General features: G+C 41.0%; 1 protein-coding gene across 4 annotated transcripts; it reads right to left on the reverse strand.

The window, feature by feature from the left end:
• Positions 1–6001: 6001 nt before the first annotated feature.
• NECAB3 (N-terminal EF-hand calcium binding protein 3) lies at positions 6002–98921 on the reverse strand. Of its 4 annotated transcripts, none has more exons than XM_075177538.1 (13): positions 98283–98921; positions 90963–90987; positions 81901–82009; positions 72127–72152; positions 66238–66335; positions 37665–37801; positions 36896–37008; positions 36740–36807; positions 33982–34038; positions 27210–27322; positions 20216–20293; positions 7283–7374; positions 6002–6434 (listed from the first exon to the last, which is right to left on the reverse strand). In XM_075177538.1, the coding sequence occupies exons 1-13, from the start codon at positions 98400–98402 to the stop codon at positions 6409–6411; spliced, it is 1062 nt and encodes a 353-aa protein (XP_075033639.1). In that variant the 5' UTR covers positions 98403–98921; the 3' UTR covers positions 6002–6408. The 4 variants fall into 4 exon arrangements, with proteins under 4 accessions (XP_075033639.1, XP_075033638.1, XP_075033641.1 ...); XM_075177537.1 differs by having other exon boundaries at positions 36740–36819; XM_075177540.1 differs by lacking the exon at positions 33982–34038.
• Positions 98922–144179: the final 45258 nt, after the last annotated feature.

Below are 144179 nucleotides of genomic sequence, written 5' to 3' on the forward strand. Positions count from 1 at the left end.
CCTTCTGCCCTCTGACTCCACTTCTGCTTATCTCTGCTCCTTTTCAGTTACTCTTACCAGTTAACTGTGCCCACACTCTTGGGCACAGCAGGCTTCATCCTTTCTTTCTTGCTGTGCTGACTTTCTCTCACCCTTTCTTTCCTGCTGTGCTGACTTTCCCTCCGCCTTTCTTTCCTGCTGTGCTGACTTTCCATCACCCTTTCTTATTAGCTGTGCACTGAGCTACTTGATTTATTGTCATTTTTGCTTATTGTTTAATGTTATACCTTGTACTCTCCTACTGTTGGTCCCTGTACAGCGCTGCCGACATTTTGTGGCTCCTTACAAATAAAAATTATTAAATAATAATAATAGCCTAAATTCTCAACTCCTCTTCGCTACTGGAGAAGCGATGTTTCCGCACTATCTTTATGCTCAACGTCAAAAGCAGGTGATCACTGCCGTCTATATTTTGCTAACTGTAATGCTAACCCTAACCCTTAGGGGGTATTCAATTTTTGGCGGGATCGCGCGCAAAGCCCGCGCTCCAAAAATATTACCGTTAATACGGTAATTTACTCGCTGGATTTCAGTTCGCGGCTCAGGGAGCCGCGAGCTGAAATCCAGCGAGATATTACCGTATTAACGGTAATATTTTTGGAGCGCCGGCTTTGCGTGCGATCCCGCCAAAAATTGAATACCCCCTAAGGGTTAGGGTTAGCATTACAGTTAGCGATAGGGATAGGATTAGGGTTAGGGTTAATATTAGCGTAGGGCGCCTGGTCCTGGCATTGCCAATTTAAAACAGGAAATGCTATATCGCTATGTTAACTGATGTCAAATTCAAGTGCAGGCATTTTCTTTAGTCGCAATTCATAAAAGCCAAGTCCAAACTGGAGCGGAATTCTTCTCTATTTGTTGTCAAGTCTGTATTTTTTTTATGTCGCTCTCATAGTGTTTTGTATTTTTATGTAAGTATAATCAGTGTCGGTATTTCTGTCATAGATCAAACTTAGTAAACTGAGGCTAAGGAACAAATTGGGTACTCACAGAATCCTGAGGAGTGTCTAAGGGTGTCCATATGTGCTATATGTGAGTTTAACATTTCAGATTCTGACACTGTAATATAGACAAGCCTCCTTCCAAAATTTCTCAACAATTTGAAAATGTGAGGATGATGATTTAGATATAGAAATTGAGTATGCTACTTTGGAACCAGTTAATGTGCAACAGGATGAGGGGGGTAATTATGGATCTGACAATGATGAATTTGTGGCACTTGAACAAGATAATGAGGCGAATGATGATGATTATGTCCAAGTAAAGCAGCCACCAGTGGTACCACCTCATGCTCGGTGATAACCCATTTAACATTTGTCAAGGCATCTGTAGCCTTTGTGATGCCACAAAAGTAGAGGTAAGGACGTTGACCATCTAGGCACCTCCTCCCTGTTACGTCATTCAAGTATTTTTAAAAAGGTGGAAAACCATGTAGAGTAACAAGCAGTGCAGCGTTAGCTAGCAGCAGAATTGATAGACATGAAGTTTTAGATTTGTTAAATCCCAGATATAAACAGATAAAATATTAATTCCTCGGCAACTCATTATAGTAAATGTTATTTGACTAAATATTCACAATTAGTTTTCCATCAAGGTTTTTGCAGTCTTATAAAGCAAGGTGCTAAATTACATTAATAGTGCACTCACAAAGTCTCCCGGCCATGAGATAGACTTTACCATCTATAATTGGGGTACCGAGCATGGGCAAGAAGAATACAAGGTTTATACCGTGCACTTGTTCAATTTTGTCTGCTGTGTCATTGATAGCCATGTTACTGATGGTTGCTGCCTTGAACTCCAGCTTAATGGGTTAAAACTACTATCTTCCTGCCCCTCTGCTACGCCTCAGTGCTTTGTTTCCCAAGACCAAATGTTCAAATATTTCAGCACTGACGTGATCTTTTGCTATTGTCTTGTTTTAATTAATAAAGCTGAAAGGTCCAGACGCGCTCAAATACTGATGTCAGTGTGGGGGTGCGGTGTTGCAATTGCAAAAGGATGATGGTAATAGAAGGGGGAAGAAAACAGTGTGACAGAATGGTACTCCTCCCTCTCCCTCCTCCCTCTTCCCCCTTCTATTATCATCATCCTTTTGTGCCAATTGCAACACCGCACCCCCACACTGACATCAGTATTTGAGCGCGTCTGGACCTTTCAGCTTTATCTTTTAGGGGATCGGTTACCCCCATCCTGGCCGCAGCTCATACTACATCACCATTTGTCCAGTGCATCCTCCTACTTCCTGTTCAATTGTTTTAATTAATGTTTAGCATGGCCTGAGCAATTAGCAGTAGTCAGTAGAAGCATAACTGGCTGTCCAGCAAACAATGAATTGGAATTGAATTTTTCCCCGTTACAACAACCACCCGACGAGAAAATGGAAATGATGTCTAATCAATAGTTTAATGCCACTTAATCATTAACAATGCTCATTCACAGCAGAACCACAGAATTATGGCAGAACCATTACCGCGTCAGAGTCCTTTTCAGGTCTTTTCTTTTAGTTGGTGAAAGGTCAGGGTTTTGTTGGCCACAATTGCATCACCCGTTTAAAATAGAATCAATTCCTTGATAAACTGGTTTACAGAGCAGTCTTATATGCTTCCATACATTGTCATAGAAGAAGGAAACAGCACACGTTTTAATTTTCAATAATTAATAATAATAAAATATCAATACATTTCAGATGATTTTTCCAAAGACTTCTAAGGGCACCACAACCACCCATGGATGGTAAAATAATAGCTACCCAACATGAGTCTATCCTGTGCAAGCTCAGGAATGACTGGGGAATGAGATGTAAGTTTAAAACTTTAGTTATTTCTGCACCATAACATGAGGCAACCTATTGTATGCCGCTAAGGGAGATGACACGTGTCTTCAATACTGAGGCCACATGAAGCTCATGATGTTGCACCTAAACACGCAATCCCTCAATGTAAATATGAATCATGAAAACAATGAAGTGTTGCTGATATAATGTCTGTTTATGGTACCAACTGTGACCTCTGTAAATTCAACGTACGGATGCATTCTGGGATTCTCTCCATTAGCTATTTTTTTTTTTTTTTTTTAAAGATTTGTTTATTGAAGGTCAATTACACAAATACAGAACCTCTCCATAAACTTTTATAACACCAGCGTATTGGCTAATTACTACATGTTTCATTGCAATAAATTAATCGAGACTGACTTACACAAAAAATGTGGTCTTCATTTGCATTTATAACTTGATACCCAGAGGTATTTCAGGTGGTTACTCGTGTGCTGTTTACATGTAGCATCTCTGTGTATACTAGTTAATAACATCATCATATAACCCATTAGGAAAATGTGCATTTAAATTCCCGGTGAATGCAGGTCACAAGAATAGGAGCTGAGATGGATGTGAAAAGTGTTATAGACTTCTCCCACCCAGCTTTCATGAATGCCAACCAGACCCCATCTGTGTGGTGTTTTTATGCTCTTCCCACGTTTGGTCTACTTTCCTTTGTTGTAGAGAATAAACAATATTAATATTACGAAGAATAATAAAAAAATAATAATGTATACTTAGGGATTTATGCTGAGTTGGGCGTACACTTGTTTGCGATTGTAGAATTCACACATTTGTACTCTGCGTGCCTACAAAAAAAAATGTTCGTCTATGGTCATATGTAGATTTTGTACTTGCCCTTGCTTATGTTTGGAGACGCAGAATGGGGAAGGGAAGGGGCATGCAAACACATACCAAGTACAGTAAGGGTATGTTTGCGGAATTGCGAACTGAGGCAGACCGACAGGGAGATACCTATATGCTTGTCAGTAGTCATATCACTTGCCGGTGTCTGAAGACTGGGGCAAATAGATGATGATGATGATGATGACTGTCACCAACAGGGGAAGGCTGGGCTGGAGGTCAGGGGGGCATGTGGTCCCCGGGCTGGTCCCATAGTGGGCTACCTTGGGCTGGGTCACTGGGCCATCTGCATTTTTTTCCTTTAAAATAGGTCTTGCCCCCCAGGCTAAGCTTTGCCAGCCCTCCCCTGGTCACTAGGTAGCCTTTTCTGATTGCGGATCAACCTCTGAAGGTAATAGCGCTTTTGTCATTGCCCATGCCTATATTATATGATTATGTGGGCAAATTTTAGAATGCATTTTGAACTACTTTCATACAGAAGAAGGGATATTATATCTGCTTGAATTTTTGCTATTAAAATGCTGAAAAAAAGTGTCTTGTGCTTATGACCTGCTTGGGTGCATCTGATGTAACCTGGCACATACGGTACTGATGCAGAGCTGGACGCATCTTGAGTTGTGTCTGACTCAGCATATGGCCATAAATTAGCTTTTTTTACCCGCAGCTTTGAGAGCTTACTTTTTGGAAGCATATGAGTTCAATTCAAATTTCTATTGTTACTGTGGAGAAAAATTGTCCACTATGGCCGCAAACTTTGACCAATAAAATCTGTTTAATAACAGATTGGATGGATTAGGGTCTCCAGAATTTGTTATTTATTAATGCTATTTTTAAAAAAATAAAGAATGCATTTTACAGTTTAATTATACACTTGCAATGTCACCACATTTTGTGTTTTTTCCCAAATATCACTCTTTTGCATCTAAATTGTCTTGCTTTTTTTTTTACAAGTATCTGTCATTAGGGACTATCAGGGAGATGTTTACACTCTTTAGTGCTCTCAAAAGTGCAGTATGACCCATACATTCAGCAAAATTGGTATATAGCAATTTTCTATAATTCAGCATTCCATTTATGAATAATGCTTACTTATACTGACTAATGCATTTATTTACTCTACTATTACATTTCTTTTTAGACTCAAACATGAGGTTTGTTTTTTTGGTGCTAGATACACTTTTGTGCTGTGTGGGGTATATATTTTTTTTTCCACTTAAATGTATATTTTTATCTAATCATCTATAATTGTGATATGTTTTAGGTAATTTCATTATCATAGATTGCTGATTATAAATTTAGGTTGTGCAGTGACATGTTCATACTATGAGCATATGATCACATTTTTCTAACATGGCGCCTGTTTCTCTTAAACTTACTCTTGATAAAATCGAGAGAGACCTCTGTGAAATACTGATAAATATTTAGTTTAGTATTTTGTAGATTCGGTCCAACAAATACTTACTGAGAAGGAACAGAGAAAGTGAAGAAAGAATCATTTGTGGGTTAATACAGTTACTATTAAAGAATTCCCATTGCCAGGTCAAGGGCAATGTAACTAAGGCAATGCTTAGGCCCAAAATCCCAAATTGACATATTATTGGGTTAAACAACTGTCTGCGGTTCAAGTTCTTTGATGTTTACAGCTTGATCTCATTCAGCATATTAGCAATAGGGTATAATAATATATATAATTAATTGTATTGTTTATGTTAACATTCTTTCTTTCTCAACATAATTATTCTTTCGGGGCGATTCAATTAAATGTTTATAGTTAAAATCGTTGATAATTATGAGCGGATATTTCTGTACTGTAACTGTACCATAATTGCGCGCGCAAACACCCTGTAGATAATTGAACCCCTTTAAGTCTCGCAGTTCTGTTTTCAATGATATGTCCAGATATGCTTTATACATTGGTGATTAGATCAGTTTTGACATTTGTGTTATATTTCAATAAAACTGTATATACATTTTATGCTGCCATTTCTTCATAAACAAGACTTTTGTTTGTTAACATAAATTAATAAGTAGTTTTGTGGGATAAGGAAAGGTAGATTGTTGTGTAGTTTGTGCACCAGACCTAAGGTTTTGTTGTGTCATCTCTGATTCCCATTACTACTGTACAGTACTACTGTGTAGTATTAGTAACCAAGTACAAGATATCAATGACATAAATTACATGTGAATTATGATTACTATACACCCAACTCTAACACCAAGAAGGTGGCAGCATGCACAGGGGTGATGGGTGGCTAAGGCAATCACCATTTAAAGAGACAAGAGTTAAATTGTTACATTATATTCAATTTATTCAAATAAACACGGAATTGGCCTGTGCAGGTTCTCTGTACAATACAATAGAACTGTATTTGAATAATCTCCAGTGATGATATCATATTCGGGGTGTGATCTCATAAAGTTCTGCACACCTGTAGAGCAGAAAAGTGCCCCTTTAATTTTTATTTCATTATTAAATGTTGGCAATTATACACAGGGCATATACTTCAAATGTTAAATATTTGTTAGCGTCAGATAGTTGCTGTATAAGCCAAGTAAGATAGCACGATGAATTTTGCATAAACTGCTTTTTTACTCCCCTATTTATGGAGTAAATGAGACTTTGCAGAGTGAATCTGGTAGAGAGGAAACCGCGTCATGCTGGTCACATGTCTTCTGCAATTAGTGTCCAGTTATGGCTCAGAAACCCACCAGGCAGCTGAAAATACAGAAACCAGTTACGCACTCAAACTACTAGCAATTGAGCAATTCTAACTAAAGGTTTTTTAACTTTATATAAATTAAATAATTCAATATTTTCAAAGTAAAAATATCCATTACTGAGAGTTTGCATAGGAAAACAGGATCAATGAGGAAAATATTTATAGTGAAAATTATAGGCTTTTCTATCTGTCCCCTTAAAGCTAATAATCCTGCTGGTTTTGGGCACGATTTACAATTGGACACAAGTTCAACTGTCAAGCACAAATTTCTGCTTCGTTTTACTGTGAATGGAATGAAGTTCATTTATAAAATTTATCAGTGAACTTCACGTTGTAGTTCATTCATACCACATGTGGGGTCTGTATGCAAGTAGCCAATCAGAGAGGCTTTTTTACTGCCTAGCCACAGCAAAGCTGCTCTGATTGGATACTTGCAGACAGGCCAGTCATTAGCATTAAGCTTCATAAAAAAACAAGTCTATTATTGCCTATGAACGTTTTCTTTAAAACCACTGGAGGAAAGAAGAAAACAAGATTTCTTAGGATTTAGGTATAGAATGAAGATGGCGCTAATGGAATGAGTCTATATAATAATAAAAAAAATTCACCTATAATTATGATTTACCAGTAACATTAACATATGGCATTGATGTGGCTATTTTGTAGTGGGTGAAGTTATAAACAGCGGAAGTTAAATATATTCTAATATGTATTAGACAGAAAAAACTCAGACGTCATTACAAACGTGTGGTGTGAATGAAGGTGGATCTAATGATGTTGATATGTCTACTGTAAGTCACTTTAGCCTTATCCATTACATGCATGAGTAGTAACTCATGTTCACCTGGGAAGAGCATTGTCTTGATGTGTTCCGGACTCTCCAGACAATCAATGACCGCTCTCTTAAAGGTTTTGCTCTGTGCAGACTGCAGATGTCTGAAAAACAAAATGATAAATGGTGTAATAACAATATTTACATGTTTAATGATTTACATGAAATTGTGTTGGGTAGATTTTTTTACTATTTTTTTCCCCTTAGTTATTACAAGTTTTTATGGCACAGGAGTATGGGTATAAAAGGGTAAAGCAGACAGTAATATTACTATAAACAAAGCATGCTAACTAACATGAGGAGTTGTGTTAACGTCTCGATTACCATTAAAAAGTCAAAGTGTAACTGGGCTTCTTCCCTAATCATCTGTATACAACTTTTAATTCCCAAGCGCTCACTGGGACTGCTGTCTGATCTACTAAAAGACCTCACCAGTCTAATGTAATACAACAATAGTAGGCCCAGGCGCTGTACCAATCAGAAAAGGTTTACAGAATGATTTCTCACTACAGAATTGCAGAAAAATACTTATGTTAATTATGTCAATAAAAAAAGTTTTTACACAGGAGTCAATGTTTCATGCATGCGAATAAATGTTTTCTCCTTTTTTCTTTTGTTAAAACCACTTCTCTCCAAACCATCACATGAAAAAACAAATGAAACAAGAAACCATAATATAGTGTAGTAATTTGGAATAATATCAATCCATCACCCACATAGTGACACACTCAGGTGAGAATGTGCATGCAATGGTGACTTGTATTAGTAAACAACACTTTCCAATCTTTTTTCCACTTACAGACAGTAATAAAATTGCATTCCAAAATATAAAAGTGTGGCCGGTTCCTCAATTGCCAACAAAGGGGTATATTTACTAAACTGCAGGTTTGAAAACGTGGAGATGTTGCCTATAGCAACCAATCAGATTCTAGCTGTCATTTTGTAGAATGTACTAAATAAATGCAAGCTAGGATCTGATTGGTTGGTATAGGCAATATCTCCACTTTTTCAAACCCGCAGTTTAGTAAATCTAGCCCAAAGTCTTTCTCCACTTAAAAATGGCTCCTATATCTACCTTCCAATTATGCCTCATAAAATGCACAGTGGATATAACAAAACAAAATGGTTCCACATAAAACTCAGTTTATTAAAACACAAACTCACACCTACAATACAAAAGTTAATAATTTGAAATTTATAAAACAAATATGTGCATATAACTACAAACCCCACTGGGGTAATGCAAGAGTCTCACCCAAGGACATGGAAAAAAAAGTGCATCAAACAAAGATGTTTTGCCTGGGATTCTCCTGATGCTGATCTGCTAAATCATCTGGTGTGCCATCTTCAGCTCTCCAATAATTCATCTAGGCATACCAGCTCATCCTTGATCTTGTCATTCAGACCCAGACGAAATTGATGGTGCCTGGCAACAACTTTCCAGTGACGTCCATTCACTTCCAGAATCCTTTAGAGTATTCTACGTATTTGGACTCCTGGCTTTGGCTCTAGCATAATGGTGGGGATTGTCAAATGCTGCTGGGAAAGCCTGTTGGAAATGGAACAGTGAGTGGAGTACTGAGTTCCCTTGTTCAAGGTATAGGGGTTGCCCAGGCCAGGGCATCTACCTTCAGGAGTGTAAGCAACATTTCTACTTTCAGGACATTGGTAGAAAAAGTATGTTGCTTTAATCGAAACAAAAGCTGGCATTAGGACATGCTCATAACCATACTTTTCTGGCATAGACATCTGGGGCTCTGGCTCCAGTGATACTTAAATAGGGAGTCCCAGTTGTAGATCCTGGGGCAGGCCAGCAGGGACTGGACCAGATCCAGTAATCTGCATTCTATCCAGTTTTTCTTGCATGAATATCATCCATGCCTGCATCTAGTGCTTGATCAATATCAGAGATGGTTCAGGGACAGCAGCTCCTGCAGAACTCATACAATTTCCAGCTTATTTTGTGAGGCTCTGAGCCAGACTGATGATGTGGGTGAGTTATCTGCAGGCAGAGGTGGATTCCAAAGGCAGGAGGTAGAATAGTCATGAACTTAACCAGGGATTGAGAGGCAGAAGATTAGTCAGAAGAAGCCAGGGGGTTAGAACCGAGAGGAACGTCACAGAGAGTTGAGGTCTAGCACAAATGTCAATAACTGAATCTGGATCACTGGTTCAAGACACAAAGCTCAATAAACTGCAAACTTGCTGATGGATGGTCACCATATTTTATAGGGAGTGTCTGTCACTTCCATTTGACCTTGGAGGTGTAATTGCATATTCGTGTGTGAAACCAAACTCATACGGGGTAAGTTCACGTTCAAAAACATTGCACCTTGGAAAATGGTTGCAACCCAAGAAAGTGGTCTAAACATGCATAATCCAATGCCCGTATAACAAAGGAGAGACACAAAATCAATGTGGCAGCAGGTTAAGAACCCAAAGGACACAAAAGCCAGGTTTGGTGTAGACAAGTATCCTGACATAAACCATAAACGCTATATAATAGCCGAGTATATGGTCACTTAATAAACACTAGCCCAAAAGTGGTGCCCATTATAAAGGTATAAAGGAATTGCAAGGAAACATTTCATAGGGCAGTTTAATGCTCCATAATCAATATATAAATATACAGTTAGTCCTAAATGTCTCAACGGAGATTTGGAGCAGTGAATATGTGTCCTCCAGGCTGTGTATTCATTTTATTGTGAAATATTAAAGAAAAAAACAACAACACCTGCAGCTAAAAATTCCTTCGTTAAGCTACGGAGGTGGTTATTCCATATAATCTCCTAGTTCTAATCCTAAACAAACCCATAAAGTTTTTCAGCCGAGCTCAAGATAAATTTATCTTACATATGTTTAAGACAGTGCATTATCAACTTGCTCGGAATTAGAAGGATAGCATACATCAAGTACGTTACTAGTCTGAAAAGTTTGGTTCATAAATTCCATAATGGTATTTATTTAATGATAAGGAAACCTGTTGCTACCTTAATAGTGTCTGGCCAGCCCTTTATGTATGAAATAACCAAGGATGTACAGAACAGTAAAACTTACCAGCACTTATCTTTAGCCAAAGTGTCATGCAGCTATATAGCATAGGTACTTGCTGCATTTTGCATATATGTGCTTGTTTATTGAATACAAGCCCTGGTGAGCATATTTAAAAAAGATAAGTATTATTTATTATCTGTTGTCGCTTCAATCTTAAAACAGACACTAGGTGGCAGCAAACACAATTTTATTCTGTGACAAAATAAATAGTCCATTTAACATAAGTGGACACACTTGTGACACATTAAATAATCATCCCAAATCAACAAACAAAGGCACATTTCAGCACTTTTACTGTAGCGAAACCTGTTAAACCGGCATGTGAATCATCTGTCAGCAATACTTTGTGATTTTTAGCTCATACCATGGGCACTGTTGTGTGAATGCCATCTGTATGTAGATGTGTGGGATGTACACTATATGGACAAAAGTATTTAGCCACACCTGTTAATTATTGAACTGAGATGTGTCAATCAGACCCGTTGCCAGAGGTGTATAACATCAAGCACCTAGCCATGCAGTCTCCATTTGCAAACCATTTGTAATAAAAAATGGGTCATTCTGAAAAGCTCAGTGACTTCAAGCGTCGTGGTACTGTGATAGGATGTCACCTTTGCAATAAGACGGTTCGTGAAATTTCATCCCTGCTGGATATTCCACAGTCAACTGTAAGTGATATTATTAGAATGTGGAAGCGTTTAGGAACAACAGCAACTTAGCCATGAAGCGGAAGACCATGTAAAATCACAGAGCGGGGTCAACGACTGCTAAGCGCATGGTCCGTAAAAGTCACCAATGCTCTGCTGATTCCATAGCTGAAGAGTTCTGAACTTCCACTGGCATTAATGTAAGCACAAAAACTGTGCGACAGGAGTTTAATGGAATGGGTTTCCATGGCCGAACAGCTGCATGCAAGTATCACATCATCAAGACCAATGCCAAGCGTTGGATGGAGTGGTGTAAAGCACACCGACACTGGACTGTGGAGCAGCGGAAACGTGTTCTGTGGAGTGACGAGTCACGCTTCTGTGTTTGGCAGTCAGGTGGGTGAGTCTGATGGATGCCAGGAGAATGTTACTTGCCTGACTGCATTATGCCAACTGTGAAGTTTGGTCGAGGAGGGCTAATGGTATGGGGCTGTATTTTAAGGGTTTTGGCTATGCCTTTTATCTCCACTGAAGGGCAATCTTAATGCTTCAGCATACCAAGTCATTTTGGACAATGCTATGCTTCCAACTTTGTGGCAACAGTTTGGGAAAGGCCCTTTTCTATTCTAACATGACTGTGCCCCAGTGCACAAAGCAAGGACTACAAAGACATGGTTTGATGAGCTCAGTGTGGAAGAACTTGACTGGCCCATGCAGAGCCCTGACCTCAACCCCATCGAACACCTTTGGGATGAACTGGATCGGAGATTGCGAGCCAGGCCTTCATGTCCAACATCAGTGCCTGACCTCATAAATGCTCTACAGAATGAATGGGCACAAATTCCCACAGAAACACTCCAACACCTTCTATCTTTAAAGCCTCTAGCTGCTCATTTTGAGTCTGTCTTTGTGCTTGTGACACTCAACCAGAGAATGTCAGGTCAACCTGCACCAGTGCCTTGCTGAAAGTCATTTTGGTCATAACACTGAAGCTTGCCAAGCACAGAGTGTATAATCTGAAGTGTTTTCAATATCCTTTGAAGCTCCAAACTATGGGCAATGTCTGACATTTCTGTCTGCCTCTCTTGCAGCTCTGCACATATAGGATGGCGCCTGTCATGTGCGTGTTCCATGTGACATCTGTCAGTGATGGGGATAGGAAGAGGTAGCCACACACATGGGAAGGGGGAGGGAGGAGCGGATCATAAGATCTGCGGCCAAATGAATGTAGGTGGCTGGTCCTGGGGGGAGGGGCCAGCCACCAAGAACCACGCTGTTCTCCCTGCTGGCACCCATGTGAGTACCCGGTCCAGATTGCACCCTAATAGAAGGGGAACCACAGCACCCACCCCGCCTTTAATCCGGCTCCGTGGTGGGTTTGCTTGTACTTCCTTAACTGCAGGATGAGTGGGATTCTTCCTTTGTAGTTTTGAGCTGCTTGTAGAAGGAAAGTCATACTTTCTCTTGGCAGTTAAGGGGTTAGTCAGCTTAATTTTATATCATTTTTTTCAGTAAATATAATTTCATGCTGAGATTTGCTTTCGTCATGCTTTCAATAGCTTCTCTCACAATTCTTTTGCAGGTTTACATTTATATATGTGCAGCTAAGTGTCAGGCGCCGCTCGGCGGCCGCCCGCCCGTCCATACAAGAACGTCTGGTTGCCTAGCAACCAGACGCGTCATTTCCCCTTCCTCCCGGCCGGCCAGCCCAGACCCAGAAGCGTCTCCGTTGCTAGGCAACGGGACGCTGCAGATATAGAGCGCTACGGCGCTGCCCTATGACTAGCGCTACGGCGCTACAGCTATTACAGCACCACTAGTGCTGAGGGCATTGGTTAGCAGCCCTATTTAAGTGCCTCTGACCTCACCTCCTGTGCCAGAGTTTCAGGTCCTTTCCTGTCCTCCAGCGTTCCAGTGTTCCTGTGTCTATCTGTTTCCTGACCCTTGCCTTCCTCCAGTTTATTGCCGTTTGCCTGTGACCATTGTGACCCGGATTGCCTTGACTACCCCTTTGGATCTCCCTTTGTACCTCGCTGTCAGAACGTTATCGACCCGGCTTGACTCACACCCCGTTTGTATTCTCCTTGTGTACCTGCATTACCCGCATCATTGCTGAACCCGCCTGTCTGATATCCCTCTCGTGCTTCGCTATCCGACTCGTGGAAGGACCGCGACCTGCGTGTTTCCTGCAGCCAAGTCCATACCTCCTTGCGGGGGTCCCTGGTGAACACCAGGGGCAGGTTAGACTCCGCGCCTTCCTCCGAGTAGTGCCAACGATAGCAGGTACGCTATACTAGTCGTGACAGTAAACTCTGGCGATGACTACCGAAGGAACGGGGGAACCCTCAGCCCGGGACCTTCTCATTCATTTGGCTCAGCGAGTAGAACAGCAAGAAGCAGCCCAAGCACATCTCCTACAATGTGTTCAAGGTATCGCTACACGCTTCGATGCCTTACAAGGCTCCCTGCCTGCTGCTCCTGCCATTACCACCGCCCCAGGGGCGTCCGCCAGTGTGGTTACGGTATCCACTGCAACTTCTGGCATGCGTATCCCCACACCTGAAAAATACGATGGAGATCCCAAGAAATGCAGGGGTTTCTTGAACCAGTGCTCCATCCAGTTTGAGTGCAATGCAGGAGCATTTCCTTCAGAGCGAACGAAGGTGGCGTTTATGATCTCCCTCCTGAGTGGTCAAGCACTAGCCTGGGCTTCGCCTTTGTGGGAAAATGGAGACCCTCTTCTTAATAACACCGGCTCCTTTATTGAAGCTTTCAGGAGAGTCTTCGATGACCCTGGGAGAGTAGCCTCTGCGGCCACCAGCTTGCTGAACCTGCGTCAAGGCAACTTATCTGTTGGGCAATATGCCATCCAGTTCCGGACCTTAGCGTCAGAGCTGAAATGGAACAATGAGGCGCTGGTCGCAACTTTTTGGCAAGGTCTAATCGACCGTATTAAGGACGAACTAATTTCTCGGGATCTCCCCTCTGATCTTGATACCCTAATTGCGCTATGCATTAAAGTAGACCTACGTTATCAAGAACGCACCCAGGAACGTCCTGTCCCTAAGCGAGTGGTTCCTCGTCTGGCTCCTCAATTTCAAAACCCAGTTTTGCCTATGGATGAACCCATGCAAGTAGGACGGTCTCGTTTATCCCCAGAAGAAAGAGAGAGGCGCTTCAGGCAGCGTCTCTGCCTTTACTGTGGCGATTCCGGACATGTTCTCAAGGTCTGTCCTAAGAAACCGGGAAACCCGTCCTCCTAAACGGTAGCAGGGAGGCCGGTTTAGGAGTATCCACAGTTGCTCCCTACTCAAAAAACACCCCTGAGCTTCTTATGGCAGTCACCCTGAGCACCCCTAGAGGTCCCTTCTCCACCACGGCCTTTGTGGATTCTGGCTCCTCCGGGAACTTCATTTCTGCCACTCTCATTGCTGGGCTTCAAATTCCAACTCTCCCCTTGCCTCAACCATTATCGTTAACAGCAGTAGATGGGAACCGTGTCAGCAGTGGCTCCATCTCCTACATCACGTCACCTATTCGGTTAATGGTTGGAGTCCTCCATAGCGAGATGATTCAGTTGTTGGTGTTGCCAAAATCCATCAATCCCATTATCTTGGGGCTTCCATGGCTACGAAGACACTCTCCGCAGATGGATTGGGACCGAGCTCAGGTTACTCGTTGGGGTACAGAATGTCATCATAGATGTCTACCTAGTGTTCTGCCTCCTGATTCCCAAGTTGTTGCTCAGTCCACGGTTACGGAAGTTAGCCTTCCAGCTGCATACACCGACTTCCAAGATGTATTCAGTAAAACGGAGGCCGAGTTATTACCTCCCCATCGGCCCTGGGATTGCTCCATCACTTTGCTTCCCGATCAACCTATACCCAAGGGGCGAACGTATCCCCTTTCTCGCCCAGAGACCCTGGCAATGTCCCAATATATCAAGGAGAATCTGGAACGTGGTTTTATTCGCAAGTCTACCTCTCCTGCTGGGGCTGGATTCTTCTTTGTCAAAAAAAAAGACGGGTCCCTGCGCCCATGCATTGACTATAGACCCCTGAATCGTATTACCATCAAGAATCGGTACCCGTTACCTCTTATCTCTGACCTATTTGACAGAATCAGCGGGGCTCAAGTGTTTACTAAATTAGACCTACGAGGGGCCTACAACCTCATTCGTATAAAGAAGGGTGACGAGTGGAAGACCGCCTTCAATACGAGGGATGGGCATTTTGAATACCTGGTAATGCCCTTCGGTCTTTGCAATGCCCCCGCCATCTTCCAGAATTTCGTTAACGACATCTTTCAAGATCTATTGTACACCTCCGTAGTTGTTTATCTAGACGACATCCTAGTGTTTTCTAAAGACTTGAGCTCTCATCAAGAACAAGTGAGGGAGGTCTTACGAAGACTGCGCAAATATCATCTTTATTGCAAATTGGAAAAATGTGTTTTTGAAGTTCTCCAAGTGTCCTTCCTTGGGTTCATTGTGTCCGGCTCCGGGTTACAGATGGATCCCACCAAGGTGTCATCCATCTTGAATTGGCCTCAACCGCAGAGTCTTAAAAGTATCCAAAGATTCATTGGATTCGCCAATTATTATCGACAGTTCATCCAAGATTTCTCGTCCATCATTGCTCCAATTACAGCATTAACTAGGAGATCTGCCAATCCTAAGATATGGTCTCCAGAAGCTGTTTCTGCCTTCACTATTCTGAAGAAAGCCTTTTCCTCTGCCTCTGTGCTCTCTCAGCCGGATCAACAGCGACCTTTCTTTGTGGAGGTGGACGCCTCTTCAATAGGCATTGGAGCCGTGTTATTCCAAAAGACACCTTCAGGTACCCACTCTCCATGCGGGTTCTTCTCCAGACGATTTCTTCCCAACGAGATTAATTACGGAATCGGAGACAAGGAGCTTCTCGCTATTAAAGCAGCCTTGGAGGAATGGCGGCACCTATTAGAGGGAGCCCTATATCCAGTTACCATCTTTACAGACCACCGAAATTTGACATTCATTCGGGAAGCTCGCTGTCTGAATCCTCGGCAGGCCCGCTGGGCATCATTCTTTGCTCGCTTCAACATGATTCTTACCTTCTGTCCAGGTGCTAAGAATGGGCGGGCAGACGCTCTATCTCGTTCTTTTGATGATACAGACCGCCTGAACCCATCAATTCCTCATTGCATTATTGACCTTTCGAACATCATTGCTATTACCAATACGGTGAAGGATGTTCCGCCCACAGGACGATCATTTGTGGAACCACAATTACGACTCAAGGTGTTGCGTTGGGCCCATTCGTCCCGTATCGCGGGTCACGCGGGCATAAAGAAGACCACATTCCTTCTCTGCCGTCGGTTCTGGTGGCCTACCATACGCGCTGATATACGGGACTTTATTGCAGCATGTACCATTTGTGCCCAACACAAAACTTCCAGGAAGGTCCCTGCTGGGTTGCTCCAGCCCCTACCTACGCCGGATGCTCCCTGGGAGAGTATAGCCATGGATTTTATTACTGACCTTCCCTGCAGTTCTGGATTCAATACTATCTGGGTTGTCATTGACCGATTTTCTAAAATGGTGCATTTTATTCCTCTTTCAGGTCTACCTTCAGCCAGTCACTTAGCCGACACATTTATCAAGGAGATCTTCAGACTTCATGGCTGCCCTAAGGAAATTATCTCTGACAGGGGAGTGCAATTCATCTCCCGGTTCTGGAGGGCTTTCTGTAAAAAACTGGGTACGGAGTTAAAATTCTCATCGGGATATCACCCCCAGACCAATGGTCAGACCGAGCGGATCAACCAGGATTTAGAGACTTTTCTCCGTTGCTTTACCGCTGATAATCAAAGCAGATGGTCGCAATTCCTTCCCTGGGCAGAATTCTCACACAATCACCATGTCCATGAATCTACCGGGTTTTCTCCATTCTTTATTGTGACCGGGATGCATCCTATTATCCCAGATCCATTTCCCAATTCTTCCTCCTCTGTTCCAGCGGTGGACTCACTTTATCGAGAATTCTCTATCATTTGGGCCACAACCAAAGCAGCTCTACAAAAGGCATCACAGCACCATAAGATCTTTGCAGATCGCCACCGTAGGGCTACTCCCCTATTGAAGGTAGGGGATCAAGTATGGCTTTCCACTAAAGACTTAAAACTCAAAGTACCATCTATGAAAATGGCTCCACGTTTTATTGGTCCTTACATCATCTCACAAGTTATTAATCCAGTGTGTGTTAAACTAAAGCTACCGGCTTCTTTACGATGTCATAATACTTTTCACGTGTCCCTACTCCGGCCATTGGTGCTTAACAGGTTCTTTGTACCTCCATCTCGACCTCCTCCGGTTCAAACCTCCTCTGGAACAGAGTTTGAGATCAGCCGGATCCTGGATGTCCGCATTCGCTACGGGCAACAACAGTTCCTTGTGCACTGGAAGGGATTTGGCCCGGAAGAAAGATCTTGGGTGGATAAACCGGACCTTCACGCTCCTCAATTACTCAAGAGATTCCTCCAAACAAGGGGAGAAGGAGGAGGGCATACTGTCAGGCGCCGCTCGGCGGCCGCCCGCCCGTCCATACAAGAACGTCTGGTTGCCTAGCAACCAGACGCGTCATTTCCCCTTCCTCCCGGCCGGCCAGCCCAGACCCAGAAGCGTCTCCGTTGCTAGGCAACGGGACGCTGCAGATATAGAGCGCTACGGCGCTGCCCTATGACTAGCGCTACGGCGCTACAGCTATTACAGCACCACTAGTGCTGAGGGCATTGGTTAGCAGCCCTATTTAAGTGCCTCTGACCTCACCTCCTGTGCCAGAGTTTCAGGTCCTTTCCTGTCCTCCAGCGTTCCAGTGTTCCTGTGTCTATCTGTTTCCTGACCCTTGCCTTCCTCCAGTTTATTGCCGTTTGCCTGTGACCATTGTGACCCGGATTGCCTTGACTACCCCTTTGGATCTCCCTTTGTACCTCGCTGTCAGAACGTTATCGACCCGGCTTGACTCACACCCCGTTTGTATTCTCCTTGTGTACCTGCATTACCCGCATCATTGCTGAACCCGCCTGTCTGATATCCCTCTCGTGCTTCGCTATCCGACTCGTGGAAGGACCGCGACCTGCGTGTTTCCTGCAGCCAAGTCCATACCTCCTTGCGGGGGTCCCTGGTGAACACCAGGGGCACGTTAGACTCCGCGCCTTCCTCCGAGTAGTGCCAACGATAGCAGGCACGCTATACTAGTCGTGACACTAAGGGAGATAGTACTTAGGACTGTTTGATCTCTCTCATTCCAATCATCTGAAAGTGGAATAGATTTGGCGTCTTGTGTATAATTCCCCATTCCTTCCTTTATTAGTGGTATCTTTTGTTTGCAATGCTACACACCTTGTCTATGCTGTGTAGATAGTGATAGCCTGCGCACCTGTAAAAATTAATGCTGCCACGTCAATGCCTTTAAAAGGGCTAGCAATGCAATCGAAAAGGGTTTACTTCTAGTGAGTATTTGTATGCACATCTATATTAGAATGCGGTAACAGGAGACGCTCTAAATTTAATTAAGGGCTAAATGAGAGATATTAGAACAGACCCTTTTAGCTCATTGTAAAATATGTCATATTGAAAGCTGTAAGATAAATAAGATATTGCATTGATACATAGAAGTGATCCTGATTTTCCCCTCAGATAAATGTTTGTTTCCTTTTTAAAGCATATGGTCAATTAGCCCAGTAGGAGGTAATTAGGTTGAGCAGATCCTTTGTGAGGAGACTAGCTTAAGATATGCAGATCCTAGACATCTATTGTTTGACCCTGTATTTCACTTCCTAATTGACTTCCTTTTCAATAGGTAGTGTAAACACAAAAGTCTCACTAGGTGTAAAATAGAGAGAGCCATATGCCTAGGTGAGAATCTTACAGACAAAGACAGCATTTGAAGGCTGCCTATACAGGTATATAGAAATATGAACTTCAAAGAAGATGTCTTCAAATTTCATATTTTGAGAAATCTGTGTGCTACTTCATACGGAGGAGCAGAAATCAGGCCAGGGTTGTGAATGACAGGTACTGGCGGTATCCGGGAACAGCTATTATCACATGTCCTTGGGAAAGGTATGTCACATTGCTATAATTCCATCATGTTTGGTATTAAAATGTGCGGGAGATTATGACCGGTTTATTGAAGGGGAAGAAATGTCTCTGGGATATATCTATGGAGAGCTACCAAAGGTCAAAACTTTTAGAATATTTGTGAGCAAACTACAGTGACACCCAGGGGACATCCCTGCCCCCCTATTAGCATTAACACTGCCCCTGTGAAGACCATGCCATTCTATTTTACTTAAAAAACCTGTATTGGCAAGGGGCAAATTGTTAGTTTATTGGGGATCAATTTAATTGAAGGACTGTCCATCTTTTCTGCCTACCCCCAGGCATGCAGATTATTATATGTAAGTGATGCTCTGTACTTTCATCCCATTTCTTTTTATAACGGTTTGCAATTTTTTGTTTGTATGTCAAATCTTTATCTAATTGTTTTTTTTATATTCTGTAAGCATTGTACCTTTTGTATATTAAACCTAACAATTTAATAGTTCTGTCCTTATTGCTCTAAACAAATTCATTGCCTGTGTAGAAGATTGCTTGACCATGCTAAAACCTTTCATTGCTGAGGTGTGAATTGCGAATACATTTGTATACTAAGCCTAGTGTGTGCCTGCATGTACATTTGTGTCATAGAGCCTTGAGGGGTACAGGGTTAACACTTTGATTGCTGGTGTGTGCCTTGCTAACTGTGTGTAACAAGGAGTGCTCATTGTGTGCCAGTGTGGGACAGGATTTTGGGGTCCTATTGCCTGTATTCAATAGGTGGTGGCAAGATCGAAGTGGGTGTGGTTGTGTGAGCGCTGTTTGGGGCAAGTCAGCAAATCTGTGGCCTTAGGGAAAGAGGTGAGTGTGAGATTTGGGCTGGAATCCAGTGTGTTCCCTTACAGTAAGCTTCCAAGTCACGAGTGCACAAAGTGCGGTTTGTGACTGGTAAAGGCAGCTAGGATAGGTCTTCCTGACATAATAGAGGTGATATATTGTCTGACTGTATATGATAATATATTAAATTAGGGAGTAGCTAGAGGGGCTTATCCCTGACACCTATATACAAATCTGGGCTCTTAACACCGACACATGAAGTCCTGGTACAAACCGAATAGTTCCATATGTGTATCCATATTTATAGAGCAGCAATTATATCATACTTACCTTTTCCATGATTCCTCATTCCTCCATATCTCATACAATATGTAGACTGGTTGGGAGTTATTTTTCGGGGCAGATACACTGAATAAAACAGAATACAATGTTACATGTCACTCTCCAAATGCAAAGCAATAATAACAAAAGAAACAAAAAACAAACACTTTTATAAATAAAGAGTAGAAATAGTGCCCCGGTGCAAACAGGGAGTGGGGATAGATGCCACACACAGCCAAGTGGGATGGAGGTGATAAGGTGACAAGTATACAAATTAATTTATATCAAGATAAGATTTATTGTAATGAACCGTGTCTGGGTATTACCCATAGCAGCCTTAGTTTGTGATTTCTGGAAAGTAAACTCCGGAGACCCTGTGTGTTGTGTAAAGTCAATCTCAGGATGAGATAGGAGATCTTTGAGAGCATATGGTTAGTTTCGTGATCTATTGCTTGTCACAAAGTCACTATTATTTATGCTTTATTGATTAATTAAAACATACTGTGGTGTTATTTTCAGATAGAGATGAGAATCTATTTATGTTATTGCTTTGTCATACTCACAGTGTAATAAATATTATATTGATTTTTATTATTATAATACTTATTTTTTTATCTTAGCTCTGAGATTACATTTGCTATAGTTAAATATAATCTGGTTTATCTCAGTTTATCCTAAGAAGAATCCACAGTTTATTTGCTTTAAAGACCCTATAATAATTTGTACTAGCAAGTCAAGATACACCTAACAATTCAAAGTATATTGTGTAATAAAATAAATCGATGTTTCTTCTACCATCACCTGCTTATTGTATGTAAAACAGTATGATAACTATGTAATATAGCAACAATATGCAGAAAGTTCTCCAGCGGGAAATATTTATCAAGACATATATCATATAATGAGATTTCTATCTTTGTATATTTTTAGATCTATTCTTCTTTCACCTATAACAACTCTCAATGGTTCAGGGACAAAGGGGCTTTTTCAACAAAGATTTTGTCTGCAAGAATTTGTCCCCTAAATGTTGCGTCACAGTTGCCGAGAACATACAGCATTCTTCTTGTTCAATATCTAACTGATCATAATCGGTGATTTATTTCATCTGAATTCACAGAGTATGTCTTATATATTACTTTTACATTGACTAAGCTATAAGATATTGGGAAATCTTTTATACTGAAAAGTTTAATGCATAGGATTCCAAAAATGTAGCATTGTACATTAGTACCAGTACTTTACCAGTCAGTAATGCAACCAGAGGAGGGAAAAACATGTCAGTATGGCCAGTATGACATGTCACTCCCGTTCCGGGACTTCCATGGTAAAACCCATACCATGTAGAGAACTCTAGGTTTCATGTCCACAGTCTTCCCCTTTAAAACATGAGGAGGTGCATGCATGTCATCTTCCAGAAGGACCAAACCTCAGTATGCCCATGTGGCAGGTGAGGCAGCCTGCACCTCCACACATTCAGGCAGCAATTATCTCCACTCTGCGTAGGCTATAGAGTCAGATAGGAAGATGTCAATACTCCCATAGGCAAACGATGGGGGTTTCCTTGTGCCTGGAAACCCCTCTCCAAGCCTGGAGCACTGTTTAATTGAGTTGGCTGGACCCTGCTCTCGCTTCACACAGCTCTGCTTGAAAAGGGAGAGCTGTGTGCACCTAACAGTAGTGCACGCAGCATTGCGCATGTACATTATGGGGATAGGAAGAGTTGGAGAGCAGCCAAGCACTGTCTAAAATTATAGCAATGCCCCCATGCATGTTGGTCACACCCACCGGCGGTGTGGTGTGGAAACCCCCCTCTACAAATCCTGCATTTGCCCTTGTCTCCTGCAAAGTCCATAAGAGCTGTCATCAACCTGTGTAACAGTTGACAGCTTCACTACTTCCCCTGCAATCCAAATCCAGTACAGGACAGGAAATGAATGCTCTATTAGTCTATAATAATATGGTAATGGCAATCAGACCACAGGGATTGGTGAGAACAATCAAAGGAATGGGCTCACCTTTGTATATCATGACCCCTCGTAGTCTTGCTTTTAGTGGTCAATGCAGCACTGGAGGTTGTTTAAGAAGTGCACAGTGGCCGGGGCGCACTAAAACCCCTATTTGATGTCGATTTGACAATGTTCCTGTATTTTGAGTGTGTGTAGGTGCGCCTAGATTTCTGCTAAAGCACATGGATTTGCGATGGTGGTGTTTGCACTAGCCAATGGAGTTAGGGCAATCAGTGCTACATATGGAGCATGCACAAGGCCTTGAATTTTGTGCTTGCCCAGAGCTGGTGAAGATGGGATCTTATCCCTTCACTTTAAAGTAACATTTTCATGGAAAAGGGCATTTCTAGGCATACTTTGCTGAATTAAAAAAAAAGCTTGAGACTTTTCCATCTCCTCGCAAACATAGACACACATCTAGTCTCCCAAGAACAAGGGAGGACTGCACCTTGAAGTGTGCTGGGTGCACTGAAGCAAAACCAAAGCGTTTCGCAGTATGCATCCAAATCACCAGACTGCAGTCAGCACTGAATACTAGTCATAAGACTGTCGTTGTTATTATATGCCAGGCACCAAATTGAGGTTAGCATTGTCACCAGATCAGGCCATTATATTGGAACAGCATTGTATAATAGTCACTAGATTCCGGGAAAGTATAGTGATCACTTCTTGGCATAATCTATGTGGGCCTTCTAGGAATATAATGATGTTGGACGCAAAACGCGAGTGATGTACTTTTAAAAAAATAGAATGGAAAATGAGCGTATTTCTGCCCATACGCAGAGCCTACGCTTCCCAAGATGCATCCACCTGTGCATCAGCAGCATATGTGTGGTTACTTGCAACTGCCCTATGCCCAGTGCAAAACATACAATCCTAACTAACAGGCATATATACGTGTTTCTGCCAGTCTGAATGAACACATCTTTAGTGTACTTGGCCAGTGTTACAGGCCCCTTCCTGCTCCTGTCCCACCTCTCAAGTGCCAGGGAGCATAAGTGCCAGTATCACAGAAGTCTGCATAAGAGCATATACGCGCACCCACTTTCTGTGCATGTGCAGAGTGATTTTGCACAAAATACACTATGCAAACTGGCATATGTCCCACTCTCTATAACCCTCAATGTGTAAACACTGCTAGGCATAATGTATGTAATCTATGTAATGTCTGTTGAGCATAGTGCAGTAATGTACTGTTAGGAATGATGTGTATAGTCTCTGCTTTCAATGTGTGGGGTCAATGCTAGATATGTGTGTTGTATCAGGCTGCATCCATAATGGTAAAAGGGAGTTGGGCCCAGGCAAGAGTTCAGTCAAGCCTAGTTCTCATGGCCCCTTACAGTGCAGGTTTTCCATATCTCTTTACTGGAGCACAGGTGTATTCATTACTGACTGACGCATTGTAACAGATCCACAGGTGGTATAATTATGTCACTTGTCACCTGGAAGCCTGCACTTTTAGGAGGCCATGAGGTTAGGGGTTCCTAGTCGAGGTGATTCAACATACACCAGTCAGATACAGTATGGCAGACAGTTACAACACTGTAAACCAGAGGTGTCCAAGTTCAGTCCTCAAGGGCTACCAACAGATCATGTTTTCAGGATTTCTTTCTGTAGAGACAGGTGGGATAATCACTGACCCAGCCAAATAGATTAGTTCACCTGTGCATGATTAAAGAAATCATGAAAACATGAACTGTTGGTAGCCCTTGACGACTGAACTTGGCCACCTCTGCTGTAAACCATGACATTTGTCAGCTATTCCAAATAAGAAGACATGTCCAGTATGTTGCTTTTGACACATGAGCCGTGTTGAGTAACTGGTGTAACTTGTTTTCTTTGAACTATATGTTTGCCTTCATATCACTATGATTGCATTTAAGTGTAACTATGCATGGACTTCTGCCAATGAAGGCAGACCAACTTTGCAAATCAAAAAGAAAAACGAAAAAGCTGGCGACGGGTCATCATTTTTGTGAGTGAACTCGTTCTCATGCTTGCTGCACTGCAGTAGGGAGAAAACATTTATTGATGGATTATTCCACCCAAAACTAAAACTGTTGTGTTGGGTGTAGTTCAATAAGTTAAGTAATAGGAAGCTATACTTACCAGCTATGCACCTTGAGCCGGACCAGACATAATCCCTGACGCCCGTAACCTGGGCTGTAATGGGGGGACTGCGGCAGGTGAAACTGACCAGGGTGCAAGGTCGAGGGGACGCCACAGCTGTCCGCTATCACATCAAGTTAGCAGTGTGCTGCAGAGGCACTCTGCCTGCCATACTATCATAATGATGGTAATTGCAGCACAGGATGATCCTCCCTGAGCTGGTCTGTCCTCCCTCCAACTTTGGCTGTTCGACTGTCGGGGTTAAGGAGAAAACTTGGCAAGGTGCTCCTCCCCCTTTGCAACCCACCAGCTTCTCTTCTATTCTAGAGCTGCCTATCCTCCAGCGATGTAGGTAAGTAATACACTAATACCCTTAGGGTATTCATGAGTTTCTCTCTCTCTCCCTCCCTTCTGTCATTCCCTCAGCCTGTGAATCTGTCTCACCCTCAATCCCTTCTGCCTTACCCTGACCTGTGAGTCTCCCCTTCAGCCTGTGAACCTGTCTTCCTGTCAGCATGTGATCCAGTCTCCCTCTTGTTCCATTCTGTCTCCCCTCAGCATGAGAGTCTCTTCTTCAGCATGTAAGTGTCCCCCTCTGCATGACAGTCTGTCTCCCCTTCCCTCCTGTCTCTCCTCAGCATGTAAGTCTCCCGTTCAACTGTGAGCCTCTTTCCCCCCTCTCTCCCTTCTGTCTCCCCATAGCATGTGAGTCTCTTCCTCAGCATGTGAATCTCCCCCTCAGCCTGTGAGCGTCCTTTCCCCCTCTCTCCCTTCTGTCTCCTCTCAGCCTGTGAGTCTCTTCCACAGCATGTGAATCTCCCCCTCAGCCTGTAAGCCTCTTTCCCCCCTCTCTCCATTCTGTCTCCCCTCAGCCTGTGAGCCTCTCTCCCTTCTGTCTCCCCTCAGCATGTGAGTCTCTTCCTCAGCATGTGAATCTCCCCCTCAGCCTGTTAGCCTCTTTTCCCCCTCTCTCCCTTCTGTCTCCTCTCAGCATGTGAGTCTCTTCCTCATTATGTGAGTCTCCCCCTCAGCTTGTGAGCCTCTTTCCCCCCTCTCTCTATTCTGTCTCCCCTCAGCATGTGAGTCTCTTCCACAGCATGTGAATCTCCCCCTCAGCCTGTGAGCCTCTTTCCCCCCTCTCTCCCTTCTGTCTCCCCTCAGCATGTGATTATCTTCCTCAGCATGTGAGTCTCCCCCTTAGCCTGTGAGCCTCTTTCCCCCTTCTCTCCCTTCTGTCTTCCTTCAGCTTGTGAGTCTCTACCTCAGCATGTGAGTGTCCCACTCAGCATGTGAGTCTCTCCCTCAGCATGTGAGCCTGTCTCCCGCTCAGTATGTGAGTCTGTCCCCCCTTCCCACTGTCATCCCTTCACCCTATGAGTCTTTGTCCCTCCCCCTTCTCTGTCCCCCCTCTGCCTGTGAGTCTCTCCTTCCATCCTCTCTGCCTTCATCCTCTCCGTCAATCCTCTCTGGCTATTAATTTAATGGGGGTATGTGCTATTAATATATTGGTGAGGGCTATTAATTTAATGGGGGTAGAGGCTATTAATTTATCAGTGATAAGTGCTATTAACTTAAAGGGGGTAGGGACTATTAATTTAATTGTGGGATGATGATGATAGTGGGGGCTATATAAATGTGGAGTCATGGTGCTGCCTATTATTTTAAGATAGGGTGATGGGACTTTAAATACTGGGGAGGTTTGGGTGCTTTTAATTGAATGTGGGAGTGAGTTGGGGTAGAAGAGGGCCTATTTATGAAATATGAATGCTGTTATTTAATGTCAGAGCCGGTACAGGGGAACTGTGCATATATATTAAATGTGGATAATATTAATTTAATCTTGATTATTAAGTATGGGGTTTTTGATTTAAAGTCAGGCTCTATGTGAGGGGCGGGGGTAGGCATAGTTTTTAAATGGGAATGCTATCAATTCATTTCTGGGGCTGATTGGGTGAAAGGAGGCCTGCTTATAAAAAGAACAAAAGCTACTGATTTTATTTCCGGTTCGTTGGGGGAAAGGGAGGCATAGATTGTGTCTTACTATTCAACTTTCCAGGAGGTGAATAATAACTATCTCTTTTCCAAACAGGACCCCAACATTCCAGGATCCAGGCAAGCAGCAACAGAGCATTAGACACCAATAGCAGCACCAGGTTGTCAAAACTACAAGAAGAGGTAGGAGTGCACAGCACAGGGTTGGACTTGTAGAGGGCTAGGCATGTCCCCATCGTAGGATGGCTAAACTTTCCTGGTGGTGCGCCACCACTGAGATGCAGCATCTACTTCCACCAAGATGGGGTGGCAGTGTATTCTCTTGACCAGGGCACTAAAATATCTAGTTAAGGCTCAGTCTGTAACAATCCCACACCACTCTGCTCCATACTTTTACAGTGTGTGCCCTAATTTTTTGCTGTTATAACTGATCCCTAGTGCCTTTTTATATGTGTGTCAATCTACATGTTTGCCTGTTTGTGTGTGTATGGGCTATATAATGTTAAGATATACATGGTTGACCATCAGCAGGCTATTTGATATGGATGTCTATATGGCTTGACATTGGGGAACTATTTACTGAACAGCTGCAGAAACCCAGTGATAGCGACAACAAAAATGCTTCGGGAACTAAAGCAAATCCCCCTTTTGTGCACTAGTCTCCCACCAGTCCATCACAGCTCACACTCTAGTGTATTGGCCAGGAACTATTAAACTAAGCCGGATTAAAATAAATAAAAACATATAAAAAACACATAACATCAACTGGTTCTTTCTAGGTAAGTACAATTAAAAACTAAGTGGGATCATGGAAACAAAGTATCTTCTCATGGTGAATTGGGTCATGTTCAAATATACATCAGTGATAGAGTTAAACAAAATAAGCATAGACTTACTGTAAGCAACATTCCTGGGCAGCAGCAAATTCTATGTAGCTCCTAACTGACATTTGAAACTGATCCATATAAGCGTCAGTGACTGCTAGTCTTCTCTGGGCCACCAGGATATCCTACAACCAAGATATTTATGTAGATTTTAAGACAATTAATGAGTACTGAAAAAATAAACTTTTCATAAAGAAATTTGAAAGTAGTTTCATAAAATATGTATGTGGTTAATATCTAAGACATACAATAGAAATGCCCCCATATTTGAGACATATTCTCATTTTTCAACCTTTGTGTATCAATGGTATAGTTGTAGAATTATTAGCTACACTTTATGGTTGCTGTAAAGGAGATCTAGTGAGACTGTAGCTCTCCAACTGTGGTGGAACAATAAAAACTGTCTCATTTTCATATTATTTTTATTTTATTTATGCAACACGTTTTAATGAAAATATTTATTTATGTTACCAGTGTTACTGAAATTGTTTAAATAATGTTAACACTATAGGAAAACAGTGTTGACATTAGTGAGCATGAGGAATGTGTTGAGATAAAGAGCAGGAAATAGTATTATCAAAAAACAAAGAAAAGATAAGGGTCAGGTGACACAGGGAGCACGAGAGGGTGAGACAGTAGAGACAGTTGCGTGGAGGAGAACAAGAGAGAAGGGGGAGGACATGTGAGAGATGAGGAAGAAGAACATGGAGGAGAATTAAGTGATAACGTATATGAAATTAGAGTATTGTGACAGACTAAGAAGATAGTGATCAATGCAAAAGTAGGATGAGCTACAGAGAAACCTCAGACCACAAGGATGAGAATCTGTGTGTTGGGAATGCGTCAGGTGTGAGACATAAGTGTATCAACCCACAGTCTAGTAGTAAAGAGTGTGTGTAGTTTCCCTACAGATGTTTATATAATTGAACTACAGTAGTTTTCTTCTCTCTCTACAAAAATAACTGGATTTAGAGATAATCAGACTAAGATTTTACTTCAAGCAGAGGCAGTTAAAATTATAATAACCTTTTACCCATACATACCAACTTTAGAAAGTTGGTTTCCGGGAGAGGTGGGCGTGATGGAGGGCGGGGCTCCAAAATGTGCATCATTTTAGACCCGCCCCTGTGACGTACTGACGCAAACGCGTCATTTGACAGCGGGGGGCAGGGCCAAATGCCGCGATTCACCAGGAATCGTGGCGTTTGGGACCTAATTCTGCCCACTTCACTAGGAAGTGGGGCACTTCCTAGTGAAGTGAGCAGATCCGGGAGCTTGCCACACTCTCCCGGGAGCCCGTGAGACTCTCGCAAAATGCGGAAGTCTCCTGGACATTCCGGGAGAGTTGGCAAGTATGCTTTTACCTCACTCACTGTAGTAAGTGTACATCTTTCCACAGATTTCTGTGTCAACAGTCATTTATGAAACATTAAATGTTGTGATTTAACAATAACATCTTGCAGTTCTAAAGAAACAAAGTGAGGTCTAAATTATATGGTTTATATTTTCTTAGGAGATGGATTCAACGCAAGGCGATCTAATGTGGCAGAAATATTGAAGGTGAAACCCTCTTCATTGACAGTAGTTTTTGAATTAATTAAAGACATATTGGTCAGCGTGATTACATTATAAAAATTGCACAAGGATATTCAATATACCGTTTATACTGGAGACCTGTAACCTGCAATGGTTAAATACCTCAGCTGTCAATATGTGCACCAACAACCATATAAGGGTGAGGGCGCGACAGAAGGAAGGGAGGGTGAGAGAGACAGAAACTCATGCTGAGGGTATTAGTGTATTACTTACCTTCACTTTAAGGTTGACTAGTTATAAATAAGTAGTTTAGGAAGTAATTTGATATGATTCAGATGATGACTTAAATTGTATAGGTTACATGTCGATTTCTATATACATTGAATGTATTCATTTCTGGGATGTGCTGTGTGATACTCACCGCTGTTATTATTGTGAAATCAATACTTTCCATTGCTATAATCAAAAATATAATATAACACATATTTTTGGTTGTCTGTGTTAAATATGATTTTTTGTTAAGGCCTCATAAGGCCTTTGTTCAGCAATTTATTGTAACTTGCATATAAATATTATTTGCTAAAAGAGAGTATTCTTTTTTCTGCTGATTTGCAGTTTTAACAAGATGTAAGCCCATGGCCTTGAGGTTAAGCTGACATAGAGAACACTTGAAGAATGTATCAAGATATAAGAACAATAAGTAGCATCATGTTCAGCTCGTAGTGTGGGAGCTGTGCCCTTTATGTTGGACATGGCATATAGGAGATGAACCTCCAGCTCCCCTTAAAATAAAAATAATAGGCTCATCTGTCCTTAGAAGGGGGAGAAAGTAAACACCTCAAGAATACGTGAGAAAGTTAATCGGTAGCGCTTCCCGTAGACTTTGTATGCTTATGACGTAGGATTCATTTATTCAGTAGGCTATAAAAACTTGTATCTTTGTATCAATAAATCAGAGAATATTCCTTGTATACAGAACTTGGTCTGTGTCAATTCTCTCCAGCTGATTGAAGCCCTTCCAGATATACTTGACACCACAGGCAAACTTGGATCAGAATTTTAGATCTAACATCTGCATCAATCTATCCCTGGTACTTATATCTCAAGTATTTACCCTGAGTGTAGCATAGATTCAGGTTCTAACTGCTCAATAACACCTAGTAACAGGGTGTTACATTTATATTACTAGAAAGCTGAAAAGTTTACTATCTGACAACAGTGTTCTATGTGTACAATTCAGTAAATACCAGGTACTTTTATTCATCTAATGCTGATTAGCGAGAACAATGTTGTTGCTCCTGAGCTTCGGATTGTAATGAAGATACAGATCTATAGAGTGGCTTGCTATTTATAAATGAGATACCATATGTTACCTGCATGTGACTCTTTGTCACACCTGCATCATTATGTTTCAGTAAAATTCTGCACATATCTGCTGTTAATTCTTATCTCTAAAGTTTATGGGATCTGCACAGTAAAAATGATGGGCCCCTGACAATTTTTGATCCAGGACCCATCTCTCCTTGAGAAGCGAGTTTGAAAAAATGTTCAAGCGCAGTTTCAAGGGTATGTACTCTAAGAGCCGTATGCAAATTTATCATCATTGCACCAGTTAAATGATATGCAGCTGCCAGTGCGCTGTGCTGATTTATCTTGGAGATGGCAAAGCCACAATAAGGACACTGGGCTTATTTTTAGCATTAGCTGATCTTACGTGCTGGCTGAGGGTACTCGATATCTCTACTAATTCAGAAAGACTTAGGGAAACAACTGGAAAAGTAAACAGTATAGAAATAAAATAAGTAACATTAGCCAGGGGGATCACAGCACAAAGATCCCGCTAAATAACCCTACCATGAAGGGGCTATATATTTACAATTTTCCTTGGAGCAATAATCTACAGTGAAGTCACACATTCTCTCCTCTAGCACTAGGGTAGGGACTGAGAAGATGATTTTCCACTTTTGGCAGGTGATCAAAGTGACAAGGTCCGGAAACTTGAAAGATCACAGAGTCCGCCAAGATCCCAACAAGAATCATCTCAAAATATGGCATCCGCGTTACAGTAATGTGTGCTTTTTATATAGATCCAAAACCAGTCTCCACCTTTGCCATAAATTCAAATATGCCTTTAAATATTACTCCAATCCTAGCAGATGATTGAGCAGGGTGTCCAGTAAAGATGAGGGGGTACACGGCACTGAGTCAACCAATCACGACTAGGTTTGATTGGGCCAATGGACAAGATCTTTAGAAGCATGTGTGGTTCGTTTCTTCCCTGTCTTTGCAAGGTGACAGACATCATCTCCTTACAAACAGTAAATAGCTTCACCCTTAAAAATAGATATTAATGCTTATCATCAGATGGAAGCTCTAGCTACAGGGAGCAATGAGTTATGTAAGATAATTCCAACACTATATAACAATAAGTTACAATATTAAACTAGTTTCCAGTCTGGGGCTAAGTGTTCTGACATATTTCTTCTATATGAATAGGCGCAAAATGTCCATTAATACACTTCTTGTGAGAAGCAGTGGGGTCTGGGGCAGGATATTAAACTAACTTCCAGTCTAGTATATACTGAGAGGTTCTAAGAGAAAAATGTTCTCTTTTGAAAGTTTCAACCACTCACAAAGTAGTGATGTGGAGGCAGGGGCAGGCTGGGCTGGGGGGCATCTGCCCCCTGGGTGTCACACTGATTAAAACCGCCTAGTTATAGCTATCCACAAGTCCTTATGAATTTCGTTAGCTTCTGTTACTCTGAAATGAAATTTTCAGTCTCAGATCGAACAAACAATTATTCCATCTACAGCACTCTCTACATTTAAGCCACCGGGACATGTTCATTGACGGCATCGACTGAAAAGACCATGACTCTGTAAACTCTATGGAGATTGTGATTGTGAGTGCATACACACTACATGATCGGAAGGTGATTGGAACGAGATTATTAAACAGCACGACCAACTAAATTAAATGACAATCGGCACTTTGGAACAATTGTCGTTCATCGTGTGATTATACACACTAACGCGATATGTGGTCGAGCGGTCGTTTATCGGGTGACTGGCCTGATGATTGGCTAAAAAACCTCCAGTGTGACCTAGCCTTAGAGAACAGTCACAGGGTGGTTTAAATAACCATTTGTTCAATGACTGCTGTTACAAGGGGACAAATCCTAGCTAGTTTAAAAAACTAATAAGGGGTTATATAAATAAAATGTATTATGAAGGCATAACAAACATACCATGTTTCACAGTATTTACACATTTTTCAGAAGTAGCAAATAATAATATAAAAACAGAAAGCTTTGGAAGAACTGAAAAAAAAATCACATGTTAAAATGTGCTCATACAATATATATACAATATTACAACGTAACATTAATCTTATAGTTTATACATATGATCAATTGCTGGTTTAAAAATAATAAAGTATGTATTCATTTTTTTTTATAATTTCTTACATTTAAAATAATAAAAGCCATAATAGAATGATCCATTATATTATATTGTTGGTGTACGATGTTCATTTCAATAAAATCTTAATGTTGCACACACATGGTTAAGAGTAATTATTATGAATTAATAGCACTTACAAAATTTCTAAATTGTATTATCTGGAACTTCAATTGAATACATTTGTAGAATATATATTTTATTACTTTTTTAAACTAAGTGGACACAGTTTATAGGATTATAACTGTTCGTTAACACTGTGTATCATTGGTGCATTTTAAACATGTGATTGCTGATGTAAACAGTGCAGTATTTTGAAATTAATTCAGTATGGTGGCTCTGTTACTATATTACTATAAGCTACTTTCTGAAAATCAGTATAATATTATGAAACGTATAATGTTTTTAAGTCTTTCCGATACACTTTTTTTATATAGCGATACCCACTGTAGAAATGGTGATTTTATCATTAATGAGTGAGTGTTCCCTATGACCAGAGGGAAGCAAAGATCTGCTGAGAAAATGGGAGGAGATCTATATATAAGTTTGACTATTATTGTGTTATGTAACACCTGTGTGGTGTGCACTATACTGGGGATCACTGGTGAAATAGATTTAACAATTCTGTGTGATGCAACCTATAGAAAGCATTGCTCTATGTGATTGAAACTCTTAGCCCATCAGGTGGTGCTAAGACGTAGTTCAGCAGCATCGACATTTGGTCTTTAAAAAAGACTCATCTGAGAATGTCTCAATGCAGAATACAAAAGAAAAGAGCACAAGAGGTAACAAGCAAAACAGCAGTCGAAGAAAGAAGAAAATGTTAAGGCAAAATAAGACCTTAAGTAAATAACGAAAAAAGTAAAGGTGTGTTAAAACAAAAGCAATGAGGAAAGATTTTTTTTTTATTATTAAAGTTTGCACCATTGTGTAAAGGGCAGGTGTTTATTTGTCCCATTTCGGTTCTTGTTTTCCTAGTTATTACTGGCAACAGGGCAGTTAGGAAGATTACTTGGGGTTTTCATCACTGGGACTGGATGCATTTAGTAGAATTAAGCCTTTTTAGCTCCCCTCTACTAAATGTATACAACCCAAAACTAATTAGTCCAGGCTGTGGTTAACTTAATGAGGGAAGACTTCACTACCCAAAATCATGCTAGCTAGGCCAAGTGTGTCTTCTTACAGAACTACCCAGAACACTGCTGTAAATAATAGTTACCTATTATACATTTTTACATTAATATCTTTGTGCCCTGATTAGACTACTATGAAAACAATGGCAATCACACTGGTCATCCTGTCATTCACAAAAGTTAACAAAAGCTTTATCTCTTTACAATGTATCTTAAAATACATAATAAAACAAGACTATTATAGTCATTATTTAATGTAAGCAGAGCAAGACATCTATACAAATGCATTTGATGTATTCTTTGTATGAATAGAATTGCCTCTGTATGTTCAGGAATGTCCACCTGCCTTATGGTGTATGTGAGTTTACTATAGTAATAACATAGTATCAGGGAAGAGCATCTATGGGTATCTCTTTACGGTCCGATTGTTGTTGTACTACATCAAGCCAATTGTAGTTCAGCAAAAGTTGGAAGAGCTGATGTTGGCTGAGCATTTATGGGAGATGTAGTTCAGCTTAAGAAATGTACCATTTACAAATATGTTGTTTTTGTTTGCAAACTAAAATAAGAACAAACATGGCCACTTAAAACTATATGTATACCAAAGACACATCCTACAGGAAGGAAGATGAGCCATGACTTAGATTACAACTTACCATCTGCCCGATACTAGAAGTCACATCTTCTTGCACAGGCTGTAGCCGAGGACTTTGCTAGTAAATATAAAGTTCTGAGAATTAGGTGCCTGTTACGTCACTATTCCATGTATAGAGCTTTAGATATAAATTGTAACAGAGGTGCAATTTATTTAATTACATAGTTCACATTATACCTATTGATTACATTATACTGGGTAACATCTTTGTCACTGTTTATTTTTAATTGCTATTTATGAGACGCTTTATTTGATGGCTAGAACCATTCCATTGACACACCAGAAGACTAGTGTTTTGAACACTCACATGTGCATATGTAAGAAAATTATTATAATGCATGTAATAAGCATGTTCTGATGATTTTGAAGTAATACATTTCATTGAGTTTTGTGTCACAGGTAGTCAGGTATGGGTCACTCTGTGGGTAATGTGGAACATGACTTGTTGGGATACAGTTTGGTTCTGAAGGACTTCATCAGGTAACTCTGAGGAGACCCCAATATTTAATATATACTGGATATTAAAGAAATAACAACACATGCATTAGGTATCATTTAATTTAATTCAGTTGTTATGTATTTACAAGGGCTTGTATGTACCAAAATATTTTGGACCATAATTTACACCTTTAATACATAAGATGTAGTCCTGTTTATTTAATTTGAAGATTCTCATTAAGGCCCAAGTGCTTCTCAGCAGGAGAGGAGTGAGAGGAGGGATTACTTTGTTCCATGATGGGACAGTCTCCACTTATTGTTCCTCCCACTCATCTTCTGCTTATTTTAAAAAAAAAAAATAACCTACATGCGACCACTGACCACTGATCATGTGAACAGCTCCAGTAAAATCCACCATTAATAATTCTGAAAGCAGTGGATGTTGGAGTCTTTATATAGTCAGTAACCACATGTAGGGGTTTGCAATAGTTGACTGCATTATGGGTATGCATTGCAGGCTTGAGGGCCTTTGCAGGTAAGATACTCTCAAAATATGACTGGTTGAGATGGGTAGGCTACGTTGTGGTGATTGTTCGGGAAAATGAAAATGTAAACATTATTTAAATAGAACCCACCCGGAAAAAAATTGCAATAAAAGCACTGCACACACTCATGCCAGATACACATTTCCACATGCTGCCACATACATACACATATAACCACACCCCATATAAAAGAAACATCTGAAAAAGATGTGACTCAGGCACCCGCATGCACCAGGAAAGGAGAACTACATCTCCCAGCAAACTCCACTGCTGCTAGGGAGATGCCAGAGAAGGAGTTAATTCAGCCTAGTGTATATGATGCTCAGCTCGAAGGGAGAGAAATAAAGCGTTAAACAGGGGGCGGAGTCAGAATCTGTGAGGAGAGATCTGAGGGAGAGATGTGTGAAGAAGGGGTTGAGTGAGGACAACACCAAGTTTGTGAGAGGAGAGAAAACAGATCTGAAGCAGAGAGAGACAGCAGCAAAGCAGTGAGAGAGATGCTGTGAAGAGAGGAAAAACAGAAGTTTGAAGCTGCTTTTTGGGATAGAATGGAAAACAACAACCATTGAAGGAGAGATTACACATGGAGCTTTGGAGCTGAGGAATTGCATATTGCAAGTATAGCTGGTAATATTACTTATTTGCTGGTGTCCTGAAATACTACTCTTAGAGTGAAGAGATTAGGGGTAGTGTAGGGAGTCCTGAAGATGTGGATTGTGTCATATTCTTTTGCTAGTGCTGGACTAAGATATCTGTTGCAAGGGCAATAGAGATTAGGGAGAGAGGCTAAATTTGACCTGCTTCAAAGTGTTATAGATGTTTGCTGAGCTAAGAAATTGCTACTGCTGTCAGATGTTTTAGGACTACAGAAAAAATAAAGTTGTTGAACAGAGAGAATTGAGCTTGTGACTCACCATTTTGTGCAAATGGCTTTTGGAAAAAGAAGATGGATTGAAGGCAGGTTTTATTTTTTCTTAATATTCTCTTCTGAAATATGAGGTATGATAATATGTTCCAATGAATGTATTTTATTAGTGTGTGCCAGTCAGTGTATGCATAATAATGTTCGGCTGTGTGTGTATATATGATTTATGTCATTATTTACATAAAGCAAATAGATGTTTTCTGCTGTCAGGTCCTTTCTCCACATTTGGTGGCAGTGCCTGAAAATGGTCCCTTTTTGGAGAGACATTAAGCTTTTAATAGATTTGATTCTGGGCCTAGATATCCCATTGTCTCCCAAATATTTATTCTTCCCGTTAGGTGTCCCATCGGCTGCTCACCACCAAAATAGATTGATCAGACACATTGTGTCTCCTGTCACTTGCTAGCTAGTGGTGGCCTGGAGATCCCCAGTTGCTCCAAATAGACAAGTAATCCTCAACAGAATTTGGTACATGTTTCAAAGGGGATTTATGACTCAAATGTTTTATAGCACCTCCAAAATGTTCTGTACAGATTTTTGCCTTGGATAGGTTTCCCACCAAATTCCATCCTTTTCCTCTTGAATTAATTCACAGCTCTTCGCCTGACCCTTCCCATATTCATTCCTCCTCTCTCCACTGCCTTAATGGACTCCTGTTCCCCATCTCTTTTTGGAAAAATGGTCAAAACTTCTAAAAATGATCTGCCACGCTGATGCATATAGGTATTCACTTTTGACAGTATTTTTAAATTTTGATATGTCCTCAGTGCTATTACTCGTGTATTTATTATGTTGACCTGTGAATAAATAAAGTATTCAAATAAACACAAGGAGCAGAGGATAACACATACCGTACACTCCAGCTTGTCAATGAGCTGTTCCAAGCGATTAATCTGTACAGACCACTGAGTGTCACCATCTACCAGCAAACCTACCAGATAGAGAGGGAACTTTACATATAGTTAGAGGAAGGTAACCACTTCACATAGAGAGAGCTGAAAACATACCAGTTGTCAGAATCCCAGGATAAGCATCTGCTGGTGAGAGGCAGACAGACTTATGAGACCGGCGGTTGCACCTGCGTCCAACCCTCTGAGGCTCCGACTTTTTGACATCCTTTCTTTAAGTAGGCAGATGATGCAAGAGTTATACATAACTTGATACATCTTTTTTTTTTAATAAAGTGGTGCAAATAGGACAGATATGCTGCGCCACAATGAAAATAGCAATTATCTTTCGCCATCTATTGAAAGCAAGACTAATAAAGACACATATATATTTCTAGTTATTATTACCATACCTCATAACTGTCCTGATTTAGACAGGGGACTGACCACCATCCCGCGAGTCGGCACATATATCCCAACTTGTGGGAAGTTGGGAGATATGTCCCTACTCACTAGAGACAGTTGCCTCTTGTGCGAACAGCAATTCAAGGGTATTTTTATGGGGCGAGTAGGATGGTTGGTGGTGGCCTAACCCTTTGGGAGCACTGGGAACACCACTGAGAGATGTGGCACACCAATGTGGCATACCTGCAAAAATCGAGGTACATGGCACCACCAGAGAACATTTTGCATTGGGCCTCAACCATCACTTGCTTCGAAAATTAGGCCCACAGGAACATTGTCAGGAAGAAATATTAAAATCCCTGAAACTAGCTATGCTTTCAGTGGCATTTTCTGGATGTTATTTAGACTAATGAATTAACTTACTAAAAGCAACACTGCTCCATGCGAAAGATGTTGGTTAGAAATACAAATGGCTGTAGCCTACCTTTCATCTTTAGTCTGAGCCTCAACCGCTTCCAAAGCACACTCCAGGGAACTCTGCAGAGAATGTAGTTGATTCATTGTCTCTCGGAGCAAGAACCGTGTCACAAACTGCTGTATCTGGGAGGCGTTCTCATAGTCCTGTTAGGTAAATAATAAACTAATGAAATGTGGACAAATGGACTTGTCTCAAAACCATTTCTGAACCATCATATAAAATGTTCTTATTTTTTAAAAAAAAAAAAAGTTACTGTCATGAGTTTTTATACACTGTTGTGGCTTTTATGCCCATGTCTGGATATGGCATTAATACTGATAATGATTAAGTATGAAATCCTACCCACATAGCTTAATATAGGTTTAGGCAAGCTATGTACCTCCAGTTAATGTGGAACAATAAGTCCTAGCATGGCCAACTAACTTTTTTAGTGGGACTCGTTGCAGTTTGACACCAGCTGGAGAGTCTACCTCTATCTCTATTGAGAGCAGAGCATGGGCATCACAAGGAAGCGGGGGCCACATTGGGTGACGCGGCATTGCTGGACCCTTTTACCTCTGGGCTCCATGGTCACTGCACCCCTTGCACCTATGATAGTAAGACTCCTAATACTTGGATAGAAGGAGACTCGCTGATGTTAAACTGCAACAATTACCAGTAAAAGGCTTCTTCTGGTTATATGGCTGGACCATGCATGCTCAGACGAGACCCCTGCTATGCTCTAATGAGAGAAGAAAGGGAGGTCTTGGGTGGTTGGAATGGCATCGCCGAACCATTACGCAAATTTTTCTATGGGGACAGACGATGTACTGTTCAATTTATTACTACAGTACAACTTAAATCATACTGAAAATAATTATATATAATCACCTTGATTTGATATTTGCTCATTTTTTAAACAGCATAATTGAATGCAGATGCAGCACACCTATAGAAGAATGTCCCTGTATTGAAAAATTAAATGAATGGTTCCTCATCTCCATAAGGCTACAGTAGTGCTCATCCACTGTGAGTTGGTAACTAAAACAAAAATGTAATTGTACTCACTGTTAAAATGTAATGTAAAGAAGGCTTAACCTTAATGTAAGAGCCATCTAATCATGATATAATTTCTTAATTTGAAAATGTGTATCAGTCATATGTTAATAATACCAACAATTATAATAATTATCATCATCATCTGAGCAATGTCATCAACCCCTGTGGAATTATGAGATCAGTATTAATTGGGAAATTGGGACATCTGCTGTTTTATAATGCGTAACAAACTTGAAAATTTACTTACTCTGCTCTGCATAGTCGTTTGTGTATTCCACAAATACCGTATACCACCAAATTACCAACTATATGCGACATGATATTATGGAAATCCTATTTAATTACTAATGAAATAAGAGGCTCTTTAATACAAATACCAGTGTACACTTTATTAATACACGATCCAAAAAGTCATCAAAAACAATGATTAAGTAAAAACAATGTCTGCCAAGACCGTGATTGTATCAATTATAAACAACCAATTACTATGACTTGATGGAAAATCTACTCAACTGTTTTAATTAACATGTTACTAACAGTTAGGAGTAAACGAATGATCACTATATGATGATGGTTTAGAGAGTAAAGTTTCCATTTTTGCAGATGACACTAAACTTTGTAAGGTAATAAAATCTGAGCAAGATGTAGCTTCTCTACAGAGGTACTTAAATACACTGGAGGATTGGGCGGCTAAATTGAATATGATAGATAATAGAGAACATAGATAAATGTAAGGTTATGCATTTAGGGATCAAAAACAAGCATGGACTATATAAATTAAATGGGATTCATTTAGGGGAATCTATAAAGTAAAAGGATTTGGGAGTGCTTGTAAACAGTAGACTAAGCAATAGTGCTCAATGTCAAGCAGCAGCTGCAAGGGTAAATAAAGTATTGGCATGCATAAAAAGGGGCATGGATGCAAGGCAAGACAGTGTAATTTTGCCACTATATAAATCACTGATAAGACCTCATCTTGAATATGGAGTACAATTCTGGGCACCACTCTATAAAAAAGATATTTTGGAACTAGAAAGGGTTCATAGAAGGGATACAAAATTGATAATGGGTATGGAGTCATTAAGTTATGAGGAAGGTTAGCAAGTTTAGGCATGTTTACTTTAGAAAAGAGAAGTCTAAGAGGAGATATGATTACTATGTACAAATACAATGAGGGTCAATACAGAGAACTTTCATGGGAACTTTTTATCCCATGAACTATATACAGGACACACGGTCACCCCCTAAGGTTTACAGTAAGGACAGTCAAGATATGGAATTCACTGCCAGGAAAGGTTGTAATGGCAGATTCAATACATATGTTTAAGAAATGATTAGACAAATTTTAGCGGAAAAGTGTATCCAGAGATACAACCGTTAATTAAAATGAAGGATAGTAGTGGATAAAGGGAAAAAATAGGACTGCAATATTGGCTTTGGAGGGATTTTTCCCGATTGATGGTTGCTTAATCTGGATCAATTTCATATATAAGCGAGGGATCACAGGAGATCCAAAATAGGTTGAACTTGATGGACTGGTGTCTTTTTTCAACCTCATCAACTATATTACTATGTAATATAGGGTAGATAGATTTGGGTATCATCCGCATAGAGATGATACTGAAATCCAAAGGAGCTTATTAGTTTTTCAAGATAAGTAATATAGATAGAGAACAGCAGATAACCTAGTACTAAGCCTTGTGGGACTCCTACTATTGAAGTGAAGCAGAGGTGGATCCAGAGAAATTAACACTGAAAGAGTGATTACAAAGGTAGGATCAGGATAGGACACTGTCTTGAAGGCCTAGGGATTATAGCGTTTGCATGAGAAGAGATGGGTCAACAGTGTTGAATGCAACAGAGAGTTTCAGGAGAAGTAGAAGAGAGTAATAGCCTTTGGTTTTAGCAGTGATCAAATCATTGACAACTTTAGTCAATGCAGTCTCTGTGGAGTGTTGAGAGCGAAAGCTTGCAGAGGATCCAATAGCTTGTTTGTTTAAAGGAAATGTGTGAGGTGAGTGTAGGCAAGTCTCTCTAGAAGCTTGGAGGGGCATGGGAGCTAAGAGATAGGATGGTAATTTGAGAGAGAGTTTGGGTCAGAATTTTGTTTTTTTCAGAATAGGAGTAATCACTGCATGCTTTACATATTTATATTATATTTATATTATATTTATATAAAAAATTACATTTTCACAGTTATAAATAACTCAAGACAATATTATCTCTTCTGTATATGATACTTCATTACATCATTTTATTGTGTACAAATTGTGTAATCTGACTTACATCTCTATGCTATAGTTAAGTATACAACCTTGTGCGCCTGAAGTAGGCTTGGGGCAAATACAACTGGATATATGCCCAACTCAAACCAGGTATAGGGTGTTTTTAATTATGTTGCATGCATCATTTCCTATGTACTTTCGGTTTGTATATGTATCCATTGAGCTCCTTTATCCTTATAAAGACAGATAATTGCCTGTCTAATAAATACCCATTTTTTTCACTCAAATAAATAATGAAGCACTGTGGTTACAGATTTTTTTAATACATTTCATCCTTGCACATTTTTGGGATTTGTATTTGCCTAATAATACACAGTGGGGGATAAAGTACCCTTTAGTTTATTATTATTATTATTAATTATTATCTTTTATTTATAAAGCGCCACAAGGTTTCTGCAGTGCCGTGCATAGGGGTTAGAGCATGCAACAAAATTACATAGGTACATACAGATAAGAGCAATGGGTAAAGATAAAGAGAATAAAAAAAAAAAGCATAGTTGCAATTAACAGGACAAATTGAATGGCATACAAAAACAATTCAGCATAAGACAAAACAGGGACAGAGAGGAGGATTGAGAGTGGGCATACATGGGACAACGAGTACAGAAATGAGATATAGGGCAGAAGACCCTGACTTTGAGAGTTTACATTCTAAAGTGAGGGAGTAGTAAGAGACAATAAGAGGAAATGGGAACAATAGGTATAGAGGGGTTCAAAATTGTGCAGAGGTCTACAAGATACTTGTCCCAAACTAGATAGTGGATGATACCTACTTGCTGGGATTGGCACTACTGAATTTGGAGGTGCGGATTCTAACGTGCAGTGACCCCAACAAGGAGGTATGGATTTTGCCGTAAAGGAAGCGCAGGTCTCGGTTATCCAAGACAGCTACTAACGAAGTAGTAAGTGGGTGAGGATAGTCAGACAATCGAAGTTCAAGCTGGCTGGGAAATGAGGTACTGAAGAAATTCCAATAGAATGGTCAATATAGTCATAGGTTAGAAGCTAAGAGGTAATATGCAGAGCCAAATGTGATCCAAGAGAATAGTCAGCGGAAGCCAAGTAAGGAGCCAGGGGAATCACCAATGCAGAAACCAGGACACAGGCAATGATCACAGGAACGATGGAGTAATTGGGGACCAAATACTCTGGTACCCTAGTGGTGCCAGAGCCTATCTTATATAGGGGAGAAGAAGGACAATAATCACCGGCAGCGGTGACATCAGCAGCTGCTGCTGGGGCTCAGAACCTAGCAATGGAATGCGCATGCGCACAGTGACCGCCCGTCCGGCCAGAACAAGCGGCAACGAAGTGACCGGAAGCTGTCCCTGTGCAAGTGAGGAAAAGCAGGGATGGTGCCTGACAATATGGAGCCCTGGTGTAAAGAGGCCTTTGGGAAATTGTGAGTGCATTGCAAAAAAACAGCTGTTGGAGCGGTATGTTCAATAGTGCCTAATGCAGCTTGAGTGAGATTGTCACATGCCTTGAGACCTGTGTGATGTGTGAGACACCTTAAGAAGTGTGTTCAGAGTGTAATTTTTATTTGAGTGTTTAAAAAGTGTGAATCAGGGCTCTGAGTTTATGATTTATGTTCAGTGTGTCTGAGTTCTGAGGGGGAAGCTCTTGAACACAGAGTCAGGCCACTGATGCCACAAATAGTCAAGAGTGTTAAGACTGAATGCACAGACAGAGCAGAATGCTGCTGACTTGCCTTGCTATGCTCTCTGGCGCCTCCTGCCTGGGGTCAAGGCATGCTCCGTGAAGCATCAGTCAACACTTTATAGCACATACACAGAAGAGGTGTCACTGAGCATGCGCATAAAAGAAGTCACCATCCATGCGTCACTCATCCATGCGTCACTCATCCAAATCCTCAACTCTTTCTCCGATGCATAGCGGGGACTCGGAAACTAGAATGGCACCCACCAACCTGCCTTCCTGCCGCATTTACTAGCCTTATTGTATTTCGCCAGCCCTGTCTGTAAGTGAGTTGGTGCTCGCTCAGTGATTAACCCGATTCGTCACTGCACTTCATAGTACCCCAAATGTAACAATGAGCTGTGTAAGGTGAGATGGTACCATGAGGCATGTGAGTACGCTAATCAAATCGCAGCTGTATAGAAGCAAAAAAAATATGCAAATCTGAAATATATAAGTGCTGTCCACTATGTTCTCTCTTATGCCAAGTGCAACCATTGCCTATCTAACTAAGTACACTGTGCTAGAGAGAAAAGTTGGAAGACATAAATAAAGATCTAACTAATTTCTTTTCATCAAATGAGATGGCCTGGCACCCATTCAATTCAACACGGGTAACAGTACACCCCTGTACCGGCTGTATCGGCACTACATGTACTTTGGTGTTATTAAACTTGCATGTGCAGGAACGCCTGCAGTTCAGCCATTAAAGCTTGAGTTGAGATAGACCGAGCTACTGCCAAGTGCTTGACCCTCCACAGAGGTAACTGTAATAAAGCAATAGACCTTCACCACCAATCAAGCAAACAGAAAATAATCCCTAGGGTTAGAACGATGTGTAAAAGGATTCTGCAACTAGTATACACATTCTCATTGGGGAAGCATGAGTAAGCCTTTTTATATATTTGCAGACAAAAAGGCAGATGTTGAAAACCATTTTGTCACAAACAATTACATGTAATCATTTAAAAGTCATGTCCATTAGCACGGTCAGTATAAAGGTAACTACACTTGACGTCAGACCCCAGGCTGCACATTACAGCTTAACAAGTTCCTTTGAAATCAAAAGATAATTCACTGCTGTCAAAAAGAACAGCCTGCTCAAACTTGCAGACTGTTTATTCCTGCAGAGAGCCTGGCTTTGTTCAACACGGATAAAGAGAAGGGCTATTTTTATAACAGCACCACTCATTTTCTGAGCTATAAAATACAAATGCTATTGGGATTTCAAATACAGTTCTGAAAGTTGCATGGGCTCCTAAAGAGTTGATGGGCTGCCCAATAAATCACTAAATTTATATCATCAGTGAAAGGCTTTGCTCTAGAGCAGGTTTTCTGCAGCTACACATCCCAACATGCTTCACAGCTGGAGAGTCACTAGCTGTCTACCGCTACTCTAGAGAATACAAAAATGGCAGAAAGTGAGAGGAGTTCAGATCTGGTCAAGGATAACAATGGTGCGGTGGTCAATTAGACTATTACCGACATGAAGATGAAACAGTGATTTTGTTCAATTATTGCTCTCCTCCATTGGAGGAATTTCTACCCATATGCATATTTATAATTATGGGAGCTGCTTTTTAACAGCAGTATAGGGCTGTAGGGTGGGCTAATGGGACAAAACAAGATCACTATAAGGGGCATATTCAATTGTTGACGTTACTCGGAAAAGTAACACGGCGTGTGCACTATTACCGTCATTAAGGTAATAGTGCACGTAATTACCGTTATTACAGTACCTTTAACACTGGATTACAGCTGCGATCTGAAATCCAGCTTGGAATTACCGTAATAACGGTAATATTTTTAACGCCACGGGAAACGCCAACAATTAAATATGCCCCTAAGCTTGATAGTTCCTCTTTAACCTGATTGGCTGCTGTAGGCTATAAGTTAAAACTAGTCAACTATCCTATGATTCCCCAGGTTAGAACCATTTTGGTACATTGCATGGCAATGACAATTGGGTCACAGCCAGAAGGTAAAATAGCAGCAATTAAATATGGAGTATTTAAGTGGGGTAAAATATGGTGTAACAGGTGGAACACAAGATAAAATACGATGTCTGATTGAAGTGGATTTGAGCATTGACAAAACTGAAAGTAAACTCTGGTGCTGCTACAAAGTTACATTATAGGTAGAATAGGCTATAAAAAACAGTAGCATACCAAGATGGCCTCACCCTAGAGGAAGATGCCTGCTTAGTCGCACAGTCCAATGCAATCTATCCTCAAAATTATATTGAAAGGCCAACTGAGCTGACACAAGTACAAGGACATGAAAGGCCAGTTCAACTTTCTGCCCCCTCCCTGCAAGAAACAGCCCCCAGCTAAGTCTTTTGACCTTATCTTAACTTTGTCAACTTAGGCAGTTCAGAAAACCTTCTATTTGTCTTGGCACCCCTCCCAGTTAAAATACCTGGGGACCATACTAACTAAAGAAAGCACCCCACTCTACCAATTCAATTCCCTACCTCTACTTTCCAATGTAAAAACAGATCTAAAACAATGAAACTCCCTGGAGAGCTCGTGGATCAATAGAAGCACATTCATTTTTATGCTTATGTTTGTCATAAGACTACTATATTTGCTTCAAACATTTCCAATTCATATGTCCTGAAAATTCTTTCAGTACATATGAATTGATTTCCAGAAAATGATTTGTTTGAGTTGGTAAAACCCACAATTCAAATATGACACACTCTACCACCATAAAAATACAAGAGGTTTACAGCTTCCAAAACGGATCTAATCAGGCACTTACTCGATTGACCTAACAGCGAAAATATCTAATCCAAAAGTATATATCAGATTATCAACAAATTATATATCAAAAATATATATTTGTGCAAACATAAATGAGGTTTACAGATTCCAAAAAGGATCTAATCAGGCACTTACTCAACCTAACCAATAACAAAAATAACTAATCCAAAAGTATATAAAAGTATATATAAGATTATCAACAAATTATATCTAAAAATATTCATACACACATATATGCAGTACTAATAATTCTTAAAAACAAGCATTGCAATCTTTAAATCTGTGTGTAGTAACCCCTGAAGCTTATTCAAAAATAAAAAATAGAAAAAAAAAGAGTGGCATAAATACTATCAGATTACCCTTTTAAAACCATGCAAATATCAGCACACCAATGTCCATAAAAACATAGTTTATTAAATAAATCATAAAAATGTTCAATTATAACACATAATACACCTAATGATCTGATTATTATAAGATGAAAAAAAAAAGTTAATCCCTATAATGACACCAGTATAAATATATTAACAACTCAGAATCTATTAGATATGAATAATATACTATAATGTTAACAGCCGTTTGACTGTTTAATGCACGGACTCAAGCATCAGAAGGAATGAATGGTTAATAATAAACGACTATAGATTCACAAATATCACCCTCACAGCATATATGTTTATGATTTATTTAATCAACTGTATGTATAGTACTTTATAGACATTGGTGTGCTGGTATTTGGATAATTTTTAATCTGAGAAAATCTATGCATTTCATTTTTCCATTTTCATTCTTGAATGAGCCCCAGGGTTTACATCTTTCTTCAGTCTCCATCTACTATAAACACTGAAAGACATAAATATTTCTTGGGAGAGATTGATCTCACTTTGATGAATGGCTAGTTTGAGCGCCATTGTAAACACGGCCGATGGACATTCTTTTCACTATCCATAATTTTTAATAAGGTTGGTTCATTAAGGAAAGGTAAGCGAAAAATTGAGTACGTTTTCTTACTCAAGTTTTCTGGACAAAACCATGTTACAATGCAAGGGGTGAAAATGAGTTTATTATTTGGCACATAAGGAAAATACTGGCTGTTTAGTACTTGATAGATTATTTGTACACTGAAATTTAAAATTGATCTAGGACATGCCCTACCCTCACTATAAATCTGCCATCAAATTTTAAATTTACCTCCCCTCCAATGCAACATGGTTTTACCTTACTTGCTTAGGCTAGGTACACACTGAAGAATTTTCCGACTGACGTGTTATCTACAATGACTTTACCTTCGACCGAAGGTCCGATCGCTCAGACAATTAATGCGTACACACTAGTCACATTTTAGACGATTAACGAAAGACCGACCGAACGGGCAGCGACTTTTCACAGCCATATCATCGTGAGCAAAGATTACAATTTTGTACACACTGAAACAAAATAATTAAACTGGCAGACATATGCTATCATCATCATCATCATCACCATTTATTTATATAGCGCCACTGATTCCGCAGCGCTGTACAGAGAACTCACTCACATCAGTCCCTGCCCCATTGGAGCTTACAGTCTAAATTCCCCAACATACAGAGAGACTAGGGTCAATTTTTTGATAGCAGCCAATTAACCTACTAGTATGTTGTTGGAGCGTGGGAGGAAACCGGAGCACCCGGAGGAAACCCACGCAAACACGGGGAGAACATACAAACTCCACACAGATAAGGCCATGGTCGGGAATTGAACTCATGACCCCAGCGCTGTGAGGCAGAAGTGCTAACCACTTAGCCACTGTGCTGCCCCAATGCTATACGAATAGACACCTGCTATCGCTGTACCGCTAGAAGCACCTAATTACCAAATGAGTGACGTGCGGACACCACACCACTTGGGACTAGTACAGGCATCAGAAATTAACATATACACAACCCAAAAGGAGTCGTAGCTCGAGGACCATCGGCAGTTGCTCGTGGATCGATCGGAAACTTATACACACTACATGATTGTTAGGTGGATTGGTCGGAAAATATTAAACAGTACGACCAAATGAGGCGACAATCAACACTTTGGAAAGACTTTCGACCATCGTGTCACTATACACACTAACCAGAACGGTTGTATATTGGCTGATTTGTCCAATTATTGGGCGAAAATGGTCCAGTGTGTACCTAGCCTTACTTTTGCTTAATTTTCCTTAATGAATCAGTCCCATTAACACAATTGTGATGAGGCCGAGCACCACAGTGGGAATATCCGGCCGACCTGGTCTGTCAGTCATTGGGCCAATTGGGCAATATTGGCCCACCCAGTTAATAAATGCCGCCCAGTGGCCATATCCAGCATTGTTTTGGTGAACAAAAAGGGAGCATGAGAAAGCCCACAGGAAGCATGAAACAGCTGGTTACATCACAAAGTATTGGAAGGAGTTAACTTCAGGATGGATTGAGTGCCATCTAAGATCTGAAGGTGGGGAAGTCCAATTATTACCCATTGTCTTCCACAGGGCTGGCACAGACATTCTGAAAGGGAAACAGCAGGTGGGCTACTGCTGAGGCCATATTCTACCTCCATCCCTGCTACCACCTAGATTCCATTCACCTCCAATGAAAATGAATCATAGTCCGGGGGATGGCCTAGGGAAAGGACAAGTATCTGGGAATTTTGGGAATGAACAAAAAGGGAAAGCCGGAGGGGTAAAGTTGTTGTTGCTGGGGGATCTGGACAGAGAGGACTTGGACTGATGTTGCTGTACTATCAGTGCCAGAGAGGATTGTTTGAACCAGAAACCTATTCAGCCAGATCGGGTGCTGAACCTCTAGGACTGATTTGTCATCATTCCATCGGGAGACTCTTGCAGATTCTGGGGAATTGATGAGCCTACATTGGTAGGGAGAATGATACCCACCAGCTGGTGGAGAGTTGACCGATCAGCCGGGATCAGCAAGACACACATACCCACCTACCTTATCACGAACCCTGGCCCACCTGCATTGCCAACTGTGGACTTTATTGCTAAGAGTTTGTGCCTGTTAGAATTCTGAGCTGGAAGGTAACCTGCTGGGGACTTTGTTGGGGATTTTACTGACACTGGTGAATATACTGACACTTGGTTATATTTGGTGGCAGTATACATTTCACCTTTGAGATCACTGCTACATTTACTTTGCTTGTACACTTAGTTTAAATAAAGAGGTTATTATCTCTTTCTTCCTTCTTTACCTGTGTGATCCATGAACCTAGATGGCCAGGTACCTAGAGAACTACGGAACTATGGTTCCAGCCCCGGTGTCCTCACAACAATGCTACATAATATGAATGTTTCTTCTCCTTTTGCAGCGACTCTTATGTAACATTGTGAGTCAGCTAAATATCTAATAACTTTGGACAGAAGTTGATATCATTTTGTGCAGGAATTTAAGTCCTTTAACATCAAACGTGTTCATTCTCAACAAATATTAATTCATACATTTTTTTATGTATTGTTTTTTTATTGCAATATATTTAATATAGGAGCTCATACTGCATACATTGTGTATGTTGTAATTAATTGTTTCAGAAATTGGATTATACCATATTATCCACTAATCTCTTGGGGCCTGATTCATTAAGGGACTTAAATGAAGAGGTATCTTATTTCAGTCTCCTGGACAAAACCATGTTACAATGCACGGGGTGCAAACTAGTTTTCTGTTTTGCACATAAGTCAAATACTGACTGTTTTTTCATGTAGCACACAAATAACTAATGTGCAAAACAGAAAAGTAGTTTGCACCCTTTGCATTGTTTTGTCCAGGAGACTGAAATAAGATATCTCTTTATTTAAGATCCTTAATGAATCAGGCCCTTTATGTTTTTATATAGTTCCAAGAACGCTGTTGCATAATTTTATATTTTGATATTCAGAGCTTTTGTTGGGGAGTGCAGACCCCCTGCAACTGGCAGCCGTGAACTACTGTCATACCCAACGCTGACAGGTTTTTGTTATTATTGTTACAGAAACACTGAATATCTAACAGGGTCCTAAAATGGAGTTAGTCCATATGAGGCAAACCACTGGGTGTACCACCATGATTTCCCCTGCTTTACATTACTTAAACATTACGGACATCTGGATTGCATAACCGCTCTAACCTCTCTTCTTACAAACATCCAATTTAACCAGAATTTCCCTCCTAGCCACATATATTTACACCTCAAACATTGGACCCAAAATTGAACCACTGCAAGTTAACTGAGAGGTTAACAAAAAAAGGGTCCTTTCTGTGAACTCCAGGATGATCTGTTTCTCCCAGATTGTGAGGTATGTGTTACGACAACCAGTGCGGCATAAACTTATAGAACGGGTAGAAGAGGTCTTCACCTTTAGCAGCCGCCCTTCCCACAGAGACTGGTTATGCTCACAGGTACTCAGATGCCCCCAGGTCTTAAACTGAAAGTAGTATAAGTTTATACTCACACAGATGCGTACAGGTACAGAAGATGACACACGGAACAGAGGCAGACCAGCGATCTGCAGACTGGACGGAGCACCGGAGGGGGCGTCAGGTATCAGCACGGTCAGGGTCAAAGGCAACGGTTCAGAAACCGGGGACAGGCAATGGATCAGGATCACAGGCAATGGTTCACAGTCCGGGTACAGGCAATATGTCAGGGTCACAGGCAATGGATCAGAATCAGGAGACAGGCAATAGGTCAAGGGCACAGGCAAAGGCTCAGAATCCAGGGACAGGCAATAGGTCATACACATGTAGTCAAAACCCAAAGTTCACACCAAGAATAGCGCAGGAGCAGGCTAGGCACAGAGAGACTGAACTATAACCGGCAGGGAGGCTAAGCCCTCCCTGCCTTATAAACAGACACTGGCCAATGGGGGCAGGAATGCAATCAGCCCTAGAGGCTGTCATAATGATTTTCACTTGCTGATTAGCGAGCGCGCCTGGCTGCACCTAATGCCGGGATGTGGCGCTATGTACTGCAGCATCCCGACGGCCGGGACGAGACCCGGAAGTGATGTCTGGGACGCAGGAGAGAGAGTCGCGGCGGCTGAGCACCGCCGCGGCTCGTAACAGTATGGACTTATTTCCAAATTACCCAATTTTTACCTAGTCGTTGTATGACCCCTTTCAAGCTCTTGTGCGCAGCTCTCCAGGACCCAGACATTGCATTGATCACTACTCCCCTCTTCGTGAAGCCTTGGGAGGGAGAGCTGGGCAGCAAAAAAAACCGCATCCCAGTGGATCACGTTCTTTAAAATGGCTCATGCCTCCGCCTCCAGCACCTAGGTGGTGAAAACACAATCCAAATTACTTACCAGATGGTACACATGCCACAGATTGTTAAACACCATCTTCCCTCCATTGCCAAATCTACATTGGAATTGCAAAAAGGTAATAGGTGTCCACACTTACTTCTGGTCGGAATACCCAGTCTCAGGTGTCTTTTTATAAGTTATTTAAACTTATTCTGGTAGATGTGGTATGAGAATACCCCTGGTTGTGGCTACTTTTCTAAAGAAATTTCCACATACATTCATTACTGAAGCATTTAAAGAAGCTAAGGCTCTTATATCTCTCCACGGAGGTCACACACCACCCTTCTAAGTCAGAGAGGGTCAGGAAGGCAAACTTTTTATGTGAATGGAGAAAATCTCCATCTCAGCTCAAAAGCGGCTTAGACTTACCTGGACTACTTGGATCTTCTATAATAATGAACCACATATATGTGGTTCATTATTATAGATGATCCAAGTAGTCCAATAGTACTATGAGGCTACTGTATAATTCTCAACCAGATATCAAAACTTTGCCGGCTGCCGTGCTGAAGTGTTTTAGAACTTAAATCACTTCTATTTTTCAGAGATAACTGAACCAGAACACTTCCTCCCATACCCAGAGTTTGTAAACAGCAAATAAAATTGCACTACACAGCACTTAGCAGTTACTTGACTTTCCTCCTGAGGGACACTGACATAGTTAAGAAAAAGAAAATCTCAAACTGGCAGAAATTTCGTAGACTGCTTCTGCAGCGTTTAATACTGTATTTTAAGAATTCTGTATTAAGCATCAATATAAATATGTAAAGTGTCCTCTCTCCACTGCACAAGCTGGGTCCATGTGGACTTGTGAAATTCACTGCAGGCTGTTTTACATAATGTCCCTGGGGCAGTCATATAAATCCACAGGTTTGGATGTCCTGCAGCGACAACAGCTGCAATCGCTCTTCTAGATTTCAAAACTTCATTCATAGTTAATAATCCAACCGCGGGAAGAAAGGGGGGGGGGGGGGACAACTCAGAGTGACATTCATAAGTAAAAGCATTAAACTCATTTGTAGCAAATGAAAAAAAACCAGCTGAATTTAAAAAAGAATAGTAGCTTAGTTTATTGGTATGAAAATGGGAAATGATTTTAGGAATAAAAAATAAAAATGTAAACCAAATTGCGAATATAGTTATTAAAGAGCAAGTAATGAAATCATTTTGACATCGGTTTCAAATTGGAAAATCACCAAGAAAAGACACTTTTTCACTGTTGATGCTACCAAATCTGTCACTCTCTCATTATCTCCTGCTTTGACTACTGTAACCTCCTTCTGTCTGGTCTATCTCACCTGTCTCTCCCCACTTTAATCCATAATCAACACCTGAGTGATTGTCCTCTCCTGCTTCCCTGTCCTATGAGTCTTGTTATTGGCTCCCCGTTCCTTACAGATTACAACTCCGCACTCTCACCCACAAATTCCTCTGCTAATCCTCCCTTCTCCATCTCCGACCTAATCTCTCTACACATTCCATTCACCATCTTCGCTCTGGTCAGCACTTCAACTCCTCACTGATAACCACATCCCACTCCTGCCTCCAAGACATTCCTCACCTATGGAATATACACCCTTGTCCAATCAGATTCTCCATGAGTCTTCAAAGTTTTAAATGTCCCTTAAAAACCCACCTATTCATCAAAGACTATCGCCCTGCTCCATTCTCGCTGTCACAGCTATTTTCTCGTCTCATGACTCCCACCCTCCCTTATCTCAGCGTCGTTCCTCCCCAATAAATTGTAAGCTCTTACGATCTCAACAACCTATGTGTCTTCTGCCTCTTTAGTCTAAGAAACCAGTAATGCTATTGTTGGACTAACAAGCATTGTTATCCCAACACCCACTGTCCAGGGGTATTAGGAGGACCCCAGTGCTATCAGCGCAGCTTAATTTTTTCCTGAGCTGTTGCATTTTCTTGCAGGACAGATTCCTCTAGAAAATTCAGCCCTGTACTGAATAGGCTGTGACTGAGTCCCGCTATAAAAGGGGGACCCCATGCTGCGGGCTTCCCTGGTTTAGCGTGACCAGCCCAGCCTCTCATAGCCTGGTGCAGGTTGCGGCTGTTGCAAGGGGACCGCACACTGTTCATCCCCCACAGCCTTTTGGAGGGGGCACAATTTTTAAAAATGTATTTACTGGATATTTTTTTTTACTGTGCTCTAGGGGGCGACTACCCACATACGATGTACACCTGACAGATGTGCAGATGCATCCACCTCTAATTGTGCCCAATTTAGTGAACACCCCCTTACTGTACTTGGCCTACATGTACCCGCTCCTTCCCTGCCCTATTCCATCTCAATAAGTGTACAAGTCATAAGCATTAAATGCTGCCAAATCTGCATATGGACGTGCGCATCTCTGGAGTGCAAACACAATACGGAAATGTCCATCCAACTCTACGTGACCCCCTCAGTGTGTGTTCACATTGATGCAGATATATGTATGCTCTCAGAGGTGTGACTATGGTTGGGCAGCAGGGGCAGGGGCCCAGGGCGCAGATAACAGAAGTCAGTGAGGAGACGCAATATCACATTGGGGAAAAAGATGAAGTGTCAGTGGGGGCAGAGTTTAATAAAGAAGAAATATAATTTTAAAAAATACGATTAGGTTTGAGCAATGTAGTGGAGTAATGTGTATGAAGGTGTAATATCTGGGGGTTTTTTTGTACACATGGAAAACTGCATAGTGCTGTTCCTATAATACTAAAAATTGGATAATTTACCATAGTTGTCACAGCCTTAAGTGTCATTTTAAAAAATAGGTGTGATCTAACATTTTATAGCAATTACAAAACTTTGTTGCCAAGGCACAACATCTCCTAGTGACATCTCCGCATTAATACATTTCAGAACATTTGCCATGGACAGAAACAGGTGATTTTTATGAATTTAGTGGGCCTGTGTGCAGGAGCAGAGCTTGGGCCCCAAAGGTAAATCAAGCCGGCTTTACAGCACGAAACAAAGCAAAAATACTGTGCTCCTTAGACAGCCCTTGCTGGAAGGTAAGGTGACCAGTCAAGGTCAATCCATCCCCGATGCTGTTTGCCCCAGGATCACACACTCACACACACCTTGTTTTGTAGTCAGTTAGGTCTACAATGTTCTAATCAGCTGTCAGAATCACAGAGCCTATGAGAACCTTAGAAGGAGCTACAAATAATTGCCAAAAAAGTATAGGGAAGCCTAATTAATGACTGCCAAGCTGTCAGTTACAGCCTGCTGGGTTAGTTAGAGAAGCACATCCCCCTCTAACATGGCAACCTGCTGCAGAGGAGTAAAATAGAGCATTTGGGCATATTTAGTTAAGTATAAACACTTCAGCTAAAGAATAAGACAGGGCTATTTTCCTCCTATTGCCATCTCAGGATGGCAATAGGAGGAAAAGATTATAGTACATTTTTGTATTTATTTAAATAAAGCATTTTTCCCAGTGTGGACCATATATATTTTCCATATATACTTTCTAATTGATTTTTAACATGTTTAAAAGTGGTAATAGAAGCACAGGTTAGGGCTCTCAGTTCCACTTCACATGCGTGGCATGGCAAGGTCGGGTCACGTATGCACAGATGCTAGGAAGACTGCCAGGCAAAGTGTTTCTTTTTCCGCTGCCAGCCATATCACCCAGCTACAATGGTAATATTTTCTAAGCAAATTGTGGCGACAGGAGATTTTCTATCGCTGCAATAAACTGTGATAGAAAACCTGCTCTATCGTCACTTAAATAGTAAAGAGATCCATGACCAGCATCATTTCTTATTTTCTTAATATTCATTTTGCTTAACCTAAAACAGTTTTTCACTGCAGCGTCATTCCCTCTACAGCCCTGTTTTATTCTGTGAATAGTGATCAGGGATAATAGGAGTTTTAGTCCTGCTCCAGCATAAGACTGAAGGTTTGTTATCTCCTTCCCATACTTTATCTAACTGTATTTTCGTCCCCCCCCTAACTTCCCTTCCCTTCTGTACATTCCTCTCATTCTTCTCACTCCAGCACCCTCTTCTCCATCCTCTCCCTCTTACCACATTCATATCGACCTTTCTTCCACCCCTTTTTCTCCCATGAGGCTCTGCAGTATTTCTATGTATAACAGAACTCATTAGAACTTAGCAGATATTGTCAGATATTATAGCAGCATATCTACTTCCAGTTCTCGTAGCAATTACTGCTACAGGCAATGAGACCACAAGGGACGGCAGATACCAGGCTATTAACATGAAACCTTCACACCCTACTATTCACAGTGGAACCAACAGGACCACACATGGCAGCTTCAGTAACATAACAAAATGCTGGAATACATTAAGGTATATATATATATATATATATATATATATTAGAACAGACACTTTGCATAGTGTACTATGACATTTTAAAGAATAGTTAATAAATCAAAAACCAAAAACATGCAGCCTCTTCCAACTGTATGATCATCCCCGGTACATTAATAAAGGTACAGAATATAGAGTAATGCTGGATGAAGGCGGGTGATGAAGAATATGTGTATAGTAAATGAATACAACTAAAACTGGAGGTGATTAATAAATCAGTTAAATTGTTTTACTCGCCAATCAGTTATTTGTAACATATTGGAAAATAGAAAGAGGAATAGAGAGGCTAATGATCCGGTACCATTGTGCTTGATGAAAACATCCCATTTTATTCTGGAAATGCCCTTAGTCTGAGTCCATTTACTGTAATCCAGGCCAGGCCACATGGCAAATACTGCAAGTGTCACTGACAAGAGATGGTTTCTTTAGGAATGGAGAGATGAACATGGATTAAAGTAGTGATGAGCGGGCTCGGATTTCGCTAATCTGAGCCCACCCGAACAGTGTGGATCCGACGGGATCCGAGCACTGTTCGGGTACTTCCGCCCGCGAAAAAAATCCCAAACGAGGCTATGACATCCAAGTCTCGCGTCGGGTCTCGCGAGACTCGGATGTCATAAATTCACCGCTCGCGGCCGCCATCTTCATTCTGGCTGCGAAAACTCGTGAGGGAGGTTGTAGTTAGGGAGCTCCTGTCCTGCTTTTGTTTTCAGTGGTTTCCTTTGAGATCCTGTGCTGAGTCCAGTGGTGCTGCCTGTGTCCTGTGCTCTGTTCTGCTAAGGGCATTGTTATTTGAAAATTATTAAAAAGTTATAAAAAAAAAAAAAAAAATTATAAAAAAATTATTAAAAAAATATATAAAAAAATTTAAAAAAACTTATACAAAAATAATTTAAAAAAAATATAAAAAAATTATAAAAAAAGTCTCTAAAAATTTCTACTGCAATATATGAATAGGTTCACTGTTCCTGCAGTCAAGAAATATTAGTACTGCAATATATAAAAATACGTTACCAAAAAATAGGTACTGCTATTTCAAAGTCAATCTATGTTCACTGTTGCTGCTGTACCAATAAATAGGTACTGCTATTTCAAAGTCAAACTACGTTCACTTTTGCTGCTGTACCAAAAAATAGGTACTGCTATTTCAAAGTCAAACTACGTTCACTGTTGCTGCTGTACCAAAAAATAGGTACTGCTATTTCAAAGTCAAACTACGTTCACTGTTGCTGCTGTACCAAAAAATAGGTACTGCTGTATAACTCCAGTCCAGTGGTACTCTCCTGTGCCGCAGATAATTTGTAAATGCTTTGCCGAGTGTGTGTGGTTTAGGGGTACACTCTCTTGTGCTGCATATAATGGAGTACCAAAATTTGGATGATAAAGTAGGGAAAGATCAAGAACCACTTTCTCCTAATGCTGAAGCTGCTGCCACTAGTCATGACATAGACGATGAAATGCCATCAACGTCGTCTGCCAAGGGCGATGCCCAATCTCCTAGTAGAGGGCATGTAAAATCCAAAAAGCCAAAGTTCACTAAAATTAGCAAAAAAAGAAAATTAAAATCATCTGAGGAGAAACGTAAACTTGCCAATATGCTATTTACGACACAGAGTGGCAAGGAACGGCTTAGGCCCTGGCCCGTGTTTATGACTAGTGGTTCAGCTTCACCCAAGGATCTAAGCCCGCCTCTTCCCCCCTCTAAAAAATTTAAGAGAGTTAAGCTGTCATCAACAACACAGCAAACAACTCTGCCTTCTAAAGAGATGGCATCACAAATCCCCAAGGCGAGACCAAGGGTGTTGGTGGTTGCGAAGCCTGACCTTCCCATCACTGTACGGGAAGAGGTGGCTCCTTCCACCATTTGCAGCACGCCCTCTGCATATGCTGGAAGAATTACCCACAGTCCAGTTACAGATTTGGCTAATAAAGGTGTCAATGTTTCTTCAACACCTGTGGCTGCGAGGAAAAAGCTCAGTTTTCCTAAAAGACCCGCTGGCGGGGATGCTGAGAACATTTGGTCCGGACTGAAGGACCTGCCAACCATTGCAGACATGTCTACATGTCGCTGCATTGGATGCTGTCACTATTGAAAAAATGGTGGAGGATTACTTTGCTGACACCATCCAAGTAGACATGTCAGACAGTCCTTATTTTTACTGGCAGGAAAAAAAGGCAGTTTGGAAGCCCCTGTACAAACTGGCTATATTTTACGTGAGTTGTCCCCCCTCCAGTGTGTACTCGGAAAGAGTTTTTAGTGCAGCGGGGAACCTGGTCAGTGAGCGGTGAGGTTGCTTCCGCAAAACGTTGAAAAAATGATGTTCATAAAAATGAATTATCAATTCTTCTATCAAGAACAGCACTGGCCTCCAGAGACTACAGAGGGAGCTGTGGTTGTGGAGTCCAGCGGGGACGAATTGATAATGTGTGAGGATGAGGAAGTACACACTGAAGGGGGCGAGGAATCAGAGGATGAGGATGAGGACGACATCTTGCCTCAGTAGAGCCAGTTTAGTTTGTACAGGGAGAGATGAATAGCTTTTTTTGTGTGGGGGCCCAAACAAACCAATCATTTCAGCCACAGTTTTGTAGGCCCTGTCACTGAAATGATTGGTTTGTTAAAGTGTGCATGTCCTATTTCAACAACATAAGGGTGGGTGGGAGAGCCCAAGGACAAGTCCATCTTGCACCTTTTTTTTTTCTTTGCCAGCTCGTTTTGGGGGGGTCCAAACACACCAATCATTTCAGCCACAGTTTGATAGGCCCTTTCGCTGAAATGATTGGTTTGTTAAAGTGCGCATGTCCTATTTCGACAACATCAGGGTGGGTGGGAGGGCCCAAGGACAATTCCATCTTGCAACTTTTTTTTTGGCATTATGTGCTCTTTGGGGCCTAGTTTTTCAAACTGCCATCCTGTCTGCCACTGCAGTGCCACTCCTAGATGGGACACCTAAATTCCTTGGTCCTGTTGTATCCACACCAGCAACACTCTCCTCGTCAATTTCCTCCACGATCTCCATCAGAGATAGTTCTGCAGGCCATGTCACTGGCATGACTGAGTCCTCTTCAATCCGGGATTCTTCCGGAGGATCCTGCAGCGCTACGCCTACTACTGCCGCTGCTGCTGTTGCTGCTGGTAGTCGGTCATCTTCCCAGAGGGGAAGTCGTAAGAACGCTACGTCTTTCACCAAACAGTTGACCGTCCAACAGTCGCTTGCCATGAGCACGAAGTACGACAGTAGTCATCCTATGGCAAAGCGGATAACTGCGGCCGTAACAGCTATGTTGGTGTTAGACGTGCGTCCGGTGTCCGCCATCTGTGCAGTGGAATTTAGACGGTTGATGGAGGTATTGTGTCCCCGGTACCAAATCCCGTTGAGATTCGACTTCACTAGGCAGTCCAGAAATATTAGTATCAGATATTAAACTACGTTCACTGTTCCTGCAGTGCAGAAATATTAGTATCAGATATTAAACTACGTTCACTGTTCCTACAGTGCAGAAATATTAGTATCAGATATTAAACTACGTTCACTATTCCTGCAGTGCAGAAATATTAGTATCAGATATTAAACTACGTTCACTGTTCCTGCTACATCAAAAAAGCATGAACCTGCCCTGCCATCAACTAAAACAAGAGGTAGTGACGCGCTTGAACTCCACCCTCTATATGCTGCAGAGGATGGAGGAGCAGCAAAAGACCATTCAAGCCTACACAGCCACCTAAGACATAGGCAAAGGAGTGGGGATGCGCCTGAGTCAAGCGCAGTGGAGACTGATTTCGGTGTTGTGCAAGGTTCACACTGGTACACACTGAAGGGGGCGAGGAATATGAGGATGAGGACGACATCTTGCCTCAGTAGAGCCAGTTTAGTTTGTACAGGGAGAGATGAATTGCTTTTTTGGTGTGGGGGCCCAAACAAACCAATCATTTCAGCCACAGTAGTTTGGTAGGCCCTGTCGCTGAAATGATTGATTTGTTAAAGTGCGCATGTCCTATTTCAACAACATCAGTGTGGGTGGGAGGGCCCAAGGACAATTCCACCTTGCCCCTCTAGCAAACTCTTGCAAACTGCCATCCTGTCTGCCACTGCAGTGCCACTCCTAGATGGGCCACGTGTTTGTGCCGCCCACTTGTGTCGCTTAGCTTAGACATCCAGCTACCTTGGTGCAACCTTTTGGACTAAACACAATATTGTGAGGTGTGAGGTGTTCAGAATAGATTGGAAATTAGTGGAAATGAATGTTATCGAGGTTAATAATAGTGTAGGAGTGAAAAAAATAAATAAATATGGATTTTAGCACTTTTTATGCTTTTTTAAAAAAAATCAGAACCCAAAACCCAAAATCAGAACCAAAACCTTTCGTGGAGTGTTTTGGCAAAACAAATCAGAACCCAAAACCTCAAGCTAATCCGAACCCAAAACACCAAAAGTGGCCGGTGCACACCCCTAGATTAAAGGAGGATGGGAATGTACCAATGGAGAGAGTAAGGAGAAGTTGAATAGAAATAGGATCGAGGGAGCTGTTAGTAGGGTGAGATGATAAGATTAGTGCGGAGACTATGTCCTCAATTACAACTACAAATATTAGTGCACACTTTAGGCAGAAACGTATACTTATATTAAATGTCTTTAATGCTTCTTATTATGTGTTAAAAGCAGCCTATTCTATGCAGTTTAGTGTATTTTCCTGCTTGAGTGAAGCTAGTGAGACTGTATGTGATAATTCTAGCTGTGCTGCCTACCACATGTTGTGTTCTGACATGTTTCTCATGTGAGTACAATATCTTCTGTTTATGTTGTATATCCCAGGTGCAGAACAGCTCTCAAGTGTATACACTTACGCTAGATGGTCATGTATGTGGACACCCCTTCTAATCAGTGTGTTTGGCCATTTCAGTCACACCATTTGCTAACAGGTGCATAATAAGCAAGCATACAGCCATGCGATCTCTTAGTCAAACATTAGCAGTGGAATGGGTTGTACTGAATAGCACAGCGTCTTTCAACACGGCACTGTCATAGGATGCCACCTTTCCAATAAGTCAGTTTGCTTAGTTCGAACTACTATAAAAACTCACCGAATGGGACCACCGAGTGCTGAAACGTCTATTGTATAAAAAACATCTATTGCAACACTCATTACCGAGTCCCATACTGCCTCTGGAAGCAATGTCAGGACAAGAAATGTTCATTAGGAGCTCCATGGATTAGGTTTCCATGCCTGAGGAGCCGCTCCCAAATCTCAGATCACCACGTGCAATGCCAAACATCCACTGTTTGTCAGCGATGGATGAGGAATAATAGTCTGGGGCTGTTTTTTGTGATTTGACCTGGGCACCCTCCAAAATCTACTGGAAAGCCTTCGAAGAAGAGTGGAGGCTGTTAAGCAGCAAAGGGGGGATCAACTTCACATTACTACTCATGGTTTTGGAAAGAGATGTTCAACTAGCACATATGGTTGTGATGGTCCAGTGTCCACATACTTTTGGCCACATAGTGTATGTTAAATGCCTGCAGACATCCAGAACAGTACTGCTATACTGCAATTATGATTTAACCAATAACAACAAATTGATCGATCTACTGTAAGATAGACAACAAAAACAAGAACATAATTGGGTATTCTGTATTGTATAATAACATTGGATGATAATTGTGTCCAGTAGTCATATTATGTTAAGGGTTGTAGTACAGTTGGATAGAGGTTCTGCAAATAGAGTATAGCTAAGCATGGCAACGGTGTTCAAATACTGGCAAGTATATAATTTTGATAAAATTATAATAATTCACAGTGCGTACCACAGAAGATTACATCCAATTTTAGTATAGTATCTATAGTGTTAATAAATGTCGGGAGAGTTCTTATTTACTGTCACCACCAATTCACACTAGCAGATCCTGGTCTGCGCGTCCTCCCCTTCCAACACCTGATTTTTTATTGAATAGGTGTCGAAATGGTTTAAATACATGGGTTGCGTGAAGTGATAGATCCCCAGTCCCCTAGAATGGAAATTGCTTACGGAAGTGGTTAATTTAGAACTCGGTTTAAAGTAGAATTACTACTCACACTAATGAACATCAGCACAGACATGTGCAGTTAATATATTAATAACGTTTAGGCTTGAATGTAAGAAAAAGGGTGAACATGGAGATATTTTGGTAATAACTAATGATGTAAGAATGAATAATCTGACGGGGATTGATGCATTTATATAAATATAGTATCAGGAGTCCAGATTGTGAAAAAAAGTCGATGTAGGTTTATATAACTTTATTACATGTTGTTGTTTTATATGTATTTTTAACCTATAATGGGAATCAATGTTTTATGTTTTTATGTTTTTACTTCTTTTATGTAATGATTTGTGCATATGAGATGTAATTGGCTATATCGCTATGAGATGGTAATGGAATTGATAGAGGACATCTTTTGGATATTAGTATAACATAGACCTATAAAAAGCCGTCTACTACGTCGTTGACACACCCCTCCAAAGTCACCTGAGACGAAACGTGTAGAGGGAGTAGACGCTTGACTTCATGTGAGAGAGCTGCTCTGTTCTGAACGGGATGTTAAAAAATAAGAGCAAGACGATTTGTAACTTGATATGCTATTGATCATTTGTGCTCTGGTACATGCCTTATTATATGTTTTTTTAAATAAGCTTTTTACATTTCATGATACACCATTGAAGCGCCCCCTTCTGTTTGACATATAATATTGTATTGCAAAATTTGGGATTGGTGCTGCAAAGACAATTATATTTGCTCTTACAAAAAGAATATTAAATTAAAGTCATGTCAGATTAATTAGCGGTTGGCAGGGTCGGCGCTGCCATTTCTAGTGTCCCCCTGCCGGAAGTATGCATGCACCATTTGTAATATTCTGCTACAAGGCAAAAATTAAACAATACCTGAACCTAGTTTTAAAACAGTTTATTCATTAATTTATTTATTTTTAGCAGAAATCCAATTTTCCCAATCCATAATTTTGGTTCCAGGACCTCTGTTGTTTGCAAGGTATTCATCACTGTGTATGTGTGTATATGACAAATATTCTCAGTATAGCGATGTGGAATTGGTGGCTCTATATAAATAAATGGTGATGATGATGATGCAGTGTCACTAGAGGTTAGAAAGATGTGCATAGTGACGTTTTGTGGGTGGCACCCCACAATTTTACTAATGGTAGTAATAGGGTATATGGTGGTAATAGAGTATATTGTGTTTTTTTATTTTTAATTATACCTGAAGTTCTCCTTTAACTAGGTGCAATATACATATAGCGGCATTACAAGTCTACATTATATCTGTTCTTAAAATAATATGTTGCTTTTTTTCTCTTAAAGATTAAATAAAGTTAGTAACATTTTGCTTATTACACCGAGCTGTAAACATCCCTTGGTGTAGTCCTGCTGTCCTCACACTTTCTTTTATGCTGCTAGTGACCTATATTTTGCAGTCCTTTATGTAGACACTCACTAGGGGTGCGTTAATATACAGACACTGCAGGGGACCCAGTGCTGCTCATTAAAAGACTTATGGCAATATAAAGCAGTGACTCTCCACAGAGCCGTGTACATATTACGCCACATACTCTGAGTCTCTGAAAATAAACGAGCCAGTAATCACTGTGGAGACACAGAGAGCCATTTACTTTGAATTCCTGGAATCAGCCTCGGCAGAGTAAATTGCTCAGAAAGAGCAACTGCTGAGCCCATAAATAGCAAATTACAAAACATAATTTGTCATACTGCAGTTACACTGACTTTAACATTACTATAATAAATTAACCTTTTCTGTATATAAAACTATCCACGTACGATGCCTGTTGTTTTGGCTCAGATTTGCTTACTTTTTTTTTTGTTTTAATTTTTGCTTACAGATTTGTTTATTTCTTGTTATTTCGCTTTTTTTCTAAAATGTCTCTATTTCCTTCTGACATTGTCTGCATAATTCCAATGGCTCCAGTATAAAAGTTAGTTGAAGGAGAAGGCTCCAGCAGCATTATAGTATTGTAAAAGAAATCAGGCTCCTGCTATTGTGTTTTGTGCAGAGGACAAACACATTCACAAAGTTGGACAGTTTTAAGTCTCTCTACTTCAAGTAGACTTATGTTTAATTTATCAGTCTACAATACTCCACCTCCAACCACTGCCTGTTCTATCCCACTCTTGCTTTGCTGATGACAGGTACAGTTCCCTCCTCCTCATCATTTATTTATATAGCACCACTAATTCAGTAGTGCTGTACAGAGAACTCACTCACATCAGTCCCTGCCCCATTGGAGCTTACAGTCTAAATTCCCTAATATATACACACACAGACAGAGAGAGAGTGACTAGGGTCAATTTGATAGCTGCCAATTAACCTGCTAGTATGTTTTTGGAGTGTGGGAGGAAACCGGAGCAGCCGGAGGAAACCCACGCAAACACGGGGAGAATATACAAACTTCACATATTCCAAAGAAAGACATTTTTTAATCATTTTCCTGTCATTACATGGGGTGGTGTCAATAACATTCGCCAATGAGACAAGGCAAGAACTCAGCCCCATCCTTGGGACGACAGAGCCGATGTTCTTACCTCACCTTCCAGGCCCCAACATGCTTCCGCTTCTTCTTCTGCAATCACAAACTGCATGAAGGAAGTGAGACAGGCCAATCACCTGCGCTTCCTCCTGTAATCACTGTATTAGGAGCATGGTGGCTGACAGTGTGAGTGGTCGTGGTGAGTAGAGAGAGAGAAGTATTTTAATTCCCCTGTCTAACCCACTAACTGCTCGTGTGATTGGTGGGAAACAATAAGCATCTTTCTCTAAACCAACCAAACATCTATTAGCTTTCCTCAGTCTGGTGCAAGGTAGACAAATGTATGCAAGTGTTTGATTGGTTCATATGGGATACTACATTGCGCAAGTTTACAAACATATATCTTATTCATCCCATTGTCAGGTCTCTTGTTAGTTTTTCTCAGTTTTGTACTTTTCTCATTTCCTCTCAGGAAGAACAAGTGTCAGGTCCCGTTGCTAGTTTAAAAATAACATGGCTTTGTATTATAAGTAATATTTAGGTTCAGACTGTCACATTGGTACATAATTGTGTCAGTCGTTTGATTTTCTTCCTCAGCCTGGCACTGTGTGGGTGTATTCTGCTTTGCTCCCAAAATAATTCTATTAGCGACCCTCTGGTTTGAAGAATGGATGGAATCTGCCACACACTATTGCATCTAAAATTGCTTCTAGAAACAGATAGACCTAGACATTATTAAATATTAAACCACAGGCTTTCCCCCAAGTATATAAAGAAAGACTAGTGAGATGCAGAAAAAAAGTCTCTCTCATAACAAAATATAAAATAATAAAAAAAAAATCATATTTAAAACCATTACTGACAATTTTATAAAATTGTACCTTAGGCTAGCATTTTCTACAGACACATTATTATGCTATGCTAAAGTATATCCAAATCTGAAATCGGATTTCTACTTTTTATTACTGAGGAGTAACAATGTTACTGTCAGGAAAAGTACCGGCTGCTTCAACTTTGAGAATTATATTACAGCTACATTTATATTTGAACTAAAGCTTTCATATACGCAAAATCTGTGGGAGGACACAAGAGATAGATCAGGACTGGTAGAGGGTACTGGGAACTGTCCAATTACCATATTTGGATAATGACCCTGATGTTTATTTATTAGCCTACAGATTGATATAGGGTATTAACAAACCAGGGAAACAAAAAGGATGAGCAACAAATGCTCCTATTCTCCGCCTAACATACACCAAGGTAAGTGCTCACATTCCACTCTAGGGAAATTGTCCTGTAAAATCTCTCTGCACCCACCTTGCAGTATTTTTGGTCAAAGTGAAAATGCACATAGTGGTAAGAGTAAAACAGCACAACACATCTCATTGTACTATTACTTTAGGATCATATCCCCTTTATTAATTATAGCTTTTTAATTTTTATGCTAACATACTGCTTTTTCCAGCCTCAATTATGTCTTAAATTAGTCATGTGAGTGACAGGACATCACATTGTATTGCATGTGTGACAAAGTCAGCATCAGTATCTATTGTGAATAATGTGATGTGTACTACTGATTACGCTTAAGTGCAACTAATTATGGAGGAAAAGAGTAGTATTATTTTGTACCTAACTAATTAGGTACAAAATAAGCTAAGATGCACTTAAGCAACCTGAAACATTCTAATGAAACAAAGATGGAAGCCTCATACGCATGATGATGATAACTCAAGTCTCAGGAGAAATAACTTTGTCTTATATGGACTGATTTACTTTAGTATCCATACATTCCTGGACTTATGCACATGGCAGTGAATAGTCTCTTTGTACGTACCTGCCTTATAATCATGTATGAACTATAACATACCTCCTGACATCCCATAATAATTGTTTACTGGAAATCGAGGCCTAGTGAATTTCTACTCAAGCCAACAGAACGTCATGTAATGTGATTGACATATGATGTATTCCAAGCATTGCTAGTATACTTAAGGTATTGATGAGCAATGTGTCATAACCTAGATGTGTAATTTTTCAATATGTGTGCTCTGGGCATGTTGGGGGAGTGAGAGTGTTCTTTAACTGAGGATTTTTTGTTTCATAAATAAAACTTTTGATACTTTTGGGTTACGCTTCTGGATTGGACAATCAGTTATTCAACTTTAACACGTGTCACTGTTATACTTTTTAATTTATTTATAAAGTATTTTTGGACAATGCAAAAACACCACACTAACAGTATAGGTTGATGTTCTCTCTCAGCCACCTTGTGTAAAATTCAAACCCTTTTGTGGGGAGTAAAAGGCTCTTTGGGACCATGCTAAACAAGGAACACCCCCCATAAATGTGCTCTGTGTATATATGCACATATATTTGCTTGCATTCAGCAGATGCAAAAATATTTACCTCTGCAGATGCTGCCACTTGACCCACAAATCTATTTACTAATGCCTGGAAACAGGTACAGTTGTACAAAAATAAGCACATAATGTTACAAAACATATCTGCGCTGCATTCCAGCAATTTTTGAAGTTTGTTAATGACATTTAAAGACGCTTCTTACCCTGAAGAAAGATGAAGCATTTTAATACTATTAAGTGTATTTAGACTCTCACCATCTTTGTTTTATCCATGGCTCTTAATATAGTTACATTGAGATTCTGCAGAGCAGTGAGAACATTCTTGTATTCCCCCAAATATTCTGAGAAATAATCTGAAATACAGAGCATAGAAAGGAGACGTTTTAGAATTCCAAAAATTGCATTATTGAACATTGAATAAAAAAGGCAGTTGTTAACATGCAGTGTCGGACTGGGGCATGAAGGGCCCACCGGGGAATGTAGTGATAGGGGCCCACTACATTGGGGTGTGGTCAACTGTAAGAGTGGGTGTGGCCAGTCAAGGGGGTGTGGTCAGCCCATGGAGGGCAACTCACAACGTAAAGAACAAGGACACCTGGTAAATATATATATATATTCATAATAAGGTGCCATTTAGATGGGGTCTGCAGTATGTGTATTGATTCCATTCCCCCATTTCCCTCAGGGCTTCTCTGCTCCTTTCTGGTGAAAAAAAAAATGACAGGCTGGCTGGCTTGGGATGGCACTCACCTACCTGTGTGGAAAACTCCAGCATCCTGCTCCTCTGGGCGGCCGTGATACCAGGAAGATGGCACACTCCTCCCCTGCTGAAGTGAAAAACACACTACTGCACAGATGCAGAGAGCTCAGACATGGCTCTCTACACCTGCGCGGTAGTGAGTTTGTGACGGAAATGGCCCCGCCGCCCAGAGCTGGATTAAGGCTTTGGGAGGGGGCCCCTGATAATCTAAAATTAAGAGCGTCTTCATTGGGTATAATGCTGTAAACATTGACACATCCTGCATTACGACACCTGTAGCCCGCTAGTACGACATTTACAGCTCTCCCAGAGGGCTCACCTAGCTTGTCTGCACAAGAAAAGTCATTACTTCCACAAACTAAAATACTTTACATTAAAACAATCATCAAAACCCCACATTAAAATGGGCATTGACACCACACATTAAAACCAGCAATGATACCGCACATTAAAAATACAACTGATACCGCACACTAAAACTAGCAATGATACCGCACATTAAAACTAACATAAAAAAAATAAACATTGATAACATAACACCAATTTTGACTATATATGTCTGTATGTGTGTAGCTATGTTTGTATACCCTTATATAATGCAGCAACTATGTTAGAGGATCCTCTATTTTATTAATCAATAGTAAAGCAATTGTTGAAGCCTGCCACTTATATTAAATCTTTTAATTAGATTACACACACACTATATATATATATATATATATATACATACACTAAATTCTCATTCAAGCTTTAATATAAGTGGCTGGCTTATGTCATTACTTTACTAATGAAACATTAATATCAATGTTCAGTGTATATTTATTGAGATATAGCTGATAACAAAAATAAACATGTATATACATATTTAAGAAGACCCTTCATATCATGATTATTACTTGACTGCTTGATTAAATATGTCAAATGTAGCCACCTATAGCAGCAAGAAAATATATATATTCTCACTGCTATAGGTAACATATTTAATCAAGCAATAAACATGCTATGCTGTGAAGGGCCTTCTTGATATTTATTTATATGTGATTGATTTGTTTTTAGCTGTATAAATATGTGTCCAGTGAAACTGACACTCACCTGCTCACTTGTTGTTGCTTCCTGAATCTGCTTCTGCTGCACTTGCGCAGAAGCTCCAATTCAGACATTTTTGACAGTAGTACAGCAGCACCGCAGCTGCTGTACTACTGAGGAGATCATCTGATGCGGGCAGCGGGGGGAGCCTCGGAGAGAGGGGGGCCCAAAGCACATGCCCCCTATGCCCCCCACGATGATAGCTGACCTCCGGTAAGCTCCGCCCCAACAGCGGAGGGGGCGGGGCTTAATCGCGCCCTGGCCTACCGGTGTATAGCCCGGCTGGCCGGCAGGCCAGTCCGAGGCTGTTAACATGGCAGTGGGAAGTTAAAACAGGATTTAAAGCAGCAACCTCATGAAAAAAATTGAGGTTTGTTTTTTTTAACATAAATAACTGTGGCAGGCTATGAGATGAATATTGGTATTTACAATGTTCCTTGTTTTTTGCCTCTGGCAGCTATTAGTGATTTATAATTCTGTAAAATTTCTAAAATGTAATGTGACTACCTTGACAACCACAGTCACATGGCACATGATGTAGTAAGCAGAGAGGCTTTGGAACACCCCTCTGAGCTCTACCTGCATTGTGACATCCTCACCCTTCTACCATCATATAACATGCTGAGAGCTGTGATCCTATGGCAGCCATAATTGTCTTCCTTACAGAGCCATTGTGAAAAGGACTTGTAGTAGAACAGCTAAGAATAAGGACATCATTGCTATTTAAAGACACGCGGACGGGCGGCAGGTGAGTGGGGAGAGCGTCCCGTTGCCATCGCAAGTCAGCTGAGCATGCGCACGCACAGCGTGCAAGGAAACAAGGGAGCATCCTGTTGCGGCTGTTGGGGAAGCGCAGGCGCCCCTCTCCTGCACCTAGTGTCAGTACGGAGACGGCGCCTGACAGTCCTAACTAGATAAATATGCCTCTTTAATATAAATCTTAAATATAATTTCACATGTGTCTTCTAATGTATGACTGGATAAGCAGTCATGGTCCATGGGAAAAAGAACGAGCATGAACTGGAGATGGGGTCCTCCGGAGAACATTCTCAGGCACCAAAGTAGTCTTAATTCAACAGTGATTAATATACCTGGCACAAGGAACTATAGGACTGCCCCATAGATTTATCATTTACAGGTCTCTGCACCACTTAATGTATTAAATATGACTCATACGCTTCATTAAATCAAAATTCCCTAAGAGAGGTGTTGTAAGGTGAGGTGTTTGATTAAATTTTGCTAGATCAGGCATTAGAAGGGCCAGGATGTTGAAAGCAGCAATTGCATACAAAGAGGCAGCCTAAGGCAGGAACGGGAAAAATCAGAACACAGCTTTGAGCACTGACTGAACCTAGAAATGAGGATCCCAGAAGAGCAAGGATTGTGCAAAGCCGTTTCTGCCGGTGATGGACAACAATGGCAAACAACTTGGTGCAAATTCAAATTAATATAAATTGTTTGATTAGGTTACTAAACTAGAATTGTAAGCTTTTATCAGATACAAAGTAGACATTTAACAAAATAAATGCAAGCAATGTTTATTGTGCTTGTATGATTGCTTTGTTTGATACCATTCATCTAAATGTTACTTTCTGCAGTGCCTGTTTTTATGGACAATAGATTTTGTCTCTTATAATTCGTCAGTTTTGTGATATAATTCTGCCTTGTAGAAGTAATGCCATAGCTTAATGCAGCCACATGATTTTGCCCTTATAGGGGCTGCATACTTCCCTTGTGTAAAATGGCAGTCACTGCTTTTTGACAGTAATTGGCACAAGCAATGTTTAAAAGAGGGGACAGTGTTCAGAGCTGGAGTGCAAGTCACTTCTACTGTTGTGATTTATGGGCACCAGTCATGTTCTCCAGGACACAACCTATCATATGCCTCCCTCTCACTTACTGAACGCCCTCCCGTCTTTCAAACTCCTTATCTAAAGTTATCAATAGCAGTGCCCACACAAGGGGCATATATAACTCCTTTAAATTGGTTGTACACATTCGAATAGACCCTTCATGAAAAAATGACCAATCCATACAGTAAATAGGGGGTGCTCGTCCTGAGAACTCCCCACCCAGTCACCCAAAGTCAATAGCCAACTGGTGGATTAAGTCCATCCATACCTCCCGATAGAGCTATGTGGAGAAGTTCTGTTGTAGAGCTTTGGATGGCGTGCAATGCAGAATTCTGCAGAGTAAATGGGTAGCATTACAGGAGGCCATTCTCTTGGCTTCTGGATATGGCAAGGTCATTACCAATGGTGGGAGATTGTCCACTAACTGTTCATTTTTAAAGCCATATACTCATGGAACATCATGAAAATAATTTCTGCAGGACAGCATTAAATCTCAGTTTATACATTCCACAGTGTAAGAAGCCACTTATATAAAGTAATCGCAGGAAATGGAACTGGGTGTCAATTAAATCAATGTCATGTGTAGCTTATGATATTGAAGTGCTTGTAATATAAGCAGCCAATAAAGAATGAAGATATCTGCATAACCAATAAATAATGCATTATGCTTTGAGCTGATTTAGTACTATGTTCCAATGATTTTTAACTAGTTTTTACCACTTTGCTGTCCTTTTACTGTAACTTTTTCAGCTGAAAGCTTAACAGAGGAGGGAGGATCTTCTAATCCATCTTTAGTATATAATGCACTGGTATGTGGCTAGGATTGTGGTCTTGAGAAAGGGATGTACGAGCCAGGGAAAACTTCTCCCAAGACTACTAGTAATGAAATCATATGACTTATTATTAAATAAAACATGTCATATCCATTGCACACAATTGCGATAAAAAGGTGAAATACTACATTAACTTTTCCAGAGTATACAGTGCATAAGAAGAGCTGATGTGCCACTCCTGATATAAATTATTCCCTTAAGAATTATAGATCCAGCATTATTCTGATTAGTAATTATGTGGACACTAGTAAAACTGATCCAGTCATTAATCGTGGTATAATGGTTTGGTGGTTGAAGCTGTTTTCGATATGTTCCTGAGGGTGGAAGTAAGGCAGCTGTTTTTCCGCGATTGCCGAAGCCTTTCTGTGCAATGTATGTGTCTGATATACTTTGCAAATAATATGAATGTAGAGAGCAGGTCACAATCTAATGTGCTGAGCATTTAGTATAGGGAGTGTAAAACGCTGTGCAATATGTGGGATTTAGTAAAGCATGTAATAATTTGGCCTCCCAACCTGCAAGCAGGTTCGACATTAAATTAATAGCATTCAATTTAATAAATAGACCTATTTCACTCCAATCTACCGCAACAAAATATTTAATTAATTGCATCCCTATTTAATAAATATACATATTCGCCTAACCTGCACCTTCATTAAATTCATATTATTCACATTTAATAAATGTGTCTGTGTGTGTGTGTGTGTGTGTGTGTGTGTGTTAGGGAATTTAGACTGTAAGCGCCAATGGGGCAGGGACTGATGTGAGTAAGTTCTCTCTACAGCGCTGTGGAAATATGGCGCTATATAAATAGCTGATGCTGCTGATGATGGTGGTGTTTAATACAAACAACAGGAGGGCATGTTGTACTGTTAGAGGTTTAGTGGATTTTGTTAGAGTCAGTCCTCTGGCACGGTTCCCATAGCAAGCCCCGCTTTGCATTGCCAGCCACAAGAGTGGCGAGGTGCTTGGCGTGGTACCAGCACAGTGACCAAGCTAACACAGTACCCACAAGGAGGTGCAGCTTGGTGCACTATCTGTGACAGGGCAGGTCTGTGTATAGGGTTATTGCTATGAGCACTGGAAGGGTAGTGAAAGGGTAACATAGAGAGGAAGCAGTTGTGCAGGGGTGGAAAGTGTAACTTGGTGAGCAGAAGGATAAGTAATTGTCATGTTTCTGTGTGTTTTTATTGTTACAGCATCTCTGTGCTGATGTGGTGTCTGTGTGTATCTTTGTATTCCTCAGTGTGTGTATCACAGTAACTTACCAGACAAGAAGCTACTACTTTGAAGAGGACGTGCTGTCTTGTTGAGTAAACTGTTAACTGTTAACTAGACTGATTAGTCTTAGCTCTCTTTCGTTTGCATTGAACAGTGCCTCACTTGATACATTTCATGTAGAGTAATCCAGATGTAATCCCTATTTATGAATCTAGCAATAGTAATTGGAACATAGTAATGTTTTGCAGATTGCTAAATGGTAATTGAATGAATAATCTACAAACTATCATTATAAAATTAAAGGTGATATTCCACTTAAAGGACCAATGCCTAATGTGCATTAGCATCTATTGCAAATAAATGGTCAAAATAGTCATTAAAATTAGCTCACCACAAAGTCGCTCTGTGTCCATGTTGCTGTAGAAAAGAAAACAAGAAAAAAGAAAAGATAAAATGTCTTTCATTGGGTTACACTAATCACATGATTACATGTATTTTTCCTTAATTTTACTTTCAGAACTTTGATTTTTGCTAGGAAAAAATAAGTCAGGAATGGGAAACCTTTGGTTCTTCTGCTATTTCTAAACTACGTGTTATAAGATGCTAAAGCACTAAAGACTATACAAAATTACATACCACTTAGACACTACTGCTATAACATAAGTAGAATGGGACTAAATATTATCATCATCACCATTTATTTATATAGCGCCACTAATTCCGCAGCGCTGTACAGAGAACTCACTCACATCAGTCCCTGCCTCATTGGGGCTTACAGTCTAAATTTCCTAACACACACACACACACACACACTATATAATATATAGAGAGAGAGAGGTATATATGGCATCCTTTCCAAATTGTAGCAAGTAGTTCCTTTCTTATTCAGAATTGTTTATGAAGTAGCTGGAGTGGTCTAGTGCATGGTTGTCCAAACCGCGGCCCGCGGGCCACATGCGGCCCAGCATGCCTGTAAATGTGGCCCAGCAGGAGTTTTGGTTGTGGTAAGGGGGCAGCGCTGAAAAAAAAATCCTGCAAAAAAAAATACTTACCTTGCGGTCACATCAGCTGGCGCTCCGGCTCCCTCCCTGGTCTCCTCCTCCGTGTGGCGCTCGCAGTGAATGTCGGGGGTGACGTCATCACACCCGACATCCATTGCGTAGCGCAGCACAGAGGAGTCACCCGCGCGAACTATCAGCAGCAGTGAAAGATTATCCAGTATCTTATTGTTGTTACTCTGAATTTGGACTTTCTGCACCATGCAATTATGAACTAGCTGTGTTCTCTGTATGTATCTAATATAAATATTAAGAGATAATTGTATTTTCAATATTTTAAACCATTTTAAATGTGCAGTGCTGAGTAGGGTGAAAATATCACCCACTGTTACCCTCATCGGAGGCTGCTCCATGAGCCATTTTTCCTGCCATTTAAATCTCTGTTTCTATTAGTCCTCCTGATGCTACCTATATCGGTGACCATTTCAAACTGGTCAATAAAAAAAATTATTCATGGGTGCAGAAAGAGAGGAAAAAAAGTTTTTGGCATTTAATTCCCCGAACCCCACTAAGGGGCAGATGCAGGTAAATTAAATTGTAGCTGGTAATGGGATTACTGCTTTAATCATGATTCTGCAATAGGTTTCCTAACTCTTACTAACTTCATTTCCAAGTAAGTTTAATATGTTAACTATGTTTTCTATGTTTTTTTCGATGATCAGCTATCGTTAGTGTTAGTGTATTTTATGTGCGGCCCAAACCAACCCGTCGTCTTTCAATGTGGCCCAGGTAAGCTAAAAGGTTGGACACCCCTGGTCTAGTGCATTGTTGGAGCTGCTTTGCCATAAGACATTCTCATATGCTTTGCTAGTCATGCTAATTTCAATATTAAATCTTAAAAAAAAAATTGATGTTTAATTAAACATATATTAGCAGCTGCTAGATTTTTAATATCTTTACAGAGGAAGAACCCAGAACCTCTTTCTCATTCCCAGTGCCTCAAACAAGATGCATATCTATAAGAAGATTTGAGGGCATATTACTGTGGGTTTGAAAAAGTGGAGATGTTGCCTGTAGCAACCAATCAGATTGCAGCTGTCATTTTGTAGAATGTATTAAGGAAATGATAACTAGAATCTGGTTGCCGTAGGCACCGTCTCCACTTTTTCAAACCCAAAGTTTAGTAAATATACCCCTTGGGCTCATTGGGCTGCCTTGGTGGAAGTCACATAATGTGATTTGTTGGTATTCTTTTAAACTGTACTTTCCACGTAATGCCTCTATTGTTCTTATGTCTTTTCTTATCTTCCGGACTGCCCCATGCCATTCTCTCCTAAACGTCACAAGTTCTCTACATTTAGGTTGTTTCACCCATTTCTGGGTGAAACAACCTGCAATGATTTTTCTTTTCTACACTGTCTCTCCATCCTCTCTCCATACCACCAATCCCTTATCTTATATTATAAGGCAGAGCACAAATGTATCAGACTGAAATACACAATTATGATTGTACTGGCTGCTTCTCTCTTGTGATTTATTAAAGCTAGTGTTTTAACAAAAGCAGCTCAAAAGCTCTATCCCTTAATCTGCCCTAGATCTTTTGTCCGTCATACTGAATTGAATTTCAATCTCTTTAGAATGGTGATGTGAAATAAAAGATGAAATACTGTTTTAGTCACTAACAACTGAGTCAGTTACATGACCTGGACTTTATGGAAATGCTGATAACACAAAATCTACAACTCAAAAGATTAGGGTAATTATGTTTTATGTTTACAAAGACTTACTGCACACAGAGATAAAATGACAAAGAACATTCTCTGAATAGCTGGCTGAGAACCCCAGTTAAGATGGTCATACCTTGGCTTATCCTGCTGCTCAATCAGATTGACAGGATCATCATTCAATTTGGACATAAGTATGGGTGGTCAACTCAGATGAGAACCGTCTGTTCAAAGCTTGTCTCCAGTGGCTGGTTCACTTCCGGCTTTACCACACAGCCTGTTAGTGTGATCAGAATATGACCGCATCCACAGGCCAACATCAGTCATCTTTGAACCACATTTTCCACCATAGTCAATGATAATCCTACTGATCTTTGTGAAGATACCGGGTATTCTGACCCAATTCTACCCACTTCACACTGGCTGGCCACTCAGGGGTGCCTTACTATGCCAGGGAAGCCTACCCAGTACCTTACAAGGTACCTATAGTCACTCAGGCTAATGGAGTTAGAAAAGCACAACAGTACATTCACTGTAATATAAACAAAACTAGAATATTATATAAAAAAAGGAAATAAATGCCAGGCAGGGTTACCACACCACCTGTCCCTTGCCCCACTAGCTTAAGGAGTTAAAGTCACCCGGCTGTCCTGACTTGAAGACCCATTGATCTGCAGATGTAGTCCACTAGTAAAGAACAGCAACTCAAAACTAGCCACCCTACAGCTTCCAGCCATCAATCCTCAGAATGACCCCCCCTCCTTAGAGTGGCTCCTTATATCAAGGATCAAATTTCCACAGTGCTGTCCCCTCCCTGGGCAAACCCCTGGCTCTCTCCCTCTTAAACATTGGTGGGTGCTGAATCAGGCGGTTGGAGGGGGGGGGGAATGGAGATGAGCTGTGCTTCTACTGAAGCTCTCCTGCTGGGTTGCAGACAAAATGTGGAGGACAGTGGATACTAATTGGCCTTCCCCACCTTCAGATATACGATAGCAGTCAGCCCTTCACCTGTGTTCTGGAACTTTATCCTTACCCATAACCCACTTGCCTTCACTTTAAGAACAATGAATAACAGCTTTACTGCAATATCAATATACAATAAACAATATACATATTAACAATAACCTACATTGTCCCCTTATCCACATGTAAGTAGATACTGCATTTGTACTCTGGTGAGCTGTGGAACATAACCAGGGCTATCTATAATATAAATGTCTAGTGGCGTGTGTTAGTCTGTCTGTGTGTGTGTGTGTGTGTGGAAAAAATAAAACCAAGCTGCAGCGCCACCTGCTGGGCGGAGTTATACACTGACCTACTAAATTCTTAGTATGTGTGGGAAAAACAACTCAGAAAGGGCTGAAATTTGGTATACTAAGATGTTTTTAATTTGTTAATTTAATTTGTTAATTGTTAAAAGTGTTTATAAAGATTTAAAAAAAATATATATATATTTCTTGAAGGAGAAGTGACAGTTGGGAGTGGTTGGTGGTTGCCGGGGGTGACAGTGGGGAGTGGTTGGTGGTTGCCGGGGGTGACAGAGCGAGAGGAGTGTGATACTCAGGACCGCTGAGAGAGATCCCTGTGTCTGGATAGACATCTGGATAGATGTGGCGATGAAAATGAAGGATGAGGTGATGGAGAAGAATGATGAGGTGGTGACATGTGGACAAAACCACGTTAAAAAAGAGCGCTTGCGTTGGGAAGTAACGCTCTTCCCGTGAGGAGGCCTGGGCTATGGCCCAAATGCATGACAAGAACCTTTTTAACACCTTAAGTAGCTTGATTTGACTAGAATGCATGAGTATCATGCACGGGTTAACTTGTAAAAGTACATGTTGTAAAGTTAAACATTTTGTGAGAAAAGAGGGACAGGCTGGTTGAGGGGATATCAAGCTTGTTTCATCACAATCCTTATACTGTATTATTTTGTAGCCAGTTTCACTTGGCAATGTACATTCCTTGTATGATTTGCAGTTTACATACAGTAGATTTTGATTCTTATACACTAAAATAAATAAATAAAGCATGAAAATAGGCTGAATGGAGATAATTATAGCATGACTCAAATTATACCAGTTTATAGGCTAAATGAATTTCACTTTACGCTCTCAACGTGTTTAACACATTAACACTTTGTCCCAAGTTATTCAGAGACTTTAGTGTCGCTGAAAATGCACATTTATTAACATAACATGGGTGCTGCCATAATGATTAGTGGGCTGAAGTAACATGAATTAAGCTGTCTTGCTATCCATCACTATTATTTGCTGTGCCTAATTATAAAAGGGTACAGTAACAGGTTGATACTGTATGTGTTGCAAACACTTAAAATGTTATTTAAATGGAAAGAGGAACACGCTGTTTTTCCGTTGCTTACTTCACGGCAGCCCTTACAATGGGTTGACTCCCTAGCCAGCATTAGTGAAGACAGGAAAATGAAACATAACATTGTGTGGGCTTTCCTTTCTCCTAAAGGTTGGCGTTCCTGTGATGCCTCTTGCCTGTCCTCCCGGTAGAAGCAGTGGAGCTGGTGCGGTATATCTTCAGCTCCTTCCAATAGACAGCCCTCATCCGCCGGACCCAGCAGAAGAGTTCTGCATGCTTCCTTAGTGCACTACAAGCCGTTCTACTGGCATGGTGTGTGTATTATTATTATTATTATTATTATTAATTTTTATTTATAGGGCGCCACTAGGTATCCGTAGCGCCGTACAGGGACAAACAAGTACAATACAAGGTGAGACAGCACGATACAGTAAACAAAATGCACAGTAACTCCGAGATCTCAAAGCACAGCTAGAGGGGCGGGGAGAGGGGAAGGTCCCGCATACGGCGGAGCCCAAGAGGGCACAGAGGGCAGGGAAACCCCCAGAGAGGAGAGGAGGGAGCAAGAGGGAACGGGGAGGAGGAGGGCAAGGTAGCTGGAGAGCAGAGTTAAAGTGAAGACAGGAGGAGAGATGACCCTGCTCGAAGGAGCGTACAATCTAAGGGGTGGGGTAGACAGACAGAGAGACACGAGGGAGGGAGAGAAGGAGGTCAAGGGAAGGGGAGTGAAGGGGAAGAGGCAGAAGATCAGGTAGGGAGTTAAGTGGGAGACTGGAAGGCTTTAAGAAAAAGGTGGGTTTTTAGAGCCCGTTTGAAACTGGACAGATTAGGGCAGGTTCTGATAGAGGGAGGGAGCTTGTTCCAGTGGAGGGGGGCAGCGCGGGCGAAGTCTTGGATACGCGCATGGGAGGAGGTGATCAGGGGAGAAGAGAGGCGACGGTCATTGGCTGATCGGAGAGGGCGGGAAGGAGCATGAATAGAGAGGAGGGTGGAGATGTAGGGTGCAGTGGAGTTGGCGAGGGCCTTGTAAGTAAGAGTGAGAAGCTTGAAGAGGATTCTGAAGGGGAAGGGGAGCCAGTGAAGGGATAGGTAGAGGGGGGAGACAGTGTATATACCTCTATATATGTATATGTATATATATATATATATATATATATATATATATATATATATATATACATATATTATATATATATATATATATATATATATATATATATATATATATATATAATTATTATTATTATTATTATCATTTATTTGTTAGGCGCCACAAGGTATCCGCAGCGCCGCACACAGTACTAACAGTAGACTATACAGGGAGATACCATACAGAACAATGAACAAAAAGTAACAATACTTCAGAAACTTAGGCTAGTCATATGCAGTAAAGACGGAGCGGAAGAACAGGTATGGAGACAGGAGGGGAGGGGGCCCTGCTCATACGAGCTTACATCCTAAGGGAGGGTAAACAGACCAGGCACAAGCGGAGCCAGTTGAGGCAAGAGGAGAGAAGGGAGGACGAGCAAAGGAAGGAGATGGGGGTTAAGTAGATGGTTGGTAGGCTTTGAGGAAGAGGTGAGTTTTGAGTGCATATATATATACACACATATATTTATCAAATTATTGTCATATAATTGTGCACATTTATTATTTTGCTTTATGGTTCTATTATGTTTTTATATTTGGGCACACTATTCCAGCTAAAACTTATCATTACATTGACAAGGAATGGTCTTTCGTATTGAAAACATAATGATTGGATACTACAAGACACGTGTTGATGACGTGTTTTGTGTACAAATATTAAACGGTCAAAGGATCTCATCAGGCAGTGATTTATGTGATATTACATGGGAATGTGTTTATTCAATATTGAAATTATTGATGTGTGGCCATGTAGGTTTATTTTGTTTGAAATCACTCGATCTGCGGTCTTTGTGCTGTGATCGGTTTTGTTTGGTTTGTTTGTGTAGGGGACTCAATCGAGACCTGCTTAATCAATAAGTATTTACTGATTTCAAGCTCTTGATATACTAATATACAATTAGCATATGCATTTTATATGTCATCAAATTCCATAGTACATACAAAATTTTATTACACATTGGATTGGAGAGTGAAGATAACATTATCGGGACCTTTCTGTTAACACTCTCAAAATCGTCGTTCGTTTTGTGTTTTATAGTAAATTTTCTTCATTACAAGTTGGCTATTTTTATGTGGAGAGCTAAGGATGAAATATATTGCATTATGTATACCATTTTAGTAATTTTGAACAATTTGTAATAATTAAAGATGAAACTATAAAAGAGAGCAAGTACACACAGATATGGTATGACTCAAACCCAGGAGGGTTGAAACGCGTCAGGCAATCTCCTGTATACCATCAGACTGCCCTGTCTTGCTGGTGTTTGATCAACAGCCGCATCAGTTACCCAGTTAAAAGAACTTGCTGAGGTCTTTGTTATCTGCAAAGTAGGCGGCTAGTTTGTAGTGTTATCTATTCAGAGGTATCATATCTGCTTATTTTTTCTGATTTCGTTTTTAGTGAATAAAACTGCTTTTGAGGTAATGCACTATACTGTATGTTACTTTTTTGTTCTATATGTACATTCGGTATGCGAGAGCGACCGAGTCCCGTCAGACATGTTACACAGACATGGAAAATCTACAATATTGATATGCGAGATAACCACTTGATTTGAGTAAGTGCATTTACAAAGGAGAGTTATATCTCCAAAAGAAACCTTTTTTCCACAAGTGGTGGTAGAAATTTGATTCAGCTTAAAAGACACTTCTCTATGAAGGGGATTGGTTACTTCTTATAGCGTGCTTATGATTACAGAAATGAATATGTATTTATAAACGTTCTTTGATATGAAGTGTTCATACTACTTCTAGGAAGCGTGATATCATACAACATGATTAAAAACATATTACACTATAATTTTTTTTATTTGCTTTTTATATCCCAAACACCACTGGGAACTTCATCTGAAGCATACCATTTACTGATGTGGAAAGAATCTCTGTGTACTTACAAAAGTTATTGGACTGTAGTTTGAAGGACATTTTTATATATGTTTTATATGATCATAGATGTCACAGAAGTCAAAAGAATTTCTGTGTAGCCCCTGTTCATGATATACTACTTTTTTATTTGGAGAGTTCATAAGGCAGACCAGGACACCATAATGCCAGCGTCAGTAAGCGGTGTTATCTTACGTGGGAATACTGCTACCGATAGCTTCTGAATCACTAACTGCAGTTTTCTGAAATTCTGCACAATGGATCCAGGGACACCCCAATAATCTGAAGGACAACCCTAAGTAAGACACTAGATATGGGTATTATTTTAAATTTTATTTATTTAGGAAGTTAGTATATTTTTGTCTGTTTACACAGTATTCATGTGGAACTGTACAAAGGGATTCTTTACCAAATGACTATATAAGAGTCTTCTGTACAGTATATGCCTCCATAAACGTGGAGTTTTCTCAACCGTCTGAACAATTTAAACAGTTAATTTTCTGGATGATAAAGTGAATGCAGATTGTTGTACCATGGTAATTCAGAACACATTGCCAAAATTATGACAATACAGGTGATCTTGTTCCTACAACTACATGGTTGGACTGTCAACATACCAAAAAGTCATCTTGTGTCTTATCAACATCTTCAGTTCCTGGGAGCACAGATAGATACTCTAAAAGACAAAATATGTCTGTCTGGCGGGCACCTACTGGGCCCTACATTAAGTGCGACTGCCTTCTTCCACCTCCCACTCCTTGGCAAAAGCGGCTGACTAGCAGATCCTCAGAGCAGGCTGCGTGCTATCAGAGCGAGTGTGTGGATTTGCTACTGATTTAAAGTCATATGATTGGCTGTCACCACTTGGCAAGTGGTGGCAGCCTACCAAATTCAAGCTCTACTATACAAACCTATATTAGCCTCATATCAAACTCCAGCGTTCCAGCACCTTTGGGCTTTCTGATCCAGTGTTCTGACTTTGGACTGTTCCTGATGATTCTCCTGCTTGCTGATGTGGCTCTGATCCTGTTCTGTTTGGTTCTGACCCACCTTGTTCTTACACTCCTTCTGTGTCATGTTTTTGCATCTCTGCAGTCAGCGAGTGTACCAGACCAATATTTGGAGATTGTTGACCAATCTTCTTATATCTTTCAAGTTAGCAAAAGTGTTAGAAGTCATAGCGCTACATCACTTTCACTGTGTAATTGAACAGTGAACACTTCTCACCTTCCACACAGTGGCGAATAAAACTTGAAGGAGCTGCTTGTCTTTTGAGGAACATTGCTCCTATTTAACAGGAGATGTAAGGTATAGGCATATGTATATACATTTTAATACTTTATTTTATACAGATGACTGATCAACATGGTTTGTTCAAGAGCTGGAGGCAAGAGAGTGCATGGAGTGAAAAATGTAAGTCCAGGTCTGTCTGTCAAACTGGAGGAAGTATGAATTGCCCATCCAAATTTGGCTGCCTAGTTAGGAGTTTAACAAAGCTCATACCTGCATAGCTGTTTTAGAGAGGTTCTTTGCCTGTTTGCTGCCAGCTTGAAGATTTTTGTTTAGTTGGAAGAAGGAAGGAAAGGAAGGATCTTCTGGCCTGTGTCTCCCTCTTGGTGACCCCAGCATGGAATAATGGGAAGGGAAGATTGTGACATGGCAGAATCTAGCAGTTATCCCCCCTCCCCGTTACCAAGGGAAACCATTGTGACTACTCACTCCAGAATAGCTGTGACTCAATGTGAACATTCCATGCCAAGCTGGCAGACTGTCTGATTGACTCTGGAGATAGCTGAGGTATGGAGGGCAGCCAGATCAGTTAGCAGCCAGCTGGCAGAACCAAGCCGAGCCATGGAGCGGAGAAGCACATGCTGTAGCCAGCTAGGCAAGGCTGTTCCCCTGTGCAGTAAGGAGGAAAAATTAGGATTGTCAGGGCAGTGTCCCATGGAGCTTTAGACTAGGCAAGGCTGTACAGGGGTGTCTTGCTGTTTTTCGACACTATTTACATGTGTCCGCTTACACAGTAATTGCAACAACTGAAAAAACTGGACTTCCTCATATATAGTAGTCTCCTTTACTTACTTGGTTTGCTGCTTGTCTATTCGGATGAACATTTTTCGCAGATCCTCTTGATTGAGAACCCCATCAGAAAAATAACTTTGGAATTCTTCAAAAGACAGTTTGCCATCATCTGAAAGAGATAAATAATATGCCACAAAGGTATACACTGTAAGGTAATAACTAGTTCTACATATTATTATTATTATTATTATCATTTATTTGTTAGGCGCCACAAGGTGTCCGCAGCGCCGTACATAGTACAAACAGTAAACCATACAGGGTTAAACAGTACAGAACAGTAAACACAAAGTACCAGTGCTTCAGAAACTCCGGGACAGACAAATGGAGTAAGGACGGAGCAGAAGAACAGGTGGGGAGACACGAGGGAAGAAGTGCCCTGCTCAAACGAGCTTACATCCTAAGGGAGGATGGACGAAACAGACACAAGCGGGAGCGGTGATACCAGGGGAGAGAGGGAAGAGCGAGCAGAGTAGGTGAGGGGTTAGGTGGATGATTGGTAGGCTTTAAGGAACAGGTGAGTTTTAAGTGCTCGTTTGAAGGAGCACAGCTTGGGAGCGAGACGGATGGAGCGAGGGAGGTCATTCCAGTGTAGGGGGGCAGCTCGGGAGAAGTCTTGGATTCTGGAGTGGGAAGTGGTAATGAGAGTGGAAGAGAGGCGACGGTCAGTGGCAGAGCGCAGGGATCGGGCAGGAGTGTAAATGGTGAGGAGGTCGGAGATGTAGGGGGCAGTAGACTGGGAGAGAGCTTTGTAAGTGGTGGTAAGGAGTTTGAAGAGGATTCTGTAGGGGATGGGGAGCCAGTGTAGGGCAAGGCAGAGAGGGGAAGCAGAGGAGGAGCGGCGTGAGAGAAAGATGAGTCGAGCAGCCGCATTGAGTACAGAGCGGAGGGGGGCGAGATGAGAGAGGGGGAGGCCAGTGAGGAGAAGGTTGCAGTAGTCGAGGCGGGAGATGATGAGTGCATGGATGATGGTTTTGGTGGCGTCTTGTGAGAGGAAGGGTCGGATGCGGGCTATGTTGCGAAGTTGGAGTCTACAGGCTTGGGCAAGGGATTGGACATGGGGGGCAAAAGAGAGAGAGGAGTCAAGGGTGACACCCAGGCAACGGAGTTGGGTAACAGAGGAGATGGTGGTGTTGTTAACAACAATAGAGAGGTTGTGGTGGGAGGGGAGTTTGGGGGGAGGAAAGACAATGAATTCAGTTTTGGAGATGTTAATTTTGAGAAAGCAGGAGGACATCCAGGAGGAGATGGCAGAGAGGCAGTCAGATACGTGAGAGATAAGGGAGGAAGAGAGATGAGGAGAAGAGATGTAGAGTTGAATGTCGTCAGCATACAGGTGATACTGAAGACCAAAGGAGGAGATGAGCGCACCAAGGGAGGAAGTGTATAGCAAAAAGAGTAAAGGGCCGAGGACAGAGCCCTGGGGGACGCCTACTGGGAGTGGGGAGGGGGTGGAGAAAGAGCCAGACATGGAGACAGAGAAGGTGCGGTTAGCGAGGTAGGAGCAGAACCAGGCATGGACGGAACCGGAGAGGCCGAGAGAGAGAAGAGTTTGCAGAAGAAGGGGATGGTCCACAGTGTCAAAGGCCGCGGAGAGGTCAAGGAGGATGAGTAAGGAGAAGTGACCCTTAGATTTGGCTGAAAGGAGGTCGTTGGTAACTTTGGCCAGGGCAGTTTCAGTGGAGTGGAGGGAACGGTATCCAGATTGGAGAGGGTCAAGGATGGAATTGTCCGAGAGATATCTGGTGAGGCAACAGCAGACTATCCGCTCAAGTAGTTTGGAGGCGTAGGGGAGAAGTGAGATGGGGCGGTAGTTGGCGACAGAGGTGGGGTCAAGATTGGGTTTTTTGAGGATCGGAGAGATAAGACCGTGTTTAAATGAGGAGGGTACTACACCGGAGGAGAGTGATAGGTTAAAAAGGTGTGCCAGGTAGGAGCAGGCAGTGGGAGAGAGAGAGCGAAGGAGGTTGGAGGGGATGGGGTCGGGAGGACAGGTGGAGGGTGGAGAGGAAAGAATAAGGGAGCGGACTTCTTCGCCTGATGTAGGGCAGAAGGAGCACCAGAGTTGATTGTTGGATGGGGTGGAGCGATGAGGACAGCTGGTGAGGGTTTAGAAGCGGAGATGTTAAGTCTGATGGCTTCAATTTTAGAAGAGAAAAAAGTTGCGAAGTCAGTAGCAGAGAGGGACAGCGGGACCGGAGGGGGAGGGGGAGAGAGGAGGGAGTTGAAGGTGGCAAAAAGGCGGCGGGGATTAGAGGACTGAGAGGAGATGAGGGACTTGAAGAAGGTTTGTTTGGCGAGGGAGAGGGCGGAGCAGAATGAGGAGAGAATAAATTTAAAGTGGAGGAAGCCGGCCAGGGAGCAAGATTTCCTCCAGAGGCGTTCTGCAGTGCGAGAGCATTTTTGGAGGAAGCGGGTGAGTTTAGAGTGCCAAGGTTGGGGAATGAGGCGGTGTCGGCGAATGGGAGAGGCTGGGGCGACAGCATCCAGGGCAGTAGTTAGGGAGTGGTTGTAGAGACAGAACGCTTGGTCAGGGCAGGCCAGGGAGGGAATGGGGGAAAGGAGAGAATCAAGAGAGGAGGAGAAGGAGATGGGGTCAATCGCTTCAAGGTTGCGTCTGGTGAGGGTAGCTTTTGGTGGGGGAGGAGCAGGGGAGGAGGACAGAGTGAAAGAGAGCAGATGATGGTCAGAGAGTGGGAAGGGAGAGTTGGAGAAATCAGAGAGGTCGCAGAGATGAGAGAAGACAAGGTCAAGTGAGTGACCGAGACGGTGGGTGGGGGTGGAGGTCCACTGGGAGAGGCCTAAGGAGGAGGTGAGGGAGAGAAGTTTGATGGTGGCAGGGTCGGAGCAGTTATCGATGGGGATGTTGAAGTCGCCAAGTATGATGGAGGGAAGGTCAGAGGAAAGGTAGTGAGGGAGCCAGGCAGCAAAGTTATCAAGGAAGAGGGAGGTGGGGAGTAGTACATAGCACTACTACCATATATTACCACAACTAATAATACTCAACATTCAAGAATTATTATCGTTAATTCTTCTAGCGCCAAGTAGTGATATATTAATTGTCTTGCCACACCTCATATCTTACCCTAGCTCAAACATTTTAATTAATATAACGTAATTTTCTATAAAAATAGCCAAAATTATTTCTCTTATTCAGACGGATGATATGTGTATCTCCTAATTTTTAAATCCAGATATCTTCTTTCTGTAACAGCTGCATATGTTTATCCTTACCTTTCTACTTAAGAAAACTTGGTATAGGATCTGGAATTTATCTTTACCCAAAATGCCTTTGAGCTTGGCAGGACCTTTAATATCCAGGAGCTGGCGACAGCTACGAGGAATTGATGCTAGGGTACTGGGAAGAATTTACTATTTACTTAACCAGTTCTCCAAATATATAAAAGTATATTTACAATAAATTGATAATGTTATAGAATTGGTACTCAAAGAGGGAACATTTTATGTATATCTCCACCAGAATCATATTGATATGTGGTTTACTTCTATCTTAGGGGGTAATAGTATTGTGGAATTAAAAGTGATCTTGGGTAATGGAATTTTTTGAAAAGAAACAACCACTTACAACCTTTTACAAGCAGAAAGCTTCCGTAATTTACATCTTAAGAAAAGTATTCCAGTGTGCCAGTTCATAAGCTCTCTTGTCTCGTTCAGCAGGCAGGTTGATGAATTTAAAGCAAGACTGTCACAGAGAGTATGTGAAGTCCTTGGTTAAGATATACATACCTTCAGGGACCAATTACTCATTAATAAGAAGCAAGGCAGTTTTGATAGATTTTTTTTTTCAATATAACCGAAGTCCCCAAGCTGAACCAATAAATAAATCTGTTAGATCACCCTAGTGTATCATCCAAGGTGATCCCATATGTGAAAATAACGTTAATGTGCCCTCTGTAGTTTCATTCAGAAGTAAATCTTTCTCCAGCACGGCTTCCACGGGCTTACATTAGACACCAAGGGCTAGATTTACTAAACTGCGGGTTTAAAAAGATGTTGCCTATAGCAACCAATCAGATTCTTGTTATCATTTATTTAGTACAGTCTACAAAATGACAGATAGAATCTGGTTGGTTGCTATAGGCAACATCTCTACTTTTCAAACCCGCAGATTAGTAAATATACCCCCAAGTGTTGACCAGTGGTTAACCAAGAAACCATTAGGATTCTACAGATACATTAACTGCGAAAGACAGGTTCAGACGTCACAAACTATATATTAGGAATAATGTTACCTGTGCGGAGATTCATAATAGTGATGACAGTTTGATAAGATTTCTTTGTATTTAATATGTATAGGTAGATCTGACAAGTGGGGATAGACAAATGCAGCTCTTACAGATAGGAGTGATTTGGAATTCAAAAATTTACTTCTTAAATAATTTTAAAGAGAAAATGTTTTATTTTAATGCAAGTGTTCGGGCTATAGTAAGATAACAGGTTTAGTTTGGAGTTGTGACAAGAACAGAGGTATGTCCATTACTTGAATGTGGAGTATTATGTGTTATGTATGTCTTGACATAATTAGATATTTGTAAAAGGATTACATTTTTCACATTCACATAATAAAAAAGTATTTAAATTAAGAATTTAAATAAAGGACATATTTACTAAATAACAAAACTCCTGTGTCTATTTTATATTTTACAATTTTAATTGCCAAAAACAAAACGTTTTATTCAATTCTGCCCATTATTTAGCAAACAAAATCATCAGGCCTGTCCATTTAAGTAGGATCAACTAACAAGGAGTGTTTCACAGATATAAATGTTCTCACTATAAGTCAGTTTCAGACATTTGCTGTAAAAATTTAGTTAAATTGTATTTGTGTCCTTTGTGCTGTGTCTGTATTACAGTAAATTGACATATCCTGTACATCTGTAATGGGCAAGAATGGCATTATGTTGGCAGGTGGCCCTCCGAGCATTCCCCTGCAGTCACAGCTGCTCCCTGATCTGTTGTCAGATTGTTTATTAGCTTGTAACACTTGTTTAAGAGTCCTGCTGATGTTATTATAGCTAGCTGTCTCTTGATTAAATGTATTGTTTTAACGTGTAGAGAATAAGGGTAATGTCTGGCCCTATTGAAGGATAGAGGGCCGCCCATGCGGCCCCTTAAGTGTATCAAAACTGTACATAATATTAACCAGACTTAACATGTGACCATGCACTCACAAAAACCAGTGGATTCCTTGCAGTGCCACATACACTGTCAAGAAAACGGGCATAATATGTCCATAAATATTATAATACTGGAGGATAAAGCAACTGCCTGTGCATCTCCAGCCCTATCCACCCTTTGGAATTACAGAAATACCACAGTATCATCATCATCATCACCATTTATTTATATAGCGCCACTAATTCCACAGTAATAAGAAAACAAATATATTGCAGTGAGGTGAAAGTTATATTACTAGCCAATGCAGAGCCACAATGCTGCCGTAGGCTCTCTAAGCTGTGAGAGAACGAGAGAACCGCAGGGAGAGGTGGGGATCCCGCTGCACCTCCCTGTGAGGTGCTGGCAGCATGGCTTCTCTACAGTCATGGGCAAAAGTTTTGAGAATGACACAAATAATGGTTTTCACAAAGTTTGCTGCTTCTGTGTTTTTAGACCTTTTTGTCAGATGTTGCTATGGTATACTGAAGTAAAATTACAAGCATTCCATAAGTGTCAAAGGCTTTTATTGACAATTACATTAAGTTTATGCAAAGAGTCAATATTTACAGTGTTGACCCCTCTTTTTGAAGACCTCTGCAATTTGCCCTGGCATGCTGTCAATCAACTTCTGGGCCACATACTGACTGATGGCCACCCATTCTTGCCTAATCAATGCTTGGAGTTTGTCTGAATTTGTGGGTTTTTGTTTGTCCATTCACCTCTTGAGGATTGACCACAAGTTCTCAATGGAATTAAGGTCTGGGGAGTTTTTTGGCCATGGACCCAAAATTTCGATGTTTTGATCCCCGAGCCACTTAGTTATCCCTTTTGTTTTATGGCAAGGTGCTCCATCATGCTGGAAAAGGCATTGTTTGCCACCAAACTGTTCTTGGATGGTTGGGAGAAGTTGCTCTTGGAGGATGTTTTGGTACCAGTCTTTATTTATGGCTGTGTTCTTAGGCAAAATTGTGAGTGAGCCCACTCCCTTGGCTGAGAAGCAACCTCACAAATGAATGGTCTCAGGATGCTTTATTGTTGTCGTGACACAGGGCTGATGGTAGAGTTCACCTTTCCTTCTACAGACAAATGCCACAAACAATCTGAAAGGGGATTCATCAGAGAAAATGACTTTACCCCAGTCCTCAGCAGTGCAATCCCTGTAGCTTTTGCAGAATATCAGTCTGTCCCTGATGTTTTTCCTGGAGAGAAGTGGCTTCTTTGCTGGCATTCTTGACACCACACCATGCTCCAAAAGTCTTTGCCTTACTGTTCGTGCAGATGCACTCACACCTGCCTGCTGCCATTCCTGAGCAAGCTCTGCACTGGTGTTTCCCCGATCCTGCAGCTGAATCAACTTTATGAAACGGTCCTGGCGCTTGTTGGGCGTTGTTGGGCGCCCTGAAGCCTTCTTCACAACTATTGAACCTCTCTCCTTGAGTTCTTGATGATCGGATAAATGGTGCAATCTAACTAGCAGCAAAATGATTGCCTGTAAAGTCCTTTTTGTGCAAAGCAATGATGACTGCACTTGTTTCCTTGCAGATAACCATGGATAACTGAGGAAGAACAATGATTTCAAGCACCACCCCTCTTTTAAAGCTTCAATTCTGTTATTCTAACACAATCAGAAAGACTGAGTGATCTCCAGCCTTGTCCTCATCAACACTCTCACCTGTGTTAACAAGAGAATCACTAACCTGATGCCAGCTGGTCCTTTTGTGGCAGGGATGAAATGCAGTGGAAATATTGTTTTGGGGATAACGTTCATTTTTCATGGCAAAGAGGGACTTTGAATCTAGTTGCAAGTCATCTGATCACTCTTCATGACATTCTGGAGTATATGCAAATTGCCATCATAAAAACTGAGGCAGCAGACTTTGTGAAAAATAACATTTGTGTCATTCTGAAAACCTTTAGCCATGACTGTTTGTTCCTCCTTATTTTCTTTTTCTTAAACAGTAGAGGAGAAAAATCTCATTGTTAGGGGCCATCCTTCATGTAACACTGGCAACCTGTCCCTTATCAAACAATAATTTTAACTAATGAGGAAGAGATGACTAGAGCTGTAGGGGGAAAGTTAACAACACTAACACTTTCAGAGCAATGACTCTAGCTGGAAAAGTTAAAAGAGAAAGGGGATTGACAGCTGACTCATTTACAGCTTCAAATGCTATTACTAATGTCAGATAAGAGCTGGTGATTAACCCTGATTGCATTTGCTCACTGTGGGAAATCTCTGGAGAGAATGGAGTCTGTTAACTATTTACACCAAACACCTCTCCAAGCTACCTATAAACTGACAAATATATGTTTTTTTGTAACATAAAACTTGTTAAGTTTTGAAGTTTGTTAAAAATTGTTGTTTAACTAAAATACATCTTTGGACAGTTTGTGGTTCCTGACATTACTATAAACAACGGTGTCACACAGCATGCATTTTTGCAGTGTTTTGGCATTGCAGTTATCATTTAATGTAACGTAGGCTGCAGTGCTACTTTAGCGATAAGTCACTCTGTCTAGAGAAGGTAGGAGAGAGAACTGCAGTGGGGATCGGGTAAAATGGGAATTTGAGAGGGGCAGAGAGAACTGTGTATGCGTGCATATGAATATTACATAGATGTTATATTATACAAACATGTGACTCTTGAGCCCCCCCACTTCTCTCCCCTGCAGCTTTCCCCGCCATCTTCTTCTCTCTTTCCCCAGGGGCACACGGAGGATTTTTAACCCCACCCCCCCCAAAAAGCAAGGGAGCTGCCGTGCATGCACCCGCGGATGCGCAGCAGCTCCGTTTCGGCAGCACTGTACTATACAGCAGCCGCGACACTGTCAAAGAAGCGTCCGCGGCAGTGCTTTATACACCGCCACGGACGCTTCTTTGACAGCGCCGCGGCTGCTGTATAGTACAGTGCCGCTATGTAGGGCACTTTTTTAGCGGAGGGGAGGGGTTTCTGGAGACCCAGAAACCCCCCTTGCGTGCGCCCCTGCTCCCCTCAGTTTTCTCTGAGGTATTCACAATACACTGGCACTAAGCACAAGTCAAAGACTGCCCAGGTTTGTTTAAAGGAAAAAAAATTAAGGGGGAAAAATTTGGGTTGCAATGTAGGTAATACATCTGAATATGATTTACCTTTATCCAATATTTGTAAAATATATTATACATTAGAAAAAGTGTGTTTATTTCCCAAAAACTTGGTAGAAAGATATAAGTAATTCCTATTCAAATGTATTACTGACCTTTGAACCCTAATGTTTACCTCTAATTTTTATTTTTTATTTCATTTCCACACTGGGCACTCTTAGGCTTGGGATTAGTGCCCACCTATCACTGTCCTTCATTGTATGCATGAACAGCCAAGATCATCTTAATCTATCAATGTCCTGCAGCATTGCTAAATACAGGAAATCAATATAACTAATACAGCTATAAACTTTCTTTTTGCAGATTTAATTTCTCTGGCACTGACAGGGTTATAAATAGTTGGACTGATAAGAAAGGGCTAATGTCAGGTGGGTGCAAAATAAAGGCACAACAGGGAAGATTCTGCATGGCATTTATTTCCTGGGTTTATCAGGGACCCACCAGAGTACTCTTGCTGAGCTTGTCTGCAAAGCCATCTGTGCATCTTGTCCCACAGAACATGACGCACAGACAGCCTGAATCATTCATTTAGCTGTACTACAACTGTGTTTCATTAGTCCAATTTCTCTCTCTTTCTCTTTCTATCTCTCTCACAATTCTACTCATATCTCTGATTTAGACGCCCCCTCTTTTTTCATGAGCACAAACATACACGGGTCATTTACATTGATACCTGACACACAATGACAACCAGGCCACAGTTCAACTGAGAAAAAAGATATTTGTATTGAAATCCGATACTCACCATTTTTATCCGCCCTCCGGAATATCTGTAAAGAAAGGAAAGTCTTAAATTTCAAGTTGTTTCATTCTATCAGACAATCTACTCTGGGGGTAATACAACCTTTTATTTTAATCTTTGTCTTTCTCTCGTGGCTTTAACCTGACAGCAATAGCTATCCCTTATAAGTTTAAACATTCTGAGATTAAATGACCTACATGTTACTGAGTTACAATAATATTTAGCCATGACTCTGGCAGAGAATTAATAAAAAAAAAAAAAGCTAGATAAAATGTCCATCCTGTCTACACATACATTTTTTTTAATAAGGGAAACATAGGAACCAAATCGGTTCCCTTTTGTAATGTTACTCTTATACACTGACAAGCAAAACAAATACATTCTTAAAGAGAAAAACAACAAACAAAAAACTTTTAGTTGTTTACAATTTAGCTTATCTTCAATATGCCAACAATGTTTTTTGTGGGAATGGGAGGACAATATGCAAACAAAACATATATTCTAGGAATAACAAACATTTATTTAAGCAGAAGTAGTTATCACCTTTATAAAAATGTTAATAGCCTGTTTAAGGCTTCTTAAAGGTAAAATGACCACTAGAATTGATGAATGTAAAGGCTTTTATTGATAGGGTGCTGTACAAATTGCTAATACCTGTAAATTGACAGACAGTACAGAAGAGATACAATTTTTACTGCTAATATGAAGACCAATGATTTTGGGATTGTGTAGAGCTGAGACCCCTTACTTACAATTCCTAACCCTCATCCTTCTATAAATGCTTCTTGTACCTTATGTCATGAAAACATTTTAACCCCTTTGCCGCTGAGCCTATTTTGGCACATTTTCGGGTTGGACACTTTCCAACACCAATATCAGTCATTTGCTTGTGTGGCACCCATACAAATGATACCTTGTTTTTTTGCTTTTTTCAGAATACTTTGATTCATCTGAAAAAAACATTTGTTTCCTCACACCTCCTGGCGCTCCAACATCAAAATTGGCAAAAAAAAAGTATTTATTTTCATTCAAATTGCTCGAAAGTGGACTAAAGGCACATGTGTGTATTTTTTTTCTAAACACCACCAAGAAATACTTTTTGGTTTTGCTTTGGCATCAATCCACCTTTCCAAAAAATCAAAAGGCACACAAGTTTTCATAATAATATGTGCACTTGAAAATCATAATGCATTTTATTTAAGTTTTTGCTACTTTGCACAGTTTTTAATGAAATGCATAAAAGGTGTAGAAACAACATAGGTAGCCCATCATGGCATGCCATTTCGAAAACCAGACAACATACCTCATCAAATGTGGGTTTATTGAAGCCAGGATTGGGGAGATAAGGGCATTACAAACCCCCCACCCCCCGTCACTGGACTTCTTAATGCTTTCTGTAGTGTATTATTGTCTAGTGATTACCATTTATGAAAGAGGAGGACTGCCCTCTTTCAAACGAGTATGCCTCTAAATCACTAGGTGCTGGAAAGGGGGGAATCTGAGCATTACAGAACCTTTATCCCTTCCTGGGCTCCTTAAGGTTTTCTGTATTGGAAGCTGTTATTGTCTGGTGATCACATGTGATCACCAACCAATAAGTACTAAGGGACCATATCATTTGAAACAGGTGACTCCATTCTTTCAAATAAGTGTGCCCCTGATTTTTTTGAAGCCAGGATAGGGAGATCTGTTCTCTCCTCCACCTTCCCTGGACTTCTTAATTATTTCTGTAGTGTAGGGTATTATTGTCTGGTGATCACCAGATAGTAATTATTAAGGGGCACCTAAATTAAAAGAGGGGACTCATCTCTTTCAAACAAGGACACCCCTGAGATTCTATGTGCCAGGATGAGGGAGAGAGAACACTTTTATTGTCCTCTTGACTAATCTTCCTCTCCGGATGTTCCTCTTCTACTGTGCCTCTATGCCTCTATGCAAATTGGCTCCCCATTCCCTCCCCACATTTGGAACTCCCTGCCTTGCCCCCCAGACCCGCTCCCAAACTTGAATCTTTCAATCACTCCCTCAAAACTCACCTTTTCATACTTGCCTACCCTGACCCAACCTAAGACAATTCCCTCCTCATAATCCTCCTATCATCATCATCATCATCATCATTTATTTATATAGTGCCACTAATTCCACAGCGCTGTACAGAGAACTTGCTCAGATCAGTCCGTGTCCCATTGGGGCTTACAGTCTAAATTCCCTAACACACAGACAGACACAGACAGACTAGGGTCAATTTGTTAGCAGCCAATTAACCTACCAGTATGTTTTTGGAGTGTGGGAGGAAACCAGAGCACCCGGAGGAAACCCACACAAACACGGGGAGAACATACAAACTCCTCACAGATAAGGCCATGGTCGGGAATTGAACTCATGACCCCAGTGCTGTGAGGCAGAAGTGCTAACCACTACGCCACCGTGCTGCTCTCCTACCCCTTCCACTCCTTTCCCTTCATCCCTAGTATCTCTATTTGCTACCTTGCCCCATCCTAAACAACTCCCTCCTTTCGCACCACCTACCTCTCCCTCACACTTACCTCCACATCTGCCATCTCTGTTTACTTCTCTAATCCTCTTGAATGTTAATTCTTACAAGTCTGATCTTCTCTACCTCCTATCTCAACATCCGCTTGGTAGAGTTTCCTTTGTTCTACTTGTGTCTTTTCATGTAGTTGCTTTCTTTATTGTTTCTTGTATTGATTTTTACTTGTTCTATTGTTTCTCTTGTCCCTTACTAATCTCTATTTTTGTTCTGTTTATTTTTTGCTGAATGTGCGGCTCGGCAGATTCTTTGGTGCCATATAAATAAAATTAGATGATGCTGATTCCCTGACACCTCATTATATTTTTTTAGGCAGTGTGAGTAGGTGGGGCTTAATGATGTTGTCGCAATGACCTAATTAAGCCCTGCCCCTCTCTCATTGACTAACAACAGGAAATAGATGTGGGGGACAGGGAAGTATAATTTTAACTTTTTGAACCTCCTATGTACTAAGGACGAGTCCTTAGCACTGAAAGGCTTAATATATCATAATAATGTGTCAATAAAAATAATGGCAGTCGAGCTGTAAGCTCCAATGGGGCAGGGACTGATGTGAGTGAGTTCTCTGTACAGCGCTGCAGAATTAGTGGCGATATATAAATAAATGGTAATGATGATGTAGTGCTCTTACACGTCTGAGATTTTCCAATAACATTTGAAAATGAGGATTACTTTTGTAAGGACAGTGACCAGGTGTGTACCTAGACATCTGTGGACCCCATAGTAACTGTGGTGAAACGAGGTATTAATATCACCCTAATAATCAGTCTGTCCCTTGTTTCTCACAAAATGTGAATTATAGCATGTACATTTTATAGCCTTTGTTCCCCACCCCAATAGAATACCACTGCAGTGTTTAATTACATGTTGATAAGGGGACATTGTAGCTCATTGTAAATATGTATATTGTTTATTGTATATTGTTGACGTGGCAGTGAGGTTGTTATTCATTTTCTTTAAAGTGAAGCCAGGGGGGTTTATGGGTAGGGATCAGTTTGAAAGATACTGGCGGGGCTAAACTAATTAGTGTCCATTGTTCTCAGAAGACTATTTCAGACAGGCCATCTAGCAGGGGAGGTTCTGTGGAAGGACAGCTCATCTCATCTAAAGCGCTACGGAATTTGCTGGCGCTATATAAATAAATGTTGATGATGTTGATGATGATGATCTTCGCTCCCCTCTCCAAGCCCCCCTAGTTGAGCACTGACCAATGTTTAACAAGCAGAGGCCTAGGGGTTTGGCCAGAGAGGGGAAAAGCTCTGTGGAAATTAGACACTAGGTATAAGGAGCCACTCCAGGGGGAAGGGGTGTTCATTCTGGGATTTCATTCATGGAAGGTGCAAGATCTGTTTTTTGTGTTGTCGTTCTCTACTAGAGTCTACATATGCAGCTGAGAGAGATCCATGGGTTGTCAAGTCTGGACAACCAGGTGACTGTAGCTTCTTAAGCTAGTGGCGTAAGGGACAGATGATGTGGTAAACCTTCCTAGCATTTATTTACTGTGTGTACATAATAATCTAGTGATTGTTTTTAATTACAATAAATGTATTGCTTTACTTTCTAACTGCTTTTGCCTGAGTGACTGAGAACCCTAGAAGGTACTGGGTAGACTTCATTGGCATAGTAAGGCACCCGTAGGTGGCCAAGCAGCATAAAGTGGGTAGCATTGGGCCAGAAAACCCAGTATCTTCACAGTAACATTTTGTAGGGATCACCAAGTACCACCCATTGGTGAAAAACTCACATATACACATGGGTCTTTGAGACAGAAGGGGAGAGCCCTCAAATGTGGGCACATAGCAGCTGCAACCCCTGCACCTACAGTAGTTACGTCCTTGGCCATGACTCATGTTTGGCTGTAATACAAATTACATTGGAGGAAGCCGGCTGGGCCTTGGGAGGTAAGAGAGTTTTTCTCCTAAGCTCTTTATGAAACCGGAGCCAGGTCATGCGCCGGATGTCTGGTAGGGAATGATAAGTCGTTGGCCGAAGTTTCCTGTTGGACTGCGGAAAAAGAAATCACAGCACCGAAGAGGACACATCTCTTCCAATCGAGTATCATTGTGGAGACAGTCGACTGTGGCTGCATCCCAAGTGGTCGTCGCGATAATCCATAGCCAGCAATCGACATGAGTGCATGCAGTTAGCACCTGTTGCTTGTGATTGTGGCCGACGAAAACCAGTGTTCATACCTGTGTGTCATGGCAGCGTGAGGTGCGGTGGGGTAAGTTGAAAATTCTTTTAGGTTTAGAAACAAAATAAAATGAGGAGAACTTAATTAAAACTTAATTATTGAACCATTCTATAACATTTACTGTAAATTCTTCTCTTATATAAAGGTTTTTTGGTCGTATTGCACATACCTATATATCTATAAAAATGAGAAAATATAGAGACGTAGTAGGTATATTAAAATGAACATTTATCAAGCGACTTATGTCCAATCCGATATTACTGGGGGCCTCACAGTACCCTACAATGTCTTAATCCGGCCCTAATAACCAATATTAGAGGTCACCTTGGATATCTGTGACCTGTATAGAAACACTTGACCTGCTGTCTGTAATATCCATATCATTCTCAATCTTATAGATTGAAAGTGTATACAAAACTTTAACATTATAAATAATCTCAGGATGGCCAGATTTAATGAAAATATTTTTGGGGGGAAAATGACAGAATGGAGAACCAGGCTCTGACATTACTAGAAAGATGTTCTAACTAAATAATTTAACAAAGATAGGGAGACTTGTTAAACATGTTTTTTTTTCTTTTGCACAAACAAAACAAAGATGATCAATAAATGTATGTTAGGAAGACTTTTAATCCCTTCCCTAAAAACAAAACACAACTTTGCATATCCATTTACATGGCTGCCACTGGTCTGTGGATATCCGTATATGACATGGGCAAGTGCTGATGCAGAATCCCACCCGGGTGGGAGTCACGTATTCACATGTTCCCTCAGATTGGCCCAGTGAAAAGTTAAATTAACCCTTACATATCGGACATGTATCACCAAGGCAGTAACGCTCAGCTGCCATGAGATATTTTATTGATAAATCGTGGAGATAAAAAAAATAATCTTATTGCTGCATATTAATAAACTGATATCTTCATTTCAACTATTATTAATATAATGGCAGCTACATTTATTACTACTGTATTTATATAATTAAACAAATCTCAAGCTAGAGTGTGCATATAAGACAATTCTCTCTGGGTTTGTGTATCTAACTGATACAAAGAGAGATTCACAGAGCCTTTAAGTACCAAAGCAAAGGGAAAGATAAAGTTTTATCAATGCAGACAGATATTACAATAAGTGCAAAGGATTAAACACATAAAGAAAAGGGGGCCTTGCTTAGAGAGCTTCCATTTATGTAATGCAAGCAATGGTCTCTTGGAAGCTGTAACACGCTGTGATGATAGTTGTAGATAAAGAGAATCATTGGTCTGAGCTCTCCAGAGCAACTTACATTATATTCATTTGAATCTTTACTTCTTTGTTTGCTTTTTTAATTCTATTTCTGCTATTTCGTTTATTCTCAACTATACCCACATCCATACACTAAGATTATCTCTCTGTGTCCCCTGCTGAGATTAAGAACATGAATAATTGATGCCAGAGAGTGGTATACCTCATAGGTGCCAGGAGCACAGTGCGGTGCCACTCCCTCATGCCAATAAATTCCTAATATGAAGTAGATATAAACTACTGACCGTCATGTCCCTTCTGTTTTCCAATTCCACATGCCAAAAAAACATCCATGACCATTAGTGTCAGTTCCACTTTGGTAATATAGTTGGCTTCTGGAAGGCTGCCCAATTATATGGATTTAACTTGCATGTGCCTAGTCATTCTTCCAAGGTGACAACTGAAAAGGGATCTTCTTACCCCTTACATAAGCAAATATGGTTCTATTTCATTATCTATTGTACTAACAAGGTATGAAACACTGATTTAATTATTTATTTTTTAAATCCAGTATTTTTATTGAAATTTTTTAAGATATAAACATACTAAACAACAAAAAGAAAAGAAAAACAATCGCATACATATCGGAATTAAATGACGGAATTTACAAGATTACATTAAAGCATAATAATAATAAATGTGCTATATTCATTCAGGATCATACATCGTAAATGCTTATACATAAGTATGTTACACATGCAGGGTTTATTACATGGACTCAGATACTTATTATAAGAACTGCGGTAGACTGATTTAATTTTTACAGCAAAAAAGATGGTATTTTCTTTGTTACAAATAATTTCTTACATTTAGCTCCCCCTGCCCCCAAATCATGCTGCCTGTGAGTAAAATGAGTTACGGAGAGAATAAGAGAACAGACCATATCCCCAAAATCGTATAAGATACTCTCTACACATCTTGCAAACATATGACCCAAAGGATAACATAATTAAAAGTAACACAAATGTAAAGTATTTTGACTCTATCACACATACCCAATACAGTAAAGCATTGCATTCAGCATAGCAAAAGTTAATTATCTGAAATTGGTAATGTGCAGATCTCTGGATCTCTGACAGGTGGGATATGTGATATATATCTATATATACATATATATATACAATTTATTTTATTTTTTTCTTTTACTTGCTATATGCAAACCCCAACAGTCTATATTTGTATACGTCTGTAAGGAAGTCTTATTCATGTAAATTATATACTGCAGGCAGGAAACAGAACAATGCAATGTTAACAGACATATAACTACTGATCTATAAGTAAGAATGACACTTACATCCCGGAATATAGACAGATCCTGGTTTGTGACCTGCGGGGGAGCTACGAGGGTTTTGTCCTTCTGGAATTGTTTGGCTGACAGGAGACACATAGTGATCAGCTCAGTACAAGACATCATAATGCTGTTGCTCAGAGTGATGATTCAGTCAGGAAACAGCCCTGAGCAGGTGGGTACAGTGCCCAAGGATCAGGACGGAAGATGCAGCGTATGGGGGAGACTGAGGAATGGATGCAACACAAAGGGATTCAGTACTGAGAGCAGGTAGGGTTCAGAACATACAATGCTGAGAGCAGGTATAGTACAAGCACTGGGCGCAGAGCTGTGGTTTTAGGGCTAAGAACAATGATAGGCTCAGTAACCAGAATTGGGAAATGTTCAGAAATGAAGCTGCAGTTATTGTCTCTGCGGTCCTAAAAGTAGGTGCAGTATCCAATAAACAAGTCTGTAAATGCAGTGAGAAGAACAGGTGCAGTTTCCAGGCTACAGCAAGCAGTTCAGTACTTAAGCAGATGAGTCTGTTGAGAGAATCTTGCTTCAGAGTGCACTGGTAATGCACAGGTTAAGGGTGCAATGCACAGCTCTGTGTCTTCAGACCACAGTGGTACATGGGATTCAGAGAGAATGCTTCAGCCTCTATGCAATCTTCTTTCCCTTGAGATACTGGACTCCCACCTCTTCATTCTGATTGGCCTGCTTGTTTCTTTCACTGATTCATGAGCCAATCTATAGCTATTAACTTATCCCGACTGAGATCAATACCAAATCATATTGCAAATAAAATATTCTACAGCACACAAATATACAAGTCATTCTAACTAAAGGAAAAAAACATTTTGCTGTCCTTTTTTGTGTATCTGTGCTTGTCAATAATATTATACCAATAGATATTTTTTTTATGCTCCTTGAAAAAGTTTTTGGGGGGAACACAATGCAAAGTGTTATATAGAGAACACATTTAATACTCCTGCTCATTGTGCCATTATTTTTAATATGAACCACGTTGATGGCTGTATCATGTTTTTGGATACTGAAAAGTAGATATGAGCAAAGTTGAGGTAGAATTCATTTTGCAGAGATGCAGACTTCCGGCAATACAATCTTCCTATTCTGCTTTTACTTCGCCATTGGGTAGAATGACATTCTGCACTGTATTCACATCTCATGGAATATATAGTCCGCAAAAGAGCTGGAACAATGATTGCCAATTCATTCTGCTTTGTGAAGTAGTTTCTGTATAGTAAAATCAGAGCAAAAACAAAAATGATAGTGGAATTCCGGGCAGAACAAAAATGATTCTGCACAGTACACGTAAGACCAAAATACGCTGGTGAAATGCACTCAATGTCATGCCCAAATGCAGAGGTAAATATTTAATGGAAAACAGTTTGGATACTTTTACATCTCTATTGGGAAGCATGGGTGTGCAGTGCACACGGACTGTGAGTCAAGGTTGCCCCGCGCCACCCTGCCTGCAACCAGAGCAGTGACAGCCAGCTCCATATTACTGGTGCTCTCTAATACCCCATTCACACTGCCTCAAAAACCCGGATTATTGCTTGGGCAAGCGCAGATTACCCAGGTCGAGGCTCAGTGTGAACGGGTCCTCTGCTAATTCCTGGGGTCGGATTTGGACCCGGGTCTTTTGGAGGGTCATTCCCGGGTCCAACCCGGGTACCCTCAAGTCTGAAAATCAGTCGTCACGAATGCTCAGCCTGTTCCAGATACAGCAATTTTAACAGCTGGCCGTGACTGGTGTTACCTTAGTTAAATAACAATGAATGCACCTTTTCTGCCACCGCAAAGGATTCTTTATGGTGTCCATACATTCACCAGAACCACTTATTAATGTTTCACTGTATTCAGTGTGAACACGGTCTTCCCGGGAATTTCCCGGGGTGTCCTGCACTGTCACCCGGCAATATCCCAGGTTCATAAACCCAGGATATTGCCAGGGCAGCAGTGTGAAATTGGTGTTAGTGGGCAGTAAGGTAGTCAGAGAGCAAAGAGTCTGGCACTGAGCTTAGAGAGAGTCTATCCGCTGTGTGCTGTTCATTAGATACTACAAACATGTATCTCCCAGCTCCGCTATAGCACTGCTAATCTCTTCCATCTGTACAATGCATAAAATCTCCACTAACTCACATTCTTCACTGCTTGGTAGACACAGCGTCTCCCCTCTCTACATGCTCAGCCATAAAACGGCCTCAAGATGCTGGGGAACAATTATCGGAGGAAGAGCTGAATGGTGACATTGTACAGAAATTGATGGAGACATATACAGCACATCTCAGAAAAATCCAGCAGGTCCTCATTGCCATATGTTTAACTTCTCACTTTCACTTATATATACAATATTTTTTCATGCATTTAAAGAAAGGTGATTGCTCAATGAAGAAGTAGGAGGATTTAGGACCCTGCACAGGGGCCAGGAAGAGGTAAGACAGGCGCTGCTACATATAGGTGTCTATTTAGTATTCATACTGAATACACTGCACTAGGTAACATTATGCATTGCAGCATAATGTTGCGATACATATTGTTGTATCACAGGTATTTACTATGCTGCAGTTGCTCTTGGAGCCCCGGCAAAGTAGTATACAAAATATTTTACTATTCACCAGCAGCTTAATGCTCCCAGCATATGCTACAAGTGAAATGTGCATGCGTAGCTAACGTCCGCGCATGCGCATAGGGACCTGACACGGCAGTGGATCATACATAGCCTTCCCGGCTTAACTGGACCCCCTAGGAACAGGTAATATAACAGAATCCTGAGATGGCGTTAGTTTACAGTGAAAAGCAATGCTTTCCACTGCATTATAAATTAGTAAGATTGCAGTCCCCATAAAATTCTATGGGGACTGCGGTAACCACGAGCAGTAGGATAATGCAGGCAAAATCTTTGATTACACCTGTGTTAACCCATTCATGAATTGAGAGAGTTGATGTCATGGATATTCTCTGGAGATTGCAGCTGTTTTCTCCCGTTTTATGGCTCATCGCACATTCATAAATAGACCCCTAATTCTTCCTCCCTCTAACAAATTTAAGGCCAATCAGGGATGGAATTAACTTTAGAGGAAAAAACTCAGCAAAAACGTTTACTTTTTGCTGATTCATATTTATTATATTTATATTTATATTTAGTGCGCTTTTTCCATATAGATAGATCTCTATGCAATACACCGTGAAAACAGGGTTATTCCCTTTTTCATATATAGGAGGAAAAAAACCCTATCAAGACTAAACCAGAGCAGTATTTTTATCAGATAATGGAAAAAGTTACACTGAATAATGCGTGTGGTCATAAAGTGATATTAGGTTGCACTTTAATGTGACATTTTTATTTTTGAATAAACATTTTATTGAGTTTTACAGGTAAATAACAGAGAGTGGGAAATTGACATAATCTGTGAATCACTCCCAAGAAAAATAGAGAGCATATTCCAAACCATATATAATGTCAATGGAAGGTGGAAACAGAGAAGAAAGAGAGGAAAGAGTGAAACAAGAGGGGGAGAGGGAGGGGTGGGTCACTACACAAAAAAAAAGGAGGAAGCGAGTAGAGAAGTTGTAGATCCATGACTTGAGAAAGAGAGAGACCTACACAACCTTAGAAAGCCAAAGGGGGAGAGGCTCCTTGATAATCAGTCCAAGGACTCCAGACCTTATTAAATGGGATGGGGGTGTGGTGGAGAATACTAGTAATGTATTCCATATGATATACTTGTCGTAGGTGGTTGTTGATGGATGGGAGCGGAGGTGGGTTTGGATTTTTCCAAAAAGGGCAATTTTACATCTAACGGCACTAAGTATATGTGTGATAGAGAATAGGAGAGGGAAGGAGGGAGAGAGATCTGAGTGATATTGAACATTAGTTGATGAACAGATTCCCAGAAGGGGCGTAATTTCGGACAATACCACCAGATGTGAGACAGGGTACCGACATGTCCACACAGGCGCCAGCACATCTGAGATGTGCCCGGGTATATTTTGTGAAGGCGATAGAAAATCTTACGGCTCTTTTCACTTATTTTAACACACATAGAGGTCTTAGATAAGTTCAGGCAGATTTTGTCCCACAATTACGGGTCGAGTGTCTCACCCACGTCCTCCTCCCATTTAAGTTCGTGGGGATGTTTTTTTTTTATTTAAATAACTTTATTTATAAAGTACCAACACACAGTGTATACACACAATGTAGAAAGCCAAAGTAGGCCAAACTAGGCGACAGTATATACATCAGAAGAACGTACAAAAAAGGTAACAAAAAAGCAAATAAATTACACGTTCCATTATATGGTTGGAACTTTAACAAAATATTAAATACTAAACCATTGAGTGATATATCGGATTGTGAGGACTATTCTCTGTAATGTAATAAGAGAGGGAGGGAGAGGGACATGGGTGGGGGGGGTAGGGGGGGGGGGGTAGACTGAAACAAGACATGGGACACCCGGCGGCCAGTATTCCTCTATTTGAGGAAAACAGAATCCACATATAACCTCAAATCTGACAGGCTATAAGAAGAGGGATGAAATATCCTGAGGGTGAGCACTGGTGTCATGTGAACTGGAGGGGCTATTATATATAAACCAATCGCACCAGATTTGGGAGAATTTGTAGCAATTATTGTTTAGGTATGGCGTATGATGCCATAAAGGCATCATACGCCAGGCATTAGGAGTTAGATTGTAGGAGGATACTGTGTGATTCCAGGAGATGAACGAGAATGCGAGATGGTGGGGAAGTTGTGAGCGGGGAGGTCGGTGTTGAGGTTTCAGCCAGAGTAGCAAGGCGGGTGAGATAGTATCTGTGAGAGTAGCTTCGATATCAACTCAAACTCGTTGACCTGAAGGAGAGTGAAGGAGTACACATTGGGTGAGGTGAATAGCGCGATAATATTTGAGGAAATTAAGGACTCTAAGCCCACCTTCCTGGGTTGGTTTATGAAGTATCTGAATCTGGATCCTGGGTTTCCTAGCTGACCAAACAAACTTGGTCACTATTTGTAGCAGGAGTTTGAAAGAGTTGGAGGGAACCTTAAGGGGTACAGTTTGAAAGAGAAATAGGTGAGGTGAGAAAGTATATTCATTTTAAGGGAGTTTATCCTGCCTGTCCAGATTTGATGGCAGACAATAACAAAGGGAAATTTACGACGTACAGTTGATCATAGGAGCGAGTCAGGTAAACCACTAGGTATTTTAGTTTATGTGACTGCCTTCTGGAGTCGAAGCTAGATTTAAGGGATTATAAAAGGGCGGGGGGGACATTTAGGTCACGGATTTCAGTTTTAGAGGTATTATTTTGTAATTAGAGAGGGTACCAGAAAGGGATATATCGTTAAGGATATTTGGCAGTGATATGTGAGGCTTTGTAATTGATAGAAGAATGTCATCCACATAGAGGAATAATTTGTGTTCAGAGGGGCCCACGTGGACTCCGGAGATATCGGGATTAGTGCGGATTTTACAGGCTAGAGGTCCAATCATTTAAGTTAATATGAGTCTGGATAGTGGGCATCCCTGACGAGTGCCATGTATCGCAAAGGTAGAGGATTGGAAGTCATTAGCTAGAACAGAAGCAGTAGGGTTAAAGTAAAGGGAGGCAACGCCTCGTAAGAAGGGGCCCCCCATGCCCATGGCTGCAAGAGTCTGATGCATAAAGGGCCATCCCACCCTGTCAAAGGCCTTTTCCGCATCAAGTGCTATGAGCAGGGTGGAAGTGTTATGGAGGTTGGAGACATAGGTCAAGTCAATGGTTCGTCTGGTGTTATCCGAGGCCTGGCGGCTGGTGATAGAGCCGACCTTATCGGGATGAACCAGCAAGGCGATGACCGCATTCAGGCTATTGGCAAGAAGTTTTGTACTGGATCAAAAGCGTGAGATTGACGTTTAGAAGGGAAATGGGCCTGTATTTGCCACAGCACTGAGGGTCTCGACCAGGTTTGGGTTTGACTACGATGTCTGGCCAGATCAAATTTAGAGCCAAGCAGTATAGAATTGAAGAGAACTAGAAGCATGGGCACGAGGGGGTTTACGAAAGTTTTGTAATATATGGCCGTAAGGCCATCAGGTCCAGGGGCCGAAGAATTTTTAAGTTCCTTAATTGTCCAAGTGATTTCATCAGTGGTGATGGGATTGTTGAGATAGTCAGATTGCGCAGGAGAGAGGGAGGGTAGGGCGATAGAGGACAAGAAGTCTTTGATTTTGGATTGTAGAGAGGTGGGGTCTGACATTTGGGACGCAAGATTATATAGCAGAGTAGAAGTCTCTAAAAGTGTCCGCTATATGTTTAGGGTCGTAGGTGAGGTTGCTGAAGGGCATTTTGATGGAAGAGATGTGGTTGCTTCTCCTGTAATTTCTTCACCAGGAGTAAGTCTGCCCGATCTCCCCTCTCGTAGAACTTCTGGTGGAGCCAGCATAGGGTTTTAACGCATTTATTTGGAAAGGAGTTGTTGTAGTTGTCCACGGAGTGTAATCAGTTTGAGGCGAGTTATGCGTTTCGGAAAGCGCTGATGTAATTTTGGAAAAGATGCAATTTGCGTTTCAAGTTCCATAATGCGTGTGAGTTTTAATGTGACATTTTTATTGTTCCACCAAGCACATTTTCCAAAGCAGCCTCTTATCCTCTTGGGCTCATCTTACTTTCATATGGGTGTTTCCAAAGACCTTTAGAGGATGTACACTTTGAAATCCACTTATCAGAATGGTAGGTACACTTGTGCCATAAAGAAGAACTACAGGTCCGAAGATTTTGTGGTATGCAAATGACCCCTATTGCCTTATTTCCATTGATTAAAGCTAATTCCTAATTAGCATCTATGGGTTACACACATTTAATGGGTATAGAAAATAGCTAATTTTGCATAGTTATCAACATTTTAGAATAGCTCAGGCTCAGTGCAATTTCCCTTCCCGAGTTGTGCTTAGTCATACATCCCAGGCAGTATGCTATGAGCTGAGGTATGTGACTGCTAGGCACATCCAGAGAATTCAGCTGGTCACATACGTGGTATATTACTGGACATGTCCAGCGCATGTTGCTTGGCATGACTAGGGCATCTTGTTGGGTATGGTCAGGTCATCTTGCTGTGTATGTCCAGGACATCTTGCTTGGGTATGTCCAGGGCACTTGCTGGGTATATCACAGGACATCTCACTTGGCATGTTACATTCATGATAGTGATATTACTGTTGGGCTGTATATGGTGGCATGGGGCTTTGTGTCATGAGCATAGAGATGTATTTTGTGGGCATTTAACTATTATTGTGAGTATTGTACATAATGTGGAACACTTTGAGATAGTATGAATAGTATTTAGTTATTTTGCAATACTGCGATTATTGAATATTTACTCTTTAGCCAACCTGTATGCTGAGTACTACATAGCATATTAAGAGTATATGTAATTGCCATATTGCTTGAGCAGCTACAATTTTGTGCTTTGTGCTATGCACGACATCCTTTTTTTGGTATACCATGCAAGTATTGTATTTTTTGACATAGTATGCTAGTTATTGCTAGGTTAGGTTGTACGATATAGTTGTTAAAAAATACAGAAAAAAACCTTTATAAATAAACATTTAAAATGACCATATCAATTGTTTACCACAACTAAGCCCCAATAAAATGTTGTACTTTGTGTATATGTTTATATGTTTATTGAGCACTTCCCTCCTTCATTGAGCTCTTGTGTGTTTTGCAAACTGGCACACATGGGTGTCTATCTCCAAATAACACGATTTACTAATCTGCATCTGCAGTTTAGGAAAACACCGCCAGAGGACACCAGGGGGTAAATTTATCAAGCTACGGGTTTGAAAAAGTGGAAGATGTTGCCTATAGCAACCAATCAGATTCTAGTTATCATTTATTTAATACATTCTACAAAATGACAGCTAGAATCTGATTGGTTGGTATAGGCAACATCTCCACTTTTTCAAACCCACAGCTTGATAAATTTACCCCCAGACATTTTTTAGACCTAGTTCTGATAGACAAGATAGCTCAAAACAGCATGTTGCTTGAGTTATTAATCTTTTCAGAACAGAAGAGAGATAGCATGACTTATTAGTTAACATGACAATAATCATATATTTATTAAGTAGGCAAACTTAATTTATATACTACAAATGCCAGTGTGCACTTCTAACCATATGCATGCTGGCACTAGTAGTGCCTCAAGTGTGTATTATAAATGATGCTCCCATCATGAAATCATGTATTCTTTCCATGTAAAAAATTGGGATGACAGATTCAGTACTGACATTTTGAAAACAGTCCGTCTGATGGTTTTGGTTTCAGTAAATCTTCCGGTTTACAAACCGTGCATAAACCCACCAAAAACATGTGGTTTTACTAAAACGCACTTCAGTAAATCTCCCCTCCTTGTGCCCTTCACAAACATCGCCATTTTACAGCTTCACCCTCGGTGATGCCTATAAATGTTTTTAACAGTTTTGGGCCGACTAAATGTCCGCATAACGTCTCAAAAGATTGTGATTTCGTACACACTGAAACGATATATGGCCCCCCTTGCAGCGATATGCCTAAGAAATTTAAATAAAGGGCTGAACATCAGCAGCCAAAAACTCCCACTAACTCAGATTGCGAATGAAAAGGAAATACGTCATTGCCATTCATTCATCTTTGTGTATAGTGTACGTTCTTTCACAACTGCACATTAACGATTTATTTTAATATAATGTGCACCTATGAACAACAACAAGCTCATGGTCTTTTGCTACACACTATGGCAAGAACCCTTTTTTTCCACTCCTCTCGCTTTGATCTCCTTGTGTCTGTGTGGGTAGATCTGTGATCTTCTGTCTGTCTATTGTCAGCTGGCTGGCATGTGCTAGTGTGCCTTGGTGCTCTGCCACATCACAGATTGCGGCTTTAGGTACGACAGCAGGCTGTGTAATTAGGACAAAATGTAAACTAATTAGTATAACATATCATGCATGTAACATTTCAACAATCTTTCTCTTTCAGTTTCCTGCAAGGTTTGAGCATTGGAAAGTTATTGCGGAAGAGTGAAAGTATTTGGAATTTCCCAAACTGTGGCAGTGCCATTGATGGCACATGTTAGATTTATACCACCCTTAAAAAGTGGATCCTATTACTACAACTATAAAGGACTCTTCAGCATTAATTCTGATGGCCAAAGTGGATGCCAACTATGGATTACTATTTGTGGACATTGGAAAAAATGGGAAGGTGTCAGAAGGCAGAACATTAGAGAGGACTCCTTTCCATGCCAAACTTAAAAACAATTAATTAAATTTGCCAACACAAAGTGACACGAAATATGGACTAAATCTTGTATTTTTAGCTGATGAAGCTTTTGCGTTACACACCAATGTATTGAAACCGTATCTACAACAAAATCTGTCAACAGAAAGGAGGATCTTTCATTACAGATTGTCAAGAGCTAGGGGCGTTGTGGAAAATGCGTTTGGTATTTTGAGCAACAGGTTTAGAATTTTATACTCTGCTATAAATCTACATCTAGACAAAGTTGACAAAGTGGTGATGGCTTGTTGTATCTTATATATCTTTCTTAGGCATAAAAGCCCCAGTGTGCATAGTATGCTTAGCAATATGGAGAACAGTGTTGAAGTAGCGGAAGTTGTAGGGTTTGTTGAAGTAGCAGAAGTTGTAGGGTTGACACCATTGGAGTCATCTAAGGTGAGAAATGGCAGTTACATGGGAAAATTAAACAGGGGAGCCTATTTACAATATTATAATGGTGAGGGTGATGTGTCATGGCAGAATGACACTGTATAATGTATGGCCTGTAGCATTGTATTTTGTTTAAACTGTATTATGAGGCAAATGTAAGTAAATAAATATTTTTGGATTAACAATGTTGTATGTTTCACTTACTCTTCCACTTCAGGTGAGGAACTATTCTCCATCTCCATGGTGCAGGTGGACCGTCGAGCAATTTCCTCATCACAGGTGAAGTGCAGGAGGTCAAAGTACCAAAAGTTGGGCACATACACATCTTCAGCCCCTGCCCCAGATTTTTTGGAGGCCTCAATCTTGTTCGGTTCTTTTTCAAATACAGTCCTCAGGTTCTGTATCTTCCTCTTTGCCCACTCTACAGTTGCTCTGGGGTAAATTGGAAGGCACACTTTCACAACATCTTCCAAAGCCACACTCCTCTTCTGCCTGTTTGAGTATTCTTTGGATTTTGTTTTCCACAAGCAGTTATGGGATCTGTGGGCCTCAATTAAATCCCTCATGAGCGCCACAATTCTGTCTGATGCCGTGGCAGCTGATTTTGTAATAAAAAATGACCAATATATGTTGTCAGCTTTCCATACAGACTAAAAGTAAACAAAAAGTGTAAACATCTAGTTATATAAATAATAAATAAAAATAATAAACAGTCATATATTAGCAGATGTATATACACACCATAAAACAAAACATACAAACATTTCCTACACATAAAAACATTTTTTACATACACATCCCTAACTGAAAACTACAGAATGTCTTGTGCCATAAATCAGGTAAACTGTATGTGGCATCCGTTCATATGCGCCGAATAGTTCTGGAGTAATTATTTCTGACCCATCTGCAAACATGAGGTTATTATACACAAATGAACGTTCACCCACAATGCGCCATTCTGTACCTGTAGCTGCCGTGATTGGTCCATACCAACTGCGCCTATAAAAATTATGGAGGAGAGAGAAGAAGATATGAGAGAAGATGACAGATGAGCAACAGGTTCAGGAGAAAATTGACAGAAGTGATGGAGGAATGGAGGGAAACTGAGATGGGGAAGAAGGAAAGCAAAGAAGGCTTATGAGAATCCAAAAAAAACATTAATAAAAGGGAGTATTTAAACTGATTAATAAAAATTTTTAAAACTAGTTCGTAAATGATGTTAGTAATTAATAACAATAATGATTAGTATGATTAGTAGAAGTTTGACATCTATTTGCAGAAAGAAGAATGCACAATGAAGTGTGCTGTGTAGCAAGTGAAAGAGTTAAAATGGAAAATGCTGTAGCGACTATAAAAATGGAAGTCACAGAGATAGGAATTGGAGAAATAATAGAGGCACTGAAAGAAGGAAATTAAAAACTGTTAAAAAAGTGAAGCAAACATAAGGGACACTCTGTACCGTTATATTAAAAAAATGGCGTCTATAGTCCATTGGTGTGGTCCAGCATGCAGCATGCCTGGCCAGACCCAAGAGGAACATCAGCATAAAGTGATTTCCAGCAGTGTCCAAGGTGAGCAAATGGTAGTAGTTCCTCTGGTAAAAAATGATGCTGTGTTCCGTTTCATCGTTAAACATAATTAACATGATTTTCCTTTTGTCATATAGATGCCATTGTCATATCTGATTAAAGCTTAGAAGGAGAGAAGTATGCAACACGCAGTAATATTAATAGTACTTCCATAGATGGGAAAGGTATGGTCGAGAAGATGGAAAAGCTGAACGAATATTTTAAAGAACTGAAAGCAAAGCATCAGTGATGTTAAGACAGTTCCACAAACAAGAGAAAAATTACCTGGAATTGTTTCAAACATTTAAGAGGGTAATGTTACAATGCAGCAGTCAGGGAAAACGTAAATATGTTCATGGATTAAGAAGTTCTGCTAAGTTTTTTTTGAACATCCATTTCAGTGGATATTGTTTAAAAATAAAAATAAATGCTATAGATATCAACGTTGTGTTTTTATTTGCTGCACTTGCAAGAAAGATAGAGTTTAAGTGCAGGAAAAACCAATTGACATGTCCATGTCCAATACACATCTATGGTCCTTAGTAGACACGGATGCAGGTGACAATTATCCAAGGGGACAAATGCAAAACACATCTATGCAATACACAGCGCTGTTTCTTGTGTCCATCCTGCCTGAACCCAGGGGCGGGCTGTGCCGGGGGGCAGGGGACCATCGGTCCCCCGGGCCGCTCAGAGTGACTGCTGTTCGGGCCGCACAGGCGGCCGCATCATATGACAAGCGATGCGACTGCATCATCAATGACACGGCCGCATCGCGTGTCATGTGGTGCGGCCGCCTGTGCACCCCCCGGGCTGCATGTTGTCAGCCCAATGCCTGTCTGGACCAATGTGTCTAATTACACAAGGAAATATATGCAATACACATCTATATAAATTGCTAGCTACTCACCCATTACTGTAAGTTCTATACACATCGAGGTTTCACTGGCCCTAATATGTACAATCAATATACATACATATATGAATATTATGGCATTGTATTTTATAAATAATTAGTAAATACACATAAATATAAGAATATTATGGAAATGTATTTTATAAACAATTAAATGTAACAATATGAAATCAAACAGATGTACACATGTCACATCAGTAAATAAATGATACTTTATTGAGAATATGCATGTTCACGTGTGGTAAGAATACATGTTGTTTACACTTGCACACAGGAACAGATAAATGTCATATGGAGTGTGTAAAGCAAGTTTAATATTGCTAGCCCATTAAAAACACATTTTTCCCCTTTGACTGATGCTCTGACACCACACCACATGGGGGCGGCAGTGACAACATCAGAAATTTAAATATGCACACCCAGAAAGGAGTCGCTGCTTGAGGAGCTATAAGCAGTTGGCCGAGCAATCGGTCATGATTTCATACACACTGCAGGATCGCAGGGTCGCAAGGCGGTTGGAACGAGATTCATAGTTCTGTTGAACAATCGAATGAAATGACGATCAGTCCTTTGGAACAACTGTCGTTCATCGTGCAAGTATACACACTAATGCAATTTCAGGTCAAACGGTCATTTATGAGGTAATTGGCTTAAAAACCTGTAGTGTGTACCCAGTCTGTGGGCATAAGTAGATAAAACCTCCATAGGAAATTCATCATTCTATACGGCTAGGTACTGCATCAATCTCCTAGAAATCTGAATAATAATGAACTATCATTAGGAGATTGTGAACTGGTAACAAAAATTGTTCTACGTCCAGTGTGCTCTATGGCAGAAAAGGTATTTTGAGAGTCATAGCTTTGCAGTCATTGTACACTCAAACTGATAATAATAACCAAAAATAAAAGTACACTTGCAAAATTTTATAAGGCGACATTCTGACTCACTTGTGGGCCGTCTTCAGACAAGCAGAATAACAGTCCCTTTTAATTAAACACTTTTGAACTGATAAATATTATGGGCATATGAAGGCTCTGCTGCCTGGCATGTAATACGGGCATTTCTTCTGGCTGGTATATTATATAATCCTCCCAATTTATAAAGTTTTTCCTGGCTATGGTTCTCTTGATCCCTTTATGAAAATAAAGAAATAAATCTATATACAATACAAAAAGTATGTTTTTCACATCTAAAACTTTTCTTTTTTAGCAGAGTGACCAATAGCAACCTTGGATTCCCTTAATACGCTTTGAAGTGAGCATGAAATTGAAGCTTTCTGCAGAAGAGCTGAATATAAGCACAAAATTGTACAATAACTGGAAATTCTAAAAATGGAAGAACACTGTTGAGATAACAATGTTGACCTCTTCTAAAAATAAGTCTTACATGTATTTGTTATTTTCTGTATTTTCCATCTTCTCAGTGAAACAAGAAAAGTTACTATTTCAAATTTTGGACTTTAATATGCATCCTTCTCACATTTGTAAAAGCAAAAGGTGGCTTTTCAATTATTAAAGGGAATGTAGCCTAAAAACTTTTCATTATTCGTTGTTTCCAGCACAGGGTAATAGTATATGCTAGGCAAAATGTTATTTGATCACACCGTGCCCCCAGTAACATCTGTATATCAGCAGCAGCAGCTATTTATACAGCGTCATTAATTTTGCAGCACTGTACAGAGAACTCATATGAGTCCCTGCCCCATTGGAGCTTACAGTCTACATTCCCTAACATACACACACAGACAGAGGGAGAGACTAAGGTCAATTTAACAGCAGTCAATTAACCTACTATTATGTTTTTGGAGTGTAGGAGGAAACTGGAGCACCCAGAGAGAAAGCTCGAAAACACAAAGGGACAACAAACTCCACACAGATGGAGTTTGTCCATGGTCAGGAACTGAACTCTTGACCCCAGTGCTGTGAGGCAGAAGTGCTAACCACTAAGCCACCATGTTACCCACACATATTCCTTACCACTAGTAGGCCACTCCACCAGGCTATTGTGTTTTGAGAGAATTAACCCTCAATAAGATTGACAGGAGAGCTCTGGGAGGAGATAAAGAGATTATGGTGTAGAGAAGACAAGTAATGGCAGCTATACCGAATGGCTCAGAAGTCTACAAGTTGACATTAACAAAGGAACTCCATAAAGTCTTATAACATGAATATATTATGCAGCACATTTGAACAAGACATGTAATTGGTATAGAAAGGAGCTACTTAGGCATAGTTAGCAACATTTTGAAATAGTACAATGGCACTTCCCTAGTGGTGCTGTGTCATACATCACAGAAGTGACTTGTGGGCACTATTTAGAAGCCACAGGCTTCCTCATGTCACTTCATGCGACGTGGAACCGCTGCACTATGTCAACAATGGCAGGAAATGCAGGAGAGAGATAGCAGAAGGAGGAGGCAGCATTCTCTGAGCTGACTTTAGAGACTGCTAGGCATATACAAGGAGTCCAGCTGGGCACATACATGGTATATCAATGGACATGTCCAGTGCCTGTTGCTGGGCATGCACAGGACATCTTGCTGGGTATATCACAGGACATCCTGTTGGTTATTACTTGGCATTCATGATAGGGATATTACTATTGGACTGTATGTGGTAGCATGGGGCTGCATGCCATAAGCATAGAGCTGTATTTTGAGGGCATCAAACTATTAATTTGAGTATTGTACATTATATGGCAGGCATTAGGATTGTATGCATAGTATTTATTTTGTGGTACAATACTGTGATTACCAAGGTGTTTACCATTTAGTCATTCTGCATGCTGAGCTCTCCACATTGTCGTCTCTGCTGCAGATTAGGTTCCATCTATTGATTAGTTAAAGTGGGCCACAAGTAGCGGCTTTGAATTCTAAAATGATTTGGACACATTCATTCATTTGTCCAATATCTGTAATTCTTGTAATGTCATTGTGGTACACTGAAAAATCACATTGTGTAATTTATCTCGCATGTGATCGTTATTTTCAATTTTATGGTTTGTCTGATACTTCATTGTGTGTCTTTATATATAATTCTTCACAAGCCTTGTTATTTGACATTGAATTACAAGTTAGACTGAAGTTATAACTGCTTTTGTAGCTATTTGTAGTGATGTTCTTTTGTGCCGCACACCAGGTTTCATTAATTGATCAGTTAAAACTGGCAGCGTGTAGTGGCTCTGAATGATGAACGATGTAGATATATGGGGCAGGACGGTTTTGACATGTAAGTGTTATAGGGGCACATTTATCATTTATCGGGCAAAACGAGAAATACTTATCAATCCTTATCGCATGGATAAGGATTGATGTATTTCTCAAATTTATGAAAAATGGATCACAGAGACAGCAGTTCCGAAAAACTGCTGTTTCTGTGATAAAAAAAAACCCATACTCACCACTGCCTCTCCGGTCGCGCTGTCTCCAGATCTCCTCCTCTTCGGTGCACTTTCTCTTCTTCATGCTACTGCGCATGTGCCGTCCGGAGAGCTTGAGGCTGTGACAGGGAGGGATCACAAGATCACTCCCTGCGCATGCGCTGTCCAGCTCTGCTCTCCGGAGCAGAGCTGGACATAACCAAGAACAGAAGTTTTACCAGCATTTCGGATGATGTACGCCAGCCTCAGCTGGCGTACATTAACACAACAAGTTCCCGAAAAAAACATTTTTTCGGGACTTGTTAGATTGCGGCCAGGAGCAGTCACCATTCTGTTGAATGGTGACTGCTCGCAAAAACGATCAGGAGTGCAAAGCAGCAGATATCAATGATATCTGCTGCGATGCACCTTTAATAAATTTGCGGAGAGCACATCGTGGCCTAATTTACACGGTAAGTGCACGATAGTGCACTACCGTGCTTTCTTAAATATACGGCATAGTGACTATAGAAACTCTGAGGAGTGAGGGAGACCATACCTCTGACGAAGTTGAAGGAACGAAAAGCGTAGGGTGATCGACCTCACAGTTTTATGGTGATATCGTTGTTGAGGCGAGGAAAGCTTTGTGTCTGTGGAATATCATCATTATTGACCGGACAAGAGATCTCAGAATTGGACTCGGAGCCACCTCCTGCACAGATAAGCCTTTGATACTTTTACCTCTTGTCCAGATTTTTAATTGGCATTTCAGAATAAAAACTGTTTGTAAGACTTTACACATGTGTGACCGACTTCCAGTCTGTGTTTATTTGTAGTGAAAAACACCGATATTATCATTAGGAGATCCTGGAATGGTAAGAAAAATTGTCCTATGACCATTGTGCTCCATGGTAGAGAAGGTATTTGGAGTGACATAACTTTGAATTCAGTGCACGCTTAAAATGAAACGTAAAACGTAATAACCGTGAATAAAGTTACACTTGTTAAGCTTCTTTCTATTTTACTATGCAACATTCCGACGCACCTTTGGACCTTTTTAAAGCAAACAGAATAACAGTCCATTTTAAATTAAATTACAATTTTTGGACTAGTAATTATTATGGGCATTGGTTGGCTAGCCGATATATAGTATGAATAGCTCTAGTGGCTGGCATGTAATATGGGCACCTCTTCTGGCTGGTGTTCACTCCACCAATTTATAAAGTTGTTCCTGGCTACATTTCTCATGATCCCTTCATGAAAACAAAGAAAGAAATCTATCTACAGTACAAATAATGCTTTCCTTTTACAGCAAAGTGACCCATAACAACCTTGGATTTCCTTAATAGTCTTTAAAGTGAGTATTGAATTGAAGCTCTCTGCAGAAGAGCTGAACATAAGCACCAAATTGTGCAATAACCGGAGATTCTAAAAAAATGAGATAACAATGTTGATCTCTTATAACAAAAAATCTTTCTACAAGATATCTATTATCTAAGGTTTGTAAGAATCTTTATTTTTATTTTAACAGATGTTCCAGTTATTTGCCATCTCCCAAATATAAAGTAATATTATAGTTACAAAAGTCTTCTCAGAGAAACAAGAAAAGTTGCGTTTTCTTTTGCAAACTTTAGACTTTAAAACGCCTTTTTCTCACTCCACCTGGCTATCGTTTTGTGAGAGGGTTATCACCCTCAATAAGATTGACAGGAGAGCTCTGGAGGAGGTAATGGGATTATGGCGTACAGAAGACAAGAAATAGCAACTATACTAAATATTGTAGAGCTCTAAAAGCTAACATCTTCAAACGATCTACACATAGTCTTATAACAATAATAATTTATACACAAGACACCGAAAAGGGTAAAATAGAAAAAAAAGGCTTAGAGTATCTTTAAGGGACCTAGCTTTCCATTCCATTTTCACTGTGCAAAGAGACCCCCACATAACATCCACTACACCAAGTGCCCCTCCGCATACCGTCAACTGTGCTGGGGCTTATTAGACAATGAGGCAACATTCCCTCCTCACATACCATGTGAGCCAGATAGGAATCTAACCTGTTCCGCTGAGCGGTGGGCCTGGCCAGTAAACATTAAGCTGGTCCTCATCTTATGACTGTTCTTATAACTCTCTGCTGCGACTGCGGAACCTTTGGAGTGTGACATCAGTAAGCTGCTCATACTTACTCCTATGCAGATAAAGAGTTAATTACATGTACTCAAGGGCTGCCAGTCACTGTCAGCAGAGTGCGACCAGCAGGTTGATGGCAGCCCTGCTCTAACAAGCCATGACAGGGAAAGTTAAAGGGGGAAATTAGATTTGGGGCTTGTGTCCCGGTTTGCAATTCTGAAACAATTTAATAATCTGGCGCAGGTGGCCCCAAAATAATTAAAGAAAATAGTGTGTAAAGTCCAATTAACCAAACTTAAATGAATATATAATGCACTGTGGTCATAACTGTGCTTAGCGTTCCCTAAGTAGTTAAAGGGAACGCTAAATGCGAATCAGTTTATATTCCACCACCAGCTGCAACAGTGAATCTCAAGTAATAAGTGTAATCGGAATTATTAGGTCATTATAACGGTTGTCTAAATTCAATCACCGGTATAACGTACTCAAACCGTCCCGGGATGGAAGAACAGAGTGAGCCGTCATGGGTAGCACGACAGCTCATAACAGCTTACAGCCACCTGAAAGTAGATAATTAGCAGCCATTAGTTGTGTACTTACACTTCATTGAATAGGAACCAGGGTGGGCCAGGGGTAGTGTGAAAAACTGGGAAGATTATGTTTGCATCATGTAAGCAATCCAACTTCTGTACAATATCCATTATTGTTCATGTTATTATGAGATTAGATTAGTCATGCTATTGCAAGCCATGGACATATATTGTATTCATATTCGTATATTAATAGCTAGCGCTCACCTCTATGCTGCAGCATCAGAAACAGAAATGATTTGGATAGCAAGTAGAGTGATAGGTTAATTTGCATGTTAGGTCATCCTCTTCTTGTGAAGGACCTTGCATCCCACACACATATAAAACATAGAGGTAATTGCATACAATGTGGGATCTCTCAGAAGGCATGTAACCCATACTTACCAACCTTCTGTTCTTCAAATCCGGGAGCCTGCGGAGGAGGTGGGCGTAATGGGGGGCGGGGCTCCAAAATGTGCGTCATTTTGGACCCGCCCCCTTGGCAGTGGGGGTGGGGCCAAACGCTGCGAGGTGGCTGCAAAATGCGAGAGACTCCCGGACATTCCGGGAGAGTTGGCAAGTATGATCTAACGTCTTCCCCAGGTCTGAGATACTGCATGTCCAGCCTGACTGCTTTTTAAACACCCACACACAGGTGCAGTTGCAAATCAGCCTACATTTGGGCTGGAGGCCCAGAAGAACCGGAATAGGTCTGATGAATTGAGCCCGCCCCCTCTCCCCATTCATAACCCCAGGGACCCTTACCCCTTTTTCCTACAGCTGAAAAACACAGTTTGGAAAGCTTTTCCCACACATAAACAATCTCCCTTGAGTTTTTCATGCACACATCAGTATCCATAGTGAGTGAATCAAATAAATTGTACATACATAGGCAGATGCAGTTATTCGCAAAATGGGCATAAATAACTTTAAAAGATGCACACAAAATAGTATATTTCCTCCCATATGTAGAGTTATACACATATTGAGATGCCCCCAGCTCCACATCAGTATTTATAGTGAGTGAATGAAACAAATTGTACATACATAGGCAGATGCAGTTATTCGCAAAATGGGCATAAATAACTTTAAAAGATGCACACAAAATAGTATATTTCCTCCCATATGTAGAGTTATACACATATTGAGATGCCCCCAGCTCCACAACAGCAGCATATGTGCCTGGTGATCATCATTATCAGCATGTAATTGCAGGTGCAAAAGATACACTTCCTAACAGGTGTATAAGCAGGGGAGGGCTGACAAGTTTTAGCCCTGGGTGGAGGGGGGCAAGACTCGACTCAGCAGCATATTTTAAAGGGAAAAAAAAATACAATTGGCCAAGTGACCTAGCCCAAGATAGTAAAATGTGGTAACAGCCCAGGGAACAGACGACTCCCTGCTCCCCAGCCCAGCCTGCCCCTGTGTATAAGCGAACTTTTGCAGGTATGCATGACCTCATTTAAAGTTGTGCGTTTTGCTACTTACAAGATTCATCAATGAGGCAGATGTTGGTCCTGAGTTCATTTATAACATATTTATCTAAATATTTGGGGAGATTGTGTATAGCAGGGGTGTCCAACCTTTTAGCTTCCCTGGGCCACATTGGAAGACGACGAGTTGGTTTGGGCCGCACATAAAATACACTAACACTAACGATAGCTGATCATCGAAAAAACCATAGAAAACATAGTTAACATATTAAACTTACTTGGAAATGAAGAGTAAGGAAACCTGTTGCAGAATCATGATTAAAGCAGTAGTCCCATTACCAGCTACAATTTAACTTACCTGCATCTGCCCCTTAGTGGGGTTCGGGGAATTAAATGCCCAAAAATTTTTCCTCTATTTCTGCACCCAGGAATCCTTTTTTTTATTGACCAGTTTGAAATGGTCACCGATATAGGTAGCATCAGGAGGACTAATAGAAATCTACAGAGATTTAAAGATAGGGTGGCGGGAAAAATGGCTCATGGAGCAGCCTCCGATGAGGGTAACAGTGGGTGATATTTTCACCCTACTCAGCACTGCACATTTAAAATGGTTTAAAATATTAGAAATACAATTATCTCTTAATATTTATATTAGATACATACAGAGAACACAGCTAGTTCATAATTGCATGGTTCAGAAAGTCCAAATTCAGAGTAACAACAATAAAATACTGGATTATCTTTCACTGCTGCTGATAGTTCGCGCGGGTGACTCCTCTGTGCTGCGCTACGCAATGGATGTCGGGTGTGATGACGTCACCCACGACATTCACTGCGAGCGCCACACGGAGGAGGAGACCAGGGAGGGAGCCGGAGCGCCAGCTGACGTGACCGCAAGGTAAGTATTTATTTTTATTTTTTTTCTGCAGGATTTTTTTTTTCAGCGCTGCCCTCTTGTCACAACCAAAACTCCTGCTGGGCCACATTTACAGGCATGCTGGGCCGCATGCGGCCCGTGGGCCGTGGGTTGGACAACCATGGTGTATAGAGAGGGAAAGGAGGATATATACTGATCAGCCAAAACCACTGACAACTTAAATATTCTGCTGGGAAACCTTGAGTACTGGCATTCATGTGGTTGTTACTTGGACATGTATCACCTACCAAAACATTATTGCTGACCAGGCACTCCCCTTAATGGCAACGGTATTCCCTGATAGCAGTGGCACCTTCAGCAGATTAATGCGCTCTGTCATACTGAAAAATTGTTCAAGAAGAGCTTGAGAAACATGACAGAGTTTAAGGTGTTGATTTGGCCTCCAAATTCCCCAGGGCCATCTTAACAACATTATGGGCCCCCGGGCAAAGCAGTGCACCGGGGCCCCTAGATATAGATATAGATATAGATATAGATATATAGATGTATACAGATACAGATATAGATATAGACATAGAGATAGATAGATGTACTTGCCTTGAAGGTTTTTTTTGCAGGTTTTTTTCTTTTGCAGGATTATTTATTCTTATTAAGAGCTGTGCCTATGGGGCCCCCTTGCCCGTGGGGCCCCCGGGCAGCTGCCCATCATGCCCAATGGAAAAGATGGCCCTGAAATTCCCCAGGTCTCAATCCAATGGAGCATCTGTGGCTTGTGCTGGAAAAACAAGTCAGAGCCATGGTATGCATGACCGCATTTACGTGAACATGCCCTTACTGTACCCTTCTCTTCCCCATTCGGCCCCTCCAGACCTAATGAAGCGCTAGGTACATATTCATCCATTCCCTTTGTGCGCATGTGCAGTGCGAATTTCTGTTTTTTACACAAACTGGAGTAAGTTCAACTCTGCATCAGGCCCACAAACTGGTGTCAGACAAAAGCAATTTTTTTTTACTTTCATTTTCTTTTATATTCTATTTCCTATTGTGATTCTATTTTATACCCAATCCGGTTCTCCTACAATTCAGGTTTTCTGTTTGATTTGCAAATAAATGAATAACAGTATTAGAAAAAGTAGTCATTTATTATTATCATTATTTTTATTATTATAATTCAAATGATGTAAAAGACAATACTACAAAAACAAGTCACAAGAATAAACACATTATAAAGCTGTGCATAAAAAAAATTATAAAAAATGGTCAATGATGAAACATGCAATACTCTTGCCTTAAAAACTGAAGAGAATCAGTAACTGACACAAAAAATAATGATATTTATATTATTATATATGTATAAATAATGTATGAGGTTCATATCTGTGTTGTAAATAATCATAATGACCAATGTGAATCAAACCCATATAAGAAAATCTAAAAAGATACAAATATATTCAGTTAGTGAAAAATATATGAATAATATAATGGAGTATAAGAATAATATAATGGAGTATAACCAGGGCCGCCTTCAGATATCATGGGGTCCAGTACGGGTCCCCCCTGTCCCCCAGGGGGTACTGGTGTACCGGGCCCCCTGGTGAGCCCGGGCCCAGTACAACAGTACCCCCCTGATGGCAGCCCTGAGTATAACTGCCAAGTAAATAGCCACTCTAGTTTTTGTGTATCACATAGTTATGACATCTAAAATGCATAGTTGCCAATATTGACAGGTTAAGTTCCGGGAGGTCTGGGGGTCAGGTGGGCGTGTGGGGGCGGGACTCGAAGAATTGTGCCATTAGCCCCGCCCCCAAAGCTGTCACCACTTTCCCCATCCAATAAAACAAGGGGGCGGGGCCATAATGAAGCGCCCGTGACGCCGATAAGCCCCGCCTCCCCCATTCAATTTCCACCGTCGCCCGGGAATCGGGAGAATTGCCCTCTCTCCCGGGAACCCGGGAGACTGACCCAGATTTCAGGAGTCTCCCGGATATTCCGGGAGAGTTGGCAAGTATGCTAAAATGGTGTTTAAACACTGTATGCTTAATAAGGAGTTAGTTGTAAATAAAATATAAAAAAGGATGTCACTAAGGTGCAAGATTGTAATGATCCAACTGGAATTGTGGTAAATGTGTAAAATATGTTGTATCAGGGTGAAGTATCTAGAGTTCTAAACGATTATTCCAAAGCTCTGCTTCCCCCTGCTGGGAATATCGTGGCATTGCCATTTTTTAATAAAAAAAATGCATGGCGTGTTTTGCTATCAGTGCAGACAAAGAAGCAGGTTATGCCTAATTTTGTGGTGCCACCAGCAAATAATGTACAGTGCTGCCACTTTATACTGCTAGCATAGGATCATAGCCAAATAATAGTATATAATGAAATTGATATATTTCATTATAGGGTTTTCTTTATATAGTGTATATATTTGCCAGTGAGTGAGTATAAATAGGGTGTAATATATAAACCTACATTTAAAATTTGAACAACACACGCATAAATAAATTCATTCTTAAGTATAGGGACTGACTTCCAAAGATGGAGAAGTCACAAAATGGCAGGGCCTCAGTGTCTCAGGGTCTAGCAAGGAACCTGTGCAGCCAAATTGGATGGCTAAGCTAAGGTTTAAATAAAGTCCATGCTGAGAGATAGCAAAAGTAGGAAATTGCAAATAGGGAATGTTATGAAGCAAGTGACCTTAAAATCAGATGGGGTGTGATGACATAGTGACACTCGCTGTAGAGAAGTTGTACTAAGGTGCAGTCAGCACTTCTTATTTTACATATGACAGCTCTTTGATTATCACACCAGAAGGCACGGCTGTTAGCTTACCATGACTTGCTATCTCTGCATTGCTCTTCATAACAGCTGATTATATTAAATGTATTAATTGGCAGAAAACAGGTCATAGGATAGGCACATAGAAATATGAGGAATATAAAACAACAATATATACACCAACAGGAAAAGGTCTTTGTAAACATTGCCTTAATGGTAACGACAGATAATTTGGCGATTGAAGTTAAAGATGTTTTATCATAGAGCATATAATAATAATTCATACAAAGAAGTAATACACATCACACCTACTGTCACCTTCCAGTTTTTTGCTTCTATACTTTCTTTTAAAAAACCTTATTAACAATGTAACATCACGACAAAACCTATACAGTACAGTAGTTATTGCAATAAGCATATATATATATATATATATATATATATAAACATTACTATAAAAGATCAATATATATTTTAACATTAAGAATCTTATTTTGTAGCAGTGGCTCACAGAGCTGAATTATGGACATAATCTGAGGTTCTGTTGAAAAAGGTTAATGTCTAAGTAAAACCACTATTACACTTTAATATATGTCAAGCAGCCTATTCGTAACATTTAAAGGGGAATAAAATGCAGGTAAATTGCACCCCAGGCAGCCGCCCCAGGGTGGGAGTACAGGGAAATCCTCACAGATAGGTCCACTCCGCATTGGTTATAAGGTAGGTTGAGTCCTGGATGTACTCATAGAGTTGAGGACGTATTAAACTTTTGAGGGGTGAAATTGTATCCATACAGATCAGGTTTTATGGGAGGGTGAGGAGTTCCTCGGTATAAACTCCATTTCAAATTTAGTCCAGGGGGTATAGTTACTAAACTGCGGGTTTGAAAAAGTGGAGATGTTGCCTATAGCAACCAATCTGATTCTAGTTATCATTTATTTAGTACATTCTACAAAATGACATTTAGAATCTGATTGCTTGCTATAGGCCATATCTCCCCTTTTTCAAACCCGCAGTTTAGTAAATATACCCCCAGATCTTCTTAATAACAGTGGATATGGATCCTTAAAGTTGTGCATTTTGCTACACACAAGAGTCAGCAATGAGGCAGATGTTGGTCCTGAGTTCATTTATAACATATTTATCTAAATATTTGGGGAGATTGTGTATAGAGAGGGGAAGGAGGAAATATACTGATCAGCCAAAACCACTGACAAGTGAAGTGAATAACAATGATCATCTTATTACAATGGCACCTGTCACGGGGTGGGATATATTAGGTAGCAAATGAACAGTTAGTTCTTTAAGTTGATGTGTTGGAAGCAGGAAAAATGGACAAGCGTAAGGATCTGTGCGACTTTACCAAGGGCCAAAATGTGATGGCTAGACAACTGGGTCAGAAAGACTCTCTAAAACAGGAAGTCTTGTGGTATGCAGTGGTTACTACCTAGCACAAGTGGTCCAAGGAAGTACAACCTGTATGACAGGATCATGGGCACCTAAGGCTCATTGGTGCACGTGGGGAGCAAAGGCTAGCCCGTCTGGTCCAATCCCACAGAAGAGCTACTGTAGCACAAATTGCTGAAAAAGTTAATGCTGGCTATGGTAGAAAGGTGTCAGAACACACAGTGCATAGCAGATTGCTGCATATGAGGTTGCGTAGCCGCAAACCGGTCAGAGTGCCCATGTTGACCCCTGTCCACTGCCAAAAGCACCTACAATGTTCATGTGAGCGCCAGAACTGGACCATGAAACAATGGAAGAAGATGGCCTGGTCTGATGAATCAAGTTTTCTTTTACATCATGTGGACAGTCGGATGCGTGTGCACCCTTTAGCTGGGGAAGAGATGGCACCAAGTTGGGCTATGGGAAGAAGGAAAGCCGGCAGAGGCAGTGTGATGCTCTGGGCAATATTCTGCTGGGAAACCTTGGGTTCTAGCATTCATGTGGTTGTCACTTTGACGTGTATCCCCTACCAAGACTGTATTCCTTTATAGGAGTGGCACTTTCTGCAGGATAATGCGCCCTGCCATACTGCAAAATTGTTCAAGGATAGTTTGAGGAACATGACAAAGAGTTTAAGGTGTTGCTTTGGCCTCCAAATTCCCCAGGTCTCAATCCAATCGAGCATCTGTAGCTAGTGCTGGAAAAACAAGTCAGAGCCATGGAGGTCCTATTCTGATAGAGGCACACTGTACTTTGGGTCAAAGAAAAGCAACAACCCTGTGAATCATTATACCTTTGTGCATTACTGGATACCATTCTACAAGTTAATGAGTTACTTCATAGCTTGATCCACTCACTGTCTGTAGTATTTATATAAGATTATATATGGGGTAATGCACTCCCTACTGAATAATATTAGAAGTCACCCAGGAGGTCTGTGATCATATACAATAACAAAGATTCAGGCTTCAAAGTTTTTTATTTAGATCGCAGAAATTCAATGTGACTTCTAATACCTATAGTAAGAATGCATGAGCTCCTATAATACATACTAGTACACACTGAGTATAGTTTGCATAATAGATATCTATATGAATTAAATGAATTATTACTAGGAGAAAAACATGGTAATTCTTCATCTTTAAAACATCTTACAAAGTTAAGCCTACACAAAGGAAAAATGCGTTTTAACACACTTTGTGGTAATTAAACCAGCTTATTTTTCTAGCAATTGCTTCCCTTTGAAAGCTGTGCCAGAGACAAATATAGCACTTCGCAGCTTCTGCAGTGCATTCGATTAATTGCAGCCATTGTTTTTCCTTTCAGAGCAGGAACCCATCTATCGTACAGAGGCAAACCTCTCATTTCCCAATCAAGGCTGAAAAGGAATTTAGATCTAAAAATAAGTTGAGTAGAATTACTTTTTGATCTCCTCTGTTACTGATGCAATCAATCTTTTTAATATGGGCATTAGCATTTGTTATAGAGAACTCTGGGATAAGCGCTATAGAAAAAGCTACACCCAGTAAACGAGTCTACTCATACATCAATCTTCATGTATCACATTTTTGACGTTGCAAAGGTCGTCATGGATACAGGTATCAAAAATGATTAATGCACGTAAAAAAGTTAATTGTGCATACTATGTAAACCCTACATGTTATATTTGCCAAATCACTATGATTTTGTGATATCACAAATAAAAAATGCGAATGCATTTAGACTTTGCCATGTAGATACCTATATCTTTTTTCAGCAAGAAACCAGATATAGTTATTGGCATATCAAAGTATAAGTGGGAATATCTGTAGACGAATTGTCATCACCGGATCTCCTTTGACATGCGGACCTTTGTCAGATGTATATCCCTTGGATTCACAGTGAACAATAGAACACAGAACAGGAGCAAATTTAATGTGGTATTATAAATAAACATCTTTAATAAATCAATTATAGATACACATACATTCAAATAATAATAAAAGCTTTCAGAATTGACTTACATGCTACGATAACCACTCTATATACGCAGCTGTGCTCGCTCAAAGATTTCAGTCTATGAATGGTCTTACCGCTGGACTGTTGTACCGTTTATGAATCCAATTAATGCATGAATTCTTCTATATGTGCACTGCTCATTAAGAGGATAGGCAGGGCCGGTGCTAGGCATTTGGAAAAAATCGGCGCCCCTCCCCGCAAAAATCGGCGCCCTCCTCCCCCCTCACCCCGTCTTTCCTTACCTTGTCAGTGAGTGGAGGGGAGGAGACGGAGCAGAGAGGCGGCGGTGGTGACAAAATAGCCTCTCCTCCCCTCCCCCGTGCATCTGAATGCTGTGCGGCGGCCGTGACAGGTATGGTCAGCGGTCGCCGCACAGTTTTAAAGTAATTTACATTCTTGTGGCGCCCTCTAGGCGCCCTCCAGAGCCCAGCGCCCTAGGCAAGTGCCTAACCTTGCCTAATGGGAGCGCCGGGCCTGAGGATAGGACAGATATGCTATTAGTCCCTTAACTCTTATTGGTATAAATATCCATTGATTATATGGTATTGTATATCCAGATTTTATGATTATATGTCATTTTAGAATAAATTTTATTGTTATATTATTTGTTTACAGTTTTGCGTTCTTGTTTTCTTTTTTATATATGTGCTATTGTTCGGGTTCCAGAGCCTGTATTGAGAGCTGCAACTGGTTGCAAATTCAGTTGTTCTATATTAGGTTATTTCAAGCGCCCATATTTTTTTTTTTTTTGTTTATTTCTTATATTAGACATGCTACAATAAAGCTGGATCCAGGCTCTCAGTTAGAAGTGTAGTCAAGTGTTTACTGGGTCCTCAGTACTGGGTCAAGTAGTAGGAGCACAAGAGGTGCCTGGCATTACCTCCAGGGTGCCCAAATATTACACTGGTGGAGAAAACAGTTTGGTGGTGCTGCGCTGGATTTCTCAAGTCAATGACAGGGAGCAGCAGAGATAAAACGTGGTGTGGAGGGCAGGAGGTGGTAGCAATGCCTAAGGTCACCATTTCTCCCAGGAGTCAGTGTTAATTCACGTGTCCAGTGAGGGTAGTTGTTGAATGAAATGCCCCAGAATCAGTTCCATTCCAGGAGGGCGATGCTGGCACGCATGGACAGGTTATTGTGCCCAAGAAGGCAATCCAACTATGAGGGGCCATGGAGGAAGGTTGGGAAAGTGGAGGGAGACAGACAGTCCTCTGGCTTTCCACCACACAGTGTATTTCGGGTGCCGCTTGGTAGTCTCGCAGTCCAGAAGTCCAGCGTCAAAAAACAGAAATTTGGCAATTTGGGCTGAAGCAACGACAAGGACCATGACTGAGAGGGTGGAGATAGGCCGTTGGTGGTGAGGACGGAAATTGAAGAGCCAGTCACCTCAGTATCAAAGCGGTTCAGCGGCGCCAATGCAGGTAAGGAGCCTTGGAGGGCGGGATAGTGCCACCAGTATGGTGAGGACCTCCCAGGGACCCGATGAAGAGCGAGAGTTGCAGGTATGCTGAGAGATAGAGGGAGGAGGACGTAGCCTCCGGCTCAGCTGCAGAGCAGCACAAGGCTCCGTGGGATGGCGGAAGAGGACCAGCCCCAGAGACAGCATCAAGAGAAGGCCGCACACACCTAAAGGTGGAATAGGAGCCGATGGATGCCGGGCTAGTCTGGCTCCAAACAGTTCTGCAGGTGCCTGAGGGGTTCCTGGTTCAGGTATTGGTGAATGGGGAAGAAAATAGAGCCGTTATAGGGGTAAATAATGGTTTGACACAAAGGAATTTGAGATGGCACCCAAGCCACGCCCTGTGCACCTTCTAATCTTACACATGGATCCATGCTACACTGGGAGTCAGTTTAAAGTTTTACTGACACTGTCTATTAAAAGCAGGGTTCAGTATATACAGAAGGGATGGTGTACAACTTTTTGTTTATTTACCATTCAATCTTCTTTTTTTTCTACAAGTGAAATGACGGGAATGAAAGATACTCTCAGCTGGTATTAATGGTATTTGCGATACTTATTATACTGATACTGACTTAACAGACAAAAAAATTCTGAAGGCTATGACAGTGACATAAAGAAAATGTACACATGCAATAAAACACACATAGAACTTTACCAATGACAGTGTCATGTAGACAGCTGTAAATTCTGAACATCCTGCATGCTGCCAGCTAAATTTCACGTCAGATAAGTAAGCGACAGTCAGATGTCTGTATTTAAAAGGGCAATCAGAGGACCCGGCCACTCCACTATTTTATGTAAGGGTTAGGTTTAGGGTTAGGTGCCGGGTCCTCTAAATTGCCCTTTTAAATACAAAGAACTTTATCCCAAAAACAACATTTCCACTGCATTTCAGCCCTGTCACAAAACGGACCAGCTGATATCAGGTCAGTGATTTTCTCATTAACAAAAGTTAGAGTGTTGACGAGGACAAGGCTGGAGATCACTCTGTCATGCTGATTGAGTTAGAATAACAGACTGGAAGCTTTAAAAGGAGGGTGGTGCTTGAAATCAGTGTTCTTACTCTGTTAACCATGGTTACTTGCAAAAGGAAACGCGTGCAGTCATCATTGGTTTGCACAAAAAGGGCTCCACAGGCAAGGATATTGCTGCTAGTAAGATTGCACCTAAATCAACTATTTATCGGATCATCAAGAACTTCGAAGTGAAGAAGGCTTCAGGGCACTCAAGAACATACAGCAAACGCCAGGACCGTCTCCTAAAGTTTATTCAGCTGCGGAATCAGAGCACCACCAGTGCAGAGCTTGCTCAGGGATGACAGCAGGCAGGTGTGAGTGCGTCTGCGTGAACAGTGAGGCGTGCACCATCCTCCAAGACCAACTTCTCCCAACCATCCAAGAACAGATTGGTGATGACCAATGCCTTTTCCAGTATGATGGAGCACCTTGCCATAAGGCAAAAGTGATAACTAAGTAGCTCGGGGATCAAAACATTGAAATTTTGGGTCCATAGCCAGGAACTCACCAGACCTTAATCCCATTGAGAACGTTTGGTCAATCCTCAAGAGGCGGTGGACAAATAAAAACCACAAAATTCTGAAAAACTCCAAGCATTGATTAGGCAAGAATGGGCGGCCATCAGTCAGTATGTGGCCCAGAAGTTGATTGACAGAATGCCAGGGCGAATTACAGAAGTCTTCAAAAAGAAGGGTCAACACTGCAAAAATTGACTCTTAGCATAAACTCAATGTAATTGTCAATAAAAGCCTTTGACACAAAAAGGTCTAAAAACACTGAAGCAATAATTCTCAAAACTTTTGGTCATGACTGTAAAGGAATCTTGGTGAGTGCACTTAATGCTTTTTCAACACAATGCTCATATTGGATCTGAGTCATTAAGGAGAGCAAAGCAAAAAAAAAAAAAAAAGAGTAACTTTGCAACTTGGCAAAACCATGTTGCATTGGAGGGGGAGGTAAATTTAAAATGTGGGGACAGATTTATATTTGTGGTAGGGCATGTACTAGATCAACTTTAAATTTCAGTGCAAAAATATAGTCCTCAAGCAATTGTGTGCTACATGAAACAGCAGCCAGTATTTTCCTTACATGCAAAATAATAAACTAATTTGCACCCTTTGCATTGTAACATGGTTTGTCCAGGATCAAATTTACTCTTTTTTTTGCCTTGCTCTCCTTAGTGATTCAGGCCCATTTAGTGTTGTATTCCAACTATCAGTCATTTCCTGCTCACTCACTGGACACAGCCATGGTCATTATCCTGGCGTGTGCAAGACTGCCATTACTTGCTGCAAGTACACCAGTGGTGCTCAACACACAGGTTTGCTAGGCAATTGTTTTGTGCCCAAGGACAATAAAATAGATATAGGGAGACCCAGGTCAGAAATACTACTGCAATATCCACGTCCCGGGTCTGTATCTCTTCTTATTGTCTCATCATAGTTGATGAGTCCACACTCCGACAGCCGCAACGAGACCCAACATTCATCAGTGAGTCCCGCTACGACTCAGAATAAATGAGCTTCACTCAGGTTTGTTACCAGTGTGCCTCTGTACAACTGCCTGGGTATCTGTGAGAACAGGTTAGTAATTTGCAGGAGATGAGGGGAGAATGTGCTGCTATTATAGGAAAAAAGAGAATTACAGCTATGTAGGGGAAAGGGAAGAATATGCTGCTATGGTGGGGAGATAAAAAATGTGCTGCTACCGGAGAGAAGGGGGAAAATATGTTACAGGAAATCCTATGTGAAGTGACCACACCCACTACATGAGAAGGCCATGCTCCCTCTGGTGGCACACTGCAGCATTGCAGCAGTATACTCACTTCTATACCCATTGAACTTTTTAAGAGTGTTAAGAGGTATGGTATAACTGAGGTATGGCATAGCTGCAAAACAGTTCCTGCAGAAGATTCCTAGTACCATCAAACACTGTGCAGTAAGTTCTATGCCTCACTTTGTAAGCTACTCTTTATCCACCTTTCCACAGAATCAGATGACAACACTTTAGAACAAAAGACAAATTAATACTGGTATCTTATTTTTAATTTACATTTTTCTAATCTACGACTGAAACATATCTTTTTTTAGTTAAGGTGCCAGAAACTTGTAGCCAGCTTTGGATGGTGATGGGATATGTTAAGCTAGGGGTTCCTCAGTAAGTTCTGTAGCTTTTTTTTAGTGTTGCATGTGCAAAAATAGTGTGATACTGACACCCAGTAGGTGACAAACACAAACAACTTCTTGCTTTGAAGAATGGTGCTTTTTATTGTTCACGTCACAAACAGCACAGTAGATGTTTGTCAGGGTGACATCAGGCGACCCTCGTCCAGCTAGACACTGTTCAACTACCTAGTCACCGCCTTTGGCAGGGGGAACATCGGATGAGTTAAACCTCAGCAGGAAAGGATTAAAGATGGATTAAAGGGTATATATATAAATTTAATTGTAAATATTTAATGTATTGGCGCTGTGGTGCCAGCAGTATTCGAAGTGGAAATTTGGAAGTGGTGGTATAGAAAAATGGAAAATAATTTTGCCTGCCCAGTCAGTAAATATGTGTGATTACTGAAAGCTGACCTGAGTTACATGTCTGTTTAGTAGACCTGTATTAAATTTAGATGTTGCTCTATTAAGATTTAAGTGTAACTTTAGTATTATATAAGTGCTAGAACCAATATACTCAGACAAAATAGTAAACAGACTAATCTTATTACTAAGGGAAAATGTATGTTTAAGAGATTTTAATGGAGATTAAAAAAAATGTCAAACTTTATTGTCTGTCCACCATGTACCCCAGCCAGTGATTTTGTTTTTACTATTAGTACTACAAATGTGATTTACTTTTTGAAATGTCATTTCAGTCTGCACTTTGTTTGCCAAACAAAAGATTAGCCACAGTTCCAGTTAATTAATATAGATCCTGTATTCATACTTTGAAAAATAAATAAATAAAATACACAAAGCCAAAAAACACAACACGTAAAACCAAAAAGTACAGAGAAACCACTGTTCCTAGTCATCAAAAACCAAACCAGATGTCAGATTTGCGATGGTTACTATTAAAAGAAATTGAAAGTTATTTGATTAAGGCCAAAGTGTTGCTACAAACTATACAAGATGTATAATTTGTTTTGGTTGAACCATGTGGTTTCAGTGACTACCTATAAGGGTCTCTCTTTATACATTTGCCTGTTATGAAATGATTTGCCATTTTACTCTTAAACTTTAACATTTCATACAATCAGAAAACCTGACTAGCTCAGTATAGCCAACATCTGGAAGTCCATCCCCATCAAGAACCTCATTGCTAACATCTTTCTTATTCCCACCAAACAGAACTGGGATACTTCACAAACCTGAGTACAGGAGAATTCAAGTGCAAAATGACAGAGCAAAAGTGTGGTTCACCATCAGCAACAGGTCTGAATGTCTGCAGACACAGGATGGAGCGAAGTCGACACTCAGTAGAAGTCTATGTATTGGATTCTACGAGCTCAGCTGAGCAGACATGTCACCACAGGTAGCAACTCCCTAAACGGCTTTACCTGTGATCAGCAGTCCGAGCACCAGCAGCCTCATCCGACCTGTATTTCATCCTCGTCATATTAAACCACGCCATCTGGCTCATCCAATAGAAACAATGCTAGGAAGGAAAGGAGGGGCAAGCAGCGGTGACGTGGCAGAAAGAGGTACAAGAGGAATTTAGTGACAGGTGATGAGCAGACAGGTGGAATATAGCGCTCCAGTGCTGTCCGTGACTGTCACTCTACATTCTGACTACTGTGCACACGGAGCAGATGTCAGGGGTGGGGAGGATGACAAATCAGTCATTTTGGCCATTCAAGTGAAACAGTGGGAGAAGTGGCGGTATGGTATACCCACTTCAATCACTGGGTGCTGACTAAGTACCTGTGCTGGGCGCTGGGAGTATAAATGTATTTATTTTCATATTTATGTATTGATTTCTAATGCAATAGCCTTGTGTGTGAAGAAAATATATTTATTGCTGAGACAGGGCCAGGAGAGGAAAGTCGGTTTTGTTTTCTGTGGCATCTCAAATCCTGCTCCAATACTGCAACCAGCAAGTTTTAGGATATAACAGATTAGTGTAAATTTTGTTAACTTTGCATTGCATTTAAATCCATGTTTTGGGAACATATTGCATCTTGATACTAAAAATAACTCAGACGTTGTGGAAACATCTAGGATCAGGGTTGGTGTTACCCCCTGCCAGGCTGTGTCCAAAACTGTATAAAAAAGCACTGTTTGACCATGTAATAGATCATACGATCTGTACTTCTGGAAAGATCGCTAGTACCAGAGACTGGCATATGTAACTGTCCTTATTAGGACACTTGAGCTAATAAACATCATTTGCTTCAAGATCCTGCTTTGACAATTTCTTCCATGCTGTAATCCCTGTGACCAGCAGATTAGACCAACATCTAGGGGTAAATGTACGATGCTCCGATTTTTTCAACTCGCCGGAAATCGGCGACTTTGCATTGAAAATTTAAAGCGGCGATGGCTTGTAAAGGCAAACTTGCCTTTACAAGCCATCGCCACTTTAAATTTTACCTGCAAAGTCGCCGATTTCCGGCGAGTTGAAAAAAATCGGAGCATCATACATTTACCCCCTAATCCGTTTTACCGCTGTTCTGAGGTTTGGACCCAGCATTCCAGTACCAACGCTCTGCTCGCTACCTGCAGCTCTGGCCAGTGTGATAGGCCAGGGGTAACCATCCACAGCAACCCTGATCTGAAGGCAAAATGTGAGGGGTACAATAGTAGCGACAATTACCCATTAAGACGTGGTTTTGGATGTCGCTAAGGAGCCCCTTGGTGGCAGCAGCTTAAGCCCCTCCTACTGCAGTTAGAGGGCGCATTTGGGAGAAAGAAAGGGGACGGTGGCAAGGCAAGCCCAACTCATCCCCAGCAACACAACGTACAGGGTGGCAAAGGCGGTCCATCCTGTGAAACCGGCCAGCTAACTGACATTGGTCACCCCGTCCACAAGAACAATCAGTCTATTATTTGTCACAATAGACTGAGAACCACTCCTTTTTTACAAACTAATAAACAATCATAATAGAGTACATTATAAAAGACAACATTGCAACACAAATGTAGACAATTGCATCAAGAAAACGTTTGTATTTTTTTTTAATTGCATTCTATAACTTTTTCTTATTCAGTGGTCAAACTGGAAATTTAGGAGTGGCAGTATGAAAATTGTAATGGGATTGTAAGTGAATGGAATTTTACAGTGTTACAATGAAACCAATAGGAGAAGTGGCGGTATATCTTATCCCAAATATTGGTACCAGAGCCTTATTGTATTTGTATTTGATTTATTTGAAAATAAATTCCTATCCTATCAGGTATAATATTGTAAAATAATATGACTTACCAAGTATAAATAAAAGAAAAGGCATTATATATTTACTTTGGGTATTCAAAAGAAAAACTGGTAAACATCCGCACAGAACGTAGTGTACAGTATATCAATTGTGAACCTGCATGCTCAGTCCATATCTCTTAATTATAACATTCTATAGAGTATCTTAGTGGGTATCACAGGAGGTGCACCCTAAGGGTTTATGTCATCGAGAAGAAAAAGAGGAAAAAGTATCTTATAATGGGAGTACTGTAGGATTCACATTAGTATTTTAAAATCAGTAAATACTTTATTTCATTTGTTAAAATAATTAATTGAGATGCCACATAATATTCAGCGAAATATTAAAAATTAGTGAAGAGATTGTGAAAAGAAAAAAATATAGTGAGTTAAAATTTTGTGAATTCCACAATATAGTGAGATTCTGTTTGTGGGTTAGACACAACAATTATAATTACTATTGTCTTATTTATCTTGTGCTGCTGCAATAGAGATGTTATGTTTAATATTGTATAATATGATACAAGAACCTAAATTCTCATGTTCTTGATTACATTAAATCAGACTGCCGAGCGTCTCAAAAAATCAACTGGAAATTAAAACATTTTTTTGAAAGTTATATTTACAAATTAGGCCATTGTGGTTTATTTTGCAAATTTTACACCTAAAAAATCATTTAAAGTAGTTAGCCAGTCCTTAAAGGACCATTAACCTAAAACAATAATATGTCTTGTATAAAAGAAGGGATGTAGTCGAAATAGCAACAATGAAAATGACATTCAGAATGTTGACACCATAATGACGACAATCAGAATGTCACCACAGTGAAAAGGTCGACATGTTCATTGTGAAACTCTACAGGTTGTAATGTCGACAGTCAAAATGGCATGAAATAAAAAAACACCATGCCCTTCCCCCAACCCAGTGCTGCCAGAAGGCACTAGGGATCTTCCCACACCCCTTGGTAGTGGTTGTGGGGTAATAAAAAAATATTTAATAGTAATTGTAAAGCAACGGGCATGGTGTATGGTGTTACAACCCCTTAATCTAATCCATACCTGAACTGCACCTTTTAGCCATGTTGCTATCAGGAAGTATCAGTGATGTCACTATAACATCTCTCCCTCTATATATATATATATATATATATATATATATATATACACATATATATATATATACACATACAGGGCCGTCTTTCCCATCGGGCACAATGAGCAGGTGCCCGGGGGCCCTGCAGCCCAGTGGGGCCCGTCGGAGGAAGAAAAAAAGAAAATACTTACCGTGCTGTCAGCTGGCGATCCGGCTTCCTCCATGGTCTCCTCCTCCGTCGCGCTCGCAGTGCATGTCGGGCGTGACGTCATCACGCCCGCCCGACATCCATTGCGGAGCGCAACGGAGGAGGAGACCATGGAGGGAGCCGGATCGCCTGCTGACAGCACGGTAAGTATTTTCTTTTTTTTTCTTCCTCCGACGGGCCCCACTGGGCTGCAGGGCCTATATATATAATCTTTTTTTTTTTTGTATATATAGGGGCCCCGGTGCACGGGGGCCCAAGATGTTCTTAAGAGGGCCGTGTGTGTGTGTGTGTGTGTGTGTGTGTGTATGTGTATATATATATATATATATATATATATATATATCACGAACACGCTCCCAGCTTTCGTGACTTTGGGGGTGTTTGATGTATGAGGTTACACACTATTCCAGCCCGCAGTCTCTCTCTCTACCTATTACACATGTTCTAGACCTACTGCCCCCCCCCACACACATTTCAGGTTTGCCACCACCTGTTGCACGATCCGGCGTTCAATTGAATACCGCCCTCAGAGTCTCCATAATTTTTTCAGTGCACTGTTCACTGAAAATGTCGGGCGTGACGTCACGCCCGACAAGCAGTGCAACAGAGCAGGGAGGAGTTTGTTTTTACTTTCCTCCGGCCGGCAACCAACCGGGGGGAGGGTGGCAGGCAGAGGGGAGCGCATGGCGCACCCCCACCTCGCGCATCTCAATCACTGCACGCTTGCGGCACCCCTGTCACCACGCCACGTCTCCCCAGGGAGCCGCAGCGCACAGTTTGGGGACCGCCGGTATAGGGTATCATTTGAGCTTATACTCATTTCCTCAACTTCTCTGTGTGGCAGAATTCTGAATTTGACATATGAGCTGCCCTTCATAATGCTATTGAGGAATATGTGGTTGATCACTACTTTTATTGATTTTAAGTGGCCTATTTTATAACTGAATTATTTTTGTCTATATACTATAGTCAGCACGTGGTCTCTTTGAGCCAGACACCATGCTGAGCGGTTCCTAAAAGTCTATTCAGTTGCCAAAACTTCACATTTTACACTTTAGTAGCTCAATTTATCAATGGATTCATATTTACACTGCAGTTATGATTTAGACCTTATTGCCCACAATTGTGTGATTGCTTAACCCTTCTAAATAACTGTAAGTTCTATATGTTCACGACTAATATATATATATATATATATATATATATATATATATATATATATATATTTTACTGTATTCACAATATAGACAAAAGTATTTGGTCACACCTGTTAATTATTGAATTGAGGTGTTTCAATCAGACCCATTGCACAAAGAAAATACTACAAAGACATGGTTTGAGGAGTTTGATGTAGAAAAACTTGACTGGCCCACATAGAGGCCTGACCTCAACCCCATCAAACACCTTTGGGATTAACTGGAACAGAGATTGCGAACCAGACCTTCTCGTAAAACATCAGTGTCTGACCTAATAAATGCTCTACAGCACAAATGGGCACAAATTCCCACAGAAACACTCCAACACCTTGTGAAAGCCTTCCAAAAAGAGTGGAAGCTGTTATAACTGCAAAAGGGGGACCAACTCCATATTAAAGTATATGTATTTAAATGCAATATCATTACAGTCTCTGTTGGTGAAGTGGTCAAATAATTTTGTCATAGTGTATATTATATAGACATCATGTTGAAATAATATTTTTTTCTAATTCTATTTAGTGGAGAAAAACAGGGTGCTGTTGCTGTATGACTCTGAGCAGCACATCCCCTGCTTTTTGGTCCCCTGATTTTGCTAGTACCAGCGAAGGCTGGTGGCACTATGGTTGTTGGCACTTCCTGCTGCCATGTGATTTGAAGGGTGTAATGGGGAGGGAAGGGTCGGACACACTTAGACAATGCACAGTAAGCTCGTGCCGAGGTCGAGCACATGAACATTTGTCTGATTCAAGCTCTGGGTACATGTTTTTTAGCCGTATGACTTGCACCAGCTACAGGGCAGGTGTAAGTGCGACTGATAGTGATGAACTGTGCATACGCATGCCAGAACTTGTGTTTGCAAGTAAGAGAAACTGTGCGCTTCCCCCTCTTCCTTTGCAGAGGAATGGGATTGTGCTTCCCCTCTCCAATTGTCAAGGGGTGTGGAGTGCACTTCCCCCTCTCCCTTTGCTGGGGGTTTGTGTCCCATTCCCCTAACCAAGATGGGTGTGCTTTCCCCTTCCATTTACAGACTATTTCATAAGATTGCGCTTGTAAGCTAATTTCTCTGTTTATATAAACCTGGAAGATATTCATCAACATAGGGTTTAGGGGTGAGGGTGTGTGTTCTCTAACCAAGAGGTGGCATGTGCTGTGGATGCCATTGCTGCACCTCTCCCATTGTCGTGGTGTGGGTGTGCGCTTTCCCCTCTCCCTTTGCCAAGGAGAGATTACTCAGCAAATGACTTATTGTGTCTGAATTTAATGTGAGTTAGCTGTTTCGGGAGGAATACTTAAAAAAAACATTCCTGCCAACAAGAAACACCCATTGAAAGCAAAGCATCAGCACCTTAAGAATCTTGCAACAGACAGAAGAATTCACCGGTCAATGTTAGGATTGGTTGGATGGCAACCAGTGACATCATAATGCTTAGAATATCGGTAAACTATAAATGCTGGATCAGACTTCATTTTTCTTAGTACTGGAAAGGAGGCAGAGGCAAAAAGTCTACAGATAACGAAAATGAGAGCGCACTGTAAGATATTGTCTACCCCTAACACATTCCAAGGGTATTTGATTTTTTCTTTAAGGAAATGGGTTGTTTGCAATGAAAAACAAGTGAGTTAAGCAAGATTAGATTAGGGTTTTCCATGAGCGCAGGCTCCTCATATGGAGTATGAAGAATCAAGGTGTGTGATTGTGTGTGTGAGTTTCCTTGTAGGGGTGTAAAAATAGGTGGTCCCAATGGCAGAGTGCAAGGTGAGAGTTCCACATAGGGAGTGTAAAAGCAAGATGGTCTCCCTGAGACATGGGAAGGGAGGATATATGGTGAGTCCTATTGAGATGGGAGAATTCATATCAAGGAGTGGGTGGTGGCCTCCCATATAGAATTAGTGTGTGGTGTTAGATATGAGGGAACACCCTACTAGCCAACTGGGATGTGGGGTGGCTAGTCCCCCATATTGGAGTTAGGGGATTGGGAGGCAAAGTAGCTGTGCTTCCTCCTCTTCCTTTGCCGAGGAGTGGAGGAGCACTTACCACTCTCCCTTTGCTAGGGGTGCATTTTCCCCTTCCCATTACAGAGTATTCCTATGATTCCGCATGTAGGTTAGTTTCTCTGTACATATGAACCTTGTGGATAGCCATAACCAGACCTTCCCCATTCCTCTTGGCAAGGGGTGGTGGTGCGTGCACCCTTACCGAGGGGTGAGAGTACATTTTCCCATCTCCCTTTTGCAGTAGAGGTGTGCTTGCCCCTCTACCATTGCTGTGAGTTTGGGGGTGGGCTTCCCCCTTTTCCTATGCCGAGAGGTTTATTCGGCAAATGACTTATTGTGTGTGAATTTAATGTCATTTAATTGTTTCAAGATGAAAGCTTAAAGAAAAACATACATTCCTATCAACAAGAAACAACCTTTGAAAGCAAAGCATCAACACGGACATCACATTAAGAAGTTTGCAACAGATAGGAGAATTCACTGTTAGGATTAGTTGGCTGGCAACCAGTGACATCATAATGCATGGGACACTAATAAACAATAAATGCTGGACCAGACTTCAACATAAGTGGGTGGCCCCCATATAGCACTAGTGTGTGGTGTTAGGTGGATGGTCCCCAGGGTCGGACTGGCTCGCCGGGGACCCAGAGTATCCCCTGGTAGGCCCCGACGCCTGATGGCTCCCCTCTTCGTTGGTGAGGGGGGGAGCGGGTACTTCTAAAAAAAAACAAAAAAAACCAATCCCTCTTCTCTGCTCCATTCGCACTGAACGTCGGGCGTGACATTATCACTTCACGCCCGACATTCAGTGAGGAGTGGCGCAGAGAGGAGCAAGCAAGAAAGACGGCAGAAGACAAGAAGAGAAGAGAAGAAAGAAGCCGATAGAAAAGGTAAGTGAAGGAATGGGAGCAAAGGCAGCATTGCAGAGTGTGAAGGGGGAGCAAAGGCAACATGGCAGAGTGTGAAGGGGGAGCAAAATCAGCATGGCAGTGTGAAGGGGGAGCAAAATCAGCATGGCACACGGTGAAGAGAGGCAAAAGCAGCATGGCACAGTGTGATAAAGGGGGCCACGAGAAGGGGGAAGCAAAAGCAGCATGGAGGGCGCAGTGTGATCATAAGGGGGCATGGTGATGAAGGGGCACAGTAGTGTGTGTGATGGCACAGCGGGGTTGTGGCAATGTAATATGTGTGTGGTAGGTGGTGGCTGACTAAGGGTGCTATTTTATTTGTGGGGTGATGGTGGGGCAATATAATTTTATAGTGGGGACTATTAATTTAACATGGGGTGGTTTGAGGGCTATTAATTGAATGTGGGGACGAGTTTGAGGAGCATGAGGTCTATTTATTAAATGTGAATATGAATTATTTAATGGCAGTGACGGTTGCGGGAAATAGGTATATTTATTATACGTAAATGCTATTAATTTATTGCTGGTGCTGTTTGGAGGGAGGGAAATAGTATTTTCATTTAATAAATAAACCTATTACTTTAATGTTGGGGCTGGAGGAAGGCCAAAGTATTAATCATGGGTCCTATTGATTTAACTCTGGGGCTGGTTGGAATTTTCTAACTGTACCCATTTTATGGTGCTAGCTGTCCTTCGTGGGCTTACCACACCACCTCTAGTGGTTAGGCCTCTCTAGTGGCTGGCCACACCCCTTCTGGTGGGCCCCTACCATTGTATTCCCCCTGTGGGCCCTTCATGCCCCAGTCAAACACTGATGTCCCCCCTTACCAGGGTGTGTCGGTGGTTAGTTGTGTAGTCACCCATATCTATGTGGGGAATTAGGTTGCTGGTCCCTATATTGGTGTTAAGGTGTGGGGCAATAAAGGATGTGTGATTCCCTTCTCCCATTGCCCTCTCCCTTTTTTTGCAGCGGAATGGGGGTTCGCTTTCCCCTCTCTCTTTGCTGAGGGATGTGGTGTGCTTCCCCTTCTCCCATTGCTGAGGGTGGGGCTGCGCATCCCTCTTTTCCTTTGCTCAGGGGTGAGGGTGCCAAAGTGGGCTACCGCTTCTCCCTTTGCTGAGGGTTGGCTGTGTGCTTCACCCTCCGCAGGAGTACACGCCATGTTTCCCTTAGTGATGGGTGGGGGTGTACATTCCCGTCTTCCTTCACCGAGGGGTAGGGTGCGCTTCCCCATCTCCCTTTCCAAGGGGTGGGGGTGTGCTTCCTCCTCTCCCTTTACCGAGGGGTGTGGGCACGTTTTCCCCTCTCTTTTTGCCAAGAGTTGGGGGTGTTATTCAGCCTTTTTCTTTGTATAGGGTTTCTTTGGCTAGATACATTTTCCCTCCCTTTGCTGAGGGGCATGGGTCACATCCTGTTCTTCCTTTGTCCAGAGGTGGGGGTGCTCTTCCTCCTCTCGCTTTGAGAGGGGTGTTCGTATGCTTCCCTTGTTCATCTTTTCAATGGGGTTTTGTGACTTTATAGCACTGGGGAGTTTAGGCAGTGTTGCTTAGAGTGTGGCGAACACCTGGGAGAACATCTGTTGTAATAAAGATACAATGGTATTCTTCCCATATCTCTTTCTCTGTGTGAGCACGAACCCCAAGATCTCAATCTGGTTTCCTACCCTAATGTACTGTCTCCCCCCATCCTTTGAGAAGCAGTGGGGTTGCACCTCCTCCTCCCCATCTCCCTTTGCCAAGGGGTGGTGGTGCGCTTTCTCCTCTCCCTCTGATGAGGGGCAAGGCTATGCTACCTCCTAATCTGCCTAGGGATAGGGGGTGTGCTTCCCCCTCTCCCAAAGGGTGGAGTTGTACCCCCCCCCCTCTCTCTCTCTTTGCCGTGGTGTGCATTCTCCTCTCCCTTTGCCAAGGGTTGTAGCAGACATCCTTCTCTATCTTTGCCAAGGTGTGAGGGTACACTTCCCCCTTCCTGAGAGTTTGGAGTGTGCTTTCACTTTCCTCTTTGCCAATGGGTTTAGTAGCAAGAATGGGGTTCAGAATTACTGCCAAGGGAGATGATGTCAAACGAATCTTCTTGACTGGATGATTTAAGTAATAGATCAAGGGGGCGTAGATTTAGCATCACAGACTGTTAAATAAACTTGAAAGATTGGTACTGGATTCTAAGATGGTTGAATGGATAAGATCTTGGTTGCAGGATAAAAAAACAGAGACTTATAGTAAATGGATTACATTCACAGGAGGGTAAGGTTGCCAATGGAGTACCCCAAGGATCTGTACTTGAACCAGTGTATTATAATATCTTTATTGGTGACACTGCAAATGGTATTAAAAGTGAAAGTATGCCTTTTTGCAGATGACACAAAGAAATGCAAAAGGGTGGTGATAGAATAAATGATTGAAGATCCAGGTAGACTAGAAAAAATGATCAAGAGATTGGCACTTGGGTCTCAAAAAAAAACAAAGGCTATATATATTATTAATTGCACTAATGAGGAAATGGATCTAGGAGTCACAATTACAGGTGACTTAAAGGCAGGTAAGCAATGTAACAAAGCAATGAGGAGGACAAGTCAGATGCTTTGTCGCAGAGGGAGAGGAATCAGTAGCCGAAATAAATAAATAATGCCACTGTATAGGTCATTGGTACGGCCTCATCTAGAATACAGTGTTCAGTTCAGGAGACCATATCTCCAGAAGAATATAAATACATTAGAGACTCTACAAAGAAGGGCAACTTAAATGGTGCACGGCCTCGAGCACAAATCTTACCCAGAAAGACTAAAAGATTTTAACATGTATAGTTTGAAGCAGAGAAGAGACAGGGGGGAAATTACAGAAATTTTCAAATACAAAAAAGGTACAGGAGGGAAACATCCTTCAAAGGAAGAGAAATATTAGAACACAAGAACATGCACTGAAACCGGAGGGAAGTCGGCTCGGAGAAAATTTGAGGAAAACTTACTTCACAGAAAGGGTAGTGGATAAGTGAAATAGCCTCCCATCAGAGGTGGTAGAGGCTAATACAGTAGAGCAATTTAAACATGCTTGGGATGGTTATAAGGATAGCCTTACAAAGATTAAAGGACTAAATAGGGTTTGAGGTTACCATAGCTTAAGAAAACAAAAAGGGCAGGCTAAATGGGCCAAGCGGTTCTTATCTGCCGTCAAAATTTATATTTGTAGAGAGTTTTTGGGCCAAGTGTCCAGAATAAAGCCATATGAGGATCGCAGCACCTGTTTGGCCAGGAAAGTGTTTTGGGAGGGTCTAGGCAACCTGAAAGGATACATTGCTTCAGCAACATAGTCAGCATCCACTCACTGGACTGCAACTTGAACAAAGGAAAGCGTAACTTGACTTGGTTTGTGTACAGTAAAGACTTTCATTTTATATAATAGGTGTTGTTCTTTAAAAGCACTAGGGAAGTTAGGGAGTGTTTTTTGAAGTGTGGCGATCACTTGAGTTATTTAAAGATTATCATTTTGGCTATTGTTTGCAATTGGACATTCATTTGTTGTAACAAAGGTACAGGTCCTCTCTTTTTGTCTGTGTGGTCCCAAACTCCTAGTCACCAGAATTTCCCTCTGGGATCCTACTTTAACATCCTGGTATCATAAAAGACTAATGTGCTTATTTACAAATTGTTTTTATGTATGTGTGGAAGTGCAGATTTAAGTGTATACTGATTGTACTATATCCATCCAGCTGAACTTACTTAATTTGCATTTGAGGAAAGGTCATCCATTGTTTATCTTTGATTTTGTGTTTATCTTATGTCGCTGGCACAGTTGTTGAGAAAAAACTACATCTCCCAGCAAGCGCCAGTACTGCTGGAGAGATGCCACAGGAAGCGTTAAGTGTTATACCTGCTGAAAGGAAGAGAAAATGGTGCCAACACGGTGATGGAGTCAGTCTGTGAGAAAAGATCTGAAAGAGAAGTGAGCCTGAAGCTGCCATTTGGGACAGAGTGGAAACCAACAGCCATTGAAGGCGCATTCGAACAAAGGAGTGGGAGTGGAGAAATTCTAGATAAAACGTAACTGGTAATATTACTTATTTGCTGGTTGATGGAGATTTTATTGATCAAGCAGTGGTTTGCCACTGTTTTGTTTTTTTAAAAACAACAGTTTTATTAAAGAAGAGATCTGGTGGGCTTTGCCTTTAATAAAACTGCTGTTTAAAAAAAAAAAATTGCCGTTTGTTAAACATACCCCTTAGAGTGAAGAGCATAGGGATAGTGTGGGGAGTCCTGAAGATGTGGAGTTGTGTTATGCCCTTTTGTAAGTGCTGGACTGATATATTTTACAAGGTCAGTAGAGATTATGAACAGAGGGTTGTTAGGTTTGAGACTGTGTTTGACCTGCTTCAAGTGACATATTTGTTTGCTGATCTAACCAATTGCTACTGCCATCAGAAGTTGAAGGGCTAAAAGAACAAAGCTGCTGAACACAGAAGTGTGCTTGCTAACCATTTTGTGTGAAGACTATACAGCCCATTAGGAGCAGCCATTTTGAAATTACAGAGAAAGTTGCAATATTTGCTATGGAACTCTATAGCTGCATTTATTCAAGTCAAGTGACTTAGTTTGTTACCTGCTGTGTGTGATATTACCTCATTTAAGTGACTTTTCAAATTCAAGCTGCACATCTAAGTGTTAAAACTGTACTATTGTTTCTAGGGACGAGTGATAACTGGATCACCAGGGCTGCACAAGGCTCTTGTCTTAAACACTGTGCCCAGCTCAAAAATTATTTGCCTCCTTTAGGCATATGCATAGACTGAAGGCTCAAAGGTCACCAGGACACCCTTTAAACATGTAAATGCACAATAAAACCTTTAGCTCTCTAATATTAAAGGGTTTGCATGATGTACAATGTGAAGTGAACTGGGTAAAATACTGTGAAATTATTGCCTAACCTGTGAAAAAAGTTAAACTGCTAAAGTAAGTATTACATGAGTATTCCATTCAAGCCCTGTTCTTGTTATTTCTAGTGAAATACATATCAACCCAGGCAGTCTTGTATTGAGGCACCAGTTGAAGTACCAGATAAGAGTGTCAGAGGAACCGCATCTATAGGCACTGAGGTGTAAAGGTAGTAGTGCAAGGGAAATGATCAGAGTTGCTATGCAAACTGTTAAATAGAAAGCTAAGTAATTGTTTTTTTTATTACTGTTGGTCAAATTGTTTTATGCCCTATTATTTCATGTCAAAAGTATATCTTAAAGCCATAAAAAAAAAAATACAGAAAAGTGGTTGCTGCCCAATCCTTATCTAATAAATGTGCCAAAGTGAATGCTACACTATTCTAGTGTCCCACTAACGTGGTTTTTGGTTGTGGCTATAGTGGTGGCTTTGCCTGTAACAAAATTGCAGTTCTTTTTTTTTTTTAATATAATTTTTTTTTAAAAAAAAATAAAAAAAAATCAACAGTTCTATGTAACCGCCTTTTGATACATGTACCCCGAAGTTACAATCACACAAATGGACAGATCACTGCAAGACCAGGACACTAATCTACCAACATAGTCTGTACTGCTGGGAGCATTTTAATGATCTGATTCATGGCATACTGTTCTGTTACCATCCACTGAAAAGCAGGGTAAACAAAGACAAACAGGAGATGAACAGTGCTAAAGGTCCTCTGTCCCAAACACACCTTAAATCAGTGAAAAAAACAAAACTAATGCAATGATGATACGACACTTTGTATTTGGGAAAATTTTGTGGTGTACAATCAGGAAGATGTACCCACTAAAAAACATTGATGTATTAGGTAGGGATTCAGCAGACTGAAATGAAAATATGTAAGTGTAAAGTTTGGGTTTGACATTATATATTAGAGCTCCCTTTTGATACAAA

The sequence above is a fragment of the Mixophyes fleayi genome, chromosome 6 (genome assembly GCF_038048845.1).
Source record: "Mixophyes fleayi isolate aMixFle1 chromosome 6, aMixFle1.hap1, whole genome shotgun sequence".
NCBI classification, from domain to species: domain Eukaryota; kingdom Metazoa; phylum Chordata; class Amphibia; order Anura; family Limnodynastidae; genus Mixophyes; species Mixophyes fleayi.

Excerpts from the sequence above, each read along its gene's own strand:
- NECAB3 (XM_075177537.1), bottom strand. The coding sequence starts at position 98,402 with ATGATGTCTTGTACTGAGCTGATCACTATGTGTCTCCTGTCAGCCAAA. Across the intron at positions 90,988-98,282 it reads ATCTGTCTATATTCCGGGAT|ATATTCCGGAGGGCGGATAA; the intron begins GTAAGTGTCATT and ends CTTTCTTTACAG. Across the intron at positions 34,039-36,739 it reads TTGACAAGCTGGAGTGTACG|CAAAGTCCTCGGCTACAGCC; the intron begins GTATGTGTTATC and ends TATATTTACTAG.